Genomic DNA, 116,122 nt, shown 5'->3' on the forward strand with positions numbered 1-116,122 from the left:
ACAGTAACCTCTTCTGATTCCTGTAGGCAGCCCAGTGAAATATGTATCACCAGGGCCACATAAAGCCTGTCATCAGTCAATCTGAGGGGGTCATATCTCTTCCTCCACCCCCAGAGCTGTTATAAAACCACAGTAATAAAACACAGGTCTGGGAGAGAGCCATCACAACATAGCCTTGCCAGCTCTCTCGACAGATTGCGTTCATTCATGACCAACTTCTGTTGAAGGATGTGTGTATTCACAGAACTGTACTTCCCAGCAAACTGAATGCGCAAACTAACTTCAAAGCCTTTTCTTTACTCGTAGTTTTGTAACATTCATAGAACGTAGCGTTTTTTAAAATGTTCTAAACATATTACATCCAGTTCAGTTGATGACAGCTGACATGCCATCCTGCCCCATGACTGAGATTTGCCTTGTCACTGTTGTCGTCTCTGACAATGAGCCCTGAGCCCTGTTATAGCGACACTTCACAAGATGACAGGCAGAAAGGGTTACCCTGTTACACACGTCAGCTACTGGCTACAATATGTTGCACCTAGTGCAGGTGGAAATATGGGTAACGGAGGAGAGAAGAAGAGAGGAGAAAGAGCGAGGAAGATGTCAAATGAAATTGTATTGGTTGCCTACACAGTTTAGCAGGTGTTATGGCGTGTGCAGCGAAATGCCTATGTTGCTAGTTCCTTTCAATCAATGCTTTAAATGTCAACAAGCACATAATAATCCAAAATGTAAAAAATTCTCCAAAATGTTGTACAGCTGTAGATATACAAATAGTATGTAAACATGTGTGGGTGGGTTTTATGCATGGCCCCTCTCCAAGCCTCCCTCTCTCCAGACCAACAACATTTCTTAGGCTCCCTGCCAGCAGCCTGACTCAGGCCAAGCGTTACTAAATAAGGAAGTCCTCTCCTCCTGCTTTGGGGAATAAATATCCAAGCAACTCAATAAGATCATTCTCACTCAGCCACACCACACCACCTCCTCTCACACTCACTTTAATGTTCTAGTTTTTATGTTTTAGCTCTGTTGTTATACACACACAAACACATATATACAGTCCCAGTCAAATATTTGGACACACCTACTCATATAAGGGTTTTTCTTTATTTTTTACTATTTTCTACATTGTAGACTAATAGTGGACATCAAAACTATGAAATAACACATCTGGCATCATGTCATCAAGACAAAGGGTGGCACCTTTGAAGAATCTCAAATATAAAATACATTTTGATTTGTTTAACACTTTTTTGATTACATGATTCCATAGGTGTTATTTCATAGTTTTGATGTCTTCACTATTGTTCTACAATGTAGAAAATAGTCCAAATAAAGGAAACCCCTGGAATGAGGAGGTGTGTCCAAACTGTTGACTGGTATTTTATATGTATATATGTATATATCTAGTGCTTGTACTGACCTATAGCTCTGACGCGCTCTCAGAGTTGTGTTTGTGGAGATGTTTCTCATGCCCCCTGACCTTTCATCTACATGTAAGATCTGCTTGGTATTGTGTAGTTTGGCCACTAGGTGGCAACAGGTGCATCTTAAAAACAAAAGAGCCTAGTACTATTTCGGTGATGTAACTATTTCAGAGGAAATCAACAGTTTGTTATACAGTAATTGACCAATGGTGCATTTTGTGGCGTAAGCTACTTTGGGTTGAATGTGTGGGAGATGTTCTTCAGCATAATGGACTCCTGAGTGGCACAGCGGTCTAAGGCTCTACATCTCTGTGCTAGAGGCATCACTCCAGACCCTGGTTCAATTCCAGGCTGTGTCACAACTGGCTGTTATTGGGATTCCCATAGGGCAGCACACAATTGGCCCAGCGTCATTAGGGTTTGGCTGTCATTGTAAATAAGAATTTGTTCTTAACTGACTTGCTTGGTTAAATCTATAGCATTAGAATCATCTATATTTATACTCCCAGTGCTTGGGAGTGTTGACATTATTTGTGTTTTGATCTATGCTGGTGGCCAAACTGTAGCTATAGAAGTACATACTAACAACACTTCATCTGCTACAATGCCATGTTGGAAATGACTGCCTCATCTAGGGTTGTGGTTCTTGGTAGTGGTTTTATGCTTTATTGGTAGTGGTTAGAGTGTTGGGCCAGTAACGGAAAGGTTTCGGGATTGAATCCCTGAGCTGACAAGGTCAAAATCTGTTGTTCTGCCCCTGAACAAGGCAGGCAACCCACTGTTCCCTGGTAGGCTGTCATTGTAAATAAGAATTTGTTCTTAACTGACTTGCCTAGTTAAATAAATGTTACATTTAAAACATGTATTGTTGTTGTGATGCTAGGGTGCTGTTGACTCTGTGCCTTTCAGTCGTCATGTGAACGGTTGCGTTTATATTCTGAGCATAATCTTGTTTGCGTATTTAACACGCCATAGAAAAGGTATATTCTTAGACAAAAACACCATGCAGCGAAGAGCAGAGGGGTGGGATGATGCACTTCTCCTTTCTGGGGGGGATCTGAAAGCATGCTGCCATGTACATCCTTACATGTACCTTATCTAGGCTACATCTTCCTGTGCTTGTGGCCTAATGTCTGAACAGGCTCTTATTAGATGAAAATTGGTCAGGCAGAACAGGGAGATGAAGAGACAGTAGCCCTGTTTATACCTGGTGCTAACATTGGTCCTTTTCTCCTGATCTTTTCTTCATTCTGATTGTGCCCATATTTCCAGAAATGTGTCTACATATGGTTAAAATGCGTCTGCTATCCATCCACTGTGTTTGCATTGTGACTAGATGTCCTGGTTCCTTCCTTTAAGCAGATTATTTCACTGCTATTCTTTCAAAATATGATATATTTATTTAATGTAAGACACATATTGATTCTGTCCAGATCTGTCTACACTTGTAAGATATCCAGACACAATGCATGTCTGACTACCTCCGGATGCGGACAGGATGATCTGATCATAATCAGATCACAATGTGATTTTCGATTGTCCACACCTGTCTAAAAATGTGCGCACAATCAGAATGTGGACAAGATCCAGACAAAGGACGCAAGTTAGAATCAGGTATAAACGGGGCTAGGGAGATTTGTCCCACACATGACATGGTGTAAAGATTCATTAAGAACGGGTTGTGTGAAAAGTGCTTGACAAGAAGTCCATGTGGAATAACTAAATTTACATGTGCCGTAACCGAGACAGAGAGCAGTACATTGAAATAAAATGCACAAACAAGTGGTAGCATTTAAACCACTCCGTTCAAATTTACTACGGTAAAATTGTACAGCCAAGCATACCCACTGGGCAGACGTCAATTCAACGTCTATTCCACGTTGGTTCAACGTAATTTCATTGAAATGCCGTGGAAACAAAGTTGATTCAACCAGTGTGTGCCCAGTGGGTAGTTTTGCTTGCAGTATTGACATGATGGCATGATTTACATAAGAAGATCCATGGGTAATGACAGCACAATGACCAGAGGACCTAAAGGCACAGTGTGTGTGTATATCAATCACAACATCCCCACAGTGTCACAGCACAAGGCTAGGAGACGAAGGACACAATCATGTCAACCTGGACCGGGATGACAGATGACATTGCTATGACAATCTCCACGTCAACAAACCACTCCGTGGCCAGCATAGCCCGAAACTAGGTCTCACAGATCATAGGCACAAAGAACACCTGGTAGAGTGCACAGAACACAGACTTCTTGTTCATCTCTAAAACATACAGTATGATTTACACATTGTAAGAAGCAGTGAGTCGGGCCTATGTTACAGTGACCTACTAAATGATTATATCATGACTGAGTTTAAGCAAAATTACAGGATTGTAAAAAAAAAAAAAATCACATGCAGCTAGCTACATTTAGTGTTCTTGTGCAAGTGTCACAAAGAAATAAATATGGTCATGAGTACATCATTCTAAGAGACTACACAAAAACTACAAGCACAATGACAACGTAGGGATTTGAAAGAAGGTACTCCAGAAATATTGAAGTAAGAGAATGAAGGCAACATTTTTAAATCAAAGTCAAAATGTGTTTCTGTAAAATACACTCATGTCATTTGTTTTATGCTGCTCAGTGTAATACAATTCAGTAACAGCAGAGGGCACTCCACTCTTTATGTCTGTGCTTTCTGGTCTAATGCAGTAGGCCTATAGTTTCACTCTCAATTTACCAATTGAATTCCTTTTTTTAAGTGTCAAGTTGATGGTTATCCCTGCTACATCGGTAAAGTAGTTTGATGGCACTCAAAGACAAGACAAGTTTGACACCTAGAGTATTGGTCAAAACTATTTGTCTATTTTGTCCTGCTAGGATCATCTGCCTCAACCAATTGAAGGCCTTGGAGAAGTGAGCCCTGTTTCCTTGGGACATTATGTTTGCCATTCTAACACACCACACCACACCCCTCTCAGTCCCTCAGATAAAGGTGAGAGAGCCGTCATTACAAAACAAGGACACCCTCACTTCACTCTCCTAACTGAGAATATTGTATCTAATATGGCTATTAAAGGGAAATTACTATTAAATGATTAACGTAAGCTAAACAACATATAAAAAATGGTATTAACTGCCATTAAAAAAACCTACCATACAATGTCAGTCACTCTTTCTATGGTCCATGTCATGCGTGTGTGATTGTCACCAAAACATGCTAATTCAATACAATCAGACAATGATGACAGTGTCTCCCTGTTTATAAACCTGCTAGCCAATAGACAGAAATCCCATTAGTTTTGTTTGCCACCTCAGGATGTTTGGGCAAGAGGCAGGAATGGTAGATTTGAATAGCAAATAGCCATGCAAACAGCAATCACAAGCTGCCTTGTGCACAATAACAAACTCCCCTCAAGAACAGGTTCCTTGGAAAACAGGATGGGATGGGTTCATTCAAGAGCAGTGATTATTATGGGTGTACAATGCTAGGCCATATACATTAATGACAGAGTATCACAGGTGATGCCACCTCTGACTAAGGGAATCATGACAATAAGAGAATAAAACCTGGTCTTTTTTAAGTGTTCTGAATGGCTGAAGAACTTGGAATATTTAGAATGCAAACTCATTCTTACTTGGTTAAGGGCCACTTCCTGTTAGAGACCAGGCAGTCGCCTACTCCCTCTGCTTCATGTACATTTACCTCTGAACTGATAGTCACTCCTCAATGGTTGATTCCAGGAATGTCAACATTAGCCTTATAAAATAGGTTCTTAGTGCATATCGGAGGGCAATCTACTCATGCAACCTTCTCTACTTTCACTCTGAAGGCACTGAAATGAATATAGACAGGCACATCACGGCACACAGTCTCAAGTGCACTATTACAATAGCTTTTGTAACACAATGAGAAACAAACTAATTATAAACATTGGAGAATTCTGGAAAGGGGGTCACAAATACAATCATATAAAGGAAATGGAATATGGCAATCCTATCAGCTAAAAAGGGTAATATTGACCCTTGACATTTTCTGTCAATGTTAAATTGTATGTTAGTTTAAAAACACAGGAAGTGCCCGACTGCTGAATATAACTATTTCAATGGTCTCTCTTTCACCACAAGGCCAAGCACCATAGAAGTTGTAACTCATAAGAAATGTAATCCTCTATGAAAGCAAGAAAGTGCTCTACAATGTTAGCTAACACTAAAATATTTTAGAGAACCCTCATTAAACAAAACCAACTAAAATCTCAATAAGGCTTGTCACGGGACTAGCTGCAGAGAAAGAACCTAACCCATGGTCTCATCAGAACAGAAACACACTGTACAGCAGTATGTACAGAATCTACAAGTTTACACAAAACAGTGATCACATTTCACTTGTGTGGTTACAGTTTGTTTTCTGGGGCCAGGGAGAGGGGGAATAAGGGAGGGACAGAGAGATGGGGTAGCTTTTTGGGGACGCCAGAGGCGTCACTGTAGTGCGAGGTGGTTGTCCTGTCAGGGGGGGTAGGGTCGAGGTGGGGAGGGGTTGACAGAGGTGACAGGACGGTCCTCTCAGAGTGAGTCTGGCTCTGGGGTCACCACCATTTGGGTGAGAATGTCTATAAGGTGGTCCAGGCCATAGAGGTAGCCGTCCTCACGGTTGCCTTCCTCCCAGGTGGCTCTGTGACTCAGGACCTGTCCCTCAGGCAGAGGGGTGGTCTTCCCAAAGTCTATCATCCACACCTTGGCCTGCTCCCGCTTGTCGTGGACGAACAGCAGTGAGCTGCCAATCACCTGGGGAAGAAGAGAAGGAGAGAGGGATCCATCTTAGCCCTCAAAACACTGAGATCTCTGTCAGCACCAAATACATAAACTAGCAGTTAAAATAACACTTTCCCCCTGTTTAGAATAGGCTAAGACATCATTTTAAAATGTATTTGAAATGTGTGTATGGTAGCCATCTAAGAATAAAGAGGGAGAAGCCTAATGAAGAATTTTGTATGGTCTATATCGCCATATATAATCATGTAAAGGTTGTTATCGGCATTGAGTAAATAACTGCCCATTAAATCAACATCCTTCAATGTACTTACACCGTACACATTCTTTTACTGTTAAACTTTACCTTATGACTTGGAGGTTCAGATACTTATTTGATGTAATGATCCTATGCTTTCTGTAGTTAAATACTCATTAAGGCATTGACAGGGAAAAAACATTATACTGTACAAGTGCAATCCAGATGATTACATTTTACAGGTGTGTCTTACTCATAGAGATGTACAGAGCTCATTACTTGGAAATAACCCGTTTTAGCCATTGAGGGCTTCCTCCATTTTAAAGTAGTCGACTGGGTGGGGATTTCTATGGGTTGGGAGCTATCAGCCAATGATCAGAGCCTCATCTTCTTCTTCAAATTGGTTTGCCTAGTTTAACAGCTTTAAGCTATGACGGCCATCTAGTGGTCACAACAAATGAAACACAAGATTGGATTCAAGACTCCAGCACTGCAGGTGGCAGTAAGTCAACAATATTAGCTTTACACTTTTTTCAAACATCAAAAGAAGAAGAAAATTGACTAACATAATGGCACAGATACATCGTTGCGATCTCTATACATCTCTATGGTCTTACTACAGTATGTCTGGACAGAATGTTGATGTCAAATGTGAGTCCAAATAACCTTATTGATCAGCTATTCCTGAGTTAGATCAAATGTTACTATAAAGACCCACTGGTTTCACATACAGTAGGTATATCTGAGGGGTTAACATACATAGGTTATTCCTGGGAGGTTTGTTCAAGGGCCTGTGTCTCAACATTTCCTCTGAAACGCCACAGCACCAAGAAGGGGGGCTATCTGCAACAACAGCCATCATCACACATTGTAAGCAAGCTAATGCCAGTGACTCCTAGGCCTAGATGATTGACATCGGGAAGAGTGTCTACCTATTTGGCCTCCCTTGTGGCGCAGCAGTCTAAGGCACAGCATCTCAGTGCTAGAGGCGTCCCTACAGACCCTGGTTTGATTCCAGGCTGTATCACAACTGGCCGTGATTGGGAGTCCAATAGGATGGTGCACAATTGGCCCAGCGTCGTTAGGGTTTGGTCGGTGTCGGCCATCATTGTAAATAATAATTTGTTCTTAACTGACTTTCCTAGTTAAATAAATATCATCTGATCAGAGTGAATGATGATGTAATAGTCAGCTATGCTATTGAAACAAACTTGTTTTAACTTAATTGCAGCTGAAATCTGCATCTTACTAAGAAGCAGCGGAAATGCCCCATTCTTTGTCACTAACAGTCAGAGACACATAGGACAGATCCAACTCAAAAGTAGCCTCCTACCAGTATTCAAGTCTCCATTCCCGGTGCCAATGGCCACTGCATGCAAGTCAGACGAGTGAGCTCTTGGGGCGGGGGAGGGGGCCCTTTTCTGATATTCGAGAGCTTATGAAATTAGCTAGTTTGATGTGCAATTCGTTACATTTAAAATGTAATTAAAAAGTAATACATAAAATGTCTTAAATCCACCGAGCTGCAAGGGCACTTTGTCATTGGGGGGCAAAGGGCATGTACTTAGGCATCGGTTGAGCCCTATCAGTTCACGTGCCTGAGCCTGATAACGCTTCCTGTTTGGAATAACAATGTCCTGTGATTAGTTGGTGTTTGTATAGATGCCATTGTTCATGTATTTCCACTTCCCAGATTGTAGCCTCCTGTATCAGTTGAGTGGTATATGGGCGGATCTCAAATGCGTTCATTTCAGTAAATGTTACAACTGTAGATAAAATACCAGCGGAGGACAAAAATATTTTTTTTTTACCTCGTGGGTCTTGAAGAAGGTTGATATTTCCAGAGTGTTCATGATTTCCTTCAGTCTGTCCAGATAACAGTTCTGAAAACAGACAGGCGAGAACAAAATAGGTATTATTCAATCTACCCAGGGAGATGTGGGAAAGCTTTCATTAATTCAAGGCTCAAGGTGAAAGTGTGTTATTTCATGTACAAACTATGTTAGAAATACCACAAAATTGAACTGAATTGAAATCTGTATTCATTACACAACGTTACTCATAAACAGACCATTGTGTGAATTTTAATAACTCCATAGTGCAAACCTTATTGGCCAACAGATCAGCTCAGTAGAGAGAGAGATAAAGACCACACATGAGTGACAGTTAAGTACACAACAGTGGGGCCAAGGCCCACCACACAATGACAGAGATAGTGGGTTTGGCTGGGCTTGCCAGCCTTGGCTTGAGCCTAGTGGTGCCAGATAAACACATGACAAACCAATGTGGAATGGAATGGAGGAAATCTTGTTTGAATGGAATGGAGGAAATCTTTTTTGATTGTTTAGTTTCGGGTTGGATTAAATGCGGAAGACACATTTCAGTTGAATGCATTCCGTTGTACAACTGACTAGGTATCCCCCTTTCTCTTTACTTTCCCTTTCCCTGCCCTGTTTCCAGAACCCTGGGAGGCCCACATCACACACAGCCTCCCCGGCTATGACCTCACTTCCTGGGCCATTAGAGAGGGGGAAGTCCATGGGAGCTCCCTCCAGAGGTTTTTAGACTGTGACGAAGTGGGAAGGAGGTCTGTCACAGAGGTAGGGGGCTCTGGCTCACAGACACATAGATGGAGGCACACACGCACACACTCTCACACACACACACACACACACACACACACTGAAAGACTCACACACACATGCACACACACTCACCAGGATGTTCTGGTTTCCTTTGACAAAGTCAGTGAATGCCTCTGTCACTTGCTCCCTGCTCCTGGTCTTTTTAAAGTCTCTGTTTACCGTCCCGTCTTCCTTCTGCAAAGAGGAAGGGAAAGAAAGAGCTGAGGATGGGGCCTCCAACATTATATTATGTCTGAGACCTCTATCATTCAAGGGGAGGCAAAATAACTTCAAAAGTCAGACCCATAACGTGGAACTTACTATACCATTCTACATACTGTAGGCATTTCTCTACACAGGAAAACCCTGCTGCAAGAGGTGAACAAAACAGGAAAGTGGCCCAATGTTTTGCATCATATTGCTTAGACAGCAGGACACGTCTTCACATACTTAATGTGCACATATTCAAACACAACAACAAAGCTGTGCTTTACTGTCTCAGTAGATACACTACATGACCATGGACACCTGCTTGTCAAACATCTCATTCCAAAATCACTAATATGAAGTTGGTCCCCCCTTTACTGCTATGACAGCCTCCACTCTTCTGGGATGGCTTTCCACTAGATGTTGGAACATCGCTGCAGGGACTTGATTTCACTCAGCCACAAGAGCACTAGTGAGGTCGGGCACTGATGTTGGGCGATTAGGCCTGGCTCGCAGTCGGCGTTCCAATTCATCTCAAAGGTGTTCAATGGGGTTGAGGTCTGTGCAGGGCAGTCAAGTTCTTCCACACCGATCTCGACAAACCATTTCTGTATGGACCTTGCTTTGTGCATGGGGGCATTGTCATGCTGAAACAGGAAAGAGCCTACCCCAAACTGTTGCCACAAAGTTGGAAGCACAGAATCGTCTAGAATGTCATTGTATGCTGTAGCGTTAAAATTTCCATTCACTGGAACTAAGTGGCATAGCTCGAACCATGAAAAACAGCCCCAGACCAGTATCCTCATCCACCAAACTTTACAGTTGGCACTATGCATTATGCATTATGCACTATGCATTCGGGTAGGTAGTGTTCTCCTGGCATCCGCCAAACCCAGATTTGTCCGTTGGACTGCCAGATGGTGAAGCGTGATTCATCACTCCAGAAAAAACGTTCCCCCTGCTCCAGAGTCCCATGGCGGCGAGCTTTGCACCACTCCAGCTGACGCTTGGCATTGTGCAAGGTCATCTTAGGCTTGTGTGCGGCAGCTCCACTATGGAAACCCATTTCATTAAGCTCCCGACGAACAGTTATTGTGCTGACGTTACTTCCAGACGCAGTTTGGAACTTGGTAGTGAGTGTTGCAACAGAGGACAGACGATTTTTACATGCTACACGCTTCAGCACTCAGTGGTCTCATTCTGTGAGCTTGTGTGGCCTACCCCTTCGCGGCTGAGACTTTGTTGCTCCTAGGCGTTTCCACTTCACAATAACAGCACTTACAGTTGACCGGGGCAGCCCTAGCAGGGCAGAAATTTGACAAACTGACTTGTTGGAAAGGTGGCATCCTATGACGGTGCCACGTTGAAAGTCACTGAGCTCTTCAGTACGGGCCATTCTACTGCCAATGTTTGTCAATAAAGATTGCATGGCTGTGTGCTCTATTTTATACACCTGTCATCAACGGGTGTGGCTGAAATAGCCGAATCCACTAATTTGAAGGGGTGTCCACCCACTTTTGTGTATATATATATATATATAAATAATGTAGGAGGTTGTCTCAACTAGCTTAAGATGAATGTCTTAAGATGAATGCACTAACTGTAACTGTGGATAAGAGTGTCTGTCAAACATTAATATGCAAGCAGACAATAATATGGGCATTGAGCTGGGACCCAACAGACACAATAGCAGCTGTGTGCACTCAAAAAACTCAGAGAGCCTTTTGATTCCACACACAGTCTCCGAGGGCAACCCCTGATGTCATGACAACAGAGAGAGCCAGAGGAGCCCCGCGGGCCGAGGCCATCTATGGACATGGTTGGAGTGGAAAACTCTGGACAGCCCTGCCGCTGCTCCCTACACTGCCGGTCCAGTCTGAACTATTCATCCAGCACATCTGTCTGTAGCCCTCCAGAGTCAAACCACAGGCCCTCATTAGAGGAGACAAATTCTGGAAGACGGTGTTACGGCCCAAACATGGCCAGGATGTCTCCCTCTTGGCTTTCGGAGGTATTAGACTACCCTCATGGAATCTAATTGCCTAGGAAGGATATGCTGCAGATATGCTCTTTTTTGTTGTTGTTGCTCCCAGCTTTTTACAAATAAGACTATTAGTATGCTTAGCTTTACTGAGGCAGAATCACACGATCAGACCATCTGGCTGTATGTCTGCTGCACTGAATCTATTCATGTCAGCTTGGAGGAGACTGATGGTGTGTGGGAGTGAATGGGATGCTTCAGCAACTGATGTTACTGTCAATAGAAGTGTCACAAGCAGGCCCTATTTGTGACAAAAACACTCAACACAGCCTATACACACTGAGACTAAAGAGAAGGGATCCCCCCCTGTTGGGCCTGGCAACCCTTAGTATGAGGAATGCTATTAAGGGGCGACTGCAGGTTGTCTGTATGCAAACCAAGCAGGACCATCATGGTCAGCCCTTACAAGCAGAATTACACACTCAATTTCCCATTATAACTTTTTTCCTTATGGGTAGATTTTGAGATCTTTTTTTCACCATTTATAATTTTGACTAGTAACTACAGAATGTACAGACTGGCATGTGCAGGATTTTGTCATCTTCCCTATAGTGTTTAATTTTCTCAACAATTTACTGTTAAGTGAGTTTTCGAGAGTATGATGGCAGGTAGCCTAGCGGTTAAGAGCATGGGGCAGGTAACTGAAAGGTCGCTGGTTTGAATACCCGAGTGACAAGGTGAAAATCTGTCGATATGCCCTTGACCAAGGCACTTAACCCTAATTGCTCCTATAAGTTGCTTTGGATAAGCGCGTCTGCTAAATTACTGAAATGTAAACGTTACAATGCATCACTTTACTGTATATCACGATGCATTGTAGTGTCCATTCACACAGCAGTCCAGCTGTCCTCACCTTGATGCCCTCGATGCGGAAGCCTAGTGTAGCGGTGGAGCTGATGGTCTCTCTCCACTTCATGTAGCGGGGCTTGGTGACCGCCTGCTGCTCCTGCTCCTCCGGTGTGGGCGCCAGGGGGTCAACCTCCACCATCTTCTGGTACATGTCCTTCCTTAGACTGGGCTTTTTACGGGCCTTGGCCAGTTCCTCTTCCAGGTATGTCCTTTGGTGGACAGAGAAGCAAAAGAGATTACTCACTCATTCCTATCTGTTTGGTACTGACTTGTTGAATGGGATTTTATGGTTTTATGGTGTTACCAGTCCAGCAACAAAATAAATGTCCTTTTATGGGACAATATAAAGGATATTTGTACTCTTTATATCTTGGAATACAAACATTGTCCAATACAATAACGATAATTCTTGTTTGAAAAGGTTGTGATAGTATTGTCGTGGCTATAGTGAGTGATCATATCCCAGGAGCCAACATGTGAATGAAGAGCAACTGTTTTATAATCACATAATATATTTTAGAAGACAGGAGGGGTTCCCTTTTCCTCAGTTCAACCCTGAATAAGGGCCTCTGTTTTCTCAACCTTTCCTTTGCAGATTCAAATTCTGATTCGTGCTGCAGCAGCCAGCTACCTCAATAACAGGCCAGGCTTTAGCCTGTTAGAGCTGCACCACATTGTTGTGTTTGGACAGGCCGGTTTATAATTTGCTAATATCCTGGCCATCTGGTTATCTCTAACTCTGTCCATCTCTGCAATGCAGTGCCCTTCCAGAGAATGTTCACATGAGCACACAAAGCTGTGCTAGAGAGGAAAAGAGAGGAGAGGGAGAGAGCAACACAGCTATTAATTTCAGCAATATAGGATACTGTATCAAAACAGGCCTGACCTGTTAGCATACAGTTTAAAGTGGCTCGGAAGACACTCCAATACTTCACTGGTCACTAATAACATTACAAAGTAGCTAAGGAGAGAACAATTATAACCCGTATATGGTATACATCTGATGCAAACTTAACAAGGGAGAGTTTGACAACTGTAACACATATGTGGAGTTCAACAGCCAAATAATTAACCCAAAGGAATGGAATTGGATTCACAACACTTTCCCAACAGGCTGATTTAAGCCATGGTGTGAGAGAGGGGCCAGCTGTCTGTCTGCTAGCTACAGGACGATCTCTTCACTGTAGGGGAGGGTGATGGTCATTCCTCGGTGCTAGGCCTAATGGATGTCTGCCTGACTAAATATTGGACCTTACCCTAACCTGTCAAACCGGAACAAAGAGATCTGAGAGTTACCATGCCGTTTAACTGAGATTAGATCTGTGCCTAATTGCAACTTCAACGCAGAGATGCACCTGCCTATGAAAGTGTGTCATTCCAGTGTCCGACACTCACCTGACGCCCATCTTGCAGTCCATGACGCAGGGCAGGTCGAACTCAGAGAGCAGGTCGTCCATCTGGTTGTACTTCTCCCCGTCCTTCTCCACGTCTCCGTGGTAGGCCGGTACGTAGGGCCGCAGCACGTCATTCATCAGCCAGTCTAGGCAGCGCTGCTCACAGTCACAGTGCTTCTTCAGGATCCGCCCGTTAGCCCCCGCCTTGAAACTGCCTGAGAGGAACCATCACATGCAATAAAAACATTTAGACAAACTACAGTAGAGGTTGTAGGCCTGGTTTACATTGCTTGGTCCTGTTGCTAAAGAAAAAGTCTTATCTGATTCTGAGTGAAATATTCAATTACAGGTAGCCTAGTTAAAGTAAATACTAATATTATGAAACTCTTAGCTATGCCAGAATTGTAGTACTGAGCCTTTGAATATATGATGTACAAGTTTATCCCCGATGCTTAGCATGAGACTATATTTGAATTCCAAACACAATGGTCTCTGTAGCGTATCAAATCCAGCCGGGAGAAAGAGAGCGGAACACAGAACACACATTCCATCCATAGCCTTATCCCAGAATCCCCACATTCCAGAAGCAGCGTTGTCAAGGCCTACCTGCATGACCCGCCAGCTGGATCCAAGGGTACTTCTTCTTGAAGGACATGACGAACGGAGACCAGTGGACCATGTTCTTGATCTTCTTCCATGACTTGTGCTGTATGGATGGTAAAACAGAGGATGCTTTGAGTAAACCTACACTGTGTTGTGTTCCTTGCACAGTACTCAGTCTGTTTTCATAGCAAACACTGTAGTATTACAAGAGAGAAAAAAACAGAACAGTGCTCTGTTGTGCATGAATGTCATTGTTCATTTATTATCTATTCAGAATCCAACCCACCACACTTTAACATTTTACTCCTTTTCCTGTCAATCACTAATGTAGTTGAGTGTATTATTTTAGCAGCTTATGGTTAAAACAGAGATTTTTTCTCTCAAGAGATGGTCACAGTCAGGCGCACATCTTAACTAATATTAGCATATACCACATAATTATTACAGACCACAGGAATAATAGAGACCAAGGGAGGGGAGAAGGGCGAACAGTAGAAGGGGTGTCCGGGGATTACCCAGAATTTGTTTTGACATTTTAAAATGCATTTCATGCAATTCTACACAGTTTGACATGACTTATGATGCCTCTCTTGATGGGTATATGGAGGGGTATTTTAAAAAACAACAGTATAAGTGGAAGAATAAGTCATCACCATCATTAATGAAAGTATTTCAAGGCAAATATTAAGATACAAAATACTGAGTTATTATAATGATGCACACATGCATATTTATTTAAATCAAGACACAAAAGATGAAGACTGAGTTTTATTATAATGATGCACATTAATATTTCCATAAAAAAGTTCCTGCAATTCTAGAGTTTGACAATAAAATGTATTTAATATTGAATATCCCTTTTAATAAGTATAATAAGTATCTAAAAGCCACCTTTTAACTATTGTCTTAAATGACAGCTGTTTGTTAGACTGAATATCACAAATATACTGGAAGGTATATTTTCTCAGCCCCCCAAGTGTATGTCTTCCACCTGTAAACTATGAAAACTTGATAGTCAATGTACAGTTGAAGTCGGAAGTTTACATACACCTTAGCCAAATACATTTAAACTCAGTTTTTCACAATTCCTGACATTTAATCCTAGTAAAAATTCCCTGTCTTAGGTCAGTTAGGATCACTTTATTCTAAGAATGTGAAATGTCAGAATAATAGTAGGGAGAATAATTTATTTCAGCTTTAATTTCTTTCATCACGTTCCCAGTCGGTCAGAAGTTTACATATACTCAATTCGTATTTGGTAGCATTGCCTTTAAATTGTTTAACTTGGGTCAAACGTTTCGGGTAGCCTTCCACAACCATCCCACAATAAGTTGGGTGAATTTTGGCCCATTCCTCCTGACAGAGCTGGTGTAACTGAGTCAGGTTTGTAGGCCTCCTTGCTCGCACACACTTTTTCAGTTCTGCCCACAAATGTTCTATAGGATTGAGGTCAGGGCTTTGTGATGGCTACTCCAATACCTTGACTTTGTTGTCCTGAAGCCATTTTGCCACAACTTTGGAAGTATGCTTGGGGTCATTATCCATTTGGAAGACCCAAGTTCTATGTTTGTTTCATCAGACCAGAGGATATTTCTCCAAAAAGTACCATCTTTGTACCCATGTGCAGTTGCAAACCGTAATCTGGCTTTTTTATGGCGGTTTTTGGGGCAGTGGCTTCTTCCTTGCTGAGCAGCCTTTCAGGTTATGTCGACATAGGACTCGTTTTACTGTAGATACTTTTGTACCTGTTTCCTCCAGCATCTTCACCAGGTCCTTTGCTGTTGTTCTGGGAGTGATTTGCACTTTTCGCACCAAAGTACGTTCATCTCTAGGAGACAGAACACGTCTCCTTCCTGAGCGGTATGACCGCTGCATGGTCCCTTGGTGTTTATACTTGCATACTATTGTTTGTAAAGATGAACGTGGTACCTACAGGCGTTTGGAAAATGCTCCCAAGGATGAACCAGACTTGTGGAGGTCTACAATTTTTTTTGAGGTCTTGGTTGATTTCTTTTGATTTTCCCATGATGTCAAGCAAAGAGGCACTGAGTTTGAAGGTAGGCCTTGAAATACATCCACAGGTACACCTCCAATTGACTCAAATTATGTCAATTAGCCTATCAGAAGCTTCTAAAGCCATGACATCATTTTCTGAAATTTTCCAAGCTGTTTAAAGGCACTGACATACTTAGTGTATGTAAACTTCTGACCTACTGGAATTGTGATACAGGGAATTATAAGTGAAATAATCTGTCTGTAAACAATTGTTGGAAAAAGGACTTAAGTAAGTAGATGTCCTAACTGACTTGCCAAAACTATAGTTTGTTATCAAGAAATTTGTAGAGTGGTTGAAAAACTAGTTTTAATGACTTCAAACTAAGTGTATGTAAACTTCTGACTTCAACTATATGATCAATTTAGTAGATTATATCCTATGTACATATTATGGTCATTATGGCATTGGGACACCTCAGGGTTCAGTGTGGTCTGAGCTGAACTGGGGACTGAATGAATGCCTGTTAGTGAGAGAAAGAGAGTCAGGGAGAGTCTCCATTGAATCTGTAAATTAGTCCAGGAGTAATATTTCACTTACTGCTACTGAAGCTTGAGGGTATATGTAACTGGTTCCAGGCTGTGCTCTAAAGGGGACTGACATACACATCTGACTGCATGGCAAGTGCTGCTTTGGGTGAGGCTTAGCAGCACACTGAAATCAGGGACGATTCTAGGATCATTTGAAGGCAGATGGAGGGACATTGGGTAGTGAAAAGTGTCTGTATACAAAACAATTGGTGAGTCCTGGCTTTCTGAATATTCCAGCCATGAATAGTCTTTGTACCATGTGGTATTAAAAGCCATCTTCCTGTTACCTTGTCCTTGCTGTGTTCTGGGGAACACCTACCACCACGGGGCCCCACAACCCAAAAACCAACAACAACATGTCACGCCCTGACCTTAGAGATCCTTTTTATGTCTCTATTTAGGTTTGGTCAGGGCGTGAGTTGGGGTGGGTATGCTATGTTCTATGTTGTGTAGTTCTATGTTTTGGCCGGGTGGGGTTCTCAATCAGGGACAGCTGTCTATCGTTGTCTCTGATTGAGAACCATACTTAGGCTGCCCTTTTTCCCACCTGTGTTTGTGGTTAGTTGACTTTGTTTAGGGCACATAGCCTTTAGCTTCACGGTTTGTTTTTGTAGTGTTTATTGTTTTGTTCGGTGTCATTTTCCAAATAAAGAGAACATGTACGCTCACAACGCTGCACCTTGGTCCTCCACCTTCAACAGCCGTGACACAACAAAAACATTTTGCCATGGACAGAGAGAAAAGTTTGCAGATTTGTAATGCTATTTTATACATTTTGCCATGAGACTGTGAGAACATTTTGCAGTTTTAAAGCTAACTTCCTGCAATACAACACATTTTGCCATGGGGCAGAAAGAAAAAATGTGCTGTTTTATAGCTCATCTCCTGCTATTCTTCACATTTTGCCATGAAGATGAGAGAAAATGTTGCAGTTTGCCATTGCTTATGACGTGCTTATATGCTATCTGGTGTTGGTAAAAGACAACCTTCTTGTGTGTTGCATGCCTTGTTCACAAAGGACTCTAAGGTCATAACATGGTTAAAAATGTACAGAGAAGAGGTTTAAGGAGTCTGCTGCTGCTGTTGCCAAATCATTAGGATGGTCTCAATCTAACTAAGTGCAAAGGGTCGGCGCCAAGGCATTATGAGCCCCACGTATAACAGTTAATGGCAGAGTGTGTTTTTCAGGATGAGTTCCAGCCTAGTCGCTGTGCTCTGCCGATGGGTAACATGATGTTATTCCGCCCTCACTGGACGTCCCTGAGAGAGCTCTCTTTAATTTTCCGTTTTGGCATGGCCAGTGCATTCTTCACTCCGCTAGCTGATCTCCACCTCGGATGGATGTGGGGTTTCCCTTAGCCACCAACCGACAACAGCACTCTGGTCTCTCTCGGCCCAAGGCCAGGGAAGCCTTTACCCCCCCCCCCCTCCCCCCAAGCACCAGAGCCAGCAGAGTGCTCGCCAAGACACATTTTGAGCTAACAGGGTGCTCTCCCACACTGAGCCAGGGTGCACTTTGAACTCAGTGACTCACACACACACACACACATACAAAAGCAAGGACGAACGCACAAACAACAGCCGTTCTGGCAAACACAGTAAGATGTTTAAGAGCAGCTCTTAAGAGTTAAGACCATTAAAACGCACTTCAGCACTTGAATAATTGCTGGGAAATCTTACTCCACATAATTAAGAGATATTTGGTTAATTTTCTCTCAGCTGACTGGCTATACTTGCCATGTTTAAATTCTCTCGTCTGACTTTGAAAAAACAATGACAAAGCAACTTTCCATCCATGGAACAATGTACAGTGGGGCAAAAAAGTATTTAGTCAGCCACCAATTGTGCAAGTTCTCCCACTTAAAAAGAGGAGAGAGGCCTGTAATTTTCATCATAGGTACACTTCAACTAATGACAGACAAAATTAGGAGAAAAAAATCCAGAAAATCACATTGTAGGATTTTTTATGAATTTTTTTGCAAATTATGGTGGAAAATAAGTATTTGGTCACCTACAAACAAGCAAGATTTCTGGCTCTCACAGACCTGTAACTTCTTCTTTAAGAGGCTCCTCTGTCCTCCACTCGTTACCTGTATTAATGGCACCTGTTTGAACTTGTTATCAGTATAAAAGACACCTGTCCACAACCTCAAACAGTCACACTCCAAACTCCACTATGGCCAAGACCAAAGAGCTGTCAAAGGACACCAGAAACAACATTGTAGACCTGCACCAGGCTGGGAAGACTGAATCTGCAATAGGTAAGCAGCTTGGTTTGAAGAAATCAACTGTGGGAGCACTTATTAGGAAATGGAAGACATACAAGACCACTGATAATCTCCCTCGATCTGGGGCTCCACGCAAGATCTCACCCTGTGGGATCAAAATGATCACAAGAACGGTGAGCAAAAATCCCAGAACCACACGGGGGGACCTTGTGAATGACCTGCAGAGAGCTGGGACCAAAGTAACAAAGCCTACCATCAGTAACACACTACCCCACCAGGGACTCAAATCCTGCAGTGCAGGGGGTGCTTAAGCCAGTACATGTCCAGGCCCGTCTGAAGTTTGCTAGAGAGCATTTGGAGAAAAATATTGGGAGAATGTCATATGGTCAGATGAAACCAAAATAGAACATTTTGGTAAAAACTCAACTCGTCGTGTTTGGAGGACAAAGAATGCTGAGTTGCATCCAAAGAACACCATACCTACTGTGAAGCATGGGGGTGGAAACATCATGCTTTGGGGCTGTTTTTCTGCAAAGGGACCAGGACGACTGATCCGTGTAAAGGAAAGAATGAATGGGGCCATGTATCGTGAGATTTTGAGTGAAAACCTCCTTCCATCAGCAAGGGCATTGAAGATGAAACGTGGCTGGGTCTTTCAGCATGACAATGATCCCAAACACACCGCCCGGGCAACGAAGGAGTGGCATCGTAAGAAGCATTTCAAGGTAGTCAGTCTCCAGATCTCAACCCCATAGAAAATCTTTGGAAGGTGTTGAAAGTCCGTGTTGCCCAGCAACAGCCCCAAAACATCACTGCTCTAGAGGAGATCTGCATGGAGGAATGGGCCAAAATACCAGCAACAGTGTGTGAAAACCTTGTGAAGACTTACAGAAAACGTTTGACCTCTGTCATTGCCAACAAAGGGTATATAACAAAGTATTGAGAAACTTTTGTAATTAACCAAATACTTATTTTCCACCATAATTTGCAAATAAATTCATAAAAAATCCTACAATGTGATTTTCTGGATTGTTTTTCTAATTTTTTCTGTCATAGTTGAAGTGTACCTATGATGAAAATTACAGGCCTCTCTCATCTTTCTAAGTGGGAGAACTTGCACAATTGGTGGCTGACTAAATACTTTTTTGCCCCACTGTATATCTAGATGTGATGACAAGGTATATGACTATCTTTGAACAGTGCACATGTACCCAGATGGAAATATCTGTTTTCAGTAAGTAGATTAAGTTACATTAAGAAGTTTATAAAAGGCACTGGAGTTTTTTCCATCACTTGAGCTGTGCTCCAATGGTGGGGGGATCCACTCATACTGCTCTTCACAGTAGATGTAAGAGAATATCAGGGAGGCTAGCGGTTGGTTCACACACATATACACATGAGTGCGTGACCACACAAATGTGAGTGCTCTTTCTTTCTCTCTCTCTCTCTCTCTCTCTCTCTCACACTCACTCACTCACACTCATTCTCACACACACACACACACACTGTTTCACGTGGTGGAAACAGACTGAACCAGGGGTCAGCTGCGTAGCGGTGGCGCTCAGGGAGAGGCAGAGCCAGACCATCAGATAACAGCAGCACCAGGGACAGAACTGAGTGTGAGCTTTCCCTTTAGGCCTGTTTATGTGTTTCTATGCCACCCACGATCATAAAAGCAAAACAACCACACCTTCACATGACAAACATTAGAGATACAGCCCAATCACACGCCAACAGTCTACAAGAATACATACATCAATGACACAATTAGATGACCACATGCTTTAATGCTTTCCTGACGTTTCTCTGTCTAAAAAAAGTAAGCAGTGCAAGTATTATTATGTAGTAATAGCATCACACCCATTTCCACAGAGGATACCACACACCAGATATAACCTTGTATCAACTATCAACTGCACTCATAAATGCAGTAAAATCTAAATGACATTTTATTTGTCACATGCTTCGTAAATAACAGGTGTAGACTAACAGTGAAATACTTACTTACGGGCCCTAACACAAGGAATAAATACACAATGAGTAACGATAACTTGGCTATATGCACGGGGCACCAGTACTGAGTCGATGTGCAGGGGTATGAGATAATTGAGGTAGATATGTACATATACAGTGCCTTGCGAAAGTATTCGGCCCCCTTGAACTTTGCGACCTTTTGCCACATTTCAGGCTTCAAACAAAGATATAAAACTGTATTTTTTTGTGAAGAATCAACAACAAGTGGGACACAATCATGAAGTGGAACGACATTTATTGGATATTTCAAACTTTTTTAACAAATCAAAAACTGAAAAATTGGGCGTGCAAAATTATTCAGCCCCCTTAAGTTAATACTTTGTAGCGCCACCTTTTGCTGCGATTACAGCTGTAAGTCGCTTGGGGTATGTCTCTATCAGTTTTGCACATCGAGAGACTGACATTTTTTCCCATTCCTCCTTGCAAAACAGCTCGAGCTCAGTGAGGTTGGATGGAGAGCATTTGTGAACAGCAGTTTTCAGTTCTTTCCACAGATTCTCAATTGGATTCAGGTCTGGACTTTGACTTGGCCATTCTAACACCTGGATATGTTTATTTTTGAACCATTCCATTGTAGATTTTGCTTTATGTTTTGGATCATTGTCTTGTTGGAAGACAAATCTCCGTCCCAGTCTCAGGTCTTTTGCAGACTCCATCAGGTTTTCTTCCAGAATGGTCCTGTATTTGGCTCCATCCATCTTCCCATCAATTTTAACCATCTTCCCTGTCCCTGCTGAAGAAAAGCAGGCCCAAACCATGATGCTGCCACCACCATGTTTGACAGTGGTGATGGTGTGTTCAGGGTGATGAGCTGTGTTGCTTTTACGCCAAACATAACGTTTTGCATTGTTGTCAAAAAGTTCAATTTTGGTTTCATCTGACCAGAGCACCTTCTTCCACATGTTTGGTGTGTCTCCCAGGTGGCTTGTGGCAAACTTTAAACGACATTTTTTATGGATATCTTTAACAAATGGCTTTCTTCTTGCCACTCTTCCATAAAGGCCAGATTTGTGCAATATACGACTGATTGTTGTCCTATGGACAGAGTCTCCCACCTCAGCTGTAGATCTCTGCAGTTCATCCAGAGTGATCATAGGCCTCTTGGCTGCATCTCTGATCAGTCTTCTCCTTGTATGAGCTGAAAGTGTAGAGGGACGGCCAGGTCTTGGTAGATTTGCAGTGGTCTGATACTCCTTCCATTTCAATATTATCGCTTGCACAGTGCTCCTTGGGATGTTTAAAGCTTGGGAAATCTTTTTGTATCCAAATCCAGCTTTAAACTTCTTCACAACAGTATCTCAGACCTGCATGGTGTGTTCCTTGTTCTTCATGATGCTCTCTGCACGCCCAACTTTGCACGCCCAATTTTTCAGTTTTTGATTTGTTAAAAAAGTTTGAAATATCCAATAAATGTCGTTCCACTTCATGATTGTGTCCCACTTGTTGTTGATACTTCACAAAAAAATACAGTTTTATATCTTTATGTTTGAAGCCTGAAATGTGGCAAAAGGTCGCGAAGTTCAAGGGGGCCGAATACTTTCGCAAGGCACTGTAGGTAAGTGACTAGGCAACAGAATACATAATAAGCAGTAGCAGCGTTATGTGATGAATCAAAAATAATTAGTGCAAAAAGGGGTCAATGCAGATAGTCTATGACTTTGGTGGCTGGATTCTTTGACAATTTTAAGGGACTTCCTCTGACACCGCCTGTTATAGAGGTCCTGGATGGGAGGGAGCTCGGTGATGTACTGGGCCATACGCACTACCCTCTGTAGTGCCTTGCAGTCGGATGCCAAGCAGTTGCCATACCAAGCGGTGATGCAGCCAGTAAAGATGCTCTCAATGGTGCAGCTGTAGAAACCATTTTTATAATAATAATTATAGACCTTATAATAATGTCTCATCGCTGCAACTCCGCAACGGGCTCTGGAGAGGCAAAGGTCGAGTTATGCGTCCTTCTGAACATGACCCGCCAAACCGCGCTCCTTAACACCCACCAGCTTAAGCCGGAGGCCAGTGGCACCAATGTGTCTAAAGAAACACCGTTCAACTGATGACCAAAGTAAGCCTGCAGGCTCCCGGCCCGTCACAAGGAGTCGCCAGACCCAAGTTAAGTCCCCCCCCCCCCCCCCCCCCCCCCCCAGCCAACAAATAAAAACATTGCAGGTAGAACATTTCCTGACACAAATGAATATCCTATAAATCACATTGGAAACGCTTGGCATGTCTGCAATGAACTTGAAACATTGTATCAACTATCAACTGGGTCCGACCTGAAGCTCAAGCTAGCAAACTAGAAACATTGTATCAACTATCAACTGGGTCCGACCTGAAGCTCAAGCTAGCAAACTAGAAACATTGCATTAACTATTCTGGGCCCTCAGAATTTTGACCAGTGAGCTCCGGACAGACACAGCTGTATTAACGCAAGGGATAAAAAGTAATAATGTATTTTATGAAATTTCCACTGGATTAGAGCATCACATTTTTACCGTTCATGCCGAGGCTCGATGGTTATCGAAAGGGAGAGACCTGCAAATGTTTTTCAAATACATTTATACATTTGCGCGCAGGCCAGGTAGCTTAGGCCAACTTCTATGTGTAATCAGGTGTGTCCTTACTCAACCTAGACAGGCGCACTCCAAACAAAATGCAATGAATAAATGGAATGAAATAAACCAAAACTTGTTTCTCACAAGTGTAGCATAGGTTGTGAGCCTTGCAAACAACATGTCCACCCCGACAATGAGAACGGTAAACGAATGTAATAATAATATACTGGATGCATTCACAGAAATGACCGTAACCAAACAAACATTGTAGATTAGAAATGATGGGGATTAACGATAAACGTACTACTGGTGATAAATGTAATGGGGAATTGATAGACACTAACAATCAAAGGACAAAAACAATTCACACAATGAAGTTATGAAACAATGAATGTGCACAAAGTGGCAGGAGAGAGTGCATTCTGAAGAGAGACACACCTTGTGCATCTTAACCACACTCCCCTTCTTCTTGGACTGTCCACTGAGACAGATGCCGAATCAGACAGGTGTCTCGTGTAACATAAAAAAAATCTATTTCGATCAACCAACAGCCTATCGACCAAAAGAAATCGACCAGTCGACTGCTACATGGGGTCAGGAATGGTGTGGACCATTCCTTTGTGAGGTGGACACAGAGGAACATGAAGTTCTCGATCCGCCCCCATGTTGAGGGTCAGAGTGGTGGATGTGTTGTTGCCTACCCTCACCACCTGAGGTTTGCCCGTCAGGAAGTCCAGCATCCAGTTGCAGAGGGAGGTGTTCAGTCCCAGGGTCCTAAGTTTAGTGACGAGCTTGGAGGACACTATGGTGTTGCACGCTAAGCTATAGTCAATGAACAGCATTATCACATAGGTGTTCCTATTGTCCAGGAGGGAGAGGGCAGGGTGGAGTGCAATAGAGATTGCGTCATGTGGGGATCTGTTGGGGCGGTATGCAAATTGGAGTGGGTCCAGGGTGTCTGGCATGATGGTGTTGATGTGAGCCATGACCAGCCTTTCAAAGCATTTCATGGCTACAGATGTGAGCAATACTCTTTTAGACAGGTTACCTTGGCGTTCTTGGGTACAGGAACTATGGTGGTCTGCTTGAAACATGTAGATAATACAGACCAGGTCAGGGAGAGGTTTAAAATGTCAGTGAAGACATGTTGCCAGCTGGACAGTACATACTCTGAGTACAAGTCCTGGTAATCCCTCTGGCCCCGTGGCCTTGTGAATGTACATCAGTTGCGGAGAGTGAGATCACACAGCCGTCTGGAACAGCTGGTGCTCTCATGCATGGTTCAGTGTTGCTTACCTTGAAGCAAGCATAGAAGGCATTTAGCTTGTCTGGTAGGCTTGCATCACTGGGCAGCTAGCTGGTAGATTTCCCTTTGCAATCTGTGATAGTTTGCAAACCATGCCACATCTGATGAGCATCGGAGCCGGCATAGTAGAATTCGATCTTAGTCCTATATTGATGCTTTGGCTGTTTGATGGCTAATTGACAGTCGTAGCAGGATTTCTTATAAGAGTCTGGATTAGTGTCCCGCTTCTTGAATGTAATCCATGGCTTCTGGATGGGATATGCACGTAAGTGCTGCCACTGTTGGGGTGACATTGTCAATATACTTATTAATCAAACCAGTGACTGATGTTGTAAACTCCTCAATGTTATCAGATGAACCCTGGAACATATTCTAGTCTGTGCTAGCGAAACAGTCCGGTAGCATAGCATCCGTTTCATCGGAGAGCGACACTGGTACTTCCTGTTTTAGATTTTGCTTGTAGGCAGGAATCAGGAGGATAGAGTTATGGTCAGATCTTCCAAAGAGAGGGGGCGAGGGAGAGCCTTGAATGTGTTTCTGTGTGTGGAGTAAAGGTAATGAAGAGTTTTGTCGCCTCTAGTAGCACAGGTGACATTCTGGTAAAAATGTGGATTTCAGTTTCCCTGCATTAAAAATACCGGCCATGGGAAGCGATGCCTCCAGATGTGCATTTTCTTGTTTGCTTATGGCCCTATACAGCTCCTTGAGTGCGGTCTTAGTGTCAGCATCGGTTTGTGGTGGTAATTAGACAGCTACGAAAAATAACAAGTGACATCAATAAGGGATCATAGCTTTCACCGGGATTCACCTGGTCAGTCTATGTAATGGAAAGAGCAGAGTTCTTAATGTTTTGTACACTCAGTGTATATTGTCCATGTCCTTGTTCAGCCACGACTCGGAGAAACATAAAATATTACAGTTTTTCAGGTCCCGCGGATAGGACCGTCTTGAGAGGAGCTCTTCTAGTTTGTTCTCTAGTGATTGTACGCTTGTCAATAGAACGAAGGGTAGAGGCGGTTTATTTGCTCGCCAACGAAGTCTTATCAGAATGCCAGCTCGTTTGCCTCTCTTTCGCCGTAGCATCCTCATTTGAGTCCCGGGGATTATGGCCTGGTCCGTAGTCAGCAGAACATCCAGAGCTGGCAACTCGTTGAAGTAGAAATTTCCATCCAAATTGAGGTTAGTGATCACTGTTCTGATGTTCGGAAGCTGTTTTCGGTCATAGGAAATGATGGCGGAGACATTATGTACAAAAAAAGATCAGCATTAAAAAAACACAAAATAGCAGAATTGGTCAGGAGCCTGTAAAATGTCTGCTATCCACTGGAGCGTCATCTTTTTCATGCACATGTATACACACATCCGACGTATAATCAGATAAGCACTTGCTTTCCTGGTGCTACTCCATCCATAGTGAGAAAGTAGTGTAGCTACAGTAAGTTGCGACTACAATATAACGGCTCCACCTAGTTCTGTTCAAAAGATATCCCTTAAAAAACCCAATCCATCATTAGTGTTGGAAAATTGTGAAACCATTCGCCCTTTGAGTTAACAGTTTAAAAGAGAAAGTATCTCTGTGTTCTGTCATATTTATGTGTGTTCAGATGAAAGGAGAGTGAGTGACTCATCTACATTTCTCACAGCTCAGCTCAGACACTGGGGGTTCTGGTCTGTATCAAGGTGGATGATGGGAAACAGAACCGACCAGGCCGCGGTGGCTTGGGGTATGGTTACACATTAGTGTTTAGTGACCCTTTGGGTCTCCGGGACCAGGATTGAGAAGCACTGCCTCTGAGTAGTGTAAAAATATCCATGAGCTTGTCTGAAATTGTCTGAAATTGTGAATTATGAAATGTGTAATGGCTTGAAATGTTAAATATGAAAACTGGGAAGGACCTTAATAAATATACATACAGTATATAAAAAATATATATATATATTTTATTTTAATTGTATTTATTATCACAGACCGACAGGTACTGGGCCACAGCACCGAGCCAACATGAAGGGTTCAGGGGAAGGGGGAGAGGAGCGGGGAGAGAAAGTAGACCGACAGTCCCCTCACAGACTGGAGAGACGGATTAAAACAAGTCAGAGTCTGGAGGAAGCAGTGGAGGCATGGAGATGAGGTGGAGACTTGGGAAACAGAGGATGTAGGAAGAGTCTGGGAGACAGGAACTGACTGGAGTGACTGCTATGGAGGGATGGAGGGAAGGAAGGAAGAGGGAGGATGAGGAGGGAGGAGGGAGGAGGGAGGAGGTCAAGTCAAGATGGGTGGTCAAAAGAATGAATGGAAGTTTGTGACAGATAATTGTTATGCATTTATTCATTCAATATTTTCCATGCTGAATAAATGAGAGCACATGCACAACAATGCATAGCGGATTTAAATATAAATATAAGCGGTCATAACTCATTTCTTCATATCTAAAAGCACTTTACAATTCAAATTTGAGGTACTTGTCACTGAATTCCTTTTACAATGACCACTCACATAACTTTCAAACCATGATAACGTTTTATCAGGACAGAGATAAGACCCATATAGAAGACATCATTGTAATGGTAATGGTTTAATAAATTAGAATAACAACTCTTTATACAGTAGCAGGAAACCGCTATAACTTCAGTAGAATCTAACCTCTAAAGCCAAAGCATGTTTTTGTTACAGTACCTGCAGCTGTCTGAGGAAGAGGAGGATAGATGCTGAGACAACACCCAGCATAGGGACAATCAGGCTCCACATGTGAGAGACAAAAGACGACATGGTGACAGATGGATGGATGCTGCACTCTGTTTCTCCAGATATAGCTGCCTGCTATGATCAGAGTCTTCACAGGGGCAGGACAACCAGGCTTATGGCTCATTTGTTTCACAAAGCCACCTTGGAAAAACAAAATCAGGGCCATGCAAATGAGCTGGTATGACTTTGAGAGTGAGCACTTGAGAGGCCACCCGGCGTCCGTCCACACGGCCCTGCTGCCTGTGGCCGGGCTAAGTCTGTGTGTCCTGCTCGCCCATGCAAATCACCAGTTCCTCAAACACACAAATCACAAACATGTGGGAACGGCATAGACACGAGTTTGCTCAGGTTGCAGCATGTTAGACACACATCAGGACAGGGTGGGACAAACAGACGGACAGACAAACACCCCGACCAACACTCAACAACAGTGAACATACAGAATCACAGCTCTGTCCAATGTCAGTGTATTTATACTTGGCAAACACTTGGTAGTAAAAGAGCTGTGTTATCGTTGTTTATTTTCATATCCAGATATTATAACTGGCATTAAATCCATAAAACACACAGTGATTCTGTTAGCATGGCTCTTATAATCCAGATACAGCGTATGGTTTAGCTAACTACAGTACTAGAATACATTTTTGAGAGAGAGAGAGAGAGAGAGAGAGAGAGAGAGAGAGAGAGAGAGAGGACAAATGCAGTCCATAATATATAGGCTATTTACATAACCTCCTTTCCTGAGTAGTCTCTGGGGTTGTCTTCAGAGAGGATCTGAGGTCACTGCGGTGGTGTGACGTATTTTGGGTGAGTTGTCCCTGTGAGACTTCCTTTTCCTGTATTCCTGGAATAATGGATTCCCCCAACTCTACTGCTCCTCTCTGGACTAAATAATTATCTCCTCTAAGATCAAATGTAGGAAGAACATAATATACCTCTCCTTATACCCACTCTGGCAGCCAAGCCAAGCACTGGAGAGCAGTGTTTTGAGGCAAAATCTGACAGAATTATCAATTCAAATGAAATCTGGAATTTCTTTATTGGAACAACTTCCATCATAGCATATTGTGGCCTGTTTGTGGAATATATTGTTTACTTTCTAGCAACATTTAATCTTTGATGGAATACTTGTGTATTATTTGCATTACATAATGAACCCTTGTGTCCACAGACATTAGAGGCCATGCACTCTCTGTCATTAGGCAGAGCTGAAAAAGGTTTGATCTGTACCACATGATAATCAGGTATTTGCATGCAGAGACAGATTTACATGACTATACTACTGAGGAGTAGTTTCTGCTGTATCAATCTGTTTCAATTACGTTATTGAGGCGGTTTTACATACGCAAATGATCTACTAAATTCGACAGAGGTTGAATAGATTTCTTTAGTTAAAGACATAAGGTCGTACCAGGCCAAACACCAGGTATTCAGATGAGTTGAGTCTACATCATTGGGTATCTTTGACAACGTCACAGTTGTGGGCATTGGTCATAATCAAACTAAGTTAGTTAAATGTTAAGGTTATGGGCAAATTGTCCTTCAACTCATTTGCAACTCCTATGCATACATTCTCTCTATTTTCTCAACCTGCTTTGTGCTCTCAAAGCAGAAATGTTACACACAACATTCACTTCCAGATCGTGGCTCCCGGTGATGTGGTTTGAATGATTTGATGAGCCCAAGTTTCTGCCTGTACATCTAAACTCTTCATTTCACAGACAGGACAAACATTGGAGCCAACCTCACAGTCAGATAACAGGTAAGAGTCTGCTCAGTGCAGTACAGCACAGCTAGCACCATGTGAAACCACAATACTTTCCTACTACCATATCCACCACGCTGCAGCAATGCACCATGGGTAAACAATCCCTCACCTAGTGCCAGGCGTAAATAGAGGTATAAGCAAGTTGCCATTGTATCCTAGTTAGGGTTGCAAAGCGAGGGTATATTACTGGAAACTTTCAAAGTTTACCAGTGAACTACCAGAATTTTGGTAACTTTCAAGGACTCTATCACAAGACATCCAGTGGTACTTCAAACTATCACAGGTGTCTGTAATTATCTCTGGCCCTCTGTGTGGCATTATCACATAATTGAATAAGATGATTAAACATTTTTTTAAAGAATGACAAAGCTGTAAAACATTCTCCTAAATATAAATCATCAACTTAGTGAATACCATTGGTGTTTAATATGAAAGTTTCAGCATTAAATATCCTTTTTTTTCTACTATGTCAATATGCAGGGGCGCAACTTTCACTGGGGACATACCCCACACCCCATGCACATTCAGAAATTGCCCCGCTCTATTTTATCATTGCACTGTTATACTAAAAACGGTGTCGGTGTGCTTTGGGACCATGTGGGCACCTTAGAGCGGTTGGGTAGACTGTTTGGAGGCTGGATTTAGGACCGCTCGGACACCACACAGCGTGCAGACAGGCTGGCGCATAAGACCAGCAAGGGAGAGATGAACAGAGGCAGCTGATGTCTGTGTGTATGTGTTGCGCTTTTCTCCGAGTTGTAAAAGCAAGCAGAGCAGAAACTGGCTACTCTTTAGTTGACTGATGTAGCTGGCAAGGAAACCACTGTTTAATTAACTTAACAGGGGGAAAAAATCAACTAGTGTTTATTCTCAGTGCTGAGCTAGACGTGTAACTGACATGTAACATTAGCTTACTAATCACCTCTTGACTGAGGTGAATTAGCTAGCTAGTAGCTACCACAGCCAGTTCAGCTCTAGCCTGTCAGATAATGATATGAGGTGGCTATTATTGCTATCTAACAGCTGTTGTTTGTATGGAAAGATTTTGTAGCCTTTCTGTCCCATTTCAACAGAAGTAAATTAACTTAGCTAGCTTTCGCCAGTTGATGTACCGTTAGAGAGTGAACTGGCTAAAAGTAGGTAACGTTATTAATTTTGCCTCATTCATACTAGACCTGAATCAAACGATGAAACCAGCGGCCAAATGATTGAAGACCGATAATTATTTTTTTGTACAATGTGAGTTTATTAGAGTCAGTATAGCAATGTAAAGTTATTGATTTGTCAGTTTCCCTAGCTAATTGCCTACTTTTCACACTGACACTGTAATCAACAACTCTACAGGCTTCACTGTCATGGTGCACAGCCGGTACACAACACTATGATCTTCATGTCTTAGCAGGATCAGATGGTGACAGGTGTCCCAGCAGGGTCAGACAGCCAGGGAAGACGAATCTACGGAGCTCAGTTGAATTTTGCAGAATATTAACAATCAGTGAATGATACAAACTTCCATCTTGAGTTGATTGGTAGACCCCACACTAGCTACAGTACAGTAGCTTAAAGCTACAGTCTTGGATCTGGTCATAATGGTCATTTAAATTATACAACTGTTAATTCTTTGTCATGCCTCATCTTAGGAGGACCAGATGGTGACGAGTCTCAGCAGGGTCAGGCAGCCAGGGAAGACCAGTCTGTGACGAAGCTGAGGGGAATTTTTGCAGATGCACTTTATTCTCTCTGTGCAGCAAACACTTTACAAGCCAGATGTTTCAAAGATTGAAACCATTTTAAGGCAGTCTGAAAAACCTCAAATTGATTTCCAAACGGTATCGAGGGTTGATAGATGCTTTTCCGATGACACAAAGCATGTAAAATAAAAATGTGAGGAAGACCTGGTTGAAGCTATTGATGATGATGAATGGATACAGATATGTTTGAATGTCCAGTCATGTTCATATAATTTCAGACATAAATGACTGCAGTTTAAGACCCTCCATAGAACGTACTATATGCCAGTGTATCTGAATAACATGCACTCAGAAATGTACTTTCTCTGCTGGAGGTGTAAAACACAAAAGGGGACATATTTGCATATGTTATGGTCTTGTGAAGGCTGGCTGAATTCTGTCAGAGTATGTATTTTACCTCAGCATGTCTACAGATTCTCCCTTCTCCCTGTTTTTTGTTTGCTTGAAATGTTGATACTGGAGACTTATCAAACGAAACTGTGTAACCAAGCATCTAAGAAATGCATTGCATTAATTGGAAGGTTGGTTATCCTCCCACAATGTCACAAAGGATAGCAGAAATGTCAAGTTATGTATCGCTAGATTTTATTTATTACAAGATTAGGGGTATACTGGGCAACTTTCAAAAGGTCTGGATGCCTTATATGGAATAACAGTACGACAAAAGGAGTCTGTATTAAAAACATGCCCATGTCAGGGGAGATACCTATTTAGGCAATCCCTAGCTGCTGGGCTGCTCAGTCCTGGCCCTGGGGGTCTGCCGTCCTGTGGGTTGTCACTCTGGCCTTGGCATAACACACCCAAAACCAATAATGAATGTTTCACTAAGATCCTAAAGCTGAGTGGGTGTGTTGGGTTTGGGGCAGTGCAGGATGGTGGACCCTTAGGGGTAGGACGGGGCGACCCAGCTATATTGTGTGCAAGTAAAAAGAGCTCTACAATACTATTAGGCCTATGATATTAATTGTGTGTGTTAATGTGTAGGTGTATGTGTTATTATTATTTTTACTTTTGTTTCCAAACCTTTCCCTTGGGAATACTTTTAAAAAAGGTGGGGGTGAAATTTTGTTGAGAGAGAGTTGAAGTATTGATTAGATTGGCGGGGGTCGGGTATGCAGGCGGCTGGGGCTGTCTGAGACGTCTGGTGGAAATTTGATATAGAGGATGTCTTACTAATAAAGACAAAAAAAAATGTACTTTGTACTTGATTTGTTCATTTGTTAAGGTATTTGTTAAAGGTGCAATACAATAATCGATTATTGAATTAGCTTTGATCTTGTTCATTCTTATTTTTATTTGTGTTCCAGCAACATTAAGTCAGTTATAAAATTTAAAATTTAAAATAAAAATACTACATGACATTACATTTCATAACATTTTTCACAACACATTAAGTGTGTTCCCTCAGGCCACTACTTCTCCCCATCTTAGACACTAATGTATCAAAATGTTTTGACCTTGACAGTTTACAATCCAGGGTTACTCCAAGCAGTTTAGTCACCTCAACTTGCTCAATTTCCACATTATGTATTAAAATATTTAGCTGAGATTTAGGATTTAGTGAATGATTTGTCCCAAATACAATGCTTTTAGTTTTTGAAATATTTAGAACTAACTTATTTCTTGACACCCATTCTGAAACTAACTTTAAGTGTTGCAGTGATTTCACTCACTGTAGTAAGTGATGTATTTAGTGTTTAGTCATCCGCATACATAGACACACTGGCTTTACTCAAAATTAAAGATTGAAAAAAGGGCCTAGACAACTGCCCTGGGGAATTCCTGATTCTACCTGGATTATGTTGGAAAGGCTTCCATTAAAGAACATTAAAGATCGACGCAGGAGATGAGAAGCAGGTACAGGGAGTGAAGGTTTAATAGCTGACGGACATGAAACGGAACAGGAACAGCGTCTGGACAGGAACACATAACAACAATTAATGCGGACGCAGGGAAGACCCTAGAGGAACAGACAGATATACAGGGGGTAATCAACAAAGTGAAGGAGTCCAGGTGAGTCCAATGAGCGCTGCTGCACGTAATGATGGCGACAGGTGTGTGTAAAGAAGGGTAGCCGGTGCCCTCGAGTGCCAGGGAGGGAGAGCGGGAGCAGGCGAGGCAAGGTAACTCTTTATCCACAATATAGCAGGGAGTGTAAATCCATAACACATAAGTTTTTCCTGCATTATGAACGATCATGTCAAAAGCTGGACTGAAGTCTAATAAAACAGCTCCCACAATCTTTTTATCATCAATTTCAATTCCAATTCCAGTGGATGTGTAGTGTCAGCATGAATGTAGGCCATTCATGCCTACATTTGATAATCTTGCCAATGAAAAAATAATTTAAATAATTGACAACATCAGTGGGATTTGTGATGAATGAGCCATCTGAGTCAATGAATGATGGAGCTGAGATTGCCTTTTTCCCTAAATTTAATTTAAGGTGCTCCAAAGCTTTGTACTGCCATTCTTTATATAATTTATACATTTTTCATAGTATAGATTCTTCTTCTTTTTATTCAGTTTAGTCACATGTTTTCTCAATTTGCAGTCCGTTTGCCAATCGGTTGTGCAGCCATCATTTTTTTTTCTCCAATTCCTCAATACATGGGAATTTAACCGTTTTTACAGTCATTAATGGGTGCGTGCTTATTAGTAACTGGAATAAGCAATTTCATAAACGTGTCAAGTGGAGCATCTGGTTGCTCCTCATTACACACCACAAACCAACAAATATTATTTACATTAGCAACATAGGAATCACTACATAACATACCTCTTATACATTATATTAGACCCAGCCTTTGGAACTTTGGTTTTCCTACATCCGATGGATTTGGATACTACTTTAAAGCAAATTTCTGCAGCAATAGTAAAGATGTGATCAATACATGTTGATGATTTAATTAATGTGCTGTTTGTAACTACACTGGTAAGTTGACTGATAGCCTGAACCAGGTTGCAGGCACTGCTTACAGTTTGAAGCTTTCTTGAGTGGGCAGCTTGATGAAAGGCATTCAATATTTAAATCACCCAGAAAGTATACCACATATATCACATACATTAACATAAGCATTTCACACATTATCCAGCTACTGACTGTTAGCACTTGGTGATCTGTAGGAGCTTCCCACAAGAAACATATTTAACAATGATATCTTACCTAGCTTGGTGACTGGGGGCATTTTTGCTTACTTTTTGTTGTTCTAAATAGAGACAGCTAGAAGGGCCATGGGTCATATTGGATTGTGTAGAAATGCAGGAAATTAGCTTTAGATTCCCCCCAACAATACCCAAGAAGACTCGAGGCTGTGATCACTGCCAAAGGTCCTTCAGGTACTGAGTAAAAGGTCTGAATACTTATGTAAATCTGATCTGTTTTTTTCTATTTAATACATTTGCAACCATTTCTTTGTCATTATGGGTTATTGTTTAATCAATTTTAGAATAAGGCTGTAATGTAACCAAATATGGAAAAAGTCAAGCGGTCTGAATACTTTCCGAATGCACCGTATCTAGTTAAATAAAGGTTAAATAAAAAATCATTTAAAAAATGCCCTCCCCACTTCTAAAACCAAAGTTGCGCCCCTGTCAAAATGTATTTGTTATCAATGTCTTGGCTTCAAACTGGTGGCAGTTGTGAAAAAAGTCAGTAGTGGAAGAGTTTATTTAAAATTATGTCCGTGTTGATTAGATGTTTTCATCATTAATTAGGCTATTTTCTCTTGAACCATATGGTCTATCTACTAGAAACTCAAGGACAATATGGACACAGATAAAAAAAATCTAAAATCCTATTTATGAATCTTTTTCAAGTATAAATTACCAAAATTACGATATATCGCTATAGATTTTTCTGTTAATTACCAGAATTACAGAAGATTATGGTAACTTGAGTAAATTACCGGTAGCTTTACAACCCTCATCCTAGCACAGCAGGCAAGCAGCATTAATTTTGTTCGGGAGATAGTAGATGTAGATAGTTGTTGTTCAAAGTAGATTTAGCTCATTTCATTCAGGGCCTTTGACTTGTGCTTCCAAATACATACACTGTGCCCTTTGTTCCTCAATCACATCCTCAGTACAGAAAGATCTGGTGATTTGTAGTCGAGCTCATGGCATTTGGATCTTATCACTTTAATTGGGATATGAAGTGCTCCTCAATGCATCAGTCACAGTAATCTAATGGACTGGCTCAGTGATGAGAATCACATGGCCAGTGCTGGAGGTAAATAGTCAAAATAGAACATAACAAAACAAACAACACAGCAGGGCAGAGGCCACGGGCACATTCTCAGTATCACCTCTCAACAAACTTTCCACAGTCTTCATCCATCATAAAAGGCCCACAGATCCTCCCTTCTCCCCTTAATCCTGTATGACTGTGCCATCCTACTGCGAATAAACCACAGCCATGACGGGATGGGATTTGTTTACGGCCATTCTCAACATAGTCCATCCCAGTGAATACATGTCCCCAGTGAATACATGTCATACACCCTATTATACTGCAAGACATTTATTTGTAGTGAATTAACCTATGTTTTGGCATCCAGTGTATACAGGGGCCCTGACTAAATTGTTTTGGGTGTGAAACATCTTCAGCTACTCTTCTCAGGACAGCCATGGGCCAGAAGATCACTCTCTTTCTCTACCCCTCTCTCGTCCGTCCATCCCTCTATCTCCATTCCAGCCATTCTACAAGCATGTTATCAAAAGCCCCAGCGGGTTTGTTAGTTGGGGACCGGAAGAGGCAGAACTGTAATCGTGGGGAGAGCACGTAACCTCATTGCGTCGTGCTATTGTTCTGATAAAATAGACCCAGGCCGCGTTCTATATTGAGCAGGAGGAAAGGGATGCCGCTCTTCAGCGACTCCTCCACCTCATTGGTGTTGTTAAAGTTTCCACTGAGCACAGCGCCGAGCACAGGGAGGAAGTGGTTTTTAACCCCTGAAGAGGAACCTCTGTCAGAGAGACAGGAAAGTGGTGGGGGCTTGTTGGTGGCGACAGTATTTTCCACATCTGCGACAAAAAGAATTATCGGGTGACAAAAAAAGATAGATCTTGTGAAGATAAAAAGACACTTTCCACTGGCCAATAAGATCTATGTATATGTCTGTCTGACCTTTATCTGAGAAAAGTTCAGGTCCATCCAGCCACTCTTCAAACACGCAAAAGGTTTCTGTCATATTACTGTATGGTATTGATCTCACCACTCTTCTACTAAATGAGGAACGAATTCACTTAAGTATACTTTCATCTCTAATCCTCAGGTGAAAGGTTCTGAAGAATGTAATAACAGTGAACGTGTTATAACTCTGCATCCTATATACTAACCATGTGCAAAGCCTGAGAATGTGACCTAAGCTCATCCAGCTTTAGTCTTCCCACAGTAGCATCACAGCAGTAACCATACAGAAGCAGGACAGACAGACGGACAGAGACCTAGCTACACAGACAGACAGAGACCTAGCTACACAGACAGACAGAGACCTAGCTACTGGCAATGGGCCATAAACAAGGGAATCCTTTAACAGGCCTCTTCTGACATCATGCCTTCTCTTTATTATGCTGATACCCTGAGACATGTAGACATGTGGAAACGTGTAAATAACAATCCTGCAGTGAATACACGCACACAATAGACTAGACTAGAGGACTCAATGTCCTACTTTGGTCCCATGCTGGGTAAATGACTTGCTTCAATGTAATGAGAATTGTTTGATGCACACCATTGCTGTTCCTTCAATAACAGTGAGATTTAGACATTCCAGTGAGCTAGCACCAGGGATAAGATTAATCTACTATATCTACAGATGTAGGATCTTAATTTGATCACCTTGTTGTCAGGAAAGGCTAACTTGTAGTGTATTCACATTTTAAAAAGGTTTATAAAGTTTGTAATTTCCACTTCAACATTTCAGACAAAAAATGTATCAATCCCTTTAAAAATGTCCATTGATTATAATCCACACAATAATCCACATTTCCTGTTGCTGCAGGATTATTTTCCTGCTACGAGAAACCGGTCAAATTAAGATCCTGTATCTGTATAGTATACTGTGCTAGTAAGATGGGAGGTGGTTTATAGACATAAAACTCAAGGAGAGGCTGTGAATCAACTTCTATGAATCACCTTAAAGGAAGACATCTATGCAGAGAGCATCAAAGCAACACCTCTCTGCTTATTTACTAGAGTTCAACATGTCACTGTAGGTAATTGTGTGGCAGGCAGCATCAGCTATACAAGGGGATCCAACAGGTTTAGCAATTCTAAACACAAGGTTGTTGATTGAGTGGCAATTACTCACAAACCATTCATAACACAACGGGCATAGATATAGAACTAGTAAGGAATCTCCACTACTATAAGTAGAGTACAACCGCCAACACGCCACTTGAGAAATGCAATTGTCGTTCTCTCTCGACAGAGTGAGATAGCAAACAAAAACACTGATTAGGAGTCCACTGATACTTTCCCTTTAGTGGGTACCCAACCAGCCAGGCTAAGCTCTCTGCTCTGCCATGGAGTATTAGGGTCAGCCTCATACAACCTAAAAGAGGGGGAATGTAAAAATTGTTGCACTTCCTGTCTCATGCATAAGAAAGCGGGTCCCTCCCTCCTAGCAGCACTTCTCTCTCTCTCTCTTACACACGCACACACACACAGGCACAAGCACACACACACGCACACAGGCACAAGCACACACACACACGCACACAGAACCCAGCTGTTTGAAGCAGGCCTCGCTTGACGTCACATGGTCTCCCAGGCAACAGGCTACCACAGGGGTGTTACTTTTTCCATTGCTCTGAACCCTCAAGATCCTTCACCTAAATTAAAGTTCGCTTTTGGGGTATATGTGTGTGTGTGAAATGTGTGTGTGCGTATTTGGTTCACATCACTGCTGACGTCCCTCTCACTGAGTTCAAGGGAAAGCACAACAACAATAATATAAAAAAGGTGTCAATCTCTCTCATTAGAACTCGTCTGAAGTGTTACCCAGCTGTGTTGAGTGAGTGTCACCATTCTGCACCATAACACATCACATCCTGTTGCCCAGGCACCACAACAGCATGTCCAGCCATGTGGTTGTGATAAGCCCCCTTCATCCTTCCTGTTGGAGACAGGAAGCTGCCATCACTAAATGCAGCCTTATTAGCTACCCAGCCCTTTAAACTGCCATCCCATGCATCATCAACAACAAGAACAACAACAAACTGCAAAAACAACAGATAACGCTCCATGGGGTTTCCAATGGGGAACCCCTGAATCTTCAGTCTTCCTGAGTCTGGCCATGCAGGACTATCCCTGGACTTGACGTGAACTTCAATTCACAGAAAAATATAAAGCCGGATGTTAGAAAAAAACAACTGGCCACAGCCCAAGACAAAGATATCATTCAAATATGTATATATTCTATCACGTGAGTAATAATATTTTAGATAGATAATTCGGACAACAGGGAGCTAGTTGGACTGCAACAGTCAGTCCAACTAATGACTAATGTTATTGAACCACCGCACAACTTTTTGACAACGCTAGAGAAACACCTGACTGCACCACATTGTAGACAGCAGCTCCCCTGGGCACTTGTTATTGTGCCTGTTGCAACAGGCAACCGCAAGCCTGCATCATCTGCACTGCAGTTCTAGCAAGGCTACACTGTGCTGTAGCGCGCAGGGCTCTTCCCTCCTCTGGTCGACACAGGAAAAGGAGACACCACCGTGACATGGTTCCAGATGGGTGTCACAGTGCCCGCAGCCCAGAGAACCCCTTCCTAATAAGCTCAATAACCCATGACAAAGAACTTGGCTAAAGCATTAGATTTGCATCCAGACTATAAAAAGCCATCTGAATGCTTGATAATATAAACAATAGAGCTATAATGACTATTTAGTAACAAATATATAATAGGCCATATATACGGTACCAGTCAAAAGTTTGGACAAACCTACTATATCAAGGCAAAGGGTGGCTACTTAGAAGAATCTCAAATATAAAATATTTTTTATACCAAATTATTACATATATGTTATTTCATAGTTTTGATGTCTTCACTATTATTCTACAAAGTAGAAAATAGTAAAAAATAAAGAAAAACCCTAGAATGAGGTATGTCCAAACTTTTGACTGATACTGTTTAGTGATAAACTTGCTTTATTTTTGTTGTTGGGATTGGGAAACCTCATTGGAGGCAGAGCAGACGGCTCCTGACTAAAGAGGCATCTTACAATAGGTTTGGTGCATAGCCACGGGAAGTAGTTCGGGGTCGGGGGTGCTGCGATTTTATTTGCGGGGGAGGGGGGAAGGTGGCTTGCGACAAATAATTTTCTCCCCACAAAATATATATTTTTATTGATGAAATAGTGCAGTGCAGCTGCCTTAGCTTCACAAGTAATCAGATACGTAGTGCTGGGGGAGCGTGAGGGAGCATTACATTTTTTGGGGAAAAAATTCTAAATCAATTCTATTTAATTACCACAAATTTCATGAAAAACGATACAATGACAAACCAAATAAATATGTAGACTACAGCAGCCTAGAGGTAGGTAAATAGTGGTTTCTTCCCTTCCTTATGGTGAATTATGAATAACTGTAGGCTACATGTGTGCAATGCAGAGGCCCATTGGAGGCTTGACAACTTCAGAACGTATAGAAAAAAAGAAGGAAAAATCACCTGTCTGACTTGATGTTTATAAAACTCCACCGATCTGCTCTTGCGCAGTGGAACCCAGAACGATATGTGACCATTTGGTTACAGCTGCACCATTCTGCAGAGGACACGCAAACCAGAGTGCCCACTGTAAAGCCCAAGTTGCTGTAGCTCTGCTTTGTATCTTTAACCTATATTGACTATTGGTTGAGACCGTTAAGGTAGGCTATGTCAGGGTGTGAAATTGAAAATATGAATTGGGCCGAGTTGGAGGTAATAATGTTTTTAGGTTCTAGTTTATTGAGATGCATGAATACACCACACCAAAAGCTTGATTTTATTGTCATGCCTGTTTCCGCTCTTCCTCCCCCTGGCGCTTGAGGGCACCAGGCTCCTGAGGATTACGCAATCGACTCACCATCAGTACGCACCCCTGCCTATCCCTGTCATGGGCATCTGCACTCATTGGACTCAGCTCTATTACTTGTGTTATTGCCTTCCCTATATCTGTCTGTTCCCTAGCTCTGATCCCTGCTTCGGGATTGATGTTTGTCTTACCCGTGTACTGACGCTGCTCCTGTCGTGTTCTTTGTCAGGTTCCTGAATAAATGTTTGACTCCCCGTACTTGCATCTCCTGTCCGGCATCGGTCCTTACAGAATCCCAAAGCCATCACACGAAGCATCGGGGAGTACTGGCATTCCGGTTGGTGGAGACGTTGGTTCTGGGTCGCCGCAGATGGAACCGGGGGTGCCCATCCAGCTCGTCGGGCTTCCACGCACTAGCTGGCTCGAGAGGTTTCCTTGCCCCGGTTGGCTCGGAAGGCGCCCATCCCATGTCGGGCCTCAGCCGGATCGCCAGGTCTTGTTCGCCCTGCCGGCTCGTCAGACTGTCACGTCTCCGTCGGATCATCGGGCTTCCACGTTGCAGAGGGATCGACAGGCGTTCATGCCTCAGTCGGATCGTCAGGCTCCCATGCCTCAGTCGACTCGCCAGACTCCCACACCCCTGCCAGTTCGTCAGGAGTTTACCCCCAGCCGGCTTGCCCAGCGCCCATGTCTCGGCCGGCTCCCCCAGGTGGGACGCTAGGGGGGGTGGGGTACTGTCACGCCTGTTCCCGCTCTTCCCCCCCCTGACGCTCGAGGGCGCCAGGCTCCCCAGGATTACGCAATCAAGCCACCATCAGTATGCACACCTGCCTTTCCCCGTCACGCGCATCTGCGCTCATTGGACTTAGCTGAACTCTATTACTTGTGTTATTGCCTTCCCTATATCTGTCTGTTCCCTAGCTCTGTTCCCTGCTTCGGGATTGATGTTTGTCATATGTCCTTGTTTAACCGTGTGCTGACACTGCTCCTGTCATGTTCTTTGTCTGTTCCTGAATAAACGTTTGACTCCCCGTACCTGCTTCTCCTGTCCGGCTGTGGTCTTTACATTTTATGGCTGTTTTAAAACAAATTTTCTTGCAATTCTACGTAGTAATGATTTATGGTCACTACTTATGTTCATCCATTGATTTGATGATTAAATATCTGCAAATAAATTATATGAATTCATAGTTCAGCTCTCTGTTTTCTTTTATTCTGTAATCGGGTATATTGTAACCATGTGTTCAAGCTAATCAAATCAAAGTTTATATAATGCAGTCCTTTTAGAACCACGATGGGTGCTCCAATCGTGTAAAATAACACTCATCAAGATCTGTTGCCTCCACCTAATAGCCCTCATCACTTATTATTATTAACATTATTATTATCATTATTACAGAAGATAATCACTTCTCACAATGGTGCTCGTTTAGTAAAGTTAGATCAAAGCTGAAGCAATGTCTCGCAAGATCACATTACGATTAATTAGAATTTAATATAACAGAACGGAACAGCATAGCAGGCCTATAACATTACTGTTCCACCAAAACACTGCATTTCTAATGACATTTTAGGATGGTTAGCTGAAGCTGAATAGTCCCCAAATGATCACGTGCCAAAACTCAGAGCCACTATGCAGGATATACATTATGCTTTGATTGAAACAAAATACAAGAACGTTTAATAGTTTGTTAACATCATCTGCTCTAATTCGATCATGAAACAGTAATTCAAGAAGATCGAAATGCATGAAACTGATTGAGATCAATCAGCATCAGTTTGGCATGCAGATGCAGTTTCACCGGTAAAACGTAAATCATTATCATTCATGATTGACAGTGATGATGGCCTATTTTGAAATTAGGTATGCCTAACTTGGTGTTGGAGGGTACTAAAAACACTGTGCCTTCGGAAAGTATTCACACCCCTTGACGTTTTCCAAGTTTTGTTACATTACAGCCTTATTCTAAAATGGATTAAATACATTTTCCCTCAGCAATCTACACACACTACCCCATAATGACAAAGCAAAACAGGTTTTTAGAATGTTTTGCTATGCACTGTATAACATTTTCTTGAGACAATATGTGTGAGCATTGGCAGACGTTGCAATTGGAAGATGCATTTTATACATGTTTTCTACAGGGCTCTCCAACCCTGTTCCTGGAGAGCTACCATCCTGTAGGTTTTCATTCCAACCCTAATCTAGCGCACCTGATTCTAATAATTAGCTGGTTTATCAAATGAATCGGGTTAGTTCCAACTGGGGTTGGGAGTGAAATTCTACAGGACGTTAGCACGCCAGGAACAGGGTTGGGGAGCCGTGATAGGTTATTCAATAGGCTGTCGGTACAAACGTTGATTGAAGAAATGATGACGTCATTTACATATATTTTGCGCTCCATCATCTAAACAAATAGATCTTACTTGCAGCTGTGTAGTTCTAAGGTAGGTCTGTAGCCAGTGGTGTCTGTATGCTGCCCACTGGTTTCATCCATCTAAACAAAGCCAAAATGCAACCGTACAAGAGGTCGACCGATTATGATTTTTCAATGCCGATACCGATTATTGGGGGACCCCCAAAAAAAGCCGATACCTATTAATCTGACAATTTTTTTATTTAAATTTGTAATAATGACAATTACAACAATACTGAATGAAAACTTATTTTAACTTAATATAATACATCAATAAAATCAATTTAGCCTCGAATAAATAATGAAACATGTTCAATTTGGTGTTGGAGAAGAAAGTAAAAGTACAATATGTGCCATATAAAAAAAGCTAACGTTTAAGTTCCTTGCTCAGAACATGGGAACATATGAAAGCTGGTGGTTCCTTTAAACATGAGACTTCAATATTCCAAGATAAGAGGTTTTAGGTTATAGTTTATATTGTATTTATAGGACTATTTCTCTCTATATGATTTGTATTTCATATACCTTTGACTATTGGATGTTCTTATAGGCACTTTAGTATTGCCAGTGGAACAGTATAGCCTCCGTCCCTCTCCTCGCCCCTACCTGGGCTCGAACCAGGAACACATCGACAACAGCCACCCTCGAAGCAGCGTTACCTATGCAGAGCAAGGGAAACAACTACTCCAAGTCTCAGAGCGAGTGACATTTGAAACGCTATTTGCGCGCACCCCGCTAACTAGCTAGCCATTACACATCGGTTACACCAGCCTAATCTCGGGAGTTGATAGGCTTGAAGTCATAAACAACTCAATGCTTAAAGCATTGCGAAGAGCTGCTGGCTATTTGAATAAATGCTTACGAGCCTGCTGCTGCCTACCATCGCTCAGTCAGACTGCTCTATCAAATATCAAATCATAAACTTAATTATAACATAATAACACACAGAAATATGAGCCTTTGGTCATTAATATGGTCGAATCCAGAAACGATCATTTCAAAAACAAAACGTTTATTATTTCAGTGAAATACGGAACCGTTCGGTATTTTATCTAACGGGTGGCATCCCTAAGTCTAAATATTGCTGTTCCTTCAATGTTATGTCATAATTAATTAGTTCGCAACGAGCCAGGCGGCCCAAACTGTTGCAAATACCCTGACTCGGCGTGCAATGAACGCAAGAGAAGTGACACAATTTCACCTGGTTAATATTGCCTGCTAACCTGGATTTCTTTTAGATAAATATGCAGGTTTAAAAATATATACTTCTGTGTATTGATTTTAAGAAAGGCATTGATGTTTATGGTTAGGTACAGTCGTGCAACGATTGTGCTTTTTTTTAGCAAATTCGCTTTTATTAAATCATCCCCCGTTTGGCGAAGTTGGCTGTCTTTGTTAGGAAGAAATAGTCTTCACACAGTTCGCAACGAGCCAGGCGGCCCAAACTGCTGCATATACCCTGACTCTGTTGCAAGAGAAGTGACACAATTTACCTAGTTAAAGGAAATTCATGTTAGCAGGCAATATTAACTAAATATGCAGGTTTAAAAATATATACTTGTGTATTGATTTTAAAAAGAAAGGCATTGATGTTTATGGTTAGGTACACATTGGAGCAATAGTCCTTTTTTGTGAATGCGCACCTCATCGATTATATGCAACGCAGGACATGCTATATATATATATATATACAGTGCCTTGCGAAAGTATTCGGCCCCCTAGAACTTTGCGACCTTTTGCCACATTTCAGGCTTCAAACATAAAGATATAAAACTGTATTTTTTTGTGAAGAATCAACAACAAGTGGGACACAATCATGAAGTGGAACGACATTTATTGGATATTTCAAACTTTTTTAACAAATCAAAAACTGAAAAATTGGGCGTGCAAAATTATTAATTAAATTATATCATTCAAGTATTCGGCCCCCTTGAACTTTGCGACCTTTTTCAGATTTTCTATATGAATAGACTTGCTAGAGTTCCAAAATGCAGCATTTTGACATTCACTCTGCATCCTCTGTGACTTTATGATCTTGACCCAAACATTTATCTAAGTTTTCATTTATTCAAGTTTTTATGTTATTACCGATTGATTTTAAAGTTGGAAAAAAAAAACTGTCCCTCATTCCAAGGTCAACCTTGTTACATGAACTGAACTCTCGTTTTAATATGGTGAAACTATTCCTTTTTAAATATTTGTTTTTCAAAAGAAACATTGAACATCTAATAGTCAAATCACAGTATAAAAGCAGGTGAGCTGGTTCTACTCTTTTTGGACATTTTCTGGTGTTTTGTGGTGGAAACCTGAGCGGTTTGAACATAACACAGTAATCCTGTTACCCATAGATAAGAAAGGCTAGAAATGTTTTAACGATCAACATTTTGTTGTGACGCTTGCATTCAATTGCCCATCCCTGTTGCACAAAATAAGCTTCCATTTCCCCTGTCACAGGGGGATTTATGGTTGATTTAAGAGGAACTAGTCAAACCTGTTATGGTCAACTTTAATTGGCACTTAATAGGCAGTTACTATAGTATATATTTTTTGACCTCTTGAGATGGGAACGTGCTTTTTATGACTGAATGTTAAAATGAGGTGAAATAAAGCAACAAAAACAATCTCAAAAAGTTACACTACTCCAAAGGCACCTAATTGGTGAAAAGACCCACATATAACTAATTCCTTATAAGAGAATACTGTGAAAAGTAAGTATAAACTATAGCCAATAGACTCCAGAAACCTACTATTTATACCCAGTTAACTTGAACTAATTGGAAAGTAGCAAAAAATGGCATTATAAAATAAAATATGCCCTTTCCAGCTGGGTCAATTTCTCCTGTCTGCACTCCAAACACCTTAACCACCAATCTGAGTTCACTGCAATATATCAATTACAGATCAGTGTATCATTAAGGTCAAGATAATATCGCTCAATAATAAGCAGAAGTCTCCTGGGTAATGGTTCTGCCATCTATCATCATCAAGTAGCTTGCTAAGTGTATTTTCTCTTTTTCTGGGATTCACACTTTCCTCAGACATAGGCCAGTAAAAGAGGACTGCCTCCCTGTCATGGATACATAAAAGCAACACATTCCTCTCCAAAGCAAATCAATTACAGTGTAAACAGCCTTCACAAAACCAGCACAGTTCCATTCACTTAACTTCAAGGCTATCTGGGCCATCTAGGCCTTGCGGCTGTGCTCTGCATTCATATATTTATTTTGTTTGCTATGGTCAGCCCAGATGGGCACAATGAAGTGTTTTCTCCCTCTGATTTACTTGTTTATCCCAGACAAGACATCACATGGATCTCCTGGCACACGTACAGCATGTGGAGCACATTATCCTCATCCTGCCACTTTAGTCTGCCACTGGAGGCCTGTGTCTGTGTGTGTGCTCCAGCTGCAACCCAGCAACACAACACTGTGATGGCGGTAATCAGTGACGCATCTCAGACATAAGGTCAGAGTCAGACGTAGACAGGCCAAGGAGGTTTTAATGAGATGACAAATTCTCACAGATGATTTCCGAGGTATATTGTAATTAATATCTCAGACCACCCAGCGGTAGCACACTCACCACTAATGACATTTATTGGTCCTAACACTTAGGGTAAGCAAATCCTGGTGCATTGTTTTAAAGCAAACTCTTCCCTTAACGTACAGATGTAAGATCTTAAATTGATCATCCTGTTGTTGCAAGAAATTTCCTGAACAGTAGGAAATGCCAACTTGTAATGTATTTTAGGTTTAAAAGGCTTCTAAAGTTTGTAATTTCCCCTAAATATTTCAGACTTTATTTGCCCTAACTGAAAATGTGTCAACACCCACAAAAATGGCCATTAATTATAATCCACACAATCATTTGCATTTCCTGTTGCTACAGGATTATTTTCCTGCTGTGAGAAACTGGTCATATGAAGATCCTACACCTGTATACACATCCCCTCATATATAAACCACGCCAGAAGCCTTCTCTTTGAAGAACGTCCAACAGCGGTCAGAGTCTCTGAGGTTGACAACGGGACACAGAAGTACCTTTGTTAGTGAGAATGTCAACCGTTATTCAGGGAGGAAGCGGATCGGTTTGTTGCAAGAGCACCGTGTGACAAAGAACTTGAGGAAGAGAGGCCCTCTAGCAAACTTACAAGTTAATTTAGAGATGGGAGTGTCACGGACCTACATATGTCACTTAAATGTGTCGAAACAGAATTTCCCAATTACCTAAAAAGCTTTCTTAAAACTTGAATTATTAACTTCAGTCCCTATTTCATTGAACAATAAACCAAATGTTTTGGGTAAAATTTGATTTCTATCTATCTACCCATTCAATGTGAAAGAGAAGATACATTGATTAGTGACAGACTAAATAATGAATGAGTTTGTTCCTTAATAAAAATGAGTTACTCACAGCTTTCTGCTGGGTGTTAAGGAGGGCAGGTGACAGTCCCTCGGCTCTCTCCGGGTCGCTGGAGATGTCGTCCTCTGATTCCTCCCAGGAGGAGGAGAAGCCTGTGGAAGAGGCTGAGGAGGAGGACAGCTTCCTCAGGGCTCGGGATGATCTGGGGCTGTGCTGGGGCTCGCTGCTCAGATCACAGCCTTCTCCCTGGGCCTCCATCCCGTGGTCCGTTACTATGACGGCTGGGATGGTGGTCCCCACCTCTGGGCAGCTCCCCTCTCTGTCAGCCCATGCCGAGGCTGCTTGCAGCTGGGTTTCCATTGGCTCCGTTCCTGCCTTTGTCAGGCAGGTCTGGGCCCTCTCGACAGGGTGCTCACTGTCACTGCCTGCCAAGAAGCTGCCAATCCTCAGTGAACTTGGGGAGTGACTGCTTGCTGAACTGTCAGCTTGGGACCAAGTTCCTGCTGATTTCTTCACAAGCAGACTTCCCTGTTCTGTATTTGGGTCAGCCGTGCTATTTTCTATTCTGCCATTCCCCGTTACTCCCTGCTCCGAGCGGAGACACAATTTCCCATTCTGGAGTTCCTTGGGAATGCTTGGAGAGCAGTCTCTCTGTGGGGGGTTGAGTTTGGGCACCTGTGTGGGCTGACTGGCCTGGGAGGCTGGGCCGGTTCTGCGCGGGGCCCTAGGACTGCGCTGGATCTCAGCGTTCTGAACCTGGGTGCGCAGGCCAGAGATCTGGGCCTCGAACAGACCCACCTTCTTGTTGACCTCCACATTCAGGAGCTCCCGGTGGATCTGCAGGAGCTGCACTGTGCGCTTCACCTCCCCGTTTGGGGCCTCATCATCTCCGTTGCTGCTGAGTCGGCGGACACGGTTGCCCACAATCACCCCCAGGGTATCAGGGTGGCGGCAAGGGGAGCGGGCCCTGGGGCTGCTGGGGCCTGGAGAGGGGGGAAAGACGAAGGAGCCCCCAGGGGAGCCAGGACTCAGGCTGCCAGGGCTGTAGGGGCCCCCAGTCACCAGGAGTTGGCAGTAGGTGGAGCGGTCTGGCACAGGGAGCACAGGCCTCCCAGTCCGAGGGCTGCTCTCACTCTTCAGATTGTTGCTATTCATCATAATCAGACTGCTCAGGGCATAAGCAGCCATAGTATCAGACTCGTACTGTCAGTATGTTCTCCCATCTAGCTCTAGTCCTGGTTGGTGCTCTGGCATCTACACACCACCATAGCATTTGGTGGGGTATGTGAAAAGAGAGGTGGAATTTCCTGCTGAATCTTCTATGGAGGAGAGTTGTTGGAGAGGAAAAACAAAACATAGTCAGTAAAAGCTTCAATAAAGGCTGAAATTATATGATGTGCATTTTAATGAGAATAAAGCTTATTTCCCACACTGTGGAGTGTGGACTAATGAGTGTGTAGCTTTCATTTTGTTCTAAAAATATGACCCAGCAAATCCCTCACAAAGGTAGCATTCCTTCCCAAGGCAAGGCAGATTACTTGCCTATACAAGAAACAAATCAATGTTGCATGAAATAGTAATGTGTTTGCTTTTTCTCTAGCTAAGAAAATACCCAGAGTTTAACTTTTGTTACTTAAAATGTACTGTAGGTAATGAGACACAAGAATAGATTTACTTGTTGCCATTAGTCTTAGAGAGAGATTCACTGTAGCTCTCTACCGTAAACTACATGTTCCTGAAATGGAATGATACGGCTATTTGGCCTTGCTCTTTTATGACGTGCTTGTCTACTCAGTTTTCTTTTTAATCTAGGGCAGCCCCCACATTTTGTCTGCGAATGAGGTCCAGCAGCGTTTGAGGAAATACAGTTTTAAGTCTTCTGCTGGACAAAATACAAAGTGTATTCCAAATACCTAAAACATATGCTTCTGAAGGAGAACATCTACACGGCCATTTATGTCTATGCTTCAGTGAGACAGAAATGTGATTAATAGCGTAATACTTTGACTGCATTCCTGAATCTTTATATCACATAACGTTGGTTTAGTTAACCTGTGACACAAAACAGTCAAAACAAATAATCCCATAACAAGGCTTGTAGGCTATTTTGAGAGTGAGTAAGCATATGCATAAGCATAAGCATAAGCACTGAGCTCAAATGTAGGGATCTAGAAACAAGTATCCCACTGGGCATAGATGTCAATTCAACGTCTATTCCACGTTGGTTCAATGTAATTACATTGAAATGACATGGAAACAACATTGATTCAACCAGTGTTTGTCTAGTGGGATACTGTTACTGTAGGTTAACTGCAGTGACTAGAGTCTCTGGAAAATATGTGAATCATAATAAACATAAAAGATAGAAGGAAAGATGAAGTATAAGCTACATTTATATGAAATACTGCAAGATGAGTGTTTCAGGGGGCAGGGAGAGAAGAACACATCAAGTATTCCCTTTTAAGGGAAAAGAGCTGATGCAAGACATTTAAGAAGTATTGTTTAAAGGGCACCCTGGATCAGAACCCAGAAAATCATCATCCCTGCTGAATGTATGTTACACAAACAAGACATTGACTTAAAATTTCAAAATGATTCCCTGTATACTTTACCAGACAGAGTTGGGCTTTGGATTTTCCTATGAATGGTTCTAAATGAGTTTTAGTTGCTTTGAAAATGGCACACTTGTCTATATTCTGCACAAGGCCACAGTAGATCTATATTGTTACACTGACACACCATGGAACAACAATAGAAAATAGAAAATATATAGAAAATACTACTGTTCACCTCAAACTGAAATGTTGGTTAACATGTGGCATAATGCTTGAATTACAGCTGCAGTGTGGCTCCCCACACAAGCCTCCCCAGTCCCCACCATCTGGAGGCAGAGAGGAGGAGGAGAGCCAGGCAGGAGATGTCAGCCAGGTAGCCTAGTGGTTGGAGTGTTGAGCCAGTAACCGAAAGGTTGCTGGATTGACTCCCCGAGCTGACAAGGTCAAAACCTGTTGTTCTGCCCCTGAACATGGCAGTTAACCCACTGTTCCCCGGCAGGCCGTCATTGTAAATAAGAATTTGTTCTTAACTGACTTGCCTAGAGAAATAAAGGTTACATTTATTTAACAGGCATTCACAGGGACACCCCTGTGCCTCTGGCCAGGTGCCTGGGGACAGGTCAAATTCTGACCAACTACTTAGCGTCTTTCTCTCCCAGTCAGACCCACACCTCTCAGAGGCAAAGTAGCACTTCCAGCCTCTATAGAGGGAGTAGAACCTGTGATGGTTCCCATGAACTCTCCATCACCTCCCTGGAACTTAGTCAGCATTGACTAACTCAAATTATTGTCTCTCTTTGTATGACCGGGCAACAAAAAATAATACATATGCAAACATCGCAAATCAAAGAAGAAAAAAAACATGAGGATTTGCCAAAGATAAATCGAGTCCGTACAATAAATGGACTGCGGTGGCTGTATTTCATTTGGGACTTGATTGAACTAATATTCAACAATTTACAAGTTTGTTTTGTTTAATTTATATATATTGTTTAACTTTGACAATAATTGGTTCATATGACATAAAGCAGATTCTCTCCAGTACAATAACTACATATCTCTGTCAAACACGTGGTAATCTATAGCTGCATGTGAGCTTTACTGCAAGCTCAACTTGCCATTGTTATAAAATGGTTATTGGGTTTGGATCATAACCATCATGACATTCTTTAGCAAATCCACATCAATAGTTTAGCTCATCTAATAACAAGAAGAAACCAAGAGAAAAAGTGCAGTAGTTTATAAGCCTCAACTATCATTAGTAATATTTTCTCTGACCTTCTTTGATACAATAGCAATAATAATAAATATATGTATTATTGTTATTATTAATGATATTATTATGATCATTATCATCAGCAATATCTAGGCTATATCCTTACAGTTGTTGTAACAGAGTTCCAAAATTGTTGATACATTGTAACAACAAAAACGGTTTGCTTTTTCCCTTGTTGTCTATAGCTAAATACAACAGTACCTCATATCACTTGTTCATTTTTCACATTTATATCTTGGTGAGCAGCGTGGTTGTAAATAAAGGCTAAAAAGTTGTTATATAAAGAACGTTTTATCTAAATAGCTTTTACCAACGCAATTCATTTCATTCCGACAATTTGCTTGGAAAGTTTAAAAAAGACTCCAAACAGACTCATTGGAGATGAGTGTCTTACCTTGTACTAACAGACACCTCGTCCTAATAGAAACCGCTCTATGAGTTCTGAAATATCGAACGGGTGGCTGTCCCACCAACCATCAAAGCCGATGATAATGTGTACAGCACAAAGTGCTATCCAGCGCGTCTCAGAACATTCAATACCTGTTGAGCGAACTTCACACAACACGCAATCTTCTTATTTCCGGACGGGCAAAAAAGGAAGGCCAGTTCTCCCAGAAATTAACTTTTTCTCCCGCTGCGTGTCCAAAATACTTGCTCTTATGACCCTTTGAGTTCTTCAACACCTCGCTTCGGCGTAGTAGGCTACTAGGCTGTTGTTTGCTTAGTGTAGGCTACTACAAAAAGCAGGAAGGAAGTAGACACAGACAGTCATTACTACGCAACAAACAGCTTTTCTCCCAATTGCCTAGCAGGGAAGAAAAAAGCTTGATACGCACACAGCCTTAGGTTGAGACGTAACCGATGTTGTTTTGGGTTGTGTTTTTGGCTGGGCTAGTGCATCTGGATTGGGTCATCACATAATAAAACTTAATTGGAGTGAAATTTATTCAATAAACCCAGGATCATAATAATGAACGATAATGTGAAACAATATAACATTTGAGTAATATTAGTGATCTGATATTATAGTCACATCACATTCTGCATGTTTGTTCTACATTGTATAGCCACAAACCGTGCAAAAGGTGAAATGCTACCTGTCACTACAACGACATTTTATAACTTTATGGAGAATTGATCACTGTTCAATCAAACAGTGTTTTATTTACTTTATTCTAGATTTTAAAGCAAACGTTTTATTGAAGAAATATTATATAATATTATAGGACTACCTACAGTTAATATTTGCCTTTTTTTACTTGAGACTATCACTTCCTGCCCCTGCTCTTAGCATATCTTTAGCATATTGCTATTTACATGGCTCTAGGGGAAAGTGTTAATTTCCCTAATGGCCCTTATCAACCAAATCAGACCATACATTAATAATTATACATTGCTGTCTTGTAGGCAAGTTGTAAAACATTTTTCTCACAATTGTTATTTGAATAATTTATAATTAATTTATCATTTATGTTACTCAATGTGATATCAATAACCATTTGAACCTTTTTGGAAGCCTCTGTATGACCCTTCAAACAGCATTGTGCAGAATGAGTGTGAAACAGATCTCTGTGAAATTCACATACTAACTTATCTATTTTGTAAATTCAATCAGTCATTTGCTGTAAAGCAGTCATTACTCACCCATTAAAATTCTAGCTCATGATTGTGTAGATCAGAGGACAAACCAATGACCAATGACCATTTAGTAGAAGGGAGGGAAGTGTGTCAGCTGGCATACTAAACTGGATGGAAAATGCTAGTGGCCTTTCTGATTTGAATGAGCCTGGTTCCCTGATAGTTGGTATGAAAATTAACTTTCCAGTCCCTTGAGATTTCAGACCAGGTTAGGTCATTGTGGCCCTCAAATGAAAATGATTGCCTCATGTTTGACCATTTGAGTGTTATCAGCATTTAACCATGTCTGTTAATGCACAATGTCCAGCGTGCAGCCCCACACAACTCAGACACTTTTATGAAGTTAATAAAGGGGGAAGATTTACACAAGCTTTAGACACATAGTCACAGATCTACCGTGGTGTTTACTTCAGTGAAACAGCTTAATAATAGTAGTCTCTGTTGCTAAGACAGAAAGATTGTATTAAAACACAGCATATAAACACTGGATCATTTGGGGGGAGGGGGGGGGGTGAATGTTTGCATATGTGTGTGTGTGTGTGTGTGTGTGTGTGTGTGTGTGTGTGTGTGTGTGTGTGTGTGTGTGTGTGTGTGTGTGTGTGTGTGTGTGTGTGTGTGTGTGTGTGTGTGTGTGTGTGGTTTTACTATCCTTGAGACAAAAAGTCCCCACAAGGATAGTAGAACAAGAAAACATTTGGACAAGTGAGGACATTTCAACAGTTCCCACAAGGAAAAGGGATATTTTAGGCTTAGGGGTTAGGTTTAAGGTTAGGGTCACAATTAGGTTTAGGGTTAGGTTTAGGGTTAGGGGTAAGGAAAATAAGATTTGAATGGGAATCAATTGATTGGTCCACCACAAGGATAGTAAAACAAAAGGAGGGGTGAATGTTTGCATATGTACCTGTTTGTGTGTGTGTGTGTGTGTGTGTGTGTGTGTGTGTGTGTGTGTGTGTGTGTGTGTGTGTGTGTGCGTGTATGTGTAACCTCAGTGTTCCCTACAACTGAGTCTGTGTCATGTTTACCTTACAAGTAGTCAGAAATGAACTGTATAATGGGTGTGTCTGTCATACACGGACATCAACATCATGAGTACTTTCTAGACCCCATAAGGAGGGAAATCCTGAGGTAAACTTTGAGATAATAGCCCTGTGTGTCAATAAAGACCAATCACATGGAAAAACTATGGCTGCGAGGCACTACCCAGATCTGTTGTTTACTGAGGTAGTAAGAAAAATCTATATCCATCCCTGACCTATGCAGATGTTGGTGGTTATACATTTGTCAAATGTCAAGTAAAGTGCACTGTACATGGTCTCACATTTAAGTCTATTTTTATCAATATATGTCATGGAGGGTGACTTTATCCTGTGAATGATCTAATAAAGAAATTAGATGCCAGGAGAGGGCCTGTGACTTCATTTCTCAACTACCTAACTGATATCATTTCCTATGATCAATATGGTTATCAATCAACATGTTGGTTATTAATATGGTTATCAATCAACTGTTATGGCTACTGCATAAAAAAAGATACAGATGATGCAACACTATAAATATACTACATACAAATATGAACTGAATGAGAAGTGAGGTCAAACAAATGAAAAAGTGTAATCCACTTTCATAAATTATTCAAGTCCTTTCTCGCTAGCCTATATTTTCCACATGTGATGTAATTTGCCAGTCACGTACGCCATCGCGTGACTGATATTGGTACAGCAAATGTGTAAACGTTTTTACAAGAGGAAAACTTTTGAAAAAAATACTAGTAGGTGGCAGTAAAAATTCACATAAAACACGTCTTTAAAAAAAAAAAATTTTAAATCACTAACCAACCGGGTATATAATTTTATGCTCTACTACGATATTTCTGTAATATAACTAACAAGAGTAACTGATCATCTTTGACTTGTTACTCTCTTATTAGCCACATTAAGTTTGTGAACTGGGACATTTTGACACATGATAGAGCAGGTCTAGCTATTGTTTTAAATATCACACTATTCACGTCGTGGATTCTCATGTATACAATGTTGTAAATTTTTACAATGTAGATTATTTATAAGGGTCGTCACTAGTTACCACAGCCACAATATCTTAATCCCTGTTCTTTCTGTTCTTAAACATTTATTTTAAATCTAACTTTAACCACACTGCTAACCTTATGCCCAACCCTGGTCTCTTTTTTTCATACATTTTCACGATATAGCCAATTTCGAGGATCTGGCTGTGCGAGCTAGTGGAAACCACAGCTAAAACCGCCCTTATAACAGGAATCTGACTTTTCATTGGAGAGTACAACCTTTTCTTTGACAATTGACCAATGAGAGATCAGTATTCAGCCACCACCTCTCCAAAACAGACCGCCTCGATCAGGACACGACCAATAGAAGATGTTCAGAGGCGGGGTAAAATGCCTTTGACAATCACGGTTCTGAGTTGGTAAACAGCGTTGACCTCATGGTGGAAGACGACACACTGTTAGGGGACGAGGCTGCATAGCATTGAAAATAAATCCAGACATTCGTAATTACTGGCGGTAAGTGTTTTTTTTATTTTATGACAAGTATGGTGCTTGGAATCATGGAATTAATACATATTGCTTCTTCCTGGTTTGACAATTTGGGCAGTGCATTGGTGAAAAAACGATGCGTCTCATCTGCCTTAACGTGACCTAGCTAAACTATGGCCAACGTTAATGTTATCAGAGTAACTAGCTGGATAGCTATCCGAAATGTCAGTGAATACAGCATGTCTGAAAAGTGTAGTTAGTTTACTGACATTGCACCGAGATTGAATGCAAATCTGATGACATCCAAACATTAACTCATGATGCAGTATAAATCTTACAAAAAAGTGAAGCAATACAACCTGTAACTACAGGCATCAAACTTTCACGTGCATGCATGATCAGCTATCTGGCGTGACATTTAGCCAACGATGGGTAATTCATAAATGCTCATTTCCGCATATATTTAAATCAGCTTGTAGAAGTGAATGACGTCTGTATTTTGAGAAAGTAAATGGGCAGAGTGAACATGAAGAATAATCGTTTCCACTGTGTTGGTAGTTTTGCCTGAAGGACAAAGCTCTCAACGGTCACGAAGGGCTAGAAGGGGCGCTTGCTGGCCCGTAAACACAATTCTGTACCAGCGACAGCTGTGACACATGCACACCACATGCCTGGTTATTTTCAAAGCGGAGGGTACCTACAAGTGTGTCTGCTAATGGGTTGCTTTACCTTATTATTTGTATTATTAAAGTTTGTCCTTTACTGTGTTACTGAAATGAAGTGGATAGGCTGCTATGCAATTACTCGGTACAGTGTGAGGCTCTGTGTATGGCCTGCAGTTAGCTTTTCAACTGAAAGTTGTCTAAGTCCTATACTTGACAGTTTTGTGGCTGCATGACTTTAATGATAAGACATTGAATCGTACAGTAACGTTACGGGCTGTAAATGGCGTACTGCAAAGCAGACAGTTTGCTTGATTGGGTTGTTAACTTCTGCATTATTTTAATGGTTTGTAACTTTTCTGGCAAGTATTCTTATCAACTGTTGCTTTTATCAATGTGACCAATAGAGCAAGCAGTGACCTAGTGCAATCATATCCAGTCATAGCTGCAGAGGAAATGTCTCACGTTGATTTTTGGTGAAGAGGCCATTGTTGATGTGCAGAGCTAGGCAGCACGTGGGTTCCTAGATTGGCAGGAACAATAGGAAAATTGTGGTGAGTTACAGTGCATTCAGAAAAAAATCAGACCAGTTGGCTTTTTCCACATTTTGTTACATTACAGCCTTGTTCTAAAATGGATTCAATTATTTTCCTCATTTTTTTCACACAATACCCCACAATGACAAATTGAAATGTATAACAAACAGATACCTTATTTACATAAGTATTCTGACCCTTTGAGACTGGAAATTGAGCTCAGGTGCATCCTGTTTCCATTGATCATCCTTGAGATGTTTCTACAACTTGATTGGAGTCGACCTGTGGTGAATTCAATTGATTGGACATGATTTGGAAAAGCACACACCTGTCTAAGGTCCCCCAGTTGTCAGAGCAAAAACCAAGCCATGAGGTCGAAGGAATTGTCTGTAGAGCTCAGAGACAGGATTGTGTCGAGGCACAGATCTGGGGAAGGGTATGAAAAAATGTAATTAGTGGCCTCCATCATTCTTAAATGGAATAAGTTTGGAGCCACCAAGACTCTTCCTAGAGGAAGCCGCTGGCTAAACTGAGCAATCGAGAGAAGGGCCTTGGTCAGGGAGGTGACCACGAACTCCTCTGTGGAGATGAGAGAACCTTCCAGAAGGACAACCATCTCTACAGCACTCCACCATTCAGGCCTTTATGGTAGTGGCCACTCCTCAGTAAAAGGCACATGACAGCCCGCTTGGAGTTTGCCAAAAGGCATCTAAATGACTCTGACCATGAGAAACAAGATTCTCTGGAACTCTTTGACCTAACTGACTGCCAAGTGTCACATCTGGAGGAAACCTGGCACCATTTCTACGGTGAAGCATGGTGGTGGCAGCATCATGCTTTGGGGATGTTTTTTTCAGTGGCAGGGACTGGGAGACGAGTCAGGCTTGAGGGAAAGATGAACGGTGCAATGTACAGAGAGATTCTTGATGAAAATCTGCTCTAGAGCGCTCAGGACTTCAGACTGGGGCAATGGTTCACCTTCCAACAGGAAAACGACCCTAAGAACACAGCCAAGACAACACAGGATTGGCTTCGGGACAAGTCTCAATATCCTTGAGTGGCCCAGCCAGAGCCCGGACTTGAACCCGATCTAACATATCTGGAGAGACCTGAAAATACCTGTGCAGTGACGCTCCCCATCCAACCTGACAGAGCTTGAGAGGATCTGCAGAGAAGAATGGGAGAAACTCCCCAAATGCAAGTGTGCCAAGCTAGTAGCATCATACCCAGGAATACTCTAGGCTGTAATCGCTGCCAGAGATGCTTCAAAGTACTGAGTAAAAGGTTATTCAATAGTTATGTAAATATGATATTATTTTTGAATAATTTAAGTTAACCTTTTTTTTTTTTGGCTTCGTTTTAGACGTTTGGATATCAAAAAAAAAATATGCATTAACTCTCTAGTTTAGTTCCCTGTAATATGGATATCTTCCATACAGGATGTATAGCTATAACGGGGAGTTGAGTAAACTCTGCTGCCTTGAAACGTGACATAGCTAGATGACATTAGCTACGTTTTTATCAGAGTAGCTGGACAGCTTATCCGAATGTCAGTGAACACAAAGGGTCTGAAAATATACTCTTCAAACTAGGACCCATTTTATACATAGAAATTGACATTATAGGTCATTAACCAATTACGGCCCTCCTTTTCGGATTGCGCATTCAGCAGAGGCAGTTTGCTTTGAATCCATTTTCCCATTCACTGTATTGTGGGTGCTCATAAAATGTTTTAGAACTTCAGAAATAGCAGCAAGCCCACTGGAAATTGTAGGTACTTGTAGAGTATATTGTTACTAGGGATGCATGATATATTGGTGACCGTATCTGAATCGGTGTGCAAAACCAATGTTAAAGCTGATGAGCATACCTATATAACACATACCGCTTTGGTATACACTGTTTTTGAAAGAAAAGCAAAAAAATGGTCCATTTTTAAAATGACATCAAATTCATCAGAAATACAGTGTAGACATTGTTAATGTTGTGAATAACTATCGTAGCTGGAAACTGCAGATTTTTTATGGAAGATCTACATAGGCGTACAGAGGCCCATTATCAGCAAGCATCACTCCTGTGTTCCAATGGCATGTCGTGTTAGCTAATCCAAGAGTATAATTTTAAAAGTCTAATTGATTATTAGAAAACCCTTTTGCAATTATGTTAGCACAGCTGAAGACTGTCCTGATTTAAAGAAGCAATTAAACTGGCCTTCAGACTAGATGAGTATCTGGAGCATCAGCATTTGTGGGTTCGATTGCAGGCTCTAAATGGCCAGAAACAAAGAACTTTCTTCTGAAACTCGTCAGTCTATTCTTGTTCTGAGAAATGAAGGTTATTCCATGCGAGAAATTGCCACGAAACTGAAGATCTCTTACAACGCTCTGTACTACTCCCTTCACAGAACAGTAAAAACTGTCTCTAACCAGAATAGAAAGAGGAGTGGGAGGCCCCGGCGCACAACTGAGCAAGCAGATAAGTACACTAGTGTTTAGTTTGAGAAACAGACGCCTCACAAGTCCTCAACTGGCAGCTTCATTAATTAGTACCCGCAAAACACCAGTTCCACGTCAACTGTGAAGAGGTGACTCCGGGATGCTGGCCAACTAGGCAGAGTTCCTCTGTCCACTGTCTGTTGTTTTTCCCATCTTAATCTTTTCTTTTTATTGGTCAGTCAGATGGCTTTTTCTTTGCAACTCTGCCTAGAAGGTAGAGGTCGACCGATTATGATTTTTCAACACCGATACCGATTTAGCACTGTCAAAGCTGTACAAAGAAGTCTGCCAACACAGGCCAGAAACGATGGGTTTTCAATACCGCGTTGGTAATAAAGCATAATTAGTTCAACCTTAACTTCTGGGGTAGTTAGCTTTAGCTTGGTACCTAGCTAGCACCAATACAACCAGCCTGAAAACAATGACCAATAGAAACTGCAGTCATTTTCATTATTCTTAGCAGTGATTTAGGAATCCTTGTGAGTAAGTATTAGCTAGGTTACCACTTGTTGTTCGCCTATTGAAACTTTAGTTCATGAAAATCAATAGCTAGCCAGCTACTTAACCCTGTTGGCCAAAGCTAACGTTATAAGCAGCCAGCTAGCTTCATCTGGCTAGAGAGGCTCGACCGGACTGAGTAATGTGTTGTGAAGCTAGGCACAATAGTGGAATTTGCGGTTTGCCTTCAAAGTAAAAGTATGCAGTGATGCAAAATAATACCAATAGTAGAATTATGCCATTTTTATTTTGAAGGCTACCCGCAAAGTCCACTGTATGGCTAATCCGTATTGTTTCTTGCTTTACATAGATGGGTCCGACCACCATTAATCAAATAAGAACGGTCTTATAAATTAGGGTTATTTTCGATGATGACACATAGCTACTTAGCTAGCTAACTGAAACAGATTGTCGTTTTGCTATGTTTTTGGGGGAAGAACATTGTTTGCATCCATGAGCTAGCTAGCTTTTTGTAACTGCACTGTAGGCACTGTAGGTGCACGAGACAACTTTACCAGCATCATACGTATCGATGAATCATGACATATGAAATACGAGTGATTGTGTAATAACTACGTAAAAATGTAATGAACGTGTTAAATTATGTGACGTGCAGTCATATTCAGGTCCTGATTGGTCAACAAGCTTAATTGACACGTCAAATAGTATATTATTTTAACACGTAAAGACCCAAATGGCATTCCATAGAAATCCTGGTTGAGAATGAAACGACTGAAGAAATGAACAACAAAACAGCACAGCAAGTAAGTGAAAGAAATAGACTTTGAATATGTTTGAATGGTAATGGGGACATATGTAAATGCCAACAAAATAACTTTTTGGTGTGTGTGTGTAACCTTTATTTAACTAGGCTAGTCAGTTTAGAACAAATTCTTATTTACAATGACGGCCAAACCCGGACGACGCTGGGCCAATTGTCCGCCGCCCTATGGGAGTCCCAATCACGGCTGGATGTGATAGTCTGGATTTGAACCAGGGAAAGTAGTGACTCCTCTTGCACTGAGATGCGGTGCCTTAGACCGCTGTCTGTGTGTGTGTGTGTGACCTATTTAACTGAACTAGAATACTTCAAAGGCCACTAAAATTTGAAATGGCGTTTATCAGTATCGATTTTTGGGGGGGCAAGGAAAATATCGGATATCGGCCAAAAATGTCATATCATTGCGTCACCAATTGTTAAGTCTTAAAATTAACAAGATCAAAAAGGGTCATTTTTAATATATTAATGTTGAATCAATTCATGTGAGATTGTATTTCAGAATCTAGACATACTCTACATGTTAGAGCACACTATATGGAGTATGACACCAAGATATTGTGTGTATCATTCACGGATCATAGGGATTTACAGGAGGCATGTATAGGTCTAAAAATGGCCACTTTAATTAAGATTTTTAAGAAAACTATTTGAGATACAAACTTGAAGCATTTCAAACATCCTTCCTCCCAATGAAGTTTCTGTGAGAATTACCATAACCAATCTGAGATCCGACGCACTTTTCATCTACGCTGGCATGGTATCGCCCATTGACACAAACAAATTCCTTCTCTGAATACCAAAGTGCATGTGGATCAGGCTCTGTCTGACCTACAGACTGCTTTCATTGTCTTACAAAAAACAGTAATTGACCTTAAATGAACATTGAATGGCTAAAGATTTAGGCATCTTTACCTTGGCTAGTGCCCAAATTGATTGTGTCCCTGCTTACAAATATCTGGGCATTTGGATAGACAATACATTTTCGATAAAAAAAATTTAAATACAAAAAAACACGAGTCTCTCGCTTAATAGAAAGCAGATCATTCAGTTGATGTTCCTACCGGCTGTAGACTATGGCAACATCATCTACAGGAATGTAGCTGCCGCTGCAGTTTACCACAGCACACTTCGTTTTATTACGGGCGGCAGGTTTTGCACTCTCCCTGAATTCTCTATCAGAAAGTAGTCAGGCCCTGTCTGATGTTGCATATGTCAAATCATTGCATTCTGTTGAGTACTGTTTACAAACCCTTCTATAAAACCTTCTACATTGTACTACTGAACATCGATACTAACCTATAGAAGTACGAGAGCCATCACTGCGACCGAGTATGGTAACTCTTGAAATTCCTTCAGTCATTACAGATTTCGGCAAAACAGCTTGGGGTCAGCTTGACTGACCCCAATTAGCCAACTGGTCGATTGTTTGGTCGTTAGGCTGTTGGTCGGCTAAGATCGTTTTAGTCAAGCAGTAATTGATAGATTTTGCGCCCATCTCAGTGAACTAATCCATTGACTAAAAGCCCATTTATGCTTGATCTGAAAATGTGGTCCGAGGCTCCATATGGAGGAGGGTGTGAAGCAATTGCGGGGCATGCAGAGGCCAAATCAAAGTTGGATTGACCATTGACAATACGCTAATCTCTCCAGAATGGGCGCTCTCCTGCCAATTTGTGCACAGTCAGTGTTTCATAACTTCATTGTGTGAATTGTTTGCGTTTGATTGTTAGTGTATATTAATTCCCCTTTACATATCACTTGTAGTAGATTTACTGTTTAATTTTTAATCTTTACTGTTTGTTACTTTGGTTACAGTAATTTCCTATGATCTCTTCACTATTATTCTACAATGAAGAAAATAGTAAAAAATAAAGAAGAACCCGGGAATGAGTAGGTGTGTCAACTTTTGAATGGTACTGTATGTGAATTAGATATTTCTGTACTTCATTTTAAATAACTTTGCAAAAATGTCTTAACATGTTTTCACTTTATTATGGGGTATTGTGTGTAGATGGGGTGGGGGGAAAAATCTATTTAATCCATTTTGAATTCAGGCTGTAACACAACAATGTGGAATAAGTCAAGGGCTATGAATGCTTTCTGAAGGCACTATGTGTGGTGTGAATACAGGGGTAGTCTGGCTGTCTAGTATGCAGTTGTTACTGTTGCCAAATAAATTAGACAACGTTACGGTGACCTTGTTTCAAGCGAGGACGTCCTTGAAGTTAGTGTTTTCTCTAATATATGAAGAACCATTTGATCTATGGCTCTCACAATTTACTGATTTCTATGCGCCCTGGTTTGTAAAGAGAATATCAGACCCATAAATGGTGTCTGGGAAGAAGGCTATGCGCAATATATCGTTGCTTGATTTGAATTCACCACCAGCTATGAATAACCATACAAGCCAATACTAACATTAAGTCATGCATTTTTTTTAAGGGGACCTTTGTGTCTCCTCACAGTGAGTAAGCAGCCTGCTTGGTTCTACTTCAGAACACAGGCTAATTCTAAAGCCCTCTTGAGTCCCAGGATGGCAAAGCTGTCACCAAGCACAAATAATCCATCCTTTTGACTAGCTTAACTCCTCTGTTAATTTGAAATCCTATGTGATTCTGCCCTTACTCAGCGTCCACTGTCCCCTCATCACCAGCCAGGGAAAGTGAATCACAGGACTGGACTGAGTGTCCCAGTTCAGCCTAGCATTTTAGACCAATGCCATTGATCAATATGACTGAAATCCTTGAATTATGTCCTGGTATTACCTGGTAGAAGTATTTTGATTGGGTTTGGTTAACTTCTTAGGGCTGCAATCCCATTTAACAGGATGATATGACAACAGCCAGTGAAATTGCAGGGTGCCAAAACAAGAGCTCATTATTAACATTCCTCAAACATACATGTATCTTATACCGTTTTAAAGGTAATCTTGTTATTAATCCCACCACGGTGTCTGATTTCAAAAAGGCTTTACAGCGAAAGCACCACAAACAATTGTTAGATGACCACCAACTCACAGAATAATTCAGCCATTTTTCCAGCCAAAGAGAGGAGTCACAAAAAGCACAAATAGAGAGAAAATTAATCACTAACCTTTGATCTTCATCAGATGAGCCTCATATGACTTAATGTCACACAATACATGTATGTTTTGTTTGATAAAGTTCATATTTCTATAAAAAAATCTGAGTTTACATTGGCGTGTTACGTTCACTAGATCCAAAAACATCCAGTGATATTGCAGAGAGCCCCATCATTTTACAGAAATACTCATCATAAATGTAGATGATAATATAAGTTATATACATGGAATTGTAGATATACCTCTCCTTAATGCAACCGCTGTCAGTAATCGTAGTTCCACAATAAATGATTGCTTTGTTCGATAATGTTCATTTATTTATGTCCAAGTAGCTACTTTTGTTAGGGTGTTAGGTACACATACCCAAACGCTCATGCAGGTCCAGCATAACTTCGGGCAAAAACTTCAAAAAGTTATATTTCCCGTGACCAGGAAATGGCTCTCTGCCAGCAACCTGACTCATTCAGCTCTTATTCAGCCCCACAACACAGTAGAAGCCTCATTCAAGATTCTAAAGACTGTTGACATCTAGTGGAAGCCCTAGGAAGTGCAACTTCATCCATATCCCACTGAATTCAATAGGGCCTAGGTTGAAAATTGACCAACTTCAGATTTCTCACTTCCTGTTTGGATTTCTTCTCATGTTTTTGCCTGCCATATGAGTTCTGTTATACTCAGACATCATTCAAACACTTTTAGAAACTTCAGTGTTTTCTATCCAATACTAATAATAATATGCATATATTAGCAACTGGGACTGAGGAACAGGCCGTTTACTCTGGGCACCTTTCATCCAAGCTACTCAATGTCATTTTAAAACGACGAGATTTGAAAAGGCCAGATAATCTAGTTGTAAAGCCACATTTCAGTGGCCTTTCTTGGTCACTTACTGATGCAAGGAACTTGTGAGTAAGGCACATTTCAGTGGCCTTTCTTGGTCACTTACTGATGCAAGAAACTTGTGAGTATGGCACATTTCAGTGGCCTTTCTTGGTGAGTATGGCACAGGATTGTAGCAAAAAATAACTGACCAGCAGTGGATACTATCAAAGTCCTGCATTGAAAGCCAGGCAAGGATACTTTCTGTGCCAAGCCTTCCCGTTTTCCTTCCAGAGAATGTGTAGTAGAGACATGCTCATGTTTGTTGTAACGTAACACCTTCTGCTTCCCGGTGTAGCCCGTGTGTTGGCGGCCGTTACTTAAAGGTTTGTCTCCATGTCTCAGATTGAAAACGTGTTTAACCTTTACGAGCTTGTCATGGCCACGGTGATCCTTGATAACAGCTGTGTTTTTCTGCCTGCCCGGCCAGGTACTCTCTAGTTGTTGACTGACTGCAGTGCTGAGTGGATACCTGGCCACTAGCCTGCGAGACTTAAACCTCAGCCAATGGCCTATAGTGTTGTGACTTTCAAATTCTCTAATAGGCCGTTGGTGACTGTAGACTTCTTATTTCACCAGTATGATTCATGTCCTTTCCCTTTGTCACACTTATGTTCACTATTGAAATGACATGCATTCTTTTGAAGGTTTCTTACATTATACACAGTTACAGCACGACTAGGCCTACTTTCAGTACATCTATCCTCCGGCTATGTTGTATGTCGACTTTGGTATGTAACGCCGAACCCTCAAAAATATGACTTCTTTCCACATCTGTGTTCTAGGTGTGAGGGAGACCCACCATGGCAGGCGACATGATGTTGGTGATGCGTGGCTTGGCCAAGCTGAGCCAGGCGGTAATAGACACTCAGGCCAGCACACTGCGTATTGGAGGAGCCCAGGCCATGGCCCAGAGCATGCAGATGACTGCAGAGCAGAGCCTGGGAGTAGCCATGCAGAAGATGCAGGTGGGTAAAGCGAGAGATGAACGGGGCTCTTCTATGGGGGTAGTGGGCAAAGTTTGTATTTTTCATTGTCAGACAACACCACCACCAATGGCCAGATGTAAAATGGGTGACGGAGCTTCGGTGTCAAATAGCTTCCTAGCCTTTCTTTTTGCCTAATCTAATTTTGTGTGAGCTCAACAAAAGATTGATTCATAGAGCTTTGTGGTCTTATCATGGCTGAGTTACGGTCTGTACAGCTGGCTCCTATTTGTTTTCACAGCGTAGGAATAGTCCAATAGTAGAGAACAAAGCTGCCACTAAGAGTGGCCTGCTGTGGATGTAAATACAGTTTGACTTGAGGCGGATCAATAAGGTGGCCCTTGGTTGTTTTTCTGACCGCATGACCTGACATGGAAAATATTTCGGGCCATGTTTTTCCTGGTTCGGATGCTCCAGTGAAACCCCAGCTCCTCATTGACCTTCCACATCTGTATATCTGTTCCAGGAGTTTGGTGGGCAGCAGCAAAGCGTGTCTGATGACTTCCCAGCAGACATAGACAGTAAGTATGACTTCTCCGAAGCAGAGGGGAGCAGCATGGACAGTGGGGAACACGTAGAGCCAGGGTTCAGAGAAGAGAGACAAGGCGTCTCCTCAGAGGGGATGGGGACCACAGACAGCACGACCTGCGGGACATACAACGGCCAGGCCTCAGTCAAATCCAAGCTGTTTGAGGGCTACAAGGACCCCAGCAGCCAGTTCTCAGGACAGATCCGTTCCTACCTATCCTATAGCTCCTACCGCTCCTATCACCAGGACGGCTCGGGGGTTGGGGGCCTCACGGCCGAGGACATAGAGAAAGCCAGAGAAGCCAAGAGGAATGAGAAACCACACAAACAAATGGTACGTCTACACATATTCTCTCACTGATACCTGTGGCTCAGAGATGTGCTGTGTGTGTATCTTGTCTACCATTATACTGTTCTCTCTCTGTTGTAGCTCAGTGAAAGGGCACGAGAGAGAAAGGTACCAGTGACCCGGTTAGGAAGACTGGCTAATTTTGGAGGTAAGGCTGTACATTATTTTGGTTTCTAATGTTCTATTATTGCTCTGTCTGACGTTGAAGTGCACAAAAGCCTACCATTACAAATGTAATATATTGTTTATGTTCGTGTTGGGAAAGTACTGAAAATGTGATTGGATCAGTAAGATCCCTCCTTTATTACATTGCGATAATAATTAAGAACTTGATCCTTTTTAAGTTGGGAATATTGATGTGGTGTCCTCAACATCAGGCTCTGACACACACAGCGCTCTATTCTACTGTTTCTGGCTTGAGCTCACCTTTTTAATCCCCCATTTCATCCACATTCCATTAAATGGGAAGTCGTATGCCACCGATCCACACGAGGCAAACCTACTCTTCTGCCAAAACTTTCAGCGACAACTATTGCTGTAACCAGTGTCAATATCTAGAAATAGAGCCTGTGTTTTTATTTATTTATTACCCTATTATGTCCCCTTCTCAAGCCACCCGTGTACCAAAGTGTCCCACCCACATGCCCCCATGTTCCCTGTCAGTGTCCGCCTAACACAACCCTAGTGTCTGTTTATCCTCAACTTGATATATCTACTGCCTGTAAATTGCAGGCCAGTGGGTGAAAGGTGGCCCGTGTGTCTTCATCCCGTGAGTGAGATCTCCTCTCCCCTTGACGGCCACATGGTCAGATTGAGTCCTGGAGGTTAATCTGCACTTTGACCAGTAGTAGGCCTGCAGAGCAGACTACAGATGTAGCTACTTTGGAGTTCTTAACTAGTAAAGCCAGTCAACTGCTGCCGTCTCAGAGAAACACAGGCTGAGTTTACGGAGGCAGCGTCTTGATAAAAAAGATAGTCTGATATCTGGGACCTGGACTGACAGGCCCCAGCATGGGCCACCTGTCGCTGTCAGCATGCTGCATATTTTATCACTGTTTTGAAAGGTTATCAGATCCGTGCAGCGAGCTGATGCACAAGTAAGAGCAAAAACACTAAGGAGAACCCATCTTTATATATTACAGGGCCAGCTCCGGCATTCTCTCTCTTTCATGGGAGGTTTGGGCTGGGGACAGTATTGACCGGTCAATACCGTCCTTCAGCTGGAAGTTAGGGTTGCCAGGTTTGGTGGCATTGGAGTAATGTGAGTCTCGACAGACACCTGCCGGTCCAACACCCTGGGACCCTATTGGTTTGCTCTCCCTCCCCAACATGGCTCAGGGGGATACCTAGTAGCCCCCCCCCCCCCCCCCCCCAGGGCCCTCTCCTACAGGGGAAAAGTGATGTGCTGTCCCCTGAGGATTGAACATAAATTGGTCTCACGTTGAGATCGAGTTGCTGACAGGCTATCCAGTTCCTGATGTCGGTGTACCGATGCGAGGGAATGCCTAGCCATGCATGTTTCCTGTTCTGCTCTCTGCTCGGTGTTATTCTGGGTTGGAATATGGATACATAAGTTAACACCATGCTCTCTGGGTTTCAGTTCCCTTTGACAGGTACACATGCTTCCATGTAGAGCTGTTTGTTGTTGTAGTCTTACCACGGAAGTTAGCATACCATGAAGTTCAAAATGTGTCTGATTGTCTTATTATTATCTCCAAAACAAGCCATCTATTTTTTTCCCCCCATAAACACAATTCCCCATTTCTGTAAGTTGATATCCAGGAGAACCTGGTATGGTGTGTCCCGCTGCTTTGTCCTAACCTAACTTGGGGGTGTGAAGCAGTGAGTGCTGTGTATGACAGTGTCTGGAGATGACAGAGGTGTAACCTCTGTGCCTTCACTGAGACTTGGCTGGCAGAAGGACTTAGTCAGCTACTGCTCATGAAGTGTAGAAATCATTGATTGGATGCTGTTTAACCAGGAACCAAAAAACAAACCGATATCCACATATCATGGTGAAGCTTTTTGAATGTGTTGTTGCTTTGGCTTGAATTTATTTAGAGGGCAATGTAAAGTTACTAAACCCTTTTCAGAGTTAAAAATGATCGAAAACCAGATTTGGTTTATTTAGTACTTAGTGTCTATACATTGTGTGACATCGGCTGACGTAAAAAGTTCTTTATAAACTAGTGATGGTGATGGTGGGGCGGAAATCGCTAGTTACATTTTGCCATTTTTTTCTCAATTTTTTTTATTTTTAATATTGATGTTCTACTATCTATTTGTAAATAACACAAAAAGTGGTGTGTGTGTGTGTGCACATATACTACTGTTCAAAAGCTTGGGGTCACTTAGAAATGTCATTTTCTTTAAAGAAAAGCACATGTTTTGTCCATTAAAATAACATTAAATTCACTGACATTTTCAACCTCTCCCTGACCGAGTCTGTAATACCTACATGTTTCAAGCAGACCACCATAGTCCCTGTGGAAGGAAGTGAAGGTAACCTGCCTAAATGATTACCGCCCTGTAGCACTCACGTGCTACAGGGTGCTTTGAAAGCCTGGTCGTGGCTCACATCAACAGCATCATCCCGGATACCCTAGACTCACTCCAATTCACATACCGCCCCAACAGATCCACAGATGACACAATCACACTCCACACTGCCCTTTCCCACCTGGACAAAGGGAACACCAATGTTAGAATGCTGTTCATTGACTACAGCTCAGTGTTCAACACCATAGTGCCCGCAAAGCTCATCACTAAGCTAAGGACCCTGGGACTAAACATCTCCCTCAGCAACTAGATGCTGGACTTTCTGACGGGCCACCCCCAGGTGGTAAGGGTAGGCAACAACACGTCTGCCACGCTGATCCTCAACACGGGGGCCCCTCAGGGGTGCATGCTTAGTCCCCTCCTCCTGTACTCCCTGTTCACCCACAACTGTGTGGCCAAACATGACTCTGACACCATGAAGTTTGCTGACGACATAATGGTAGGCCTGATTACCGACAACGCTGAGACGGCGTATAGGGATGAGGTCAGAGACCTGGCAGAGTTGTGCCAGGCCAACAACTCCCTCAATGTGAGCAAGATAAAGGAGCTGATTGCGGACTACAGGATAAGGCTGGCTGAACAAGCCCCCATTTAACATCAACGGGGCTGAAGTGGAGCGGGTCGAGATATTTTGCATGGGTACCCAGATCCTCAAAGTTGTACAGCTGCACCATCTTAGAGCATCCTGACCGCTTGCATCACCGCCTGATATGGCAACTGCTCGCCATCTGACCGTAAGGCGCTACAGAGGGTAGTGCGTATGGCCCAGTACATCACTGGGGCCAAGCTTCCTGCCATCCAGGACTTGTATACTAGGTGGTGTCAGAGGAAGGCCCCAAAAATTGTCAGACTCAAGTCATAGACTGTTCTCTCTGCTACCGCATGGCAAGCGATACCAGAGTGCCAAGTCTAGGACCAAAGCGCTCCCCAACAGCTTCTACCCCCAAGCCATAAGACTGCTGAACAATTAATCAACTGGCCACCTGGACTATTTGCATTTACCCCCCCCCCCTACCCAAATGTACAAATTGCCTCGGCTAATCTGTACCTCCGCACATTGACTCGGTACCCCCTGTATATAGCCTATAATTTTTTACTTTAGTTTATTTGGTCAATTTTTTTTACTCTTTCTTGAACTGCATTTTTGGTTAAGGGCTTGTAAAGTAAGCATTTGGCGCATGTGACAGTTTGATTTGATAATCTTTGCACACTCTTGGCATTCTCTCAATCAGCTTCATGAGGTAGTCAACTGGAATGCTTTTGAATTAACAGGTGTGCCTTAATAATTTGTGGAATTTCTTTCCTCAATGTGTTTGAACCAACTAGTTGTGTTGTGACAAGGTAGGGGTGGTATACAGATGCTAGCCCTATTTGGGAAATATGGACCAAGTCCATATTATGGCAAGAACAGCTCAAATAAGCAAAGAGAAATGACAGGCCATCATTACTATAAGATAAGGTCAGTAAATCCGGAAAATGTCAGGAACTTTGAACGTTTCTTCAAGTGCAGTTGCAAAAACCTTCAAGCGCTATGATGGAACTGTGTCTCCATGAGGACCGCCACAGGAAAGGAAGGCCCAGCCAGAGTTAACTCTGCTGCAGAGTATACATTTTGAGTTACCAGCCTAAGAAAAATATGCTTCAGAGTTTAAGTGACACATCTCAACATCAACTGTTCAGATGAGACTGCGTGAATCAGGCCTTCATGGTCGAATTGCTGCAAAGAAACCACTACTAAAGAACACCAATAAGAAGAGACTTGCTTGGACCAAGAAACACGATCAATGGACATTAGACTGGTGGAAATCTGTCCTTTGGTCTGAGTTTGAGCGTTTTGGTTCCAACCGTCGTGTCTTTGTGACGCAGAGTAGGTGAACAGATGATCTCTGCATGTGTGGTTCCTACCGTGATTCCTACCGTGATTCCTACCGTCAAGGCACACTTAACCAGCATGGCTACACGGCCTACATCAGATTACCTGGCCTCCCCAATCACCTGACCTCAACCCAATTGAGATGGTTTGGGATTAGTTGGACGGCAGAGTGAAGGAAAAGCAGCCTTCAAGTGCTCAGCATATGTGGGAACTCTTTCAATACTGTTGGAAAAGCATTCCTATTTAAGCTGGTTGCGAGAATACCAAACGGGTGCAAAGCTGTCACCAAGGCAAATTGTGACAACTTTGAGCTATCTATTTCATAGTGTTGTCTTCACTATTTCTTCACTGTAGAAAATAGTACAAATAAAGAAAAACCCTTGAATGTGTGTGTCTCATGTACCAAACATTAGGAACAACTTCCTAATATTCAGTTGCATCACCCCGTCCCCGTCCCATTTTTGTCCTCAGAACATCCTCAATTCGTCGGGGGGCATGGACTCTACAAGGTGTCGAGAGCATTCCACAGGGATACTGGCCCATGTTGACCCCAATGCTTCCCACAGTTGTCAAGTTGGCTGAATATGTTTTGGGTGGTGGACCATTCTTGATACACACAGGAAACTGTTGAACGTGAAAACCAAGCAGTGTTGCGGTTTTTGACACACATCGGCGCTCCTGGCATGCTTTTCATGCTTGTGTAACTAGAAATATAGGGGATATCTAATCAATGGAATACTGAATTAAAATGACAAAAGTGAAATGCGAAAGAAAGGCTACAATGACCAAAAGCCAAGAGTTAGGCAGCTATTTTACACTATAATCTGGATTGAGTTTCAAGTTTTAATGTCACATGCACAAGTACAGTGAAATGTCTTTCTTGCAAACTCTAAACCCAACAATGCAATAATAAATAACAATGTATTACAAAACCCCCCCTCACAAGGAATATGAAATTCACAAAGTAAGTAAATAAGCATACTATATACAGGAAATATATTTTTTCAAATCTGATCCAATACCAGATTTGCATAGGTGTAAGGTGACTAGGCAACAGGAAAGAAGATAAACCGAGTAGCAGCAGGTTCTTGCATGTGAGAGGGTGTGCGAGTGTGTTGAGTCAGTGTAAATGTATGTGCATCTTATGTGTGTGTGTGTGTGTGTGAGTAAATTACGGAGTGTGTGTAAGGCTCTGAGTGTAGGGCTCTGTGAGTGTGCATAGAGTGCAAATATTGAAATAAAAGTTCAATGAAGATGCCAGGTGAACTCAGGCTGTGTAGCTATTTATCAGTTGTATTTCTTTGGGATAGAAGCTGTGCAAGAGTCTGTTGGTATCAGACTTTATGCATCAGTACTTCTTGCCGTGCGGCAGCAGAGAAAATAGTAAATGACTGGGGTCTGGCAGGGAGCTCAGCCCCAGTGATGTACTGGGCTGTCCGCACAACCTTCAATCGCATGTAGCGCCATGCGATTGAGGGTGGTGCTATTTCCATACCAAGCAGTGATGCAGTCAGTCAATATTGCTGTCAATGGTACAGCTGTAGAACCTTTTCAGGATTTGAGGGCCCATGCCAAACTTTTTCAACCTCCCTGAGGGGGAAGAGGCACTGTCGCACCTTCTTCGTGTGTGTTGGGTTGTACCATTTTTAGTGATTTGGACACCGAGGAACTTGAAGCTGTCTACCTGCTCCACTGTCGCCACGTCAATCTGGTTGGGGTATCCCCCCTGTTTCCTGTAGTTAACGATCAGCTCCTTGGTCTTACTGACATTGAGGGAGAGGTTGTTGCTCCGGCACCACACTGCCAGGTCACTGACCTCCTCCCTGTAGGCTGACTTAATGTGATCAGGTCTACCGCCGTCATATCGTCAGCAAACTTGATAATGTTTTTGGAGTCGTGCGTGGCCACACAGTCCTGGGTGAACAGGACATACAGGAGGGGACTAGGCACACACCCCTGTGTTAAGGGTCAGCGTGGTGGAGGTGATGTTGCCTACCCTCACCACCTGGGGTCGGCCCGTCAAAGTCCAGGATCCAGTTGCTGAGGGAGGTGTTCAGAGTCATAAGCTTGGTGACGAACTTGGAAGGTACAATGGTATTGAACCCTGAGCTGTAATCAATGAGCAGCATTCTCACATAGGTATTCCTCTTATGTAGGTGGAGAGAACGTGATCTGTTGGGGCGGTATGCAAATTTAAGTGATTCTAGGGTGGCTGAGATGGTGTTAATGTGTGCCACAACCAGCCTCTCAAAGCACTTCATGATTACAGAACTAAGTGCTACAGGGCGGTCCTACATAAAAAATTTCATCCTGTAGCTTGTTCTTCATTTTTTAAAGTAGTGAGCCAACATGTTTTCAGCACTTTATTTTATTTCCCGGACTGAGCAAAACGTTTCTCGTACTGTCTTGTCTCTCTGAAGCAGACATATAGTGAGTAATATGTTTGGAACATAAAATCACAGAATTGAATCGCAATACATATAGAATCTTGAGAATCACAATGCCTATCGTATTGGCACCTAAGTATCGTGAGGTCCCTCACATTTCCCAGCCCTAGATCTAACCAGTGTAGGAAGTGCCTCTTGATCATTGACGAGTAATACAATACACATGGCATTTTGGACCACAGGTGTGGCTGCATGGTTGGCTGACTAACTGATAAGGCTTTCTCCTGGTGTTGTGGAAAACAGCCTGGTAGTTTAATCATTGGCAGGATATGATCTAGAATTGTCCCTAACAGAGGGGAAAAGACGGGGCTTGTTTTGGATTTCTAAGGTCACTGGTTCAAAGGGAGCAAACAGCTCGTCGGCCACATTAAGTTAACAGTATTTCCCCACTTTTTCCTCAATGTAGAGTTATGTAACACGCTACTGTACGGCTGTACTCTCTGATCAAGCTTATTTTTTGTTTCTGTGCCATGCGGTTTGTGGCCCAAAATGTGCCGAGCTCGGCACTATTGAATGTTGTTTTGGGTGCATTGCTTGAATAACATTTCCCGTACATTCCATGGAATGTGCCATTTAGGTGTGATCTTAATTCTGCGCTGCAGATCTGGATGCCCCTCGTATTCTCAGTACGGTGACACATTGCTCTTCTGTGCCCAGATTCGTGCATCGTCACAAGTAGAGAACTATGCCAGAAGTAACACCCAAAGGGTTGATCCAGTCAGTGTTGTGATTCTCTGCTATCGATCCAACACGCTGGCTTGTTGCGGTGTTCTACAACATGCTTGACTTGGCTGCTATCAACACACAAGTGTTGTTCAGGCAGTGCATGAACAACACCATGAGCAGGAGAGACTTCATCATGAGTCTGGCACATGGGCTACGTGAGACATTTGCGCAAAGCTCCTGGGGAGGAGAAACTGCAAGCTGGGCAGATGCACTTGGAACAAAACCTGTTTCGGCTGCAAGCAAGTTGTTTTGTGGGAAGTGATTTGGGGTGACTGTTAGATCTCATTTAGCCGTTATCCCTTGTCCTAACTGTTGCGTGAAGACGCACACCATAGTGTCAGCACGAGTGAGGCCACAAATAATGTGACCAATAACTGACAATAGGCTTTTTTCACTGCCATTTTTGCTTTTGTGCAGATTTCACTATTCACAAGCACGCTTGGAGCCTATGCTGATTATTTTCTTTATTGACTGTTGCGTGGGTATTTTTATTTGTTTAGTCATTCTAAAAAATATGCCGTTACTGTGTTTCAATGCACATGTTTTTTGTTTCATAGTTGTAATAAAGGCACTCCACGAATATAATGGCTTTTATACTTGAAATTCCTTTAAATATATATCCAATAATTTTTGCATATAGCCCACAGTAACAAACTATTGAAAGGGTTATGTTTTTTCAGATATTTACATTTCATAGTCTAATGTTACCTAACACCTTTTTTATAAACACAACCAAGTTACATTCGTACGATGGGGGTCCAATGAGGCCAGGCTTTTCTTGTTATTAGACTGGTGGCTATTGGTACTCCTCGAGGCCCCGCTATTTTTTTCGGCAGGGACAGGTGGGTTCAAGGTTTTTATTGAAATTAAGTTATTGAAATGACAAAATAGAAAACGGTCAGAGACCGTCTCGTCGGTTCTGTTATTAACATCTGTCTGTAAATTAAAGACTGAACTGCGTCTGTCTTAAATAAACTAGACTGGCATAAATGACTGTTCCTAGAGCTATCAGGAACTGATTTGACCTAACTGATGTGTCATGGGGAAAGCTAAAGGCTAGGTGACGCAATTTACCCAATGTGCTACACTGTGCAATATTTTTTAAGAATGTAAAATGGTTTTTTTTGGAGGGCACAATCTGAACGTTGTCGCTATAAAGGCCATGAATAGATCTAGAACAATTCCTTACGCTTCATGACAGAGAACCATGTCTGTTCTACACAATGTATTTCTATCTGAACATTCCATAACCTTGTACCCTACTGAAGGACCCAGAGCTTAACAGCATGTTATGACAGGATGTCATAACGCTGGTGTGTTGTGTCCTCACAGGTCTGGCTGTAGGACTGGGCTTCGGAGCGCTGGCTGAGGTAGCCAAGAAGAGTATGAGGCCAAGTGAGGATAACGGTAACTGTTTAACATAAGCGGTTTCCTACGGTAACTGGAAGCGGGCTTATGTTTGACATTACGTGTACATGCATGCATACTAAACACTTAACCCAGCAGTAACATGCACACAATGCCCCTGCAGGATGTAACCTGTCTAGGAATGACAACCTTTCAATTAGCATGCAATGGACAAGGGCATGATATAATGATGAACCTATACAGACATGCAGAGAGGCATAATAATTCATATCAAAATCAATCATTTGTCATTCAGCATAGCTGAAAACACTAGGCTATAGTTCTTTGACTCTGCTATAGTTAGGTTCAGTTGAGCTGTGGGTGGTCTTAGCTCTGACAAAGGGCCCTTAATGAAACTGCCCTCTGTGATATTACCCTCTGCAGCTGTCGGGGGAAGAATTGGAGAGGGCCGTTTATTGAGCTGACCTTTCCAGCGCACTCTTCAATTAGTTTTCCGCCATGCCACAGCTGGAGTTGGTGTGGCAGTCCAATCTAGAGCAGGGGCGACTATACAGCCATTCACATGGCCATTGTCTCTTTAATACCCTGGGAGAAAGACAAGTACATTGAATCTAGGGCTGTGAATGAAGCTCCAACTTTAATCCATGGATCAGAAATGATAAAGGCCTCCCGAGTGGCGCAGCGATCTAAGCTACTTCATCACAGTGCTAGAGGCATCACTACAGACCCAGGTTCGATCCCTGGAAGTATTACAACCGGGCGGTGAACTTTTGGCCCAGCATCGTCCAGGTTAGGGGAAGATTTGGCCAGGGGGGCATTACCTGGCTCGTTGCACTCTAGCGACTCCGGTGTTTTCTCTGACACTTCGGTGCTTCTGGGTTAAACGGGCGGGTTTGGAGGGTATGTTTCGGAGGACACATGACTCGACCTTTGCCTCCCGAGCCCGTTGGGGAGTTGAGTGATGAGACCAGATCGAAATTAGGGAGACAACCAGGGTCAAGTACAAATAAAGTCATAGATGGTATACAAGTACACATCATTCTCAAATGAGCATAATTGCTGCACAATACAAAGTGAGTCTGGGGTTCTGACGTTATGCTAATCAAGACTGCCCTGGGGGATATGACGTAGCAGCAGTACTGTGGCTGAGGTAATCTTGGTTCAAGATATATTAACAGTCCTTTTTAAATCTCCTTCTGCTCCTAAAGCCTTAGTCTGACTGCTGACATCAGTGTGGCCCACTGACCCCCCCCACTCCACCTGGGCTGCCTGGCAGGCGGTCCTCTTTCTCTGCTGGAGGGTGTCTGGGGGCTTCAAACCAGACCGACTGGTGCTGCTCCCAAAGCACTACCTAGAACAGGGCTGCCCAATTTGGGTCCCGGAGGGCCGAAACACTTCTGGTTGTCACCCTCCAAATCAGAGACTAATGCAGACCTGGGACACCAAGTGTGTGCAGTTACTGTAACTACCAGGTAGAAACAAAAAAACGACGTTTCGTCCCTCGAGGACTGGAATTGGGCTGCCCTGACCTAGAGAGACCAGATTCCTTGTCTGATTGTTTAGCTCACTGGTTTATGAAAATGGCTCATTTATGAAAAGTAGTTTTTTTGGTTAAATGTCTGGAATGTGGGTAGGCTTTAAGCTGGTTTGTTTCCAGGCTGTGCCCTGGTGTATCTTCGTCCAGGGAGAGCCGGGGAAGGGAGGAGTACGGTGATCCCAAGTGTAGATGCCACACATGGAGCCTAATGAGTTCATCAGAGACTACACTACACCAACAAACCCAGGAATATAGAACACATACACATTGACGTACACACTACTGTATAGCCAGGGAAGACATTCACATTTCAGGCCTCCGCAGTCTTCTAGTAAACACGTTTTTACTATGGGAATGGGGTGCTCTAGACAGGGTGTGAGGAAGAGCGCTGGTGTTCTACACCATGTGTTGAGTGTCAGTAGTGTGGAAGTGACCCTTCTCACTGCATTAGGCCTTCTCAGTCAGGAGTTATCATATCACTGTTTTGACTTAACAGCTGGCCACCTTGACCTCAAATGATCCCAACTCGAGTTGTAGTTGCATATCATTTTATTAAAGAGTTCTCTCCCTTAAGCCATACCTGTACTACCTATCCACTAAACCCATGAGATTCAACATTTAGTTTACCTCTCGCCAGGAAAATCACATTTTCCATGCCAACCTCAGAGTTTAGCATAGAGCTGACTGTTGTTTCTCCACTCAGCTGACAAGAAGGCCGTTCTGGACTCCAGTCCGTTCCTGTCAGAGGCTAACGCAGAGCGGATCGTCAGGACGCTGTGTAAGGTCCGCGGAGCCGCACTGAAACTGGGCCAGATGCTCAGCATTCAAGGTGACAACTGGCTTACATTGTAATACACCTCCAGTAGCACCTTCTCTGTTCTCCAAACATTCTCTCCCTTTGCGACCCCAGTCACCCCTCTATGCTGCTCTGTTGACCTATGGTTAGTTGTTTGTGGCTTTTCCATTCTGTATTTTTACTGCCCACACCAGCGACGTCTACTGTGCTGCAGCATGGCAGGCTTCATGACCCTTTCCCCTAGTGTCAGGCCAGTCTCGAGTCATCTTCATAACCTCCACTGGGTTGATACTGTGAGGCCTTAATCCAGCCTCTGTAGATTAGTATGTGACGGAGACTGGAGTTATTTCTGGCCCTCTGGCATCTCTTCCTGCATCGCCTAGTTCACCTCAGGTCGGCTCACAACAACACATGCCCATCCTTAATTCACAACTGCTCCAGCTAGCTGGTAAACAGGGCACAGCATAGGATTAATGCAACTCGATGCACAGGCATTCTCCTGCCGTTGTCATGTCAATTGTGTGACACATACCAAATGTACCATTGTGGGACAGCAACAGCCAAGGCATAGCCAGGGCTCACAATAAGCCACCAGCCATGTTAGAACTGCACCCTTTTGTGTTTTGAAGTGGCCGGTCTCTACCAAAGCTCCAGAATCGCTGCTTGTTAGGAAAATATCAGCGGTTTTCTATGTAAACAGAGGTGACTAAGCATGTGTCCTCTGCTGTTTTTAGACACAACTGGTTTTCAAACTGGCTTGGTATTCTAGGAAGGTGTTGCATACGGGTAGCTCTTAACTGTGCAGAATCTTAGTAATACATTTCGTCGTAGAATTTCAGTTCTTGTTATCAACCTGTGGCGTACACGGAGTGTACAAAACCATTATGAACACCTGTGCTTTCCATGACATGGACTGACCAAGTGAAAGCTATGATCCCTTATTGATAGATTTTGTTGAATCCCACTTCAATCAGTGTAGACGAAGGGGAGGATGCAGGTTGAAGAAGGATTTTTAAGCCCTGAGACATGGATTGTGTGTGTGTGCCATTCAGAGGGTGTATCGGCAAGACTAGATTTAAGTGCCATTGAAAGGTGTACGGTGGTAGGTGCCAGGCGCACCGGTTTCTGTCAAGAACTGCAACGCTGCTGGGTTTTTCACACTCAACAGTTTCCCGTGCGTTTCACAGCTTTTTTTTCGGCTCTTCTATCGCTTGTGCAATGAAGTCCGAACAGGAAAAACAGTGTTTGTTGTTGTAATATTGCAAACGGACGTGGCAGTTTCACCATGAACTATTCCAGCTTCAAATATGTGGCCACCTAGTTGTACTGTAATGTTCACCTGGGTATACAGTGTCCTATCTAGAAGTTGGTGGTTCTCTTGGATGGGTCCTAGCCTTTTCTTTTTAGCACATTGACTAGAAATGCGGCTGCTACTTCTATTATTTAGGTCAAGTAAGACAGGGTAAAACAGCATTGAATTGATGGGGTAGCCCTACACTCACAACCCCTGTCATCCCGTATACGGATTGAAAATGGCAGATTTTGGGAACTGATAAGCGCCTCAATTGGAACGCTGTGGCTGTACAGTAACGTACTATATATGACATCAGAGCTCAGGCTATTCGCTTTACAGCGCTGTATGGGGTTCAACTGACAGCCCTTCTAAACGTGTGTACCAAGCGCAACAAAAAGAAAAATCCCTCCTGCTAATTGGGTTACTTCTGCACTTTTTGTTGTCGGAGTGTAGGAAATGCTGTAATTCGAAAGGAGTCCATGTCCATTCTGAAAGATGAGATGTTGAGGATTATAATAAATACAGATTTGATGCCCTACAAGGAAACCACACACCCATAAATGTGCGTTTTCACATTTCCATAATTGAAAACTCATATAATTTACAGTGTTTGACTCCATTCTATGTGCACCAAAATTACAATCTGTCTGAAGTGCCTTGTGAAAGCCTAACACTAAGTTCGTATTTTATAACTTAGCTAGTCACGTTGGCAATAGGACAAACTTTCAAATGATGCCTAGATTGAGATTTATAATAGTACATTTTTGCATTGTGTAAATAACAGTGATGGTGGGGACGCAGGGCTGTGTTCCAACGACAAAGCTAGGAGAGCTCAACAAAGCACCATATATTTGAAGACTCTTCTTTGAGTCATAAATGTGCATTGAAATTACTTAGGAACTGTGCACAGTTTGGAGAGGTGTGTGTTTGTGGCCACTTGGAGACACCAGTTAGACCTCTCACTCAAACCCTTGTAATCTTATTTTGTTGCACCTACCCCAAAATTCCCATGAATATTGTTACGTTACTGAATGTGTCCAGAGTATACATTGCTGGGAAATGTACAGTAAATGTGAAATGCACATGAAATCAACGGTTTAGTGTTTGGATTCAGTCTTGTGCCAGATGAACTGTTTTGTCCTCACCGTCGGCCTGATCATTTCTCCATGAACTCCAAAGTGTTCTCTTTCATTTGCTACCATGGTCATGCATATGCTTTTTATACTTCTTCTGTTAGAATCATTTCAATTTGGCCTTATCCATAATAGTCCATTTCTACATGTGTGAAGGGTTAAAGACATATTCTGGAACTTTGGCGGCGACTAAGTATTTACTTAAACCTCCTGCTTTGGGCTGGAGGTTTAAAATCTATGAGCAGAATGACTTTCTTATCTTATTTAGCCACTAAATCCCTAGTTTGAAAGTGACTGTTTTTCTGTACGCTGTGGTGGCCATTTTCCCCAACATGGGCCAGCCCCCTAGCAATTTGAGTTCCAGCCAATGAGCTTCAGCCCCTCGCCGTTTGAATGACAGCTAGCAAGATGCACACACAGCGGAGCGGGAGAGCGCACAATGACCTGGTGCACATATGTGACGCGTATGCAATTTTAGGGGACCACTTTTGCCTACTTTCAGAACTACTGGCTAAAAAGTATACAAGAGCACCAGAGAATCTCTCTTAATGATTTGACTCAATGGCTGTCTGATCATAACCGATAAAAGTCACGATAAACATCCATAATAATCACTGTAATTTAAAGTAAGACTGGTAAAATCACCACTTCTGTAATTCTCAGTTCAGAAAACAGGCCGATGGATGTGACTCAGGTAATAGATTTTTGTTCTGCCAAACTAAGCCTAAATATCGAGTAGTCACCCTCACTCACAATCAGCTGGATCTGGCAGGAATCTCTTCCTCTGACCTCAGTCATGTGTTTTGCTGCTGTTCTCCTCCAGTGCTTTTCCCCCACTTGTTGTCGGAATGTTTGTACTGTTGTAGATCTTACCCACAATGCTCTGCAGCGCGGCTCACACCACTTTGTTTTGTTTAACATGCACAGACACCTCTGTTGCTATAACAAATCTAAGGGCCCTTTTACGGCACTGCCAGCTTCAGGTATGTGAAGGTGGTTGCTGTGCCAAACATCTTGGTCTCCCAGAGACATTTAGTGAACACTGGCAAGGACCTGTAAATTGTGATAAACTCTAAGTGCCCAGAGGTACCAAGGCCTTAGATTTGATTTATTTTAGTTGGTCATTTTTAACTGAACAAGGCATTGTGATTAAGACCTGTCATTTCCTGTCCTGTGTTGGTGCATAGTGTAATGAACAGGTTGACAGACAGCAACAAGATGGCTTGTCTCATGTTTTGTTCTGGCTGTTGTACGTCAATCAGCCATTCACTGCCATCTCCCTGTCTTCTGTGTTTCAGATGATGCCTTCATCAACCCCCAGCTGGCCAAGATATTTGAGCGTGTGAGACAGAGTGCAGACTTCATGCCCATCAAGCAGATGACGGTAATGTCTCACCTTTTAATAACCTACTCTTAAGTCCCCTCGTCACTAGCCCTGTAGCCCCTGGCTATAAAAGGGGAATACTAGAAAAACAAATTGTGCCAAGCTGCTCTTTGAGTCATGAATTAGTCAGTCAGTCACGACAAGACAATGAAAGTGAATAACAGATACCTATTAGTCTTCTAATAAGGTGCCATCATTGAAGGCTATAGCCCATTGCAGTGATACACTGTTGAGGGAGCTGCCATTAGGTATCTGTGTCCCTTTCCCTCGGTAGAAGTCCATCAACAACGACCTGGGCCCTAACTGGAGGGACAAGCTGGATTCGTTTGAGGAGCGTCCGTTTGCTGCGGCCTCCATCGGACAGGTCCACCTGGCTAAGATGAAGGACGGCAGGGAGGTGGCCATGAAGATCCAGGTGAGATGGCGACCTGGGAGTCATTCAGGAGGATGCTGTGTTTTACACCAGTATATTTCTATATCTGAACATTCTGTGATGTTGCACCCTCCTGAACAAACCTCTCGAACCTTACATCACGGTATAGGCATTTCATATCCTCTGTTTTTACTTTAAAGGCCTCGTCTGCTGCTTTGACGTAATAGTCCAAAGTATAGAAATGACCGATGTTGAATGAGCGAACAAATATCAGCAGTGACCAGCAGCATTAACAATCTGTTTTGTTTTTCTTCTGTTCCCGTGGCTCCATTTAAGGCAATGTTCGTCTTGCCTTGAAAAGATAAAACATGACCTTTGAATCACATGTGTTGTGTGTCAACTCTGTATTGTTTACCTTAAAATACTTTAGAGTAAGCTCTGTTGTCATAAACTGTAGAGATGCATCTCCAAACTTGTATATAGATGTGGCTCTTAGTGCTTTTCAGAAGTTTAAATTCCTGTCTCATTAGCATTTCAAATCAGATTGTATTTGTCACATGCCCCAAATACAACGGGTGTAGACCTTACAGTGAAATGCTTAATTGCAATCCCCTATCCAACAATGCTTCTAGAAGTTTTATATATGTACAGGGAGTACCGGTACAGAGTCAATGTGCGGGGGGCACTGGGTAATTGAGGTAATATGTATATGTAGGTAAAGTTAGTGACTATGCATAGATTATAAACGGAGTAGCAGCAGTGTAAAAGAGGGGTCTGGGTAGCCCTTGATTAGCTTTTCAGGAGTCTTATGGCTTGGGGGTAGAAGCTGTTAAGAAGCTTTTTGGACCTCGACTTGGCGCTCCGATACCGCTTTCAGTGCGGTAGCAGAGGACAGTCTATGACTAGGGTGGCTGGAGTCTTTGACAATTTTTAGGACCTTCCTCTGACACCGCCTGATATAGAGGTCCTGGATGGCAGGAAACTTGGCCCCAGTGATGTACTGGGCCGTACGCACTACCCTCTGTAGTGCCTTGCGGTCAGAGGCTAAGCAGTTGCCAAACCAGGCAGTAATGCAACCAGATGCTCTCGATGGTGCAGCTGTAGAACCTTTTGAGGATCTGAGAAACCATGCCAAATGTCTTGGTGTTCTTGGACCATGTTGGTGATGTGGACACCAAGGAACTTGAAGCTCTCAACCTTTTCCACTACAGCCCTGTCGATGAGAATGGGGACGTGCTCAGTGCTCTTCCTGTAGTCCACAATTATCTCCTTTTGTCTTGATCACATTGAGAGGTTGTTGTCCTGGCACAACACGACCAGGTCGCTGACCTCCCTGTAGGTTCTCTCACCATTGTCGGTGATCAGGCCTACCGCTGTTGTGTCATCGGCAAACTTGATGATGGTGTTGGAGTTTGCCTGGCCTTGCAGTCATGAGTGAACAGAGTACAGGAGGGGACTGAGCACGCACGCCTGAGGGGCCCCCGTGTTGTGGATCAGCGTGGCAGATATGTTATTCCCTACCCTTACCACCTGGGGCGGGGCCCGTCAGGAAGTCCAGGATCCAGTTGCAGAAGGAGGTATTTAGTCCCAGGGTCCTTAGCTTAGATATGAGCTTTAGGGCACTATGGTGTCCCTTATCATGGCAATGTTTTCACAGTTTTTGGTGTCAGGGAGTCAAACCTGTAAACATGGTTGTTTTGTCATGCTGTTTCTCCTGCTCTGTTTGTCCCATGCAGTACCCCGGAGTGGCTAAAAGCATCGACAGTGACATCAACAACCTGATGACTCTCCTCACCATGAGCAACGCACTGCCTGAAGGTGATGATCCCTGAACGGATTTCAGATTTGTTTTGTAGAATTCGATTTTTATTTGATGTTTTTTATTTGTGCTGTGATGTAGTAATCACATTTATGACTTGGCGTACATCACACATGCAGCACAACATAACGTGGGGAATATACTGCCCCCCCCTCCCTGTAAGCACACACTCTGATCCTGCTTTGATCCTGTTCACTCACATACGGGGCTTTATTTTAACAACCCTAACGCAATGGTAAATATAAGAGCAGGCGGTAGCGCTATAGGTTTGGAGTGTGTCAGAAATATTTTTGCAACCAGAATAATTGGCGCAGTTGTAGGCATGTTGAGGCTTGATCCTCTTCACTGGGCAATCAGAACGTGCTCCATTGATAAATATGTGCTTGGTTCAAGTTGTGTATTTACGTTTTTTTGTGTATTATGTCGTCATCTGCTACAATTTGAATGTTAGTCTGTTATAGCCTAGTTTGTTAAATAGCCTACAGAAACTAAATCTAGGCCTATCCCATATTTGCTAAATATGCATGGCTTAAATATGGATATGCACTACCAGTCAAAAATGTGGACAAACCTACTCATTCTAGGGTTTTTCTTTATTTTTATTATTTTCTACATTGTAGAGTAATCGTGAAGACATCAACACTATGAAATAACCCATATGGAATCATGTAGTAACCCACAAAGTATGAAACAAATTCAAATGTATTTTTATATTTGAGATTCTTCAAAGTAGCCACCCTTTGCCTTGATGACAGCTTTGCACACTTGGTATTCTCTCAACCATCTTCCTCTGGAATGCTTTTCCAACTGTCCTGAAGGAGTTCCCACCATTGCTGAGCACTAAGCAAGATGTAATTCACTAAAGATAAGCCCTAAAAAGACAGTTAATCATTTGACTAAAACAAAATAGGTTATGTCTAAATAGAGTTACCATAATTGCTCCCCGTGAGCATATTAGTCCTAAGACCATGTAGACTACAGAGGGTTTAACGCACATCCAAACTTTTCACAGGAGCTGTAAAATGTCCAATATAACAAGAAAGGGGGAATGTCCATTCACTGTTACTGCGCCCCCAAATATATGTAGCTATAGTCTACCATCGCCGTTGATATTGCCAGTAGTGACTTAGCCACGTGAATGGTACACAAAAAAACTGGCAAATATAGTCAACAAGCTGATTCAGCACCACAGGCAGCGATCGAAATTCCCGCGATTTGACTGTTTGGTCCAAGATGCATGCCATTTTTTTTTAAAGATGAGGGGAAACTTTATGCAGTCTGTTTTAAACATTGGTGATGTACATACAACTAATGTGTGCACATTTGTTGGCAAAATCAATGCCATAACCAATTTGTATTTCCGCTAAGACCAGCTTTCGGTCCTTCTTCAATATTTCTAGTTGTGCTGACTGAAATTGGCATTTTGGCGCACATTTTATTTCCACACCTCCGCCTCAGCACAAACAAGCTGATGTTAGACAGGTAAATTGTCGAACCTGGCTTAATAAGGGGTTGAAAATGCCAGTGCACCAGTTTTTACATGACAATTTCTAACTAATGTGCGTTTGACAGTTACCACCTGCTAAAAATAAAGCCCACGCAGTCATCGACAGCAGAGAGTCACCCAGCAGATGATCGATGATGGTGTCCAATACCCATCATTCTGGGCCTCCACTGTACTCTGGGAATGATCCGAGCACACATCCCTCTAGGCCTCAGTCAACCATAATCTGTTTCTCTATATCTCTCTTTCTCCCTCTGTTAACATCTTGTGCAGGTCTCTTCCCTGAGCATCTGATTGAGGTGATGAGCAGAGAGCTGGCACTGGAATGTGATTACATAAGAGAGGCCAAATGTGCCAAGAAATTCCAGTGAGTGATCAAAACAACCAGATGAGCTTTCTCTTAAAGACCACCTCCCCCGTAACTATTTTCATCATCTAATCGTCACAGCAAGCTCCAGAAATGAAGGGGGGGAAATGTGGCTTTATCTTTTGGATGTAGCCAAGCAATAGGAATTTGATGACTCAAGCAGTGTCTTTTTAGTGAGCACTTAGTAAATCCATAAATCCCAAGGGGGCCAAGGTAAATGAATCTCTTAAACACAGTGACTTTTCCAGATCGTGGTGGGAGGACAACACAGCATATTATTGTATGACTCCAGATCAGGAAATGTACTGTAGCCTGTAGGGTCTACGAATAGCCACTCCAGTCCTTTAGGGAGTGTTGGTTGACTTTGATATAAAAGTGCATCATTCGTCTACAGCCAGCATTTAAATATAGCTGATCTGGACATAATACAAGGAGACAACAAGCACCCCCTCTCCATACCCTGTCCTCATGCCCCCTGTCCCCGCTCCATGATCCCCACGTTTGTTGGCAGGCAGGGTGAGGGTGAGCGATAAGATTTGTGTCCAGAGAGGAGGCTCCTGTTACATACAGTACGCACCAGCTGTGGATGACATGCTTTTTCACCTTGATCATGACCGGTGGACTCTCCCTTCTATACATGTTCATACAGTATTAAACAGTGATTTGTACAGCTAGAGTGTAGACACGGGAGGATTATTTGAGGGATTGTGGAGATGAGTTGTTGCAGAGGTCACTCACTGAAACATCTGTGGAGTTTGAACAGAAGATCATACCGTGTTATTATAAATTCATACAGTAACATAATGCCATTTTTGAAACACTGGAAATATCCTGTGAATTGTCATGACATAAATACTGCACATATACTCCCATTTAGTCATAAGAGCTTGAGTTTTCAAAGCTGTGTGTTGTGTTGTTCCTGCGTCTGACGATGGTTATGTGATCGGTACAGGGAGCTGCTGAAAGACCACCCGTTCTTCTACGTGCCAGATGTAATAGACGAGCTGAGCAGCAACGCCGTCCTCACCACAGAGCTGGTCCCAGGCTTCCCTCTGGACCAGGCTGAACAACTCTCCCAGGAGCTCAAGAACGAGGTCACTGTATGCTGCACCTGTGTTCATTAACAAAGGCCACCATTATGTATTTTGGTATTTACTTATTGTACGTTGTGTACTTGTGGATTTTGATGTGTGCTTTCTGCTTGCCCAAGCTTGTTTTGATGTGTAAGACAAACGCCACTAGAGCAAACTCATTTCTGTCACCTCACCCGCCAAAGCACCTGCTACAGTGTATTACTGCCCCCTGGTGGTGAAATTGCAGACTGAAAAATGTGTGTTCTTAAAGTATCTTTATCTTTCTCTCTGCCTCTTTCTCGCTGTGTGTGTGTCAGATCTGTGAGAATATCCTGAAACTTTGTTTAAGGGAGCTGTTTGAGTTCAGATACATGCAGACTGACCCCAACTGGTCCAACTTCTTCTACGACCCACAGACACACAGGGTGAGTTTTAACTCTTGTTATCAATTTCATCATTAGAGTCCTGTAATTAATGTTGATGACCCTCCTAAAGGTTGTCTCTGTTTAAATGGGTCTTCTTGGTGTCTTCTGTAGAGCCTGCCAAGCCTATACAGTAGCCACCTCCAGTAGCACGATGTTGTTGAATGACTAAACATTACTTCTGTTCCATCCATAGGTTGCATTGTTGGATTTCGGAGCCACAAGAGGATTTAGTGAGGACTTCACTGACATCTACATCGAGGTAAGCTATTAGGCTTTATCCCACAACAAAACATAGCCGATCAAAATTATTTATTTGACGTGTGTGTGACATTCATTGTTTTAATCAGCTCATCAAGTCAGCAGCAGAGGGAGACAGAGAGGGGGTTCGGAGGAGATCAGTAGATCTCAAGTTTCTCACAGGTTATGAGTCAAAGGTGAGTCAATTAATTCGTTCTCAACACATGAATCAACAATGCCACGTACTAGTTTATTTTGTCATAGACAATGAATTGAGAAGGCTCTTCATTACTCCAAGGCATAAACTGAGTAGTGAATACCCATAACTTAATTACAATGTCTCCCCCTGAACCCACTAAAAAACACACAAACACATACAGGTTATTACTCTCTGAGTATGTTCTGTCCGTCCCCTCCCTCAGTCCATGGTGAACGCCCATGTGGACGCGGTGATGATTCTGGGCGAGGCCTTTGCCTCTATGGAGCCTTTTAACTTCGGCGCCCAGAGCACCACGGAGCGCATCCACAACCTGATCCCCGTGATGCTGAAGCAGCGCCTCACCCCGCCTCCCGAGGAGACCTACTCTCTCCACCGCAAGATGGGCGGCTCCTTCCTCATCTGCTCCCGCCTCGACGCCAAGCTCGGCTGCAAGAACATGTTCCAGGAGGCCTATAACAACTACTGGAGGGGCCGCCCCAACCGACCAAGCCAGTGACGGACACAGCAGAGGGCCAATAGCAGGGCTACAGCATCAGGGTTACAGAGGGTGTGGACTATAAGGGGAGGGATGTTGACCCTAGCCAGACTTTCTCTGCTGTTAATTTAATGTATATGAATGGCACTTTTTTGCCCGTCTCTCCCCCGAACAAGAATATGTGTGTATATTCATTACCGGTCCAAAGTTTTAGGACACCTACTCATTCAAGGGTTTATCTTTATTTTTACTATTTTCTACATTGTAGAAAAATAGTGAAGACATCAAAACTAGGAAATAATACATATGGAATCATGTAGGAACCAAGAAAGTGTTAAACAAATCTAAATATATGTTATGTTTTAGATTCTTCAAAGTAGCCACCCTTTGCCTTGATGCCAGCTTTGCACACTCTTGGCATTCTCTCAACCAGCTTCACCTGGAATTGTTTTCCAACAGTCTTGAAGCATTGGGGTGGCAGGGTAGCCTAGTGGTTAGAGCGTTGGACTAGTAACTGAAAGATTGCAAGTTCAAATCCCCAAGCTGACAAGGTAAAAATCTGTTGTTCTGCCCCTGAACAAGCAGTTAACCCACTGTTCCTAGGCCGTCATTGAAAATAAGAATTTGTTCTTAACTGACTTGCCTGGTTAAATAAAGGTCAAATAAAAAATGTAAAAAAGGAGTTCCCACATGCTTAGCACTTGTTGGCTGCTTTTCCTTCACTCTGCGGTCCGACTCATCCCAAACTATCTCAAATTGATTGAGGTCGGGGGATTGTGGAATCCAGGTCATATGATGCAGCACTCCATCACTCTCCTTCTTGGTCAAATAGCCCTTACACAGTGTTTTGGGTCATTGTCCTGTTAAAAAACAAATGATACTCCCACTAAGCGCAAATCAGATGGGATGGCATATTGCTGCAGAATGCTATGGTAGCCATCTTGGTTAAGTGTGCCTTGAATTCTAAATTAATCCGTGTCTCCCCCACACCACACCGTCACAACTCCTCCTCCATGCTTCACAGTGGGAGCTACACATGCGAAGATCATCCGTTCACCTACTCTGCGTCTCACAAAGACAGAGTGGTTGGAACCAAAACTCTCAAATTTGGACATCAGACCAAAGGACAGATTTCCAACAGTCTAATGGTCATTGCTCGTGTTTCTTGTCCCAAGCAAGTCTCTTCTTCTTATTGGTTTCCTTTTAGTAGTTATTTCTTTGCAGCAATTTAACCATGAAGGCCTGATTGGCAGTCTCTTCTGAACAGTTGATGTTGAGATCTGTCTGTTACTTGAACTCTGAAGCATTTATTTGGGCTGCAATCTGAGATGCAGTTAACTCTAAAGAACGTATCCTCTGCAGCAGAGGTAACTCTGGAGGTAACTCATAGCGCTTGACAGTTTTTGCGACTGCACTTGAAGAAACTTTCAAAGTTCTTGAATTTTTCCGGCTTGACTGACCTTCATTTCTTAAAGTTATGATTGACTGTTGTTTCTATTTGCTTATTTGACTTGGTCTTCTACCAAATATGGCTATCTTCTGTATACCTTGTCACAAAATTCCACAATTTAACTTTTAACAAAACACGCCTGTTTAATTGAAATGCATTCCAGGTGACTACCTTATTAAGCTAGTTGAGAGAATGCCAAGAGTGTGCAAAGCTGTCAAGACAAAGGGTGACTACTTTGAAGAATCTAAAATATATTTGTATTTGTTTTTTTGGTTACTACATGATTCCGTTTGTTATTTCAGTTTTCACTATTATTCTACAATGTAGTAAATAATAAAAACCCTTGAATGAGTAGGTGTCAACTTTTGACTGGTACTGTATATATTTTTGTGTGTTATTTGGAGTATATTAACCATGGCTGTCCAGTTAACATATTCACAAGACATATCAGATGGTTGATTGTCTAGGTTGAGTTAACTGGGATAAATGCCATGGTGTGTGTGTGTGTGTGTCTGAGAGAGAATTGTAAAGCTATTGTGAATTCAAGACAGTTGGTTTCTTGTGACGTGGGGATAAGATACAGTCTAATGGGCATAAAACCAGTGGTGGTGATGACAGGAGTTAAATATATTAAAGAACAGTGATCTACTGTTAATGACCTATATTTTCCAGCATGTGGCAGTAGTTCTAGTGTCCTATGAGGACAAATGCTCATGTGATTAATACCAAAGTGTAAAAGGATGTTTTCTCACACTTAAGCATATTGCACACGTTAACAGGTTGCAGACCAATTCCTGTTGAGGGAGAAGATTTGAGGACAATCTCCTGTAAAGCCTGTCCCTATAAACACATTACATTTGGGAAACATGAAATATCAATGATCTGCACTGTGTCATGACACAGTTACTTCTGCGAGGTGGAGATGGTTGATGGATGGATCATGGGACATGGCCTTACTTCCAGTGGAAATAAGAACATGCATTCTCATTGACTGACCTACTTTACCATGGGCCTGTCGCACCAAAATGGAGTGTTTTGACACTAAAGTGTTGTTCTGGTGGGCTTATGACATTTTGATCATGGTGTCCTTTATTAACAGCAGGTTTTACATATGTTGACAAAACAAACTGCTGTTTTGTCATTAAAGCCTGTCTTTACTTTGTGATGGAAAGACTTAAGGCAAGAGAAAAGTGATTCTAAATCACTTTGTGTGGATATAAATGCAAAAGTATTGCTACAAGGATGTTTAGAAATGAATGCCGCTATGCATCTTTTATATTGATATCAGCAGAATTTTTATAATCAATTATGTTCTTAGTGTTATGATCAATATTAAATATTTGACTTGACACTTGTTCCAATCAATGTTGCGTGTGCACTCTTTATTTTAGCTTTGGAATAGATTATTAGTCTATCTGCAGAGACAGAAATTCCTCAACACATGAGTAAGTCTATTGATATCAGAAGAGTTGAGAAAAAATCTTGTCAATATCATTATTACTAAGTTATTCAATATTTTATGTAACACTTGTACTTGATTTATTCTCATAGAATAAGACTAAACATTCATAAACACATTCTCATGATTTAGGCATAATGTAACAAAGTAGAAAACACAACTATAAGTGCTTCTAATACTAAAAGTAGAACGAGCTGAAATTCACAAATACATATGAGGTATCTTATCTTCAAAGATTCACTCACAACAGAGGTTCTACAGAGAGAAGTCTAGTTTTGTACTTATTGAGAATCAAGATAATATTTAATTTGGCTCACTACACAGATTGTGATAAGCTTTCTTCTAAACTAGAATGAGTCACCAACGCCCTGGGTGGAAGTTGTAGAAATGTAGGTTTTTAAATTATGTTGGTGGCATTGTAATCTTGTTACAGACTTCAAACACTTTCTTTGTGTTGCCACAATGGGGCACTTAATGTCTGTAAGGACTGCTGTTGTATTTCAGTAGGGCCTTATGTATGAGAGTCACTGCAATATCATTTGTTTGACAATGCAGAAGTCCCACAGAGTCATGGAAGAGAACATTAACTTTCTCTACTACGCTTTTGTAGTGAGATGCAGATCTCTGGTCTGTGACAAAGTAGCGATCAAAAGTATGGTGCATCACCACTAGAATGGCATCTGTGTTACCTGTTGAGACAGAATGATGCAAGCTTTAGAAAAGTGCTTCCACCCAAAGAATCATTAGACAAAAGGTTGTTCTACAACATGGACCAATACAACCTGTTGAGTCAAATGAAATCCCATGATAGAAGTAGTATTGACAATTGTATTCGGTCTAGAAATCTTTTGCTTTCATGGTGTAATCCCAAAAGGCTTTCCTACCTGGAACTTGGCTCATGGCAGCCTCAATGTCAGTTTCCACACGAGATGTAACAGGACAGAAGACCATTATGACTTGGCAGTCCTCTACACTGGTCTCCTTTTGTTTAAGTCCCAGATCCTCCACTTGTTTCATGAGTGCAAGGTGAGTGTTCAGGGTTTTACCACACACTTGGGAATAGACTTTAACTTCTTGAAACAAAACATAATTAAATGACAACACTACATACAGTATATCCCCAAGATGTTGCAAACAAAAGCAAAGTGGTGGATTTCCAATGCAGACATTTCACACTAGAAAGCTATCAGAGTGGAGAGGTAAGGAGGGATTTATGCCAATTAGATTGACTGACAGGAAATGCATGAACAAATTGTTTTTGATTAGTACAAAGCATATCTCAAGAATCTCACCTGGCAAATGTTTTGTTACATATCTGCTGAAAAAATTCCAACTTCCAGGTTCTTTTCCTTCCTTTTCTTTTGGGGCCTGGATGTTACCAGGTACTGATGGGGAACTATCTGAAAGTAGCAATTGAAATCAAATTCTCAACACATTGTTTCCCATTCCTTAAAGGGGCTATCTGTGATTGATACATCAATTTTTGACTTATAAATGAATTATATTTTAAAGGATTTAATGACATTGAACAGTGTTTAGGCTTTGATAATGGCCTTTGTAGGATGTTGCAGATGGCTCAATATCAGCTGCTCCTGAAGTGTACGGAGAGCATGATTTTGAGTTCTCCAGTTTGCCTCGCGACCTGAACTGCACACTACCAGTGGTACTTGGAGGAGCATATGTTATTCCAGCTGCTCCTGAAGTATGAGGTGGGGGTTCCTTGAAGTTTTGCCACTTACCACTGGTGGGCAGATCTGATCTTGGTCGTTTGGGGTGGACCCCTAAGGCTGAGGACAACAAAGTACTATGAATTCAAGTCCAGTGTTTTTGCAGCACATTGTTGTGAGTCTGTGCAAGTCATTGTGGTTGGCTTTGCCAGCTGTAAAAGGGTTTAACATTATAGAATTCTTATGTTTTGAGAAAAACATGCCATGTTTAAGGTTGAGTTACCTGGTCGTTCTGAAGCGCCTTCAACAGATTGCTTATGTACTGGAAATAATGTACATTTCGGCTGTTAACAGAGTAATTTTAGGCTAAGAAAAGACTGTGTTCGAGCTCCATTAAAGTCCCAATAGTGAATGTCTTGAATGTTTAATTTCTCAACATTTTGTATACCATTATCTATGTCTTTTTATTCATGAGGGATGAGACCCACTATTCTGCAACCAACACAGACAGCAGTTATGTCATTTACCTGCAACATTGGATAGCTGGTTTCCTGCTGTAGCAGAGTCAGCTGATGGGGACACAGCATTGCCCTCAGCCTCCATGGGCTCTTCTTTATTGTAGCTCTCAAGCAGTTCAACGTGTTCCTGAATGAAGTGCAGGGCTTTGGCCAGCTGCTTCTTCAAATCTTTAAGAATAGGGACGTAGCCATGTAACACTCCCCCAGGAACAAGTGCAGCTGTAAGGAGAAAGTGACCAGTGCATACAATTAGAACCAAAGAGACACCACAAATGTATTGGGTGACAGCTATGCTGAAAGTCCTTGAAAAGGGACTTACTCTTCATGACAACAGCTGGAAGGAATTCCCTAAACTCGTTAAGAATGAAATCGATAGGTTTAGCTGTGTCCTAAGAAACAAAAATAACAGAAAACATGGGGGGATTAGTACATACAATGGAAATGTACAATGAATCAAAAACCTTCATTCTATTAACTATACTGAATGATCCCACAAAGTGGTACAGTAACCATAGAAGCTTTTGGGACTATACCAACCTGTTTAGATTGGGTTAGAAGTTCACTGATCTTCTTCCTAAGTTTGAAATGCTCAAGGCCTGGCAGAAGTTCGTTCAGATCATCTCTTGTTAACTCTTGAATATCAATGTCCTCTTTAATTCCAGCTCCTGAAAACAAATATGATGTTATTAGGAGGACAGTTAACAACTGCATAAAGCTCAGGGAGATAACTTACTTGCAAGGGCAGATGCTGCAACTGGTGAGAGGCCCCTGATTTGCTCTTCCAAACTCATTGTCCTTGCCTAAGAGGAAGAGATTGATAGGCTATTTATTACTGTTCACAGGCTTATACAGCTGCTAACTGTATCATTTAATTGTAGTTACCTGAAACATATTTGTATTGTCACACTGATGCTGCTGTAAGGAAACAGGATTTGATCCCCTCTGCTCTGACCTGTCATTTGTATTTTGACCAAGTGGCAAAGTCTGAAATGAGATGACATACCGCTAGGTTTTCCTGCTCAGGGGCATCACTGGCTTCTTCTTCTCCGATTAGTTCCCAGACCTCATCATTCTGCACCAGCGTTCAAATACACAGTACACATACAGGTCAGTGTGCATGAGGAGTATTACAACTACGTGTTATTTCCCTAGACGTTACTAATCTCAACTCAAGCTCACTTTTTCCCATTTGTATTAATTGGGGACACAATGTTCCTCTTTATCTAAATTATCATTTTGAATAAAGGTGAACTACCTTTGGCTGTATGTTTGTCCTGTCCAGAATCTTTAGAATTGCTTCTTCATTGCGAGGACACTTCAATAGTCCCCGGTGCTCATGGAAGAGACAGTCCACTGTGAGTATTACATCACCTCTGGTCACTAGTCTGCTACTGTCAGGTACAGTGTAGTCTGGATCGAAGGTGAGATGCAGCACTACCAGGATGACAGGTTTACCAGCTGTCAAGAGAGAGGGGATAACAGCAACAATAATCACGTAAACATACCTGATTAATGAATCATTAACGTTTTGACAATGTTCTTCATGGATATTGATTACCTGGAATCTGCTCCAGTGCTGCTTCAATATCAGTCCCAGCACGAGAGACAATGGGACAGAAAGCCAGGATGACATCACTCTCCTCTAGTGACGTCACCTCAGTTAAACCTTTTGCAGTGAGACAGCGATTGATTTCCTCATGAGACCACAGAGTATTCCCAGTCAGAATGGTGAAGAATGTCTCCGTCCTCCACTCTATAGAATAATAAACATGTGATTTAAGTATAGGGTTAAGCAACTGTGACACCTCAGTTACTACATTAGCATATTCAAAAGTGTCTTACAGCTTGCCTGGTCCATAAATGGCAGTGTTGTAAAAAAAATAACTCTATTTATTTCCCAATAAGCTTTGTCCAACGAACGATGGCGGAGTTAATGCCTACAAAAAGACGCCATTACGATTGCTCTCTATACCGGTGCACAAACATTTAGCACCATGGACAGCACCACGACCATTGAAAACTGATAGCTAGTCGACCTAACCTTTTCAGACACTTCCTTTTTGCCAAGATGCCCATTGTTCCCCTTCCCTTGAAATGTAGATGTGTTAAATAAATATAAGATTATTGCAATAGCCTACTGCTCTCAGACTCTTTGATATCCTACAACAGGTGGTTACCACAAGTTAATTGGGACCCAGATCATGTAAATCTTTGCTTACTTGTAAGGGCACATGCTGCATCTAGTGAGAGGCTCCTGTTTGGCTTTTCGAAACTCATTGTCCTTGCCTAGGAGGAAGAGAATTATAGACTATTTGTTAGTACAAAACATTGTTCACAGGCTTACACAGCTGCTAACTGTATCATTTCATTGTAGTTACCTGACTCATACTTGTCACACTGATGCTGCTGTAGGGAAACAGGATTTGCTGTCCTCTGCTCTGATCTTGAAAAGATAACAGATTCAGGACGGTAGGCCTATTCTGATACAACGTCACAACACTTTCAGATAGAAAATACATTGTGCCCAGAGAATACATTTTCCTTGCTGTTCCTTGCTGTAAAAGGTACATTTATCAACATTTTTCATAATTCAATAAGCCTGGGTAATCAAATAACAAATCCACTGATTAGGGCAAGGTAAGAGTCATTAGGCCACGAGTGGATGCAAAAATTACAAATATAATCTCACCCGCTGCTGTTTATAAACCTTTATTACGCTGCCAGGTAAGACCCACGGAGAAACAGTCACTGTTTAGATGACTGTTGGCTGAGTGGGACGTCAAATACTGACACTGCAGAGACACAAAGGATTGCCTGTTACTGAAACACTTAATGACATAGATTGTGGCATCATTTCCCTCCTATACTAGCTTTAACGACGAGAAGGAAGAAACAAAAGTTAAATACCAGCTTAAAATAGTGCTTTTGGTTGGTCGTGACAGACAACCACTACGCAGGTGCACACCAGGTATCACGGTCACAAGGCATATGAATTAATAGTAGTGGTGTGTGGATAAGTCCACTGGGGAAGCCAAGCCACCCCCCTCACCAGAAAAGCCATATTACATCCTACACTGTATGTGCTGTGATAATTGCGTTGTTTGCTGTTAATTCATATGCCTTGCGAGCGTGATATATAGGCCTAAAGGCCGAGACAATAAGAAGACACAGTGGCAGAATACATTAACAAAACCTTGGCTTTATCACAAAACAGCAACCTCTGACTGGGGAAATCCATGACGCATATTGCATGTAACAGACCTGCAGACCTACATGACCTACAGCATGGTTAAGTCAATGTTTCTAACATTTTCAGACCAATAAACAACTGTTGATTTAAAACCACAGAGAGTTACCGGAAGTCACAAAGAAAACAGGAGATGCCTCCACTATTCCAGCACCATTTCAACTCAACTTCAACCTCGTCAAATCACCTCTGCTTAGTCTAATACAGTGACAACTGAATGATACCCAAAACAATTAAGTCCAATCAACATAAGCTAAATATGTGGCTGTCCATGGTTCTGATTTTTGTTTGCGTGTGTGCGTGCGTGCGCCTTCGTGAAAGTAGAAACACATGCTGACTCACCCAACTCGTAGAGAAATGTTTGGATCAGAATCGCTCTTAAAATCATTGGCCAGTACGGAGAATTAAGTAAAACCACACGTCCAAATCCCTATATCCATCCATGGCTAATTTAGGAAAGAGACTATTTTAGCTAGCTAGCCACAGGTGGACAACAACACAAAGAGATGCAACAATTCAAGTTGTTCCTGTTAATGACGTATGCTCTCAAAGCGATTTGATAGGAGAGACGCCAAATCCAAGCTGGCTTCCCTTTAGACTTAGATTTTTTCGCCAGGACCATTCACAGTTGAACTCACTCAGTTTAGCTCAACGCTGATTAGCACATTTTTGTTTCGCTCTCTCTTATACTCTCTCTAGTGAGATACATTCACCCTCTTGCGAATCTACAAGACCCTGCTAGGTAAAGTCCCCCCTTATCTCAGCTCGCTGGTCACCATAGCATCTCCCACCTGTAGCACACGCTCCAGCAGGTATATCTCTCTAGTCACCCCCAAAACCAATTCTTTCTTTGGCCGCCTCGCCTTCCAGTTCTCTGCTGCCAATGACTGGAACGAACTACAAAAATCTCTGAAACTGGAAGCACTTATCTCCCTCACTAGCTTTAAGCACCAACTGTCAGAGCAGCTCACAGATTACTGCACCTGTACATAGCCCACCTATAATTTAGCCTAAACAACTACCTCTTTCCCTACTGTATTTAATTTATTTATTTATTTTGCTCCTTTACACCCCATTATTTTTATTTCTACTTTGCACATTCTTCCACTGCAAATCTACCATTCCAGTGTTTAACTTGCTATATTGTATTTACTTTGCCACCATGGCCTTTTTTTGCCTTTACCTCCCTTATCTCACCTCATTTGCTCACATCGTATATAGGCTTGTTTATACTGTATTATTGACTGTATGTTTGTTTTACTCCATGTGTAACTCTGTGTCGTTGTATGTGTCGAACTGCTTTGTTTTATCTTGGCCAGGTCGCAATTGTAAATGAGAACTTGTTCTCAACTTGCCTACCTGGTTAAATAAAGGTGACATTTTTAAAATTTAAAAAAATAAAATTAAAGGAAAATTATGAAACACAGATCTGAAAAATATCTATATATATTTTTACCCCCATTTAGTGATATGCGATCTTGTCTCATTACTGCAACTCCCCAACAGGTTCGGGAGGTGAAGGTCGAGTAATGCGTCCTCCGAAACATGACCCGCAAAAACCGCGCTTCTTAACACCCGCCCGCTTAACCCGGAAGCCAGCTGCACCAATGTGTGGGAGGAAGCACCATTCAACAGACAATCGGAATCAGCCTGCAGGTGCCCGGCCCACCACAAGGAGTCGCTAGACCACAATGAGCCAAGTAAAGCCACCCCGGCCAAACCCTCCCCTAACCTGAACGACGCTGGGCCAATTGTGCGCCACCCTATGGGACTCCTGGTCACGGCCGGTTGTGACACAGCCTGGGATCGAACCCGCATCTGTAGTGACGCCTCAAATACTGCTTCCCAGTGATTTTACCCACACCTAGCTACTGGTGACAACCAAAACTTAAGAGGTCTTCAGCAGGTTGGGTGCCACCGGCAGCAATGACTTGAGTCTGCGCGACATCAGACGCTGTGCGTGTCTACTGTCCATCCCCTCCGTGGCGTGTTGCACCACTGCAGTATAGCTGACCATACATCCATACTGTCTAGCTTTGCCCTCTTGCATAAGTCTTTCACTCTCTTAGCAGCTGGCTCTGCCTCATAGCCCCCCTCCTCCCCACTTTGCAGAATGTGACGACCATGTCAGCTGACACGTCTGGCAGTGGTTCCACCTCCCAGTAATCTGCGTAATGATCAACCATAATCAGGAAGTCCTTTCCTATATACGTAAAAAGGTCCATGCTCACTGTTTGCCATGGGCACTCTGGGATGTTATGTGAAATCATTGATTTGTTTTGCTGTGCTCGTGCATATTCATTACAGGCTGAGCAATTGGATACATGTTCTTGATTCCTCTCTCATGTTCGACCAGAAAAGTTTGTCCCTTGCCAGTCTATAGCGTGCCTCCCCGCCAATGTGTCTTGCATTTATTCGGCTCAACATTTCCGGAATCAGGGTTAGAAGAAGGGTTAGCTAACATGCTAATGAGTTGCAGAGTAGCTAAAAAGTAGTAAGTAGATGAAAAGCTGCTAATTAGCTACAGTTGTCCGTGATGAGATTCCAAATCGCAACCTTTGAGTTGCTAGACGTTCGCCTTATACGTTCGACCCCGACAAACCACCCTAAGTAGCCATCTGTTTTATGTAACCATACCAAACGTAACATTACTAATTTGAGTCTCCAAGATGTACGTTTACGATGTTATGTCTAGTCTATGAGACCAGACTGGAAGTGGACATCTCCAAGCACAGACTCCAATAGATCATTGAACACGTCATGATATTCACTCAGCAGCTCTTTGGTACACTGCTCCACTTTGTGGAATTGTGAGTTACGAGTCCTAAGTGCTCATACCCGGGCGCGAACCAGGGACCCTCTGCACACATCAACAACAGTCACCCACGAAGCATCGTTACCCATCGCTCCACAAAAGCCGCGGCCCTTGCAGCCCTTGCAGAGCAAGGGGAACCACTACTTCAAGGTCTCAGAGCAAGTGACATCACCGATTGAAACGCTATTTAGCGCACACCGCTAACTAAGCTAGCCGTTTCACATCCGTTACACTCACACGTAAAACCAGAGAGTAGTGGATTTTGATCCAACTCCACAACTTCAAAGACTAGCTTGTGCTTAACCCCTTAATGACACAGTCTGTGTTATTTCACCCCATTTATCAAATGAGCTCTCCTGAGTACAGCTTCAGTTTCCTGTAGTGGGGTATTTGGTGATATTCTATTTCACTCTCCTACTCACTACATGTTGCACCTGTATCAAACTGGCATTATTGTCTTGTATTATTCTGTTTTAGCTGCACAAACCATTGACAAAATGCACATCAAGCCTAGACAGACGATAGTGCAGATCTAGCGCCCATGCACTATCGGCTGCCCAAACTAGAAAAATATACACAAATTAAGATGACCAATCCGTGGTCTACTTACCGCATAATACTGTCACGACGTCAACCAACACAGATAATAAACAAACTAGTCCCAATCAGGGTTGGCCGAGAGGTTCGTCAAATACCAGATCAAAAGTAATATAATCTTAATTTATGTAAACACATCTGTGTCGGTACTTTCACTCTTGAAACGTCCTCCTGATTTCTAGTAATCAGAAAGTGTAAGTGTCAGCCTATAACAGCCCAGCCCGTTGGTTGGTGGGGGATAACTTATGTAAACACATCTGTGTCGGTATTTTCACTCTTGAAACGTCCTCCTGATTTCTAGTAATCAGAAAGTGAAAGTGTCAGGCTATAACAGCCCAGCCCGTTGGTTGGTGGGGGATAACTTATGTAAACACATCTGTGTCGATATTTTCACTCTTGAAACGTCCTCCTGATTTCTAGTAATCAGAAAGTGAAAGTGTCAGGCTGTAACAGCCCAGCCCGTTGGTTGGTGGGGGATAACGTTCAACTCACAATCAGCCAAGCGTCTCTATGGCTCTGACAAAATAAATAGCCTCCTTTATTTATTAGTTTTTATTGGTTTCTTGCACAACAGGTCATTATTGTCACAACAATACACCATTTTCTGACAAAGTAAAGGTCAAATAGCTTGAAACAATGCAAGTATTGATTGGTTTAACAAAAATAATCTACATGAATTTGTGAGTTCATTGGCTCGTATATTAGATAAAGTAATGTTTAAGGCATGTCTAAGGCATGTTCAGTATATTATTTAAACAATAAGGGCTGGGGGGGGGGGGGGGGGGGGGGGGGGGTGGTATGTGGACAATACACCACAACTGATGCTGCCTTCATAACCAAGATGGAGGTGGGAATTTACCAGTGACGCATTCACGTGCTTTGAACTCGTTTAGAAACGCTGATTGGCTAATGGCCAACGAGCTGTGTAACCTATCAACTAAAAGTACAGATATCATGCTCGTAAACATTTTACTATAAATAAATTGTTTTGTTTTTGTATATAACTGTTGAAAATGCTTTTATAGAGGTCATTTCTTTAGTAGGTGATGTCAGAGGTCAGCATGTGGGAGAAGGTGGAGATCAGGATGATGGATGAGTTTCACACTAGGAATGACCAGTTCGGGGGCCATTAAAGTGGATTTTTCCCAGTTGTATGTGGTAATTTCCAACGTGGTCATGAACGCAGCATGAGGGCTGTTTTTTTAGTCACAGAGCAAAGTGACGTGTCTGGATACAGCCCTTGGCCGTGGTGTGGAGCGGCAGTGTAGCCTAGGTGGTTAGAGCATTGGACTAGTAACCGAAAGGTTGCAAGTTCAAATCCCCGAGCTGACAAGGTACAAAATCTGTCGTTCTGCCCTTGAACAGGCAGTTAACCCACTGTTCCTAGGCCGTCATTGAAAATAAGAATTTGTTCTTAACTGACTCGCCTAGTAAAATAAAGGTAAATTAAAAAATATATATATATATTGTCTTTACACATGTCGCATTCAACCAGTTAGCATGTCGTACATTTCCGAGTTCCGACCAGCACGTGAACGCTGCAAAAAGGTTTGAGGCAATCAACATCTAGGAGCCAAACGGTTTATAATATTGAATATATTGTTTTGTTCGTTCTGTACTGCCTTGGCATCAGTGGGCGTCGGCATCTCCAGTTCAGCCCCAGTCATCTCTGTGTCCAGCACGTGAACACAGCAAAAATGTCTCATATACCACAGCTTTCAGCCAATCACCATCCAGGAGCTAAACTACCCGGTTTATAATAATATTGAATATATTGTTTTGTTTTATCACAGGTATAACCATCTCAGTCATTATCAATGTATAAATTGTATTTTAAGCACACATTTCTTCTTTGAAAATAATTAGATATCTTTTTAGAGCAACAAAAACATTTGATTTCTAGTTTATAACACGACAAATATTAATTTCTAATTATACATGCTATTGAGGGGAGAAAACAGCAACAGTGGTTGTTGAGGAAAATGTCACAACAGCTTGTCTCCTGAGAAAAGATTAACATACTGTCACGACTCCTACCGAAGGTGGCTCCCCTTCCTGTTCGGGTGGCGATCGGCGGTCGTTGTCACCGGCTTACTAGCTGCCACTGATCTTTTCCTCCCCCTCCTTGTCTGTTCATTAGTTACAGCTGTTTTTAGTTAGGTTAATTAGTTGGGCTCTATTATCCAGCTGGCCCCGCGTGCTGGGTGTGCGGGATTGTTTTATGTGTACTCGTGTACATGCCTGTAAGTCACGGTTGTTTGTGTACGTGAGTTATTTTTGGGGCTGTTTAGTTCCCCTGTGTTTTGGGGCATTTGTGTTGAGTGGCATCATTTTCAACTGTGTGGTGAATAAAGAAGTAGCGCTACTCTGAAATCTCTGTCTCCTGCGTCTGACTTCTTCCTCCACTACACCCCAGGCATTACAGAATCCCGCACCATTAAGAATGGAGTAAGCAGGAGCAGCTCCCAACCCCCTCCTATCGATGGAGGAACGTGTCCTCCACCACACTACCGTCCTCCATCGGATCGGATCCGCCATGGACCAGATGATGGAGAGAATGGACCGATGGGAGAGGAGTGGTCTCTTCTCTCCACCTTCGGTTTCCCCAGCTCAGGATTCCCCTTCTCCTCTCTCCCCATCCCCCGGCTCCAGCGCTCTCCGTCTTGCGCTCCCGAGGGATTATGATGGAGCGGCTGCGGGGTGTCAGGGGTTCTTACTCCAACTAGAACTGTACCTGGCGACCGTGAGACCCACTCCCTCGGGAGAGTGACTGTTCCACCTTAGGCAGAAGAGAAGAGGAGAGGAAGAAGAGGAGCGCCCAGGATTACGCCTTGGAGTTCCGGACCTTGGCCGCTGGGTCTGGATGGAATGACAGGGCCCTTATAGACCACTACCGGTGTAGTCTCCGGGAGGACGTCCGCAGTGAGCGGTGTCGGGACACAAGTTCACAGATGGACTTATTGACATGTCTATCCGGCTGGACAATCTGCTGGCTGCCCGCGGGCGTTCGGAGAGGGTCCTGTGCGTTCCACCACCCAGCGCCCCCGCTCCCATTCCGATGGAGTTGGGAGGGGCCGTCCCGAGGGGTACCAGAGGAGGAGGCTCTCCCTGCACCAGCTGGGGTCGGAGAGGACACTCGGCCGATCGGTGCTGGGGGGGCCGTCTGGGAGTCGAGGTGGCAGGCGGAACGCTTCTCGGTCACCCCAGGTGGGTAAGCACCAAACTCACCCAGAACCCCCTGTTGGTCACATGTTTGTCTTGATTTTTTTCCTTGATTTTCTCCCCTCTTCCCAGCATAAGGCGCTAGTCAATTCAGGTGCAGCTGGGAACTTTATGGATCGCGGACTCGCCATCAAGCTGGGTGTTCCGCTCATGTCGATAGATTCTCCCTTCCCCGTGCACTCCCTAGATAGCCGGCCATTAGGGTCAGGGTTGGTCAGGGAGGCCACGGTTCCACTGGACATGCTGACGCAGGGGAATCATAGGGAGCGGATAAGTCTCTTCATTATGGATTCGCATGCATTTCCAGTGGTGCTGGGGATTCCCTGGCTGGCTAGTCACAATCCTAAGATTTCGTGGAGACAGGGGGTTCTCCAGGGGTGGTCAGAGGAGTGTTCTGGAAGGTGTCTGGGAGTTTCCATCGGTGCCACATCGGTGGAGAGTCCAGACCAGGGTTCCACGGTGCGCATCCCCCCCGAATATGCCGATTTGGCAATCGCTTTCAGTAAAAAGAAAGTGACTGAATTACCACCTCATTGACCGGGAGGGGATTGTGCGATAGATCTCCAGGTAAACGCTGCGCTTCCCAAGAGTCACGTGTACCCATTGTCCCAGGGGGAGACGTTGGCTATGGAGACATATGTCACGGAGTCTCTGGGACAGGGGTACATTCGGCCCTCTATCTCACCCGTCTCCTCGAGTTTCTTTTTTGTGAAGAAAAAGGAGGGAGGTCTGCGTCCGTGCATTGATTATAGGGGTCTAAATGCCATCACAGTGGGGTTTAGTTACCCACTACCTCTCCTCGCTATGGCGGTGGAATCATTTCACGGAGCACAGTTCTTCACAAAACTGGATCTCAGGAGCTCATATAGTCTGGTGCATATTCGGGATGTAGACGAGTGGAAAACCGCGTTTAGTACCACATCGGGCCACTATGAGTACCTCGTCATGCCGTATGGGTTAAAGAATGCTCCAGCCGTCTTTCAATCCTTTGTAGACGAGATTCTCAGGGACCTGCACAGGCAGGCCGTGGTTTTTTATATCAATGATATTCTGATCTATTCTGCCACCCGCGCCGCGCATGTGTCTCTGGTATGCAAGGTGCTTGGGAGACTGCTGGAGCATGACCTATACGTCAAGGCTGAGAAGTGTGTGTTCTCCAAATGAGCCGTCTCCTTCCTGGGTTATCGCATTTCCACCTCAGGGGTGGTGATGGAGTGTGACCGCATTAAGGCCGTGCGTAATTGGCGGTGAAGCGGTTTTTGGGTGAAGCGGTTTTTGGGGTTTGCCAATTACTACCGGGGGTTTATCCAGGGGGTGGCAAGGACAGTGTGGGGCCTCCGGGAGAAGTATTGGTGGCCCACCTTGGCTAGGGACGTTAGGGTTTATGTCTCTTCCTGTTCGGTGTGCGCCCAGAGTAAGGCTCCTAGGCACCTTCCTAGAGGGAAGTTACAACCCCTCCCCGTTCCACAACGGCCATGGTCTCAACTATCAGTAGATTTTTTGACTGATCTCCCCCCGTCTCAGGGGAACACTATGGTTTTGGTGATTGTGGATCGGTTCTCTAAGTCCTGCGGAGGCTATATTCTCCCACGTCTTCCGGCACTACGGGGTGCCGGAGGACATCGTCTCTGATCGGGGCCCCCAGTTCACTTCGAGGGTCTGGAGGGCGTTCATGGAACGTCTGGGGGTCTCGATCAGCCTTACCTCGGGTTTTCACCCCGAGAGTAACGGGCAGGTGGAGAGAGTTAACCAGGATGTGGGTAGGTTTCTGAGGTCCTATTGCCAGGACACTATATCATCAGGCACCCCATAGTGCCGGAAGACGTGCGTAAACAAGGCTTCCGCAGTCTCTAGGGCCGTAGGGAGACCGGGCAGAGGAAGGAGACGGCAGTACTTAGAAAAACGATCCACAACAACCAGGATTGTAGTGTTTCCCTGTGATGGGGGAAGATCGGTCAGGAAATCGATTGACTGGTGTGACCATGGCCGTTGTGGAACAGGTAAGGGGTGTAGCTTACCTCTGGGCAGGTGCCTGGGAGCATTACACTGGGCGCACACCGAGCAGGAGGAAACATAAACCCACACGTCCTTAGCCAAAGTGGACCACCAGTACTTCCCAGTCAGACAGCGCACTGTCCAACCGATGCCTGGATGACCAGAGGAGGGTGACGTGTGGGCCCAATAGATCAACCGGTCACGAACAGCAGACGGGACGTACAGACGCCCAGCGGGACACTGGACGGGAGTGGGCTCTGCACGTAACGCTTACTCAATGTCTGCGTCCAACTCCAACACAACCGGAACCACCAGGCAGGAGGCGGGGAGTGGAATCCATGGGCCGATCCTCTGTGTCATACAGCCGGGACAATGCGTCTGCCTTCACGTTCTGGGAGCCTGGTCTGTAGGAAAGGGTGAACACAAAATGGATGAAAAACATGGCCCACCTGGCCTGGCGAGGGTTCAGTCTCCTCGCTGCCCCGATGTACTCCAGATTGAGGTGGTCAGTCCAGATGAGAAAAGGGTGTTTAGCCCCCTCAAGCCAATGTCTCCACGCCTTCATGGCCTTGATGACAGCCAACAGCTCCCGGTCCCCCACGTCATAGTTTTGCTCCGCCGGGCTGAGCTTCTTCGGGAAGAAGGCACAGGGGCGGAGCTTCGGTGGCGTACTCGAGCGCTGAGAGAGCACAGCTCCTATCCCAACCTCGGACGCGTCCACCTTCACTATGAACTCCAAAGAGGGATCCAGATGAGCCGGCACGGGAGCCGAGTTAAACAGAGCACTCAGGTGACCAAAAGCCCTGTCCGCCTCAGCCGACCACTGCAAACGTACCGGGCCCCCCTTCAGCAGTGAGGTAATGTGAGCCGCTACCTTACCAAAACCCCGGTAGTAGTTGGAAAACCCTAAGAACCGCTGCACATCCTTTACAGTGGTGAGAGTCGGCCAATTATACACGGCTGAAATGCGGTCACTCTCCATCTCCACCCCTGAGGTGGAAATGCGGTACCCTAGGTCAGCAGATGGACTGCTGGAAGAACAGGCATTTCTCAGCCTTGACGTCCAGGTCATGCTCCAACAGAAGACCACGCACCAGGGACACATGCTCGGCGCGTGTAGCGTAGTATATCAGAATGTCATCAATATACACCACTACACCCTGCCCATGCAGTTCCCTGAAAATCTCATCTACAAAGGCTTGGAAGACTGATGGAGCATTCATCAACCCGTACGGCATGACGAGGTACTCATAGTGCCCTGAGGTGGTACTGAAAGCCATCTTCCACTCGTGTCCCTCCCGGATACGCACCAGGTTGTAAGCGCTCCTGAGATCTAGTTTAGTGAAGAAGCGCGCCCCGTGCATTGACTCAATTGCTGCGGCTATAAGTGGTAGCGTGTATTGACCATCAGACCTCGATGGTCAATACACGGGCGCAGACCTCGCTCCTTCTTCTTCACAAAAAATAAACTCGAGGAGGCGGGTGAAGTGGAGGCCCGAATGTACCCGACGCGGAGATTCGGAGACATATGTTTCCATAGCCTCCGTCTCCGCCTGTGAGAGGGGATACACGTGACTCCTGGGAAGTGCAGCGTCTACCAGGAGATTTATCGCACAAACGCCCCGTCGATGGGGTGGTAATTGAGTCGCCTTCTTTTTGCAGAAGGCGAGAGCCAAATCGGCATATTCAGGGGGAATACGCACGGTGGAGACCTGGTCTGGACTTTCCACCGTAGTAACACCAACGGAAACCCCTAAACACCTCCCCGTGCACTCTCGCGACCACCCCGTGAGAGCCCTCTGTTGCCAGGAAACAGTGGGGTCATGACAAGCTAACCAGGGTAGGCCTAGCACCATGGGAAACGCAGGAGAGTCAATAAGAAAGAGACTAACTCCTTGTGACCCCCCTGCGTCACCATGCCCAGAGGAGCGGTGGCCTCCCTAATCAACTCTGACCCTAATGGTCAACTATCTAAGGCATGAACGGGGAAGGGCACTGCCACGGGAACAATGGGGATCATGCATGTCCGCGCAAAAACCAAAGGAATTGGTCAAAGGAAAAGGAATTGTCCGTAGAGCTCCAAGACAGGATTGTGTCGAGGCACAGATTTGGGGAAGGGGACCAAAACATGTCTGCAGCATTGAAGGTCCCCAAGAACACAGTGGCCTTCATCATTCTTAAATGGAAGAAGTTTGGAACCACCAAGACTCTTCCTAGAGCTGGCCGTCCGGTCAAACTGAGTAATCAGGGGAGAAGGGCCTTGGTCAGGGAGGTGACCAAGAACCAGATTGTTGGCCCGTCAGGAAGTCCAGGATCAAGTTGCAGAGGGAGGTGTTTAGTCCCAGGGTCCTCAGCTTAGTGATGAGCTTTGAGGGCACTATGGTGTTGAATACTGAGCTGAAGTCAATGAATGGCATTCTCATATACAGTTGAAGTCGAAAGTTTACATACACCTTAGCCAAATACATTTAAACTAAATTTTTCACAATTCCTGACATTTAATCCTAGTAAAAATTCCCTGTTTTAGGTCAGTTAGGATCACCACTTTATTTTAAGAATGTGAAATGTCCGAATAATTGTAGAGAGAATGATTTATTTTATCTTTTATTTGTTTCGTCACATTCCCAGTGGGTCAGAAGTTTACATACACTCGGATCAAACGTTTCAGGTAGCCTTCCACAATCTTCCCACAATAATTTGCATTAATTTTTGCCCATTCCTCCTGACAGAGCCGGTGTAACCGAGTCAGGTTTGTAGACCTCCTTGCTCGGACACACTTTTTCAGTTCTGCCCACATATTTTCTATAGATTGAGGTCAGCGCTTTGTGATGGCCACTCCAATAACTTGACTTTCTTGTCCTTAAGCCATATTGCCACAACTTTGGAAGTATGCTTGGGGTCACATTATTTTCCTACCTCATGATGCCAACTATTTTGTGAAGTGCACCAGTCCCTCCTGCAACAAAGATCCCCACAAGATGATGCTGCCACTCCATGCTTCACAGTTGGGATGGTGTTTTTCGGCTTGCAAGCCTCCCCCTTTTTCCTCCAAACATAAAGATGGTCATTATGGCCAAACAGTTCTATTTTTGTTTCATCAGACCAGAGGACATTTCTCCAAATAGTACGATCTTTGTCCCTATGTGCAGTTGCGAACCGTAGTCTGGCTTTTTTATGACGGTTTTGGAGCAGTGGCTTCTTCCTTGCAGAGCGGCCTTTTAAGTTATGTCGATACAGGACTCGTTTTACTGTGGCTATAGATACTTTTGTACCTGTTCCCTCCAGTATCTTCACAAGGTCCTTTGCTGTTGTTCTGGGATTGATTTGCACTTTTCACACCAAAGTACATTAATCTCTAGGAGACAGAACGAGTCTCCTTCCTGAGCGGTATGACAGCTTTTTCTTCTGGGGTCTTGGCTGATTTCTTTTGATTTTCCCATGATGTCAAGCAAAGAGGCACTGAGTTTGAAGGTAGGCCTTGAAGTACATCCACAGGTACACCTCCATTTGACTCAAATGATGTCAATTAGCCTATCAGAAGCTTCGTAAGCCATGACATCATTTTCCAGAATTTTTCAAGCTGTTTAAAGGCACAGTCAACTTAGTGTATGTAAACTTCTGACCCACTGGAATTGTGATTTAGTGAATTATAAGTGAAATAATTAGTCTGTTGACAATTGTTGGAAAAATGACTTGTGTCATGCACAAAGTAGATGTCCTAACCAACTTGCCAAAACTATAGTTTGTTAACAAGAAATTTGTAGAGTGGTTGAAAAACGAGTTTTAATGACTCCAACCTAAGTGTATGTAAACTTCCGACTTCAACTGTAAGTGTGAAAAGGCAGTGTGGAGTGCAATAGAGATTGCATCATCTGTGGATTATTTATTTTTTTACTTAACTAGGCATGTCAATTAAGAATAAATTATTATTTACAATGACTGCCAAGGAACAGTATGTTAACTGTATTGTTCAGGGGCCGAAAGACAGATTCAGGGATTCGATCTAGCAACCTGTCCGTTATTGGCCCAAACACTAGGCTACCTGCCACCCCAATCTGTTGGTGCTGTATGCAAATTGGAGTGGGTCTAGGGTTTCTGGGATAATGGTGTTGATGTGAGCCATGACCAGCCTTTCAAAGCATTTCATGGATACAGACTTGAGTGCTACGTGTTGGCAGTCATTTAGGCATGTTACCTTAGTGTTCTTGGGCACAGGGACTATGGTGCTCTGCTTGAAACATGTTGGAATTACAGACTCAGACAGGGAGAGGTTGAAAATGTCAGTGAAGACACTTGCCACTTGGTCAGTGCATGCTCGGAGTACACATCCTGGTAATCCGTCTTGCCCTGTGGGCTTGTGAATGTTGACCTGTTTAAAGGTCTTACCCACATTGGCTGCGGAGAGCGTGATCACACAGTCATCTGGAACAGCTAATGCTCTCATGCATGTTTCAGTGTTACTTGCCTTGAAGCGAGCATAGAAGGGATTTAGCTCGTCTGGTAGGCTTGTGTCACTGGGCAGCTCTCGGCTGTGCTTCCCTTTTGTAGTCTGTAAGAGTTTGCAAGCCCTGCCACATCCGACGAGCGTCGGAGCCATTTTAGTATGATTCGATCTTATTCCCGTGTTGATGCTTTGACTGATTAGTGGATCGTTGGAGGGCATAGCGGGATTTCTTATAAGCTTCCAGGTTAGAGTCCCACTCCTTGAAAGCAGCAGCTCTACCCTTTAGCTCAGTGCGAATGTTGCCTGTATTCCATGGCTTCTGGTTGGGGTATGTATGTACAGTCACTGTGGGGACGACATCGTCGATGCACTTATTGATGAAGCCAGTGACTTATGTGGTGTACTCCTTAATACCATTGGAAGAATCCCGGGACATATTCCAGTCTGTGCTAGCAAAACAGTCCTGTAGTTTAGCATCTGCTTCATCTGCCCACTTTTTTATAGACCGAGTCACTGGTGCTTCCTACTTTAATTTTTGATGTAAGCAGGAATCAGGAGGATAGAATTATGGTCAGATTTGCCAAATGGAAGGCGAGGGGAGCTTTGTACGTGTCTCTGTGTGTGGAGTCTCAAGTTTTTTTTTCTCTGGTTGCACAATTAACATGCTGATAGAAATGAGGTAAAACTGATTTAAGTTTCCCTGCATTAAAGTCCCTGGCCACTAGGAGCTCTGCCTCTGGATGAGCGTTTTCCTGTTTGCTTATGGCAGTATACAGCTCATTGATTGCGGTTTTAGTGCCAGCATCGGTCTGTGATGGTATGTAGACAGCTATGAAAACTACAGATGAAAACTCTCTAGGTAGATAGTGTGGTCTACAGTTTATCATGAGATACTCTACCTCAGGCGAGCAAAACCTCAAGACTTCCTTAGATATCGTGCACCAGCTGTTGTTTACAAATATGCATAGGCCCCTGCCCCGTGTCTTACCAGAGGCTGCTGTTCTATCCTGACAGCTGCATGTTATTCATGTCGTCGTTCAGCCACGACTCTGTGAAACTTAAGATATTACAGTTTTTAATGTCCCTTTGGTAGGATATACATGCTTTCAGTTCTTCCCATTTATTTTCCATCGATCGAACGTTAGTGAGCAGTACGGAGGGCAAAGGCAGATTAGCCACTCATCGCCTGATCCTCACAAGGCACCCTGATCTCTTTCCGTGAATTCTCCGTTTTCTTCTGCAGCAAATGATGGGGATGAGGGCCTGTCCAGGTGTTTGGAGTATATCCTTCCTGTCCGACTCATTAAAGAAAACTCTTCGTCCAGTTCGTGGTAAGTTATCGCTGTTCTGATGTCCACAAGCTCTTTTCGGTCATAAGAGATGGTGGGATCAACACTATGTATAAAACAAGTTATGAACAACGTGAATAAAAAAACTAAATAGCATGGTTGGTTACGAGCCAATAAAACGTGAGCCATCTCCTCCGGCGCCAACTTCATAGGTGTGCCAAGATTGTAGCATCATTCCCAAGAAGACTCGAGGCTGTAACCAAAGGTGTTTCAACAAAGTACTGAGTAAAGTGTCTGAATACATATGTAAATGTGATATTTCCATTTTTTATTAGCAAAAATGTGTATATTAGCAAAAATATCTTTAAACCTGTTTTTGCTTTGTCATTATGGGGTATTGTGTGAAGATTGACGAGAAATGTAGTCAATTTTAGAACAAGGCTGTGTCATGTCTTTGGCCATGCCAGATTAAGTGATATGACATGCTATTCTATAAAATAATTTCTCCGTAATTAATATCACCTGATTGAGCTAATCATGTAAATGTGATTAACTAGAGAGTCGGGCACCATAAAATATAGAGCTGTTATCTTCCGAATAAACTCTTAAAGACCTAGTAATATTTTACATCAATAGCAGTCAATATTAATCGTCATTTTATTTCAGTCTCATCTGAAAGTTGTAAATTCTTAGTTATCTGCACAAACCCTGGCTCACAAGTTGAATCAGCAATACAAAATTGGGTTGAATTATTTATTTACTAAATACCTAACTAATCACACAGAATTACACATACACATAATTAAATCAGAACTTGATTACAAATATCGTCATGAAGGAAAATGTCCCTAGCGGGCGGAACAGATATGACAGCTTGTTACACAAAAGAAAGGGGGCTGGGTTTGAGTGAAGGAGCTGGAAGACTGAGGGACAAAGGCGAAGCTGTGCTATCGTAAATACAGTATCTTATGCATTCTAAATTACCGCCCATTTGGAAAAGGAAAATGCAATAAATATTTACTCTGAGCTGCGCTTCGGTAGGTTGGTGGTAGATGGGAAGGCTGTGTTGCCCAACCGAGTCCATTGAAGAATGTCTCTGGTTGTCAATTGGATACGTTGTAGTAACGTCGTTGGGTGATAGACGGACTACTCTGTCTGTTCCATCCTACAGCTAGGAGGTATCACTTCTGTAGTGAATAAGAGTTCAAAGTTCATACCAGTCGCAACCAAAGCTCACGCTGATGTTGGCTTCGTTCTGTAGTTATTATCTGAACCATTCTGACATAGGACCGTTGTCCTTCATCCTCGGAACAGGAAGTTATATTGTAGTCAAGGGCTTATATTGGAAGGGAGAGGAGGGCGTGTTTGAAAGGTTTTATAGCCCATGTCCCTTCATAGGGGCGGGCCACTGATTGAGCAGCCTTATCTTATGAAAACCCACATCTTACATTCTAGAAGTTAAAAATCACATTTCATCCCATCACAAATAATTTCATATTCAAACATTTAAATTGAACAACAATTCCATGTGAATCCGATTACTCTGATGTGTAGACTTTCCACTGTAGAGTTTATGTCATCTGATCATTGATGAGAATGTCTCAGATGACAACCGAACTGACATCATATTCATTAAGTAACACCGCATATGTTCAATTGGTCGCATTACCAGAATATAGTCAAATTCCCCCCCACCTTCTGATGTTCCCCGAATCTCTATGTTAACCAAGGGGTTTGCAAATGTAACCTCAGTAGGGTAGAGAGAGAAAAAGGGGGGAAGAGGTATTTATGACTGTCATAAACCTACCCCCCAGGCCAACAGCTGTAAAGAAACAAAATATGGAAAAAGTCAATGGGTCTGAATACTTTCCGAAGGCACTGTATATTTTCCAGCATGTTGCAGTAGCTCTAGTGTCCTATCAGGACAAAACAAAAGCTCATGTCATGCATACAAAATTGAAAAATAAACTTTTTCAACATTTATGGGCTAATTCCTGTTGAGGGAGAAGATTTGAGGACAATCTCCTGTAAAGCCTGTCCTTATAAACACATTACATTTGGGACACCTGAAATATCATAATAGATTTATCAATGATATGCATTGTGTTATGACATATTATTGCACTGTGTCATGACACAGTTACTTCTGCGAGGTGGAGATGGTTGATGGATGGATCATGGGACATGGCCTTACTTCCAGTGGAAATAAGAACATGCATTCTCATTGACTGATCTACTTTACCATGGGCCTGTCGCACCAAAATGGAGTGTTTTGACACTAAAGTGTTGTTCTTGTGGCCTGGTGGGCTTATGACATTTTGACTCTGGTGTCCTTTATTAACACTGGGGAGTGACAACAGCAGGGTCTGCATCAGTTGACAAAACTATGATACTAAGTATCAAAACCTAACTGCTGTTTTGTCATTCAAGCCTGTATTTACTTTGTGATGGAAAGACAGTTAAGGCAGAGAGAAAAGTGATCATATATCACTTATTTATAAATGAAAATGTGCCTAAAGTATTTCTGAAAGGATGTTTAGAAATTAATGCCGCTATGTATCTTTATAATTATATCAGAAGAGTTTGGAGGAAAAATCTCATCAATGTCATTATTACTAAGTTATTCAATATTTTTGTAACGGCTCTCTTCTATCTCCTCCTCTGACGAAGAGGTAGAATAAGGATCGGACCAAAATGCTGCGTGATGATGATTCATGATATATTTTAATGAAGGAAAACCTATATATACAGAAACTACAAAACTAACAAAATGAAATAATGAAAACCGAAACAGCCCTATCTGGTGCAAACACAAAGACAGGAACAATCACCCACGAAAACACTCACAGAATATGGCTGCCTAAATATGGTTCCCAATCAGAGACAACGATAATCACCTGACTCTGATTGAGAACCGCCTCAGGCAGCCATAGACTACGTAGACACCCCACAAACCCCTAAGACAAAAACACACCACAATAACCCATGTCACACCCTGGCCTGACCAAATAAATAAAGAAAACACAAAATACTAAGACCAAGGCGTGACAGAACCCCCCCCTCAAAACCATAGGGAGGGTCCGGGTGGGCGTCTGTCCATGGTGGCGGCTCCGGCTCGGGACGTGGACCCTACTCCATAAATGTCATAGTTCCTCCCCCTCACGTCCTGGGATAATCCACCCTCGTCGCCGACCATGGCCTAATAGTCCTCACCCAGAACCCCACTGGACTGAGGGGCAGCTCGTGACTGAGGGGCAGCTCGGGACTGAGGGGCAGCTCGGGACTGAGGGGCAGCTCGGGACTGAGGGGCAGCTCGGGACTGAGGGGTAGCTCGGGACTGAGGGGTAGCTCGGGACTGAGGGGTAGCTCGGGACTGAGGGGCAGCTCGGGACTGAGGGGCAGCTCGGCACTGAGGGGAAGCCCAGCACTGAGGGGAAGCCCAGCACTGAGGGGAAGCCCAGCACTGAGGGAAAGCCCAGCACTGAGGGAAAGCCCAGCACTGAGAGGAAGCTCAGCACTGAGAGGAAGCTCAGCACTGAGAGGAAGCTCAGGCAGGTAGTTGGCTCTGGCAGATCTTGGCTGGCTGGCGGATCTGGAAGAGTCTGGTTGACTGGCAGATCTGGAAGAGTCTGGTTGACTGACAGATCTGGAAGAGTCTGGTTGACTGGCAGATCTGGAAGAGTCTGGTTGACTGGCAGATCTGGAAGAGTCTGGCTGACTGGCAGATCTGGAAGAGTCTGGCTGACTGGCGGATCTAGCTGCTCTGGCTGCTCCATGCAGACTGGCAGCTCTGGCTACTCCATGCAGACTGGCAGCTCTGGCTGCTCTATGCAGACTGACAGCTCTGGCTGCTCTATGCAGACTGGCAGCTCCATGCAGACTGGCAGACTGGCTGCACTATGCAGACTGGCAGCTCCATGCAGACTGGCAGCTCTGGCTGCACTATGCAGACTGGCAGCTCTGGCTGCTCCATGCAACCTGGCAGCTCTGGCTGCTCCATGCAGACTGACATCTCTGGCTGCTCCATGCAGACTGGCAGCTCTGGCTGCTCCATGCAGACTGGCAGCTCTGGCTGCTCCATGCAGACTGGCAGCTCTGGCTGCTCCATGCAGACTGGCAGCTCAGGCTGCTCCATGTAGGCTGGCAGCTCAGGCTGCTCCATGCAGACTGGCAGCTCAGGCTGCTCCATGTAGGCTGGCAGCTCTGGCTGCGCTGAACAGGCAGGAGACTCCAGCAGCGCTGTAGAGAAAAAACAAAAACACACCACAATAACCCCATGTCACACCCTGGCCTGACCAAATAAAGAAAGAAAACACAAAATACTAAGACCAAGGCGTGACAATTTTATGCAACACTTGTTGTACTTGATTTATTGTATGAGAATAATTAAGAACATTCATAAGCAACAAATTCTCATCAAATAAACATGAAATGCTTACTTACAAGTTAACCAACAACACAAATACCAATAACGAGGCTATATACTGTAGGTACAACTATACTGTTCAATCTCTGATGATTTAGGCATAATGTAACAAAGTAGAAAACACCTCAAACTATAAGTGCTTCTAATACTAAAAGTAGAACAAGCTGAAATTCACAAATACATATGAGGTATCTTATCTTTAAAGATTCACTCACAACAGAGGTTCTACAGAGAGAAGTCTAGTTTTGTACTTATTGAGAATCAAGATAATATTTAATTTGGCTCACTACACAGATTGTGATATGCTTTTTTCTAAACTAGAATGAGTCACCAACGCCCTGGGTGGAAGTTGTAGAAATGTAGGTTTTTAAACAATGTTGGTGGTGTTGTAATCTTGTTACAGACTTCAAACACTTTCTTTGTGTTGCCACAATGGGGCACTTAATGTCTGTAAGGACTGCTGTTGTATTTCAGTAAGGCCTTATGTATGAGAGTCACTGCAATATCATTTGTTTTACAATGCAGAAGTCCCACAGAGTCATGGAAGAGAACATGACCTTTCTCTACTACGCTTTTGTAGTGAGATGCAGATCTCTGGTCTGTGACAAAGTAGCGATCAAAGGTATGGTGCATCACCACTAGAATGGCATCTGTGTTACCTGTTGAGACAGAATGATGCAAGCTTTAGAAAAGTGCTTCCACCCAAAGAATCATTAGACAAAAGGTTGTTCTACAACATGGACCAATACAGCCTGTTGAGTAAAATGAAATCCCATGATAGAAGTATTATTGACAATTGTATTCGGTCTAGAAATCTTTTGCTTTCATGGTGTAATCCCAAAAGGCTTTCCTACCTGGAACTTGGCTCATGGCAGCCTCAATGTCAATTCCCACGCAAGATGTAACAGGACAGAAGACCATTATGACTTGGCAGTCCTCTACACTGGTCTCCTTTCGTTTAAGTCCCAGATCCTCCACTTGTTTCATGAGTGCAAGGTGAGCGTTCAGGGTTTTTCCACACACTTGGGAATAGACTTTAACTTCTTGAAACAAAACATAATTAAATGACAACACTACATACAGTATATCCCCAAGATGTTGCAAACAAAAGCAAAGTGGTGGATTTCCATTGCAGACATTTCACACTAGAAAGCTATCAGAGTGGAGAGGTAAGGAGGGATTTATGCCAATTAGATTGACTGACAGGAAATGCATGAACAAATTGTTTCGATTAGTACAAAGCATATCTCAAGAATCTCACCCGGCAAATGTTTTGTTACATATCTGCTGAAGAAATTCCAACTTCCAGGTTCTTTTCCTTCCTTTTCTTTTGGGGCCTGGATGTTACCAGGTACTGATGAGGAACTATCTGAAAGTAGCAATTGAAATCAAATTCTCAACACATTGTTTCCCATTCCTTAAAGGGGCTATCTGTGATTGATACATCAATTTTTGACTTATAAATTAATTATATTTTAAAGGATTTAAGGTTGAAGGTTGAAAGTCATGCGTCCTCCGATACACAACCCAACCAAGCAGCACTGCTTCTTAACACAGAGCGCATCCAACCCGGAAGCCAGCCGCACCAATGCGTCGGAGGAAATGTTTATATCCCAGGACAAATTAGCTAGCAACAACAAGCTAGCTAAATAGGACAAATTAGCTAGCAAGTGCAAGCTAGCTAGTTAAA

General features: G+C 43.0%; 3 protein-coding genes across 16 annotated transcripts; 1 reads left to right on the forward strand and 2 right to left on the reverse strand.

Moving 5' to 3' along the window:
- Window positions 1-3,213: 3,213 nt before the first annotated feature.
- Window positions 3,214-51,547, reverse strand: itpkb (inositol-trisphosphate 3-kinase B). 2 transcript variants are annotated; one of them, XM_020455153.2, is made up of 8 exons: window positions 51,288-51,547; window positions 46,968-48,235; window positions 14,149-14,248; window positions 13,544-13,757; window positions 12,153-12,357; window positions 9,145-9,246; window positions 8,239-8,310; window positions 3,214-6,204 (listed from the first exon to the last, which is right to left on the reverse strand). In XM_020455153.2, the coding sequence occupies exons 2-8, from the start codon at window positions 48,102-48,104 to the stop codon at window positions 5,983-5,985; spliced, it is 2,052 nt and encodes a 683-aa protein (XP_020310742.1). In that variant the 5' UTR covers window positions 48,105-48,235; window positions 51,288-51,547; the 3' UTR covers window positions 3,214-5,982. The 2 variants fall into 2 exon arrangements, with proteins under 2 accessions (XP_020310742.1, XP_020310741.1); XM_020455152.2 differs by having other exon boundaries at window positions 51,142-51,547.
- Window positions 51,548-54,766: 3,219 nt separating this feature from the next.
- coq8aa (coenzyme Q8A, genome duplicate a) lies at window positions 54,767-90,118 on the forward strand. Of its 5 annotated transcripts, none has more exons than XM_020454692.2 (15): window positions 54,767-54,924; window positions 64,616-64,798; window positions 65,283-65,678; window positions 65,775-65,841; window positions 74,631-74,693; window positions 76,907-77,032; window positions 80,725-80,810; window positions 81,085-81,225; window positions 82,920-83,001; window positions 84,780-84,873; window positions 85,826-85,967; window positions 86,264-86,371; window positions 86,565-86,630; window positions 86,719-86,805; window positions 87,031-90,118. In XM_020454692.2, the coding sequence occupies exons 2-15, from the start codon at window positions 64,634-64,636 to the stop codon at window positions 87,322-87,324; spliced, it is 1,917 nt and encodes a 638-aa protein (XP_020310281.1). In that variant the 5' UTR covers window positions 54,767-54,924; window positions 64,616-64,633; the 3' UTR covers window positions 87,325-90,118. The 5 variants fall into 5 exon arrangements, with proteins under 5 accessions (XP_020310281.1, XP_020310280.1, XP_031656596.1 ...); XM_020454691.2 differs by having other exon boundaries at window positions 54,794-54,924; window positions 74,631-74,705; XM_031800736.1 differs by lacking the exon at window positions 76,907-77,032 and having other exon boundaries at window positions 54,794-54,924; window positions 74,631-74,705; window positions 87,031-87,467.
- On the reverse strand, window positions 90,109-99,489 carry LOC109866141 (uncharacterized). 9 transcript variants are annotated; one of them, XM_020454698.2, is made up of 16 exons: window positions 99,070-99,489; window positions 95,087-95,189; window positions 94,776-94,840; window positions 94,617-94,683; window positions 93,956-94,150; window positions 93,653-93,855; window positions 93,401-93,469; window positions 93,131-93,197; window positions 92,935-93,062; window positions 92,717-92,786; window positions 92,407-92,616; window positions 92,163-92,201; window positions 91,952-91,999; window positions 91,505-91,612; window positions 91,097-91,282; window positions 90,109-90,901 (listed from the first exon to the last, which is right to left on the reverse strand). In XM_020454698.2, the coding sequence occupies exons 3-16, from the start codon at window positions 94,782-94,784 to the stop codon at window positions 90,684-90,686; spliced, it is 1,617 nt and encodes a 538-aa protein (XP_020310287.2). In that variant the 5' UTR covers window positions 94,785-94,840; window positions 95,087-95,189; window positions 99,070-99,489; the 3' UTR covers window positions 90,109-90,683. The 9 variants fall into 9 exon arrangements, with proteins under 9 accessions (XP_020310287.2, XP_020310283.2, XP_020310284.2 ...); XM_020454694.2 differs by having other exon boundaries at window positions 91,097-91,285; XM_020454695.2 differs by having other exon boundaries at window positions 91,097-91,285; window positions 94,776-94,877; window positions 99,070-99,330.
- Between the last annotated feature and the right edge of the window lie 16,633 nt (window positions 99,490-116,122).

This window comes from Oncorhynchus kisutch, linkage group LG21 (assembly GCF_002021735.2).
Source record: "Oncorhynchus kisutch isolate 150728-3 linkage group LG21, Okis_V2, whole genome shotgun sequence".
Lineage (NCBI taxonomy): Eukaryota > Metazoa > Chordata > Actinopteri > Salmoniformes > Salmonidae > Oncorhynchus > Oncorhynchus kisutch.

Excerpts from the sequence above, each read along its gene's own strand:
- itpkb (XM_020455153.2), bottom strand. The coding sequence starts at position 48,104 with ATGGCTGCTTATGCCCTGAGCAGTCTGATTATGATGAATAGCAACAAT. Across the intron at positions 9,247-12,152 it reads TCCGCATCGAGGGCATCAAG|AAGGAAGACGGGACGGTAAA; the intron begins GTGAGGACAGCT and ends TCCTCTTTGCAG. Across the intron at positions 8,311-9,144 it reads AAGGAAACCAGAACATCCTG|AACTGTTATCTGGACAGACT; the intron begins GTGAGTGTGTGT and ends GTCTGTTTTCAG.
- coq8aa (XM_020454691.2), top strand. The coding sequence starts at position 64,634 with ATGGCAGGCGACATGATGTTGGTGATGCGTGGCTTGGCCAAGCTGAGC. Across the intron at positions 74,706-76,906 it reads GAGGCCAAGTGAGGATAACG|CTGACAAGAAGGCCGTTCTG; the intron begins GTAACTGTTTAA and ends TTCTCCACTCAG. Across the intron at positions 85,968-86,263 it reads CCCAGGAGCTCAAGAACGAG|ATCTGTGAGAATATCCTGAA; the intron begins GTCACTGTATGC and ends TGTGTGTGTCAG.
- LOC109866141 (XM_020454694.2), bottom strand. Across the intron at positions 93,470-93,652 it reads GGACAAACATACAGCCAAAG|AATGATGAGGTCTGGGAACT; the intron begins GTAGTTCACCTT and ends ACGCTGGTGCAG. Across the intron at positions 92,202-92,406 it reads CCAGCTATCCAATGTTGCAG|TACATAAGCAATCTGTTGAA; the intron begins GTAAATGACATA and ends CATTATTTCCAG.